The 144,179-nt window shown below is 43.1% G+C and overlaps 1 protein-coding gene across 3 annotated transcripts; it reads left to right on the forward strand.

Moving 5' to 3' along the window:
• Positions 1–43,647: 43,647 nt before the first annotated feature.
• TES (testin LIM domain protein) lies at positions 43,648–102,651 on the forward strand. 3 transcript variants are annotated; one of them, XM_075558581.1, is made up of 7 exons: positions 43,648–43,832; positions 79,934–80,019; positions 92,093–92,345; positions 93,201–93,536; positions 94,436–94,651; positions 95,064–95,222; positions 101,369–102,651. In XM_075558581.1, exons 1-7 carry the CDS (start codon positions 43,806–43,808, stop codon positions 101,555–101,557), a joined length of 1,266 nt encoding a protein of 421 aa, XP_075414696.1. In that variant the 5' UTR covers positions 43,648–43,805; the 3' UTR covers positions 101,558–102,651. The 3 variants fall into 3 exon arrangements, with proteins under 3 accessions (XP_075414696.1, XP_075414697.1, XP_075414695.1); XM_075558582.1 differs by lacking the exon at positions 43,648–43,832 and adding an exon at positions 44,294–44,315; XM_075558580.1 differs by lacking the exon at positions 43,648–43,832 and adding an exon at positions 44,951–44,971.
• The last annotated feature ends 41,528 nt before the right edge of the window (positions 102,652–144,179 follow it).

Consider the following 144,179-nt stretch of genomic DNA (forward strand, 5'->3'; position numbering starts at 1 on the left):
ACCTTGTTTGTACCAAATAAAATATAAATAAATAAACAACTCACAACCATCGAGTCAATTCTCACAGTGAGGCAATAGCACAAAGTAGAACTGCCCCTGGGGGTTTCAGAGATTGTAACTCTTTGCATAGTGGGTTTTTAATTCTCCATTTTTATTTTTCTCCTTGAAAGAGTTATTTTCCCCTTATTTTTCAAAATTGAAAACTTGTTACAATAGTACTTTACTTGGCAGAATAAATATATATATCCTTTAATATCATTCCACAATTTTTTACAATTAAAAGTTTGCGTTTTTAATGGAAAGACTCCTAGTGAGTAAACAGTTCTAATGTGTATATTAAGTAACAGATTTAATTAGTCCATAAGAAAATAATAAAATCTGAATTGATATTTTGTATTAGACTTAAAGGTTTTTGTTTGTTGAGACATCATGTAAATTTGAGAAGTATCACAGACTTGAACAAATATTAAGTTTCTGGGGAATTTGTCATTCTTTCCCAATATAGGAAGCAGAATAATTTAAATATAAGCATATATATCAGTTTTCATTTTATAAAAATGTATCAAAACATTTTCAAATGATGGTGTAGAGTAATGCTTGGATCTCTACGAGTGTGCCTAAATTTAGCATACCATGAAAATGAAAAGGGTGGACTTTCAGAGGAATTTGTGCAAGAGCTTTAGTTCAGCTAAAAAAAATGTCAAGAATTTCCACTGCCAGCCAAAGCAGAGTAGCATGGACTAGACTGATCCTCCTAGCTTAAGTAAAAAGTTGAGCAAAATAGTTGAAACAAGTTTCATGCATTTCAAAATAGACAGTGCAGATCAGCGATTCCTAAGAGAAGGGAAGTGAATGAGGTAAAGCTGATAGCTGCCATCGATTTATTTTCAAGAGATATTTTCCAAGTTGTAGCACAGGGAGGGAGACTCCAAACAGACGCCAAAGCTCTCTCACAGTTGAGGAGACAGAGATGAAAATGGAAAGGCCACAGCAGTGAGAATTCCCGAGCCAGAGCATCAGAGGGGAGAGAGCTTCAGAGAGAGGCTGCTCCTGAGATCTCCAGTGGGTTCCCCGGAGTCCTATCAGAGCCAGGTGAAAGCACACCAGGAGGAGCAAAGAGCTACTGGAAAAGAGGAGAAGGACATATTTTCCGAGATAACGCAGAACTGGGAATGGTTCTTGGGAAAAAGAAAGGAGAATCCTTAAAATGCACAGGGTACCAAGAAGCGTACCCTGAAGTCAGTAATGGGGAAAAATTAATCCTTGACTCGGGACTGCTGTTTCCACCCAGAAAGGTTTAAACACTAGTGATGAGAAGACCAGACTATTATAGCATAACTGCATTCCAGGATGATGGTCACAAGGGTTTTAAAAGCATACAAAAAATCCCAACACCCAACAATGTCCAATCACCAAGGTCAGAGGTTCAAATTCACCAGCAGCTTGAGAGGAACAGGGCTGGAAGAAGTAGAGCCTGGCTGTTTCTATGAAGATTTATCACAGTCTCCGAAACTCCAGATGTTGCCACTCTGAGTTGGAATTGGTTGAAAACTGCGGGTTGGGTTTGGAATTCGGTTTTCATCCGAGTTAAGGGTGAAATGTTGAGCCATCCCTGCATCCCTGGTGTGAATCCCACTTGGTCACGGTGAATTTTTTTAATATGCTTTTGTATTCTATTGGCCAGTATTTTGTTGTGTTTTTGTGTTGATGTTCATTAGGGATATTGGTCTATAGTTCTTCATTCTTGTGGGATCTTTGCCCACTTTAGGTATCAGAGTTATACTACCTTGGGAGTCTTCTGTCTTTTTCTATGTTCTGGAAGAGTTTGTGTAGGTTTAGTATTAAAGCAGCAGATGGACATTGGACCTCCACTCAAGTGCTTACTCGATGAAAGAATACTGTGTCCTATTAAATTGGCATTCATGATGCACAGCTTCCCGACACAATTGCTGAAGATAAATGTTTGCATAAGCAAATGTGGTGAAGAAAGCTGATGGTGCCCGGCTATCAAAAGATATGGCGTCCAGGATCTTAAAGGCTTGCAGGTAAACAAGCAGCCATGTAGCTCGGAAACAACAAAATCCACACGGATGAAGCACACCAGCCTTTGTGACCACGCAGTGTGGAAGGGACCAGGTATCAGGCATCAAAGAACAAAAAAATCATATCAGTGTATGCTCACCTTCCCGATATGATCACTGAAGACCAATGTGTGCATAAGTAAATGTGAAGAAAGCAGATGGTACCCAGTTATCAAAAGATATAGCATCTGGGGTCTTAAAGGCCTGAAGATAAACAAGTGGCCATCTAGCTGAGAAGCAACAAAGCCCACATGGAAGAAGCACACCAGCCTGTGTGACCACGAGGTGTTGAAGAGATCAGGTATCAGGCATCAAAGAACAAAAAATCACATCATTGTAAATGAGGGGGAGTGCAAAGTGGAGACCCAAAGCCTATCTGTAGGCAACTGGACAGCCCCTTACAGAAGAGTCATGGGGAGGAGACAAGCCAGTCAGGATGCAAGGTAGCAACGATGAAGCATACAACTTACCTCTAGCTCTTAAATGCTCCCTCCCCACCACTATCATGATCCCAATTCTACCTTACAAATCTGGCTAGACCAGAGGAGGTACACTGGTACAGATAGGAACTGGAAATACAGAAAATACAAGACAGATAAACCCCTCAGGACCAGTAGTGAGAGTGGCAATACCTGTAGGGTGGAGGGAAGGTGGAGTGGAAATGGGGAACCTATTACAAGGATCTACCTCCTTCCTGGGGGACTGACAACAGAAAAGCGGGTGAAGGGAGATGTCAGACGGTATAAGATATGACAAGACAATAATAATTTATAAATTATCAAGAGTTCATGGGGGGGAATGAGGAGCTGATATCAAGGACTCGAGTAGAAAGGAAATGTTTTGAGAATGATGATGACAACAAATGTACAAATGTGCTTGACACAATGGATGGATATATGGATTATGATAAGAGTTGTACGAGCCACCAATAAAATGATTTTTTTAATGAGTGAAATGTTCTTCTTGTAACTACTAATCTCCGGATGACCTCACTTTATAGTTATTGCCCTTTCAACTCTTTCACCACTTTGCAACTAATTGCCATCTATTTAATTTGCTCTCCTTGAATCACCTGGCAGGCTTCTGTTTTCCTGGAGTAATACACTTAACATTTTGATTAATGCCAAATACATGGTCCAGTGAAAATATATAAGGGGGGATCTAATCTATTGTGGTGAATCAGAGAACATGTCCTTGAGAAGCTAGCATTGGAATAAGAACTGAAGGAATAGTAATTAGCCTGGTGACCGGAAGCAGCCACATGGTTAAACATCACATTATTTAAGACATCAAAAAATATTTTTCCCCACAGGGAAATTTCTTGCTACTCCACAGCTGGTAAGATTTCCACATTTATTCCTTAGCGTGCACCATTGGGCTGGCACCAAGACTTCTAGCGCCTACATCAGGGAGTTAATGGAAAGGCATGTTAAATTACTATATCATATAATATGGCATATTATAATATATTATACTTGGGCATATTTCATAGTTGACCAACATTGTTATGGTGCCAGGAAAGTATTCTCAAGCAAAAATGTCCAGCTCGATGGTGCCCAGCTATAAAAAGATATAGCATCTGGGGTCTTAAAGGCTTGAAGGTAAACAAGAAGCCATCTAGCTCAGAAGAAACAAAGCCCACATGGAAGATGCAAACCAGCCTGTGTGACCACGAGGTGTTGAAGAGATCATGAATCAGACATCAAAGAACAAAAAAAATCATATCATTGTAAATGAGGGGGGAGTGGAGACCCAAAGCAACTGGACACCCCCTTACAGAAGGGTCACAGAGAGGAGGTAGTGTGCAGTGTAGTAACAATGAAACATACAACTTTCCTCTGCTTCTTAAATCCTTCCTCCCCCTACTATCATGATCCCAATTCTGCCTTACAAAGCCGGCTATACCAGAGGTTTTACACTGGTACAGGTAGGAACTGGAAACACAGGGAATCCAGGACAGATAAACCTGTCAGGACCAGTGGTGAGAGTGGCGATGCTGGATGGTGGAGGGAGCGTGGAGTGGAAAGGGGGGACCAAATATGAGGATTTACATATAACCTCCTCCCTGGGGGATAGACAACAGAAAAATGGGTGAAAGGAGATGTCGGACAGTGTAAGATATGACAAAATAGTAATAATTTTTAAATTATCATGGGTTCATGAGGAAGCAGGGAACAGGGGAGGTGGGAAATGAGGAGCTGATACCAAGGGTTTAAGTGGAGAGCAAATACTTTGAGAATGATGAGGGCAACAAATGTCCAATGTGCTTGACGCAAGGGATGGATGGATGGATTGTGATAAGAGTTGTATGAGCCCCCAATAAAATGATTTTTTTTAATGTCCAGCTCATGAAGTCTCCTAGCAGTTGCCTCAATTAACATTTCCAAAATGCTATATCTACCCTTAGCCTTAGGTCACACATGTAGTCAGGAACCTTAAAAAGATAAAAAGATGAGCTTGCTTGACTGAATAACTCTTCTATCTTTTATGTAACACTATTTGAGCTTTGGCTGTCTAATTAGTAAAATCTATCTTCCCAGTAGAGTAACGCGCCCGCGCTCTTCAGCTCTAAGCTTGGGTTCCTGGTTCTTCTTTCCTTTGGGCCCAGGTTCAGCAGAGCGCTGTGATTAGCCCTTCATTACTTCACTCTGTGGATTTTTGTTTTGTAGGAATTTCTGTCCTTTTGATATGTAATATATAAATATTATTTTTCTTGATTACTGAGTTTTAGAAAAACCCGTAAAGTTTGTGCCTGAGGTAAGTGCTTCACTTGCCTCACCCTATTCCTGGCCTCATTCCTCTTGTTTCTCCCTGAAAGAATCTTAACCTGCATTGAGAGCAGAGTGTATTGTTTTTTCTGTTTATACAAATCCAGAGGCTTCTCGCTAATGGGGTAACAGAAATTGCCAGAGTAGGTAACAGTGTTTATATTCTTAAAGAATACTCAAAGGGGGGCTGTTGAGAATATTTGTATGAATGAATATTAATTAGATGCTACAATTTCTCTGACTCAGTATTTCCTTACCCCCAAAAAATGCATTGTAAGTATCAAATAGAGGGGAAAAATCATTTTGAAAAATTCTTATACTTTATACCTTATACCAGGTCTACTTCTAAGATTTTAATCAAACACAATTAAGAAAAGATACCTAAAACATAGAAAAGTATGATATCACAAACCAGAGGAATATTTAATTTGGTGTTGGCTTCTCCTAAGTTCCCTCTGTTTCCTACCTTTAATTTTGGAAGCCCCTTTGGACACATAGAAATGGCTCCTGTGTATTTGTAGCTCTCCTGTTGTGAACATCCAGAATTCCTGGTTGACCTCTCATTGCCAGTGATCATCATGTGGATCCCAGGTCATGGCAACTACATGTGTGTGAAAGCAGAACCGGGTTCCACAGGGTTTTCAATGGCAGGATTTTTAGAAGTCAATTACCAGCACTTTCTTCTTTGCCGGTGGACTTGAACCTACAACTTTTTGGTTAGCAGTCGAGTGCTTTAAGCTTGGTTCCACCCAATGACCATGCAAGGGCATGCTTTTACATTTCCTGATCAGTCCACCATTCTGACATCTTCCACGTTCATGGACCCTGGCTTAACAGGCAAAGAACTCATGATCAAGGCGTATAGCAGTGGTTCTCAACCTTCCTCATGCCGCAAACCTTTCATACAGTTTCTCATGCTGTGGTGACACCCCCCCCCGTAACATTATTTTCGTTGCTACTTCATAACTGTAATTTTGCTACTGTTATGAATTGGGTGACCACCGTGAAAGGGTCATCTGACCCCTAAAGGGGTAACAACCCACAAGTTGAGAACTGCTGGAGTATAAGCTGATCTCCTAATAGCAGCTCAGGCAAGATTCATCTTCTCATCTCCAGAACGAAGACGGTGGACAGAATGCTTCTTGAAGACAATCACTGAGAGTGATTCAACTTGGAGTTATTCGTCTAACATATTGCACGAACCTGTGCCTTCTGGTTACCAATTAAGTGGAGAAACATACATTTTTTGTTTTGCATTGTTTTCACCCTTTCTGAGCCAGAATGATTAGTAAATGGTGATTTTGTCCTCTCTTCAATAAGTAATATCCACTGAAATCCTTTGTAGGTTTCTATGAATATCACTATGGACAAGAAGTATATAAACTGAGTGAGCCAAATTATTTAGTGAGGTGAAAAAAATTGAAAATCTCCAGTGTATAGTCCATCTTCTTGTCTTCATCATGCAGGAGAATCGGGATGCTTTCTACTCCCAAAGAAACTCACAGGGGTAGTTCCACCCTGTTGTGCACAGTTGCTAGGAGTCTGACCTGACTTGGTGGCAGCAAGACTGATTTTGCTGTCTGTCTTCATCATGTGCGCCCCACTGCTTGCCTGTAGAATTGCCTGCGAAGTTCCTGCTCACCGCTTTCTTGAGTGGTGCATTTGTTCGTTTGTTGCACTCTCCTTGGCTAGCTTTAAACTCTTGGATCCCATGTTGTAAAATAATCTCTGTAAAGTGGGGTGTGCCAATTCTGAAGGATACAATTAGTGACAAGATCTTATTGAGGCCCTTCACCAGAGACAGTAATCTGTGGTCTCTCTCATGTAGGATAACAATAGTTTTGAACCACAGATATATCCCCACCAATAAGTTGTCTGTATGATTACAATAACTGATTCCTTGACCATCTCATGGGGCTCCAAAATGAGTTATGCCTCTTTTCAGGTTGGGCGAAATTTCTGATGGATTGAAATTTGTCATGCATGTGGGTTTTTTTCCAGACAAAACCTACTTGTAAGGAGAAATCACTGTCTGGATTTGAATTCTAAAGGAATAAATGGAGTGTTTCATCCTGGGCATAAATTTGGACCATCATATTTGACCACATCATCAGATCCAAGACAGGCACATTTTTAAAACTTACAACTTCAGTGACCTTGATCTCCTGAGGGCAGGTGTGCCCAAACCCCACAGCCTGTGCCTCAGACCCATAATTGCTTCTGCAGCGCTGGCCCTTTGCAGCCTTGGCACTGTTTGTGGTAGACAACGCCGACTACCCACCTTTGAGCTGATGGAGCCCATTCCCTTCACTTTAGGAAACGTGAAACCAAGGCTGAGGGGTTAACTTTCATTTGACAAAAGAGGAAGCCAAAGCTGAGGGATTTCTCAGTGGTGCTGGTTCACTGCCGTGAGGCTCACTGTGGTATTTTTACATTCACTGTCATCTGGAAAGGAGACCTTGGGTTGTGTAACTGATTAAGCACTCAACTAATAAACAAAGGTTGGCAGTTCAAACCCAGCCATCAGCACCTTCCAAGAAGGACCTACCAATTGTCTGCTTCTGACAGTTCACAGCCTCAGAGCATACACGTGATTGCAATGAGTCAGAACTGACTGGCCAACAGTAGTTTTTGTTTCGTTTGGTTGGGTTTTTGTCTTATCAGAAAGCCTCCTACGAAGAAGATATACCACGCACATGGGAACATTTGAGCTTCCTGAGTGTTTCTATGCGCTGGACATACATCACCCAACAGCAAGCCATTCATTATTGCTGGAAGGGAGAGAGCCAGCCTTGCAGCCAGCTAAGCGAGATGTCAACTAAGTCACATGGAAGAAGCACACCATCCTCAGTCACCAGAGGGTTGTGAAGCACATGATCCAAAGCTGAGGAAGAAATTAGCATCAGAGCCCAAAGTGTGACCATCTCGTGTGTGGCATGCTGTGGGCGACAGTGGGAGCCCATGGTTCACTTGTGGAACTACAGAGGAAATAAGCCTCTGGTGGACTTCCTCTGCCCACCATTGAGGGATAGGAGGGAAGCGGTCACTAAACAGCCTGCATTAGAGAGTTGAGCATAAAAGATCAAAAGCAAACAACTGACTTGAACAATTAAAACTTAGTCAGCACATCCCCCCTAGAATGCATGCTGATCCCAATCTGGTTTCCAAAATTTTACACATGCTTGCCTTGTATTGTTCTGCTTTTGCTTGCACATATTAGGGTGTAGCTCAGAGGTGTTAGGTCATTGGGTGGGGGGACCCTCTTGAAGTCATGTTATATATTTTTCCATTTTTCAGTATATGAAACTCAGGATTGATGAACCTATGAAGATAGCAAGTAGAATATAAAGGTGTCAGGAGGGGCTGGGTACAGTGGGGGGCGGGGGGTGGGGGACGATATCAAGGAGTCCATAGAGAAAAGGAATGTTTGGAAATTGATTGTGGTAACAGATGGACAATTCTGCTGGACATGCTTGAACTATGGAATGATGTGATATATGTATTAAGTCCTAATTAATACTAATATTTTTAAAACATGCAGAAAATTAATTGTTGAATGACTGAAAACTTACTTCTTTTCAAGTATCACCTGCTTCCAAGACTCAAATGCTATAGATGTTTCTTTGGGAGTGATACTGTGTGTATGATGAATAGCATTTACCAAAAATAAAGTATGAGCCCCAAGAAATGTCTTGGCTTGAATGGAACAAACTTAAATCCCAATCACAACCTCTAAACAACTTCTTTTCTTTTTTTAACTTGACTTTTTTTTTCCAAGTGAAAGCATGTTAGGAGAGATTTTAATGATGTCCAGAGGGAGAAAGAACGTTTTAAATGTTGAGACACAGAAGCATTTTCCAGAATCCTATCCTCTTCTTGCTTACCAGGTCAAACTAAGGGTTACTGAGTCGATGTTGACTCTTTCTCCTTCAGAGGGCCTGGTGAGTTAGAACTGTTGACCTTGTAGTTAGCAGTCCAACAGGAAGGCCACTACACCACAAGGGCTCCTTCACCTTGCTTCCAGTAGAAAGGAATTGACTAACATTTCCCTTTATTTTCCTGCACACCCCAAACCAAATATCAAACCCACTGCCCTCAAATTATTTCTGAATCATAGCGACACCATGCATAGTTTCTGTGGTAGCTACATAATCTGGTGTCAATTTGAGGATTCAGAGTAAAGGGGTGGAGTCTAGCCTGTCAATCAGATCATAGGCAATGATGACTGTGTGTGGAAATGACCTTCTCCTGAGGACTCTGGGAACTCCTGTATTCCTCCTTGGAAGTGGGAGACACTCTCTTTCTCTCTCTCTCTCTGCTCACTCCTTGTGAGACATCGCTATGGAGAAGACACATGAAGAAAAATGATGGAGCCATACCTCTGGAACTGGAAAAGCCATATGGAGACAGACCCCTGCCAGCCCTGAGATGCTTACAAAGCCACTGGATCCACAAGACTTCCCACCCACTGCCCCATGATCTTCCTGCATTTGGCATCATTGCATGTGTTTTGTGAATCTAAAGAGGTCTTAAAGATTGGTACTGGACATAAATGGGCTAATATAGGACTTATGGATTAGAGCTGAACTGGGCTAGGATGTTTTCTCAATATTCAACTGCTCTTGTATATAAAGCTTTTTCTTATACACATATGAGTGTCTATGAATTTGTTTCTCTACTCAACCCAGACTAACACAGTTTCTGAGGATGTAAATATTTACAAGGGCAGAAAACCTCATATTTCTTCCTTGGAAAGGTTTTCTCCCTGGGTTCGAACTGCTGACCTTCCAGTGAGCAAGCCAATGCTCACCCAAACCATCACCAGGGCTCCTTTTCACTCTACATAGGATCACAATATTTCATATTCTATAGGAATATAAATTATGTTCTATAGCATTTCACAAATCCCATTAATATTATTGAACTAAAGAGAGTCTTGAGTTATTGTATTTGCCTTTATTATTTATTCATATTAAAATATGGAGAAATATATTTATAATTAAATATTTGTTCATTTTTATCCTGAAAAGATTATATAATGCTTTGCTAATTTATTTAATATATAATTTATCAGACATCAAACAGAAATAAAGTCAACCACATAAATATTAATCCAAGTAATTAGTGTTTTATGCCATTCATGTCTAACTCAACTGATATCTTTGTTTAATATTTGTTTAGGTTTTTTTACTTATAAATAACTCATTTTTCCCTCATTCAGGTGAGAGAATGCAGTGTGACAAATGAGTGCTAAATTACAAGTATATTTATGGAGGTAAATGAGCATAAATAAATAGCTCATTCATTTAATTTTCAAATTCAAATCTATGGATTAATGCCTCATTTTAAGACAACATCATTTTTAAAACTTCAATATTATACATATTTTCAAAATGTAATGTATATAAATTATTTTTGTTCTGGTCTCTTTTTTAATTGGAGTGATGGAGATAGATTATATTGTATATCGTATATACATAATTATATGCAACATGTTTTTAATTAACAGACATATTGCATAAAATGAACTAAATAAAATCATACCAATTCCCTATACTCTAGCAAAATCACTCACACAATAAAAAGAATATTATTTCAAAGTCTCATATTTCTCATTTCATCATTTGCACTTACTTCTGCAAAGTTCATAATTGAAGCTGTGAAATCAGATGTTAGCAATAATAAATAAGGAACACTAGGCCAACTGTGTCCAAATGGAAGAAGCACAGCAGCATCAATGACCACAGGAGTGCAAATTATATCATCTAAAGCAAAGGCGGGGATAGATTCAGAGCACGAATGGTGAGCTTCTGGATTGCAGAGGCTTTGGAGGACAGTAGAGGCCCAAGAGACATGTGTGAGAGCTACACAGGAGAAAAGCCTCCGGTGAGTCCCTCTATCCACTGCAGAGGGGTGAGAGGACACTGGTTACCAAACAGAGTGCACGGGAGAGATGACCACAGGAGATCAAAATGATAAACCTGCCTTACACAGTTAAAGCCTTGTCCGCTGATCCCCCCTGTGAGGCACGTGGGACCTGATCTGGTGTTCACCACTTTCCATGGAGACTTGTTTTGTTCATACTGGGGTTTATCTCAGATGTATTTGGTCATTTGAGGTAAGCCTCTTGAATTTTGGTTGGTTTTCTGTTTTTCAGTATATGAAATTCAGGATTGATAGCCGATTGAGACAGCAAGTAGAATAAGGGTTTCTGGGTGGACTGTAGGGCAAGGTGGGGTCACGGGGAGCTGATGTCAAGGAGTTCAAGAAAAAAGAATGTTTGGAAATTGATTGTAGTAACCATTGCACAATAGTGCTTGATGTGACTGAACTACGGAATAATATAATATCTGTGTTAGCTCCCAATAAAATGGCTTTTAAAATAAATAAATCATACTTTTTAGAATGTTACCTAATTTGAACTTATCTAGTAAACTATAAGGTAAAGTGATCATGCTAAAACATTTAAGAGTATGTTGGCATTTATAAACATGTGCTTTTGAAGCCTTAAATGTAAGTGATTTTTTTGTTTGGCCAGGTTGACTAGAGAAATAAATCCAGAGACATGCATATGTGTGTAAGAGAAAGTTTTCTATCCAAGAGTAATTGCATATTAAGAAAACATCCCATCCCAGTCCATATCAAGTCCATAAGTTCAATAGTAGCCCATAAGTTCTTCAACAGACTCATGCAGCGCATGCAATGATGCTGAAAGCAGGAAGATCGCAGGCCAGCAGGTGGAAAGTCTTGTGGATACAGTGGCGATGGAAGCATCTCAGCGCTGGCGTGGGTCTCCACGTGGCTCCTGCAACTCCAGGGCAGGGCTCTGGCTGCCATCAGGCGTGGCTCCATGTGGCTTGTCAACAGGAAGGGACAGAAAGAGAATGTGGTCCTCTTCCCAGGAGAAAAAGAGGAAGTTCCCAGAATCCTCCTGTTGGGTGTTACCTTGTGACCTGATGGACAGGCTCAACCCCACCCCTGTGTTCCACTTGACAGATTCTGTAACTGCCACTTAATTTTATATTTTGTAGTTCTAATTAAGTTAGAAAAATATTACCTTTTTTAATGGTTCAGGCACTTCATCTGTGAGAGTCAACCTGCCCATTGGCTGTATTTGCTATCAGCATTTTCTGTCAGCGTACTCTGACTTCTCTACTTACTCTGCTTCGAAGGAGAGCCAATCACTATACGCCATGACATCTTTGGGACATTTCACTCACTTCTCTTCTTTCTGAAACTGGCATTAAAGAGAATGAGCAATAGGTGACAGATTATGATGTGAGCAATTTGCAGCAACAAATACCAGTTTGCTTCTTTTTCATAAATTCCTTAGTTTAACAAGAACAGGTTACATGCAAGTTGCTGCTGCTGCTGCTGCTGCTGCTGCTGCTGCTGCTGGTAGATCCTTCTGCGGCAGTTCCATCCCGTAGAGACTGTATGCACGACAGAGTGAAACACTGCCCGGTCGGCACCGTCTTCACAATCATTGCTATGTTTGATCCTATTGTTGCAGCCACTGGATCGAACCACCTTGTTGCAGGCCCTCCTTTGTGATTCTCTGCTGCCCCTCCACATTACCAAGCATGGCCTTCACAGTGACAATATAAAAACTAGTAAGCAAACACAAATGGAAGCATGTCAGGAGAGGATAATATCAGCACCATTAGTGACGACTCCTAGGCGGAGAGAAATTACCACTTGGTGTTTATAGTCTGGCTTCACTCTTCCTGGATTTTACAGACCAGGAGAAGACAACCTGTAAAGCCGAAAGAGGCCTGAGAAATGTGGACTTGTTACCATCAAGCGAGCGAACAGGGTGAGTGGGTTATACCATATTGAGTGTGTGTGTGTGTGTGTGTGTGAGAGAGAGAGAGAGAGAGAGAGAGAGAGAGAGAGAGAGAGAGAGAGAGAGAGAGAGAGAGAGAGAGAGAGAGAGAGAGAAGAATGAATGAGTAGGTGTGATCATTGTTATCAATGTTCCACATTTTCACCCAAGTTCCATTAGTCTATACTACTTCCTAACAACGGATTACATGTCACTGCTCACTCAAAGTTAGGAAGGGTCATAGGACTGGTTCTGGCCAGTGAAATGGGAAACTTGCGTCCTTCATTACAAATGCTTGGTCTACAATTCTTCTTTCCACCCACATTGCTGATTACGGAAGTTGTGATCAATGAAGTTTCTATCAACCCGCGGCCCCAAGTGACTCTGAAGATCTGACCCTTCCATTAAACTACATTAGATTTCTAGGATTATTTTAAAATAAACCATTGTTTTTATACCTACTGATATCTAACAAGTCTGACTTGTTCAATAGCTTTAGCTTCAAAAACAGGATGCCATTTATTATCGCTATTGTGATAGTTAAGATTTATTGTGCCAACCTGGCCAATGAACACAAGTGGGATTAATTGAAAGGCAGAGAGATAAATGGCTCAGTGAGCCTCACCTGTATGGGCTCTTGCTCTGTGATGGTTGGACCAGTTGTGGCTGCCTTAACTAGTTCTCTGCCTCAGCTGGCAAGTCTCACTTCCTGCAAGACATCCCTGAGGAGAAGCCACATGGACCTACCCTGATGCAGCCCTGGGTGCTGGAGAAGTTGCATGGGACCCCTGCCAGTGCTGAGATGCTGACACACTCACTGATTCAGCTTTCCTCCTGCTTTTGGAATCACTACATGTGTTTTGTGAGTTTGAGGAGGACTTTGTAGTTCAATATCGGATATATGGGCTAATGTGAGACTTATGGGTTTGGACTAGACTGGTTTAGAATGATTTCTGAATGTACACTTATCCTTTATATAAAACTCTCTCTTATAAAATATGAGTGTTTATGAATTTTGTTTCTTTAGTCTCCCCAGACTAACTCAGTTATCTATTCAAACTAAACTCAAACTAATTAATTGAGTCTGCCTCAGAGTGAACCTATAGGACAGGATCAAAATGACCTTGCAGTTAGCAGCCTAAGGCATACCCCACTGTACTAAGAAGATTCTAAAAGAGTAAAATGTGCCGCTCCTCCCTGTGGATAACTTGGGTTGCAATGGAGCGAAATTACTTACTTACAACTCTATTATCCATTTGTCTATAATTCCCACCTAATAACTGAGGGAAAGTATGCAGGTTGGTGTTGTTAGGTGCTGGCAAGTCAGTTCCAACTCCTAGCAACCCGATGTACAGCAGCACTAACACTGGCTGCTCCTGCAGCATCCTCCCAATCATCGTTGCCACCGGTGTGCGAGCCCATCTTGCTGAGGGTCTTCCTCTTCTCACCCCCCTCTATTGTACCAAGCAGGATGTCTGTCACAGGGGACTGGTCTCTCCTGATAATGTGTTCAAAGTACATGAGACAGACTCTCTCCATCCTTGCCTCCAAGAAGCATTCTGGCTGTACTTCTTCCAAGACAGATTTGTTTGTTAGTCCATGTCACTATCAATATTCTTCCCCAGCACCACAATTCACATGCCTGGATTCTTCTTCAGTCTTCCTGATTCGGTGTCCAACTTGCATCTGAGGTGGTTTAGAAGATATATGGCTCGGGTCAGGTGCACCTTCATCCTCAGAGTAACATCCTCGCTTTCCACCATTTCAAGAGGTCTTGTGCAGCAGGTTTACCCAATGCAATGCTCTTCTCTTGTGGTTTGCTCAGCAGTCAGATGGAATAAGTATAGCGAGAGGATACAACCTTGCCACACACCTTCTCCTGCTCACATCCAGCTTCCGAAGGAGCACAGGACAGGTTCTGAGATGCCCATTCTTCTCCAGGTTTGTGATGCTCCACAGAGTACTTTGCAGTCACTGGAAGACAGGTAAACATGTTCTGGCATTCTCTGCATCCGTGTAGTAGAGTGTGGTAGCTAATAGTGTAATAGAGAAGAAAGGGAATGGGCGGGGAGATCTGAATAAAGCACAAGAAATGCAAACAAGTTAGTAGTAATTTGGGGCCTCTCACTACGTAGTTTACATTAGTTTAGACAAATTACCGAAGTGCTCTACACTTACGTTTCTTATTTGTAAAACGGGGGCAAAAATAGCTTCCCTGTCTACATAACAAAATCGTGAATAAAACAATACAAGTTATAAATGTCAGCTTGACTGAAGGATAGAAATATATTCTTGCTGTCTCCCACCGTGCCCTCTACTTTCCAGCTGGGGTGTATAATTTATTGAAATGGCCACACAGAACTCACCAACAATGCCCACAATGATGTCACAGCAAATGTCATTCAAATTCATGTCTTGTCAAAATTACAAATGATAATATCTCATGAACCTTTGAGCTCAATGAGACTGTCTGTGGCCCATGGCTCAGAGCTAGTGCATGAACTAATTATGAATGATCTGCGGCAAAGTATGAAAATTGAAAGTAAAGATTTATAAATATCTATTTTGACATTTTGTGATAACTAAGAATTTGCTCATTTTCCAACCATTTATTATTATTACATTTGGATCATAGTGAATTGGGGCAAAAAATACCTGTTCTTATGGATATTTTGAGAGGCATTTTTCTAGATTATAAATGTTACCAAGACTATTAAATTTGCCAATATATTTTCAAATGTACTTCAAATTCTACCTCTGGAGTGGGAAAATATAATTTACTAATTCATTGCAAACTAATATCTTTTGTGAACTGATATTTTGAAACTTCCTTACCAATGAGATGTTTAACTACCGGTTAAATATCTCCAATACAAAGGAGAGAATTAAAGTCAGAGAATGGAAGGATGCCATTGGAATGTGCCATTAAAAGTATCACCAAGGAGCCTGCATGGCCAGGAGAAGGGTGTAGACTGACAGCTCGAGGGGACTTGCTATTACAGCTGAAAGCATGTACAGCAAGAACTTGGAAAACATGACAGATTACCTTTCCCCTCAAAACAAGAAAACAGGATGACCAGCAGCAGTCTGTAGTATATTTACATGGATTTATGATCGTATGGTGCTGACATCTCACTCACCTATGCCAGGAAATCTGGAAGAGATCCCTACTGGTACTCATTCCAAAGAAAGGTGATCCAACAGAATGTTCACACTATAGAACAATAGCATTAATATCGCATGCAAGTAAATTTTACTAAAGATAATCCAACAATGGTTGCAGTCGTACATCGACAGGGTTCAGAAGAGGACATGGAACAAGGGCTGTCATTGCTAATGTCAGATGACCCTTGGCTGAAAGCAGAGAAGAGCAGAAAGAGGTTTGCGTGTGCTTCATTGACTGTGTCACGGCATGTGACGGTGTGGACCATAGCCCACGCTGGATGACCTTGAGAAGAATGGGCACTAGAACCCTTCACTGCACCACTGCAGAGCTTGCACATGGGCCAAGAGGCAGCTGTGCAAACAGGACCGGGAACTAATGCATCGTTTACAATCAGGATTGTATCCTCTCACTACACTTACGCAATCTGCCTGCTAAGGAAATGACAGAGAAGCTGGATATGCAGAAGGATGTGGCATCAGGATTGGAGGAAGGCTTATTAACAATTTTTGATAACACAACCTTGCCTGCTAAAGTGAGGACTTGAAGCACTTACTGATGAAGATCTCAGACGGCAGCTCTCAGTACGAATTATAACGCAATGGAAAGATGACCCAAATCCTCACGACTGCACTACTAGGTGGCATCATGATCAATGAAGAAAAGGTTGAAGTTGTTACGACTCTCCTTTTGCTTGGAACCACAATCAGTGCTCATGGAAGCAGCAGTCAAGAGATCAAAAGACAAGTTGCATTAGGTTCATCTCCTGCAGAAGGCTTCTTTAGAGGCCTGAAAAGCAAGGCTGTCACTTTGAGGCCTAAGGTGTGCCTGACCCAAGCCATGGTACTTTCCGTGTCCTCATAGGCATGTGCAGATGGACATCGAAGACGAACGGATGCACTCCAACTGTGGTGCCAGTTCAGAATATTGAAGGCACCATGGACCTGCGAAAAGGAGCACAGATCTGTCTTGGAAGAAGTAGGGCCCGAAGGCTCCTGGGAGGCAAGAATGGCAAGACATTGTCTTGTGTACTTTGGGAATGTTGTGAGGACACACCAGTGCCTGGAGAAGGACACCGTGCTTGGTAAAGAAGAGAGGCATCAACAAGGGAAAGGATCTCCGCGAGCTGGATTGACACCCGTCTGCCACAATGGGCTCAGGCAGGCATAGGAACAGTGGTGAGCAGGGGCAGGACCGAGCGAGCAGTGGTTTGTTCTGCTGTGGGTGCTTTTGCTCTCAGTGGGAACAGACCAGATGGGGCCCAACAACAACGGCAATGGTGCTGTCAGGTCAGTGTCGGACTTGAAAACATTTACTTAAATACGATGTGAATTTGTTGGCAGTCAAAGTCAGTGGCTGCTCTGTGGAAGAAATATGAATCTGTAAGCCGCTGTAACTATTTGACCCCTGTGGGGCCATTCTTTATCAGAATCTACTTGATGGCAGTGGGTCTGGGTTGGGGATTTTAATATATACATAATTTTCCATATGTATATATAATTTATATTTAAAATAATGTACTATAGAGGCATTCCTTGGACACTCACCATGATACATTTTCAAAACTATGTCTCAATCCCACTTTTGCCATTGGAGCGTTTGTTAGTACATATATATTTTTCTTTGCATTTACAGCTAGATTATTTGTGAAGGAAACTGTTTTTATTAATCAAATTTGGATTGTTTTTATTAATCAAATTTGGATTGTTTCCTAGCCAAGACTTACTAGTCAATAGCAGCATTCATCTGGCACGCAGGATTTAAGAACAGGATCTAAGGAGTGCTCTTGTACTGCACCGTCTAGAAGATGCCAGCACTTAACTAACTGCCACGGTCATTTCAAGTGTCCTTGTCCTGGGTTTCCTCTGCTAGTCATTTTCCTTTTATGTTTTTCTTTAACCATCTGGAGGAAATCATCTACACACTGTTCACTACAGAATTAGGCATTTCCCTTCCCAAGATGTCGCGAATAGAATCTATATTGCGTATTTCAAGATAAGCAACACCTGACTTTGCTACTTGGTGACTTGGTCATTCCGGGAAATTAATTTGAAAACAGAACCATCCACCAAAATGGTTGGTCCTTAACTTCAGTTTATCTATGCGATGAAGTCCCTTGCTCTCTCATTTTTTTCTGTTTTCAATTTTCTTTTGAACCGTGGACCTAAGTCTGGGAGCGGCATATTTGTCTAGTCTCCAGACATAACACAAAGACAGCAAATCTTGAAAGCAGAGCGTCTTTAGGAATTAGATCTCTTTCCACCGAGTTAACTTGACAGTGGCATTGACCCTTTAAAACACTGTAAAGATGTTTCCGAAAGCAGCAGAACACACTCAATGAGATGGTGGGCACAGTGGCGGCAACAATGAGCCCAAGGAAAACACCGATGGTGACAATAGGGCAGCGGGCCAGGCGGTCCGTGCTGTGGGGCACGGCGTCCCTTGGGGCTGGGACCAACTGAAAGGCAGCCAACAGTTGTTTGGTTTGTGCTGGATCAAGGCTAGCCTGGGGTCTTCCTGGTGCTGAGTGTATCCTTCCTCAACAGAGTTCACCGTGTGCTCTAGACAAATACCTTTAATATAAAAGTGCGTAAAACAGTCATCCCTTGCAATTCCCTCTTTATTAATTCCATTTTTTCTTTTTCCTTTAAAGCCGCCCCTCCCCCCACTAAGGTTAAGGCCCAAGGCTCCCTCTCCTAGAAAAGGAGCCAGTGGTAAGAATCCCACACAAAGCGGCCATTATTCTTCTGTGAAAGTCAAAGTTTAGCTTTCCGGCCACAGAAAGAATACTTCTGAAAGTAAGGCTTTGTTGAGAAGGTAAAGGATTTTCTAAAATCCAAAGTGTGCTTTAGCATATCAATCATTAAGCTGAGAGGTTTTCATTTTTCTGCTATGCTATATAGCATCTTTCATTCTTTTTTTCTTATGTAGTTCCACCTGTTTAGTTTCCTCAGTAGTCCATTTTATTAAGAAATCTATCTTTTCACTCCTAGGTTTATCAAAGCGGCCTAAAAGCCCACTGAGCAAAAGAGTCAAGTATTCATAATTCATATATTACAGCCCTAGAGCTTTATAAACTTATCTTATAGTATAGAAAATAAACAACTGTTTTCCTTTGTTATTATCTAATGTTAAAGCTAATTTTCATATTCTATCACACTGCACTGAGACCATGACAATACATTCTCACATATATCAATAACATTAAAATTTTTAAAAGGGTAAAAGTAAACATGTGCAATTTAAGAATATTTTTTAAATGACTATTAAAATTGTGCAAGGTAAAAAGAAATGAACAGTTAGTAAAAAATACTCCACTTGTCCATTAGGTGGCAGCAAAACTCTTCCCTACTGTTATACTGACAAAGCCTCTGCAGGGCCGTGGGACAGACAGGCTAGACTAGGACAGAAAAATGAGTGTTCACTTGTGACTTCTCGGCAGTGTCTCCATGAGCATAAAAACATACTGAATTCAGAGGTTTGCGGGTTAGTAGAGCAAACTATCTTTTGAATGAGAACGCAAATAAGAATTCAATCCCCATGCACTCATTGACACTGAGTCAATTTTAACCCAGGGCGACCTACCAGACAGGGTAGGACGGTCCCTGTGGGTGTCTGAGATTGACACGTATCAGGAGGAGCAAGCCTCGTCAGTGGCTGGTTATTTTGGACTGCCAATCCTGTCGTTTGCAGCCCAAGGCACAACGCACGATGTCACCGAAGTTCCTGCGCTGTTTTTTGAGAGAATAGACTAGTGTCAGCAATATGCTGAGTGTCTTCCCTTTCTTTGGACTTGACCTCCGTGGACTTGAATTCGACATGAAACCGATAAATGCCATAACTTCAAAAGTGGTTCACTACTACCTTTGTTCCTCTCATCAATTTTCTGTCACGTGAGCAAAATCTCCCTCACAAAGTTGCTTCTTGACTAGAAACTCCAGCATGAAAATCGCTGATTATATCATCAGTATTCCTCCAAGTTTGCCTAAATTCCTCTAAGTTAAGCAATAATACCTACCCTCCACTTTCTTCATAGCCACTTCAGGTATCCAGGTGGTCCAAGTACATTTCCAAAGTTTAGCTAGGAAATCACCCTTCCCTCTTTCTTTCTAAATTTCTTATTGTAAAGAAGTATAGAGCAGACCATCAGTTCTACATTCAATAATCCATACACATTTTGTTTCAGTCATCCATTGCAATCCCTATAATATATCATCGATTATCCCACTCCTGCTTCCTCTCTCCTGTTTCCATCCCTCTTCCCCTGATCTCTGTTCTTGGGTAAATATTGATCTTAAATGGTTGATTATTCTGACTCTGCGCGAGTTCACTACCAGAACCGAGGGGTGACTAAGGGCCATAGTCTTGGGGGGATCCACTAGTCACTATCCAACCAGTAAACCTGGTCTCGTGCGGTCTTTCCCACATTTTTCTCCCGCCCTTTCCTCGTCCGTGCGATGCTTCTCAAGCACTCTGTACTGTAGCACGGTGGTATTGAGCTCCTCTGTTCTCAGTTCTGTGGACACTGATGTTTGCATGGTCCATCAGTCCACTGAACCATTTCCACAGGCCTTCCTCCTTTTATCATTCATTTCCTCTGGAAGAGCAATTACCTTAGGTAACTGCTCATGGGCTTTTAAATCCCTACTCCATATCCATCAAAGTAGAATGCTGTCTTTGTGGACGATGTGATGCAAATTGACCTGGGGATCCTCTGAGACCATCAGCCTGATCCCCCTACAACTTCTGACCCATTCCCTCAATATGTTTGGTTATGTCTGAGAAGTTTTCCTAACTTTTCCGACTTTGTGCTCTCCCACATTTATGACTATATTTCTAACAAAGGTAAACACACATATATGCATAATCTCTGCCACACCTATCCTCCTACTCTCCCTCCCACACCTGTTTGGTCTCCCCAAGCATCCAGTTGTAGATCACCACTATTGCTGAATCGGGTATGTGACATTATTGTTTCTATTGCCTGTAATGCTTGCAAGCCTCCTCCTCATTGTCAAGTCCATTTCTCTTCACTTAGTTCACACGTGTCTATCTGCTGGCCCGGGCCTTTCCCTCTCCCCTCCTCTTTCACCCGAGTAATGTTCCTTTCAGTGTGAAAATTTTTTCCTAACATTTTATATGAGTGGCCTTATTTATACAATATGCATCCTTTTGTGAATGACTAACTTTACTCAAGCCATCCTAATTGCTCGCTTCCTCTCTGCATGTGAAAGTTGGACAATGAATAAGGAAGACCAAAGCTTTAAGAATCAGTTCATTTGAAATATGATTTGGGTGAAAAATATTAAAAGTACTGTGGACTACTAAAGAATAAATTTATCTCGGAAGAAATATAGTCTGAAGGCTCGTTATAATCAAGGATGGGGAACGCTTCATCTCACAGGCTTTGGACACATTGTCAGGGCAACTAGTCCCTAGAAAAGGACATCGCTTTGGGCTGGTAGAGGGGTCAGTGCAAAAGAAGCTACAGCTACACAGACCTCACAGAGAATGTTCATAGTTGAGGGTTATTAGGAAAGTCCAGAGATTCCCACACATCAGGATCAGCAACCAGTAAGAATGCAAAAAAGTTATTCGTCCCCCCAGCCAGCAAGCAAGTCTCACTTTCCAGTGTTCAGCTTCTCAGCCCCACGCTAGCCAAGCCTCCCTCTGGTCCTCTGTCTTTCAGTGACGGGTCCTTTGCTTCAGAGGCGTCCGATCTCTATGACCTCTGCCACTTGGATCAGTTCTTTGAACTTGAACACGTTTTTTCAAGGACCTCGGGTGTCTGTCTCCACTCATCCTTAGAGCCAGGTAGGTGGTAACCAAAACTGACCAATCCCCTCAATTAGTGCTACACACACCCTATCTGCTTCATCCCAGGCATGTGTTAGATGGGAGTTGCAGAGGCTTGAGTAGACGAGGCACATTAAGGAGTTTCAGCCCACCCAACTCAGGGACCATCACTGGTCCAGAAGGAAGTAGAAAGAAGTCTAAACATGAATGGAATCTTGCCACATGCAAGGATCCAAAGCACCTATAGAGTGATTATAGCGTGTTTGCCGGGAGAAATCCTAGATGACAGTATGATCATCTTCCCACAATGATTGCACTCAGTACATCAACAGGGTAACAACTTCTCACTCGACGAGCCAGGCAGGTTCAATATAGCAATGATGTACAACTTTCCTCTAATTCTTTAATGCTTCCCCCAACCCCACCTCACTATCATGTTCCCAATTCTATCTTACAAATCTGGCTAGACCAGAGGATGTACACTGGCACAGATCAGAACTGGAAACACAGGGAATCCAAGACAGGTAAATGCCTCAGGACCAATAATGAGAGTAGTGATACCAGGAGGGTAAGGGGAAGGTGGGGCAGAAAGGGGGGAACCGATCACAAGGATCTGCATATAATTCCATCCCTGGGGGATGGGCAACAGAAAAGTGGGTGAGGCAAGACATTGGACAGTGTAAGACATGAAAAAAAAATTATAGGTTATCAAGGGAAAAATAAGGAGCTGGTACCAAGGGCTAAAGTAGAAAGCAAATGTTTTGAGGATGATGATGGCAAATGTGCTTGTCACAATGGATGGATGGATGGATGTGATAAGAATTGTATGAGCCCCCAATAAAATGATTTTTAAAAGGGGGGGGAAGAACTCCTCACTCAAAGGACAGGCTTACCAGATAATATGTTATTGTTGTGAGTGGCCATTGAGTCAACCCCAACTCATGGGAACCCGTGTGGGTAAGCACAACTGCTCCATAGACTTTTCATGATAGTGACCTTTTGGAAGAAGCTCTCCAGGCCTGTCTTTTGAAGGTGCCCTGGTTGAGTTCAAACCACCAACCTTTCAGCTAGTGGTGAAGCACTTAGCCTTGGTGTCACTCCATGAGAGGCCTGGAGCTGCCCCAACAAACACCATGGAGGAATGGCTTTAAGGAACAGGCATGGATTGTCTCACAACACGTTCCAGCATTCAACTACTGTGCCAAGAATATCAAATTCTCATGAACTCTTGGTGTTTCTGGAACCATGGAGCAGGGGTAAACTGTTGAAACGATTGGCCTGAGATCATCTTAAAACCTAAAACCAAAAACATGACACTGAAGCCATCTGAATATGGAACAGCAATTTAGCTTAATGAGTCAGCCTTGAGCGCGATGCTTTTCTAAGATCCAATTATATGGGATCAAATTGACAACAACACACAAATAGGACATCGGAACCTCGGGGTACTGGGAGTTTGTGTTGATGAGGAACAACTCAGAAAAGGGGGATACACGTGGCTGCTTAGCTCAAAGGTTATAATCAATGTCACTAAAGTCGACTAAAGTAGAAACTGTTACATTGTTGTATGTTTTGCTGTGTGTATCTTCAACAAAACAATAAAAGAAAATTTAGGGAAAAAACTAAACAATGACAAACATTTAAACCACTCAGGCAGGCAATTATTCTTAAGCATTGAAAGGATGAATCTTAGGTATCGTGAACATCATTCGGAGGAACTAAAACATTGGAACAATAGCATAATGGCTTGCATCAGGTGCCCATCAGTCCTAAAATACCATATTTGATTTTCAACACTTTAAAAGGCTATCTTTATTGGTACTTTAAAAATTAGGACTAGTCCCTAGAGCGGGGCCTAAAAATCAAGGAAAGTATACACGTATAAATGTTTCAGGCAACTTCTTGACCAACTGGCAGACGAGACGACACTCTTTTTACTGGGCCTTGAACTAAGTCGTTCTTTTGTTAGGACGATGAATATGAATCTGCATTGCTCATAAGAATCAGTCGAGGATCTGTAAGTTAAAATGTAGATGCTGACTCAGGCGATCTGGGGTACAAATGCAAATTCTGAGCATGACGGTCAAACTGGAATGAACAAGTTCAAAGCTTGGATTTAGTTCTTTTCCTTTTTCTAATTATTTCTATAGGCCACGTTCTTTCTGTCATGACAACTACTTTCAAAAGGTTATAAGACAATTGAGTTATACATATATTTATTTTCATATTGCATTTTAAAGAAATTTTACTAACGGAAAATGCTTAACCATACAGAAAACTAGAAAGAGATCAACGATGGCCCTTATACCCCCAAATTCATTAAGATTTTGTCATAACTCTTCTCCATGTGCCTTGACTGAGCATTATAAAATGAACTGTAAGCACCATAGCACTTTACATCTTACTCTAGCACACAGAAAATCAAAACATGCTCGCACTCATTTAGAGTACTGTTATCACAATGCATGCATTTAAGAACAATTCCTATTGTCACCTAGCCCCCAGTCCATAGCCAAATATTGCTAGTTTTTTCCAAACTGCATTTTACAGCTATACTTATTTTAAAGCTTCTCTTAAGGTATTCGTGGAAAGCAAGAATCCAGGAATTGACAGAAATGTTTCAACAAGCTAATGAAGCGCTGGAAGCATTCATTTGCGTATGCCAAGGAACTTGGAAGAGATCTACCTGGTCAACTGACGGGAAGAGACCTATACTTTAACCCAGTCTCAAGAAAGGGGACACAACAGAACATGGAAATTATGGAACAATACAATTAATATCACACACATGTAAATTGTACTGGTGATCATTTTAAATGGTCCACAAAGTATACTGACAAAGGGCTTCCAGAAATGCCATCCAAATTTAAAAGAGGATGTGGGACCAGAGTTCTCATTATTGAGGTCAGATACATCTTGGCAGAAAGCAGAGACTACCAGAAAGATGTTTACTTGCGTTTCATTGACTATACAAAGCTTTTCAACTCTATCCATCATAAAAAAACTGATTAACTTAGAGAAAAATGGGAATTCCATCACACTTAATTATACACATGCAGAGCCTATTCAAGGACCAAGAAGCAGATTTGAACAGAGCAGGGAAATACTGAGTGGTTTAATATTAGGAAAGGTGTGCAGTATGATTGGTATCCTTTCGCTGCCCTCATTCAGTCTGTATGCTGAGCAAAGCTGAGTAGCTGGACAATATGAAGAAGAAAGTGGTCTCTTCTGGAATTGGAAGAAACCTTATTAAAACCTGTGATCTGCAGATGACACAACCTTACTCGCTGAAAGTGATGAAGACTTGAAGAATTTGCTGATGAAAATCAAAGACCAGTCTTTAGAATAGACTGAGTGGAATGTAAAGAAATCAAAAACCCTCACAACTGGAGCAATAGAAAACATCGTGATAAGTGGAGAAAAAATCAAGTTGTCAATGATTTCATTTTGTTTGGATCCACAAACAATGCTCATGAACACAGTAGTCAAAAAATCAAACGGTGTATTCCAGTGGACAAATCTGCTGCACAAGACCTCTTTGAATGTTGCAGAGCAAGGATGTCACTTTGAGACTAAGAGCCCAAACTGTGGGATTTCCAATTGCCTCATATGCATGTGAAAGTTGGACAATGATTAAGCACGACAGAATGATTGATGCATTTGAATTATAGTGCTGCTGAAGAACATTGAAAGTATATGGACTGCTTGAAGAGTAAATCTGTCTTGGAAGAAGGTCAGCCAGAATGCTCCTTAGAGGCGAGGATGGCAAGATTCCATCGCTCCCTCTTTGGACATGTGGGAAGGGACATCATGCTTGTTAAAATAGAGGGTCAGTGAGAAAAGCGAAGATGGCCCCCCAGGAGAAGATTGACGCAGTGACTCCAACAACGGGCTCAAGAGAAGCAACAATTGTGAAAGAGCACAGGACCAGGCAGGGCTTTGTCCTGTGTAGACAGGGTCACCAGGAGTCAGCACTGACCCAGGGGCATCCAAGTAACAAAGTTCTTCTCAAACCAAGCTCTCCTCAAGGAGTGTGCATTGTCTATTTTGTTATCTTTTCTATCATTGAAAGAAATTTCTATTCTCCTTTCTTATTTTCCTCTATCGTATACACTTGTAAAAGACAAGATGTTCATACATGTTTGCTACATCTGATTGTTTCTTCTTGATGTTCTTTTGATGATCTTTATATTGATTCTCTATTGCTTTCTTTTTCTACAACTTGGAGGTTAGATCTATAGGTTGAATAAGACTTATATTAAACATTTTATTAGCAAGAATGCTTCGTGTATGGCTGTCTAAAACATTATGTATTACATTAGAAGACATATCATGCCTGATATCCCCGTGTTAATGACAGTAAGTATAGATAAAGGGGCATGGGGGAATGAGCTCTATATTAGTTATTTTTATATGTAGTAAATATGTATCTATATACATACATGTATATACACTACACATGATATATAAACAAACATATATATACATGTTTAAAGTATATATACAGTATACATATACTTCAAACACTATGTGTACCATATACACCATATATACCATATTGCTCCCTATCAACTTTTAACCTACTGGTTGTAACCCTGGGCTGTTTGGCAGTTTATGTGAACCCACCCAGCAGCTCCATAAAGGAAAAGACCTGGCCTCTACTCCCAGTGTAATTACAGCCTCGGGGTCTGAGGGAGCACTTCTGCCCTGTAATATGTTGCTACTGTTGTTCGGGCCATGGAGCCCATTCCATCCCATAGTGACGCTGTGCACAACAGAATGAAACATGCCCAGTCCTGTGCCTTTCTCATCACCGTTCTTATTCTTGAACCTATTGCTGCAGCCAGGCTGCCAATCCATCTCCTTGTGAGCCTTCCTCTCTTTCACTGCTCCTCTAGAAGGCAGAATTGACTTAATCAACATTCCTAGAGCAGACAAAATGGTAGTCCTGCAAAGAGACTCGTGTCTTAATCTCTGAAACCTTACAAGGAAAATGGCACTTTTGACTTTGATTACAGTTAAGGACCTTGAGAGAAGGCAGGGAAAGTGTCTTAGAGTATCTGGTTCCCATTTAACTACTTGCATCCTTAAAAGTGGGGAGCCCTTCTCAGCGATTGTCGGAAAGAGATGTGATGATGCTGTGGGATGCTCAGAGAGATGCTGTGTTTCTTCTTTTAAAGATGGAGTAAAGGAGCCATAAGACAAGGCATGTGTGTAGCTCCTAGAAGCTGGAAAAGCAGGGAAACTGCTTCTCTCTTAGCACTCCAGATAAAACGGTATCCTGCTATACCTTGAATTTTAACCCAATAACATCCCTGTTACACTTCTGACTTACATAATGTAAATGGATGTATTTGTATTATTACCACTGTGTAGTAATTTGTTGCAACAGCAATAGAAAATTAATAAATCACAAGTCAAACCCTTTTCTGCTGAATAGATTCTGACTCAGGGAACTTTGTAGGACTGAGCAGAATTATGCCATAAATATTGGGTTCCAAGCAGACTGGAACACCTTTCCCCCTTGGAATGGCTGGTGGGTTTGGATGGCTGGCTTTTTGGTTAGCAGCCAAAGTCTTTAACCACTGAGCCACCAGCAATGTGTGTGAATATGTGTAGGCCTTTTTCTTTCTTTCTTTTTTAAAAAATCATTTTATTGGGGGCTCACACAATTCTTATCACATTCCATACATACATCCATTGTGTCAAGCACATATGTACATTTGTTGCCATCATCATTCTCAAAACATTTGCCTGCTACTTGAGCCCTTAATATAGGCTGCTTATTTTCCCCCTCCCTCCCCACTCCCCCCCTACCTCATGAACCCTTCATAATTCAAAAATTATTATTATTTTGTCATATATTACACTGTCTGATGTCTCCCCCAACCCTCTTGTCTGCTGTCCATCCCCCAGGGAGGAGGCTATATGTAGATTCTTTTAATCAGTTCCCCCTTTCTACCCCACATTCCCCCCATCCTCCAGGCATCGCCACTCTCACCACTGGTCCTGAAGGAGTCATCTGTCTTGGATTCCTTGTGTTTCCTGTTGCTATGTGTACCAATGTACATCCTCTGGTCTAGCCAGATTTGTAAGATAGAATTGGGATCATGATAGTGGGGGGGGAGGAAGTATTTAAGAACTAGAGGAGAGTTATATGTTTCATCATTGCTACCCTGCACCCTGACTGGCTCATCTCCTCCCCACAACCCTTCAGTAAGAGGGTGTCTGGTTGGCTACCAATGGACTTTGAGTCTCCACTCTGCACTCACCCATATTTTCAATGATATGATTTTTTTGTTCTTTGATGCTTGATACCTGATCCCTTCAACAGCTTATGGTCACACAGGCTGGTGTGTTTCTTCCATGTGGGCTTTGTTGCTTCTGAACTAGATGGCCACTTGTTTATCTTCAGGCCTTTAAGACCCCAGATACTATATCTTTTGATAGCTGGGCACCATCAGCTTTCTTCAACACATTTGATTATGCACACGTTTGTCTTCATTGATTGTATCAGGGAGGTGGGTACCCATTGATATGATTTTTAGTTCTTTGACATGTGATAACTGGTCCATTCTACAAGGCCTTTTTCACATCAACCATATTCCAAGTCTTCCAGAGTCTATTAAATTATGTCACATTATAAAGATATGTATGTTCATCAGTATTTAAGTAGCTATGTTTTGGAATTACTTTTACTAATTTTTATGTCACTGAATGGAATTTAAAGTTTTGGGCTTGGGGCGGGGGTTTCTTCAAGTGCTCTTTGTTGTCTATGCAACTTAGAGCTTTGCTGTAAGACAAGAGCACATTGAGGTAGCCCATGATGCATTACTAGTTACTGGAAAGTATTATCACTCTCAGATAAAGAATACTACTTATATGGAAAATTATCTACATAATAGAGAAATCTTTAGAAGCTTTATAAATGTTACTCATTCTTTTCTTCCCACCCCATACTTTGCCCCAGAAGACAAAATGAGGCAGTGGGCCAATGAGGGGATTTAAAAATATAGGCCAAGAGAATCACTATAGTAAATATATGTATAAGCTCTTGTTTTCATCATGTTAATACCATGTAATTTTGTTATATTTTTGTAGGACTATGTGGAACAAATATAAGGGAAGTGAATTTCCCTTTACGAATTTCATGAGGGTTCGCTTCCTAAGCTATGCTATGACTACCTGTTATGGCTCTTTTCATCCTCTTTCCTTGCATTTTAGAAGTAGCCTAATAAGGAAACACCAGGGAAAATTGTGAAGTAAAGCTTGCTAAAAATTCTCTCCTTTATAAAAGCAATGAGAACACTAACAAAAAATGTCAGAATCAACTTTTTTTTAGAACTCTGGAAATGATGCAAAACATGTGGTACACCAGGAAGGATTTACTGAAGAAAAATAGCCAAATTTCAGGAAGGCATCAAATTTTGCGGCATTTCAGCTCATTCTAGTTCCAATACCCTCCTTGGCTTCATCGTGTTCTCAAGTAGTAATTGTCTGCGTTGATGGTGAACATTTCCATTCTGGAAGCCCCTGAAGGCAGCAGAATGCAGTTGGACTTCCTTCAGTGCCCCAATCCAGGAAGTTGCCATTAAGTAACCTGTCAGGTAGTTTCTAGAAGAAGCCACCATTTAATACCAATTACAGCATTAATGAAGGAATAGAGAAGAAAAAAATTAAGATTTATAGAAAATAGAAAAATTTTAGACATAACACTGACCTTATCTGTAATCGTACCAAATGTATATATAATTTATATACAAATTAAATGACAGATGCTGGCATAAAAGATTCAAATGTACATGATCAACCATAAGTTATCTAGAAGTGACATGGTTTAGATAAAAACCACAAAACTGTTGGGAATAAAAGAGTGGCAAAGATATACCTAGGACTTCAAAAAGTTTATAGAAAATTCCAACTCTTTGAAGCCCTAGGTGAACCATGAAATAAGTAACCAAAAAGAACCAGAATAGCTATAGTAAAATAGATAGAATAGACTTTAAGACAAATATTGCTACTAGAAAAAAAGAAAATGTTATAATCAATTCATCAAGAATATATTAACATTGAAACATGTATTGACCTAACAGCAGGATCTTAAAGGAGCTTCCAAAATTTGTGGGGAAATTCCATCATCTTTTAACTCCATTTTCCAAGAACTTTTTGAAGTGGCCTAATATAAGTAGCAATAACTGACAGAACTGATTAATGAAATAGACAACTCAACACAGTTGTTAAAGGCTGCAGTAGCCCACTTTCCTTAAATGGACAGCTAATAGAAGATTGACAAGGACATAGAATACTTGAACAGTATAAATATCTATAAAACAATTTGCCCAACCACAGCTGCAGTCTTCTCAAGTAACAGAACATTCTCCAAGATGGACCATATGTTAGGCCATAAAACCAACCACGATACATTTAAAAGGATTAAGATCATATAAAGTGTGTTCTCTGACAATAATAGAATAAAATTAGAAATCATTTCTGGAAGAAAATTTAGGAATTTCCCAAATTAATTCCCCAATTTAAAAATTAACTAGCATGGCAATAATGGTCAATGCTTCTTAGAAGAAATCCCAAGAAAAATTAGAAAATATTTTGAGATGAATGAAATAGAAAACATATACTAGCATGTATAGGATGTAGCTAAAGTACATAGAGGGCAAAGTATAGCTGCAAATGCCTATGTATTTTAAAGGATTACTAATAAAGTAGCCTAATAAGTGATTTGGTAACTTATTTTCCTTATTATTGAAGCTTAATTAAGTTTGAGAGTAACAAAGAGTAATCTAATTTTTGTAAAGATAATTAGTGGCTTATTCACCATAGACAATTATGATATGTTCACTGCTTTGCTCCTTCGTGAATACCATCAATCAAATACTTAATGAACATCTATTATGTGCTAAGTTGTGCTATGTGTGATAGGTTTATTGTGCCAACATGGCCAATCAACACATGTGGGATTAACTGAAGGGCGGAGAGATAAATGGCTCAGTGAGCCTGGCCTTTCTTGTCTCTTGCTCATTGATGATCGGCCCAGTGTGCGGCTGCCTTGCTTTTTCTGTGCCTCCATTTGCAAGCTACACTACCTGTCGGACACCTAACCTGTGGACTGTGTCGTTTTAGTTTGAGGTTCCTTCAAGACCTGCTTCACCATGCTACTGGGGTATACACTGCTTGAGCTGAGGACTGGTAGACTCTGTCATCCGACTGACTGTTGGTGACCTGTCTTGCTGTTTGCTGCCTGTGCCCAGATAGCCTGAATTGCTCTACAGAGGACTACCCAGCGGCCCTCAAGACTTGAAGGACTGCCAGGTTATTAGCTGTCTCACGGGAGTGAGTTGCACTGAGCCATTTGTCCTGCTTTATAGATTAATCTACTTCATTTCTTATGTTATATCTATCTATATAAATATATATATAATCATTAGTGTCTGTCTAACAGATGTGCTACAGCCTGATCCTGAGTATATAGTGGTATATAATACATTCAGGCACATATCATAAATTGGGAAAATAAAACTTGTGTATTTACCAGTTGCTGTTACATGTGGACTAAAATTCCCTACTTCATTGTGGATAACTAAAATAATTAGAAAGCTAACATAAGAATATCAACTGGAGAAATTCAGTTTTGATGCATGATGCACATTTAATATAGTATCCATAATTAGCCTTACATTAATGGACAGCTTCTAATATTTCACTACAATAATGCTGCCGTTGAAAGAGAAGTCTTTTCTTATGTGTGCGTGTGTTTGCTGATGGGGCGAAGCAGAACTGCCCGTAGAGCAACTATGGTCACAGACGCAGATTGCCACATCATTCCTCTTAAAGGGGCTGCTGAGTTCGAACCACCAGCTTTTCCGTTCGCAACTGAACGCTTTAACCACCATGTGACCAGGGCTCCTTAGAGCTTTCGTGAGACTGACTTCTAAATTCCAAACCAAAGCCATTACTGTCGAGGCGATTCCAGCTCATAAAACTCTCCAGGGTAGAGAAAAACAGCTCATAGGGTTTCCGAGAGCATAAATCCTTGTGGAAGGGACCCTGGTGGTGCAGTCAGTTCAGCATTGGGCTGCTAACCACAACCTCGGTGGTTCAAACCCACTAGGGGCTCTGCGGGAGAAAGCGGAGGCAGTCCGCTCCCGTAGATGATTTAGTCTGGGAAAGCCTAAGAACAGTTCCGCTCCTCTGGCTCTGGGACAGAGTCGCTATGAAGAGGAACCCACGCAGGGCGATGGGGAGCGGGGAGGGGGGGTGGTGTTTCTTCTTTTAAATCTTTGTTGTTCATCCTTACAGAAGTCAACTGCGACATCTTTCTTCCATGGCCCAGCTGGTAAGTTCAAATGGCTGACCTTTCAATTTTGCTCAAAATAGTTATGCCACCATAAAAAATGATCATGTAATCTATCTTTTCAGTTTGAAAATGAACGGTTAAACGTTTCATCTGAGTTAACAAGAACTTTCATTGTCTAATTTATAAAGGAAAACTTTCAGGTGTTACTTCAATTATTTTAGTTAAATCTGGTCTCAGTTTAGAGTGTCTATCAGTATTTGAGCGAAGGATCCAGGTGTTTCTTCTTAAGGGAACGGCCTTGGTGTCCCAACTCAGAATTACCTACGTCAGGTTTTAAATGTTGGCATTCCCTTGAAATATTAAGCTGGTTGACTAAACGCAACTGATCTAACTACTTCCTTGATAATGGGCATTTTGTTTCCCATGTTTTGCTACTACAAACAGAGCTGCTATAAACATGCTTACAGTATGTCTTATTTTCCAAGCTTACAACACTTGCTGTCCATCACTCCTACTTCCCATTGATCAAATAACTAAATTGCTATTTAACTCTTTCCTCGTATTTACCTATGCTCTTCCCACTTTGGGCGATCTGCCATGTTGTCTAGGAGAACAATGAGTGCTCCGTAGGAACTGACTTGAATTAAATTACATTGAATTAGTAGCCTGCTGTGGGCAGTGAAATGTAACATGCAATTAACATTTTATTTCTCGTTAATTCACCAGGAGCAGAAGCAACAGGATAAAATTAACTGTATGCATACTTGGACAGTATGAGGACATCTTTATTTTTAAGGTTATAGAGAAATTCAATCTTATTGAGAAGCATATAAATCAATTAATTCATTTGCCTTTTGATACCCTCAGCAGTCCTCACATGCACATGCGCACTGATACGGCTTCAGTGACTTATCAGAAACAGATGAAATATCAAGAAATGTTACACTGCAATTTAGTTTTCATGGATCCAGCATGCCAGCCTTATTCGGCAGATTTCTCACATCATTATTTTAGCAGATCCATCTGTTGAACTGATAGGCATCTAAGAGTTTCCACATGCATCCTCTGATGGTAGAAATAAATGATATGCCTTTTCATTCCAGGCTGGGTTTTCATCCAAGGATTAAAAGCCTAAGTTTCCAGTGAACAAAATCTACATCTCTTTCACAACGGCAATTGGTTTTCCTCCTTGCCCAACTCAGACAGCAAGCGCTACACCGAAATAAATACATGGTCACCCAGTAGGCTGGTGTCATCCCTTTTTAGGGCTGAATTAACTTGTGAAAAATGAACGAGGAGCTTTTTCTCATACCGAGGCTTACCAGAGACTCGTGTTTAGAGTATACTTAAGAGGCGATCTTCAACGTACAATGCTTCCAGCAACTTAACATATCGAGCTCTCAGGAAATGGAACACCCAAGGAAAAGTAGTGTAAAAATGAGATCTTGAGTAAATTCCTCAGGAATAGTTAGTTATCCAAGGACAATTTAACAGATAGAATAATGCTTTACAATTAAATGACTAGTGCTGGTTTACTAGAAGTCCACCCCCATCCCCACATGGCGGCGTGTTGTCAGTGAAGTGGCGCTAGATTGTGATGAGCATTGAAGCTTCCAGGAACTGTGGATAACACTGTGTCTCACACATAAGCCTTCTTTTTTATATTAAAACACTGTGTTGCCTACCTCCTGGGGGAAAATATTCCCCCTGAAAATAAATTGCTACAATACTTCAGATAAAGTACTGATGGCATTTGCTTAAATTTGCATAATGCTATTCATTCCCTTAACTATTTGCAGAACTTTTCTACAATGACACCGCTTACTGAATGAAACTACAAATGACCTTCCTACAGGATGTCTTTCTACCTAAGAAATTGTGGTGCCATGAAGACTAAACCCACAAGCACCACCCAGAGCCCGTGGTATGCGTCCCCCAATGCGTATATGTTGAAACAATCGTCTGAGATTCACGGGTTCAACACTCTCGGGACATCCTAACCTATTACTCCAGCAAACTCCACTGCTGTAACGTCTCACACTTTTATTTTACAATCCTCTGGTTTGCATCAGGTTTTCCTTGCTTGTCTTTGAAATGAGTAAGGATATTCTTATTATCATATTACAATTTAGTGCTCACAAGTGAGAGAAACTGATCATATCGTTGCGTTCTGCATATTAAATCATTTCTAAACTTATCTCTATGCAACTCAATAGAGGTAATTCAGTCCTTTGAGATTAGGCTAAAATGAAATTTTGTTATGCTTTGGGGTAAGAGTATTTGGTTTTTATAATCAGCCCCCCACCCCCCTACCCACCCAAAATGTTTTTGTTCCTAGAGAAAATGTGCCTATTTTCCCTAAGGTAATAAGAACCCAAGTGAATAATAACACCTTTGTGACTAATTTGTATGTGTTCGTATCTTTATTTTGTGTACTTTCTCAGGGAAACCAAACCAAATCAAACTCCCAGTTACTGAGTCAATTCTGCCTAATAGTGACCCTACGGGACAGGGTAGAACTGCCTGTATGGGTTTCCAAGACTGTGACCGTTAAAGAGAGGAGAAAGCCACACCTTTCTGCCATGGAGCAGCTGGTGGATTGGAACTGTAGACCTTGCGGTTGGCAACCCAGTGTGGAACCCACTCCACCACAGGGCTCCTTTCAGAGAAGAAAAATGCAGAAGATGCTCTTTCCTTGTTTTATGAAGTGTTTAAAAATAATTGCTTTGGGGATTTCCTAACTCTGTTTCCCCCTCGAGCTATTGAGCCCTTGAAATGTGACTGGTGAGTCAGAGAAGCTGAATTTTAAATGCTTTATTAATTAACAAAATTAATTAAAATTGGCTACGGACTAGACACAGATGGTAAGTGGCTACTCCGTTGGAAGGCTCTTCGCCTGAACTTTCACTTCCCATGGCCTCTCTTGGCCGTTCCTGTGCAATGTTGACTTCCCTCTGCGAGTTAGAGTCTAGTTTCCCACCGTGGGACCGGGCCCAGGAAGGGGGCAGGCGGGGCCCATTTGAGATGCCACAGGGACAGGCTGCTTCAGAAGGAGCCCTAGTGGCACGATTCCTAAGCACTTGTCAGCCAACCGAAAGAGGCAGCACGCTCCTCAGCTTCAAGGGAGGGCAGAGCGCCCGCCCAGGCCAGGCGACCCTGTGGCCTCTGAGGTGCAGCACACGACGAGGGACTAGTCGGCACTCTACCGTAGCAGATGGCTTCAGTCCCCTCATCTTTTTCTTTTTAAAAATCATTTTCTTGGGGACTTTCACAGCTCATCACAATCACATTGTGTCAAGCACCTTTGTACATATGTTGTCTTCGTCATTTTCACAACCTCTTCTTTCTACTAGAGCCCTTGGGAACAGCTCCTCATTCCCCCTCCTTCCTCTCTCAGGAACCCTTGATGATTTATAAATTATTATTATTTTTTTTTCTTACACCAACCGCTGTCTCCCTTCACCCACTTTGCTGTTGTTCATCTCCCTGGGTCGGCGTGGGGGTGGGGTTCTATGTCAATCATTGTGATCGGTTCCCCCTCCCCCCCCCCTCCACCTTCCCTTCCCCTCCTGGTACCACTACTAAAGATAAACCCTTCAGGATCTTGACTCTTTAGCTGCTGGTATAAAGTCATCCTGCCACGATTTACATTAATATTTAGAAAACAGTGACATCTTTCCTTAGCCTCTTATCACTACCCTGGTCCTACCCAAGACCTCTGCCCCACTTACACCTGTGTACAGAGACTTTTGCTGACTTGGGTTTCAAAGTTTATGATGATGCCTTGCCATCTAGTTGTTTAGGTTTTTAAAAAAAATCATCTTATTGGGGCCTCTCACAGCTCTATACATTGATTGTATCAACCACATTTGTACATAGGTTGCCATCATCATTTTCTGAATATTTTCTTTTTGCTTGTGCCCTGGGTTATTAGCTCCTCTTTTGTCCCTTCTTCCCCCACCTTCCCGCCCTTTTCAACCCTTGATAAATTATTATTTTCATATCTTACACCAACCGCTGTCTCCCTTCACCCACGTTTCTGTTGTTCTTGCCCCCTTTTTTGGTAGGGGAGGTTATATGTTGATCATTTCGACCGGTTTTCCCTTTTCTTTCCCTTCTCCCCCCACTTTCCCCCTACCCTCTTGGAATCACTACTTCCATTTCTGTTCCTGAGGGGTTTAGCTGTCCTGGATTCTGTGTGTTTAGAGCTCTTGTCTGTACCTGCATACATGCTCCAGTCTAGCCAGATTTGTAAGGTCGATCTGGGGTCATCCTATTGGGGATGAGGAAGCCTCAAGGAGTATTTCGTCGGTGCTATACCACACCCTGGCTGACTTCCTTCCTTGTGACCCTTCTGTGAGAGGATGACCAATTGCCTCCAGTCCGACCCCCCCTCATTCATGAATATTTGTTTTGGGTCTTCTGATGCCTGATAGCTGATCCCTTTGACACCCAGTGATCACTCAGGCTGGCGTGCTTCTTCCATGTGGGCTCTGTGGCTTAGGGAAGCCACAAAGCTGGGTGGCTGCTTGTTTAACTTTAAGTCTTTAAGACCCCAGATGCTTTATCTTTTAATAACTGGGCACCATCAGCTTTCTTCACCACATTTGCTTATGCATCCATTTGTGTCTTCAGCGATCATTATGTGGAGGGTGAGCATCACAAAATGCCAGGTTACTAGAATAAAGTGTGCTTACGTCGAGGAAGGGCTTGTGTAAATGGCCCAAAGTCCATCCATATCCTCAATGTATTGCCATATAAGTATATGTGCATAGGCCCAAAGCTCTCATTTTATGAATTAATCTTTCCTCTGTTTCCTTTTACCTTCCTCCTGCCCCACCACCACAGTCACCCTTCATTTGCCTATTGGTAATTCCTCTTGGCTAGATTACAGTTCTCCAACACCACCAGTGTCCCTACACCTCTCCCCACCCCCATTGATTTTAAATCCCTAGTTGTTCCCCTGTCCATGGCACTCTTTGCTCACCACTCCCTTCTCTTTGCCTCCTCCTCCTCCCAAATTCCCCAGAACCATCAGTCCTCTTGCTTTCTCCCCAGGCTTGCTTCTCATGCCTATCTTATATAGGTAAGCAAAACAAGAAGACTGGAGACTAAAAAAAAAAAGATTGAGGGGAGAAATGAAAAAACAGAAAAATAAATCCACTCATAGTTTCAGGTTTGTCCGCTGACCTTTATGACTACCTCCCCACTGGTCCTGGAGAGCTCTGAGTACAGCCCCTCTTAGCCTGAAGTCTATTTTTGGGCTCCTCGGGGGCTTTGTGGCTTTGCTCCCAATGGCCATCCAGTTTTACAACAAAATTTGTACATGAAATTTTGGTTTTGACACATGGTTTCTCAATTTTGCTTACAGTTTTTTGGGTTTGTGTTTGTTTTGCAACGAGACTGATCAACTATTCTGCCACTGCTCCTGTTTTCTTAGAATTCTTTGAATAGCATATTTTTAAATGGAGTTTTTCCATTCAGAAACATTCCATGCTGATCGTGGGCTATTTCTTAGAAGGAGGGAGAGTCCCTGTGGAGCCACCAATCAAAGACAAATGACTGCAGATATTTTAGTGTGTTTTCTTCATGTTTTCCTCTCTGGGGTGTTTTCTACAGAGTTGGGAATGTACCGTGTGGTCCGGGTTGTGTCCCTCTGCTATACTTGTTTCCTATTACAAAACACCCGAAGATATTGTTCAGTGCTGCTGATAAGCAATGAGGTCCCCCAAGAGACTATGTCAAAGTGTTAACTTTCGTACCTGTGCTTGTGACCTTATTTGCAAAGAGGTCTCTGAAGAGGATATCCACATCGAACAACTTGTAATTTTATACACCCCTCAAATGAGCAATTACACAGGAGTTCCAACAACGAGTACTAGTAAATATTTAACAGTTACCCAGAGGCCTCCTAGAAGCACATTAGTAGTTGAGCAGACAGATGTAGGCAGACAGATGTAGGCATCTTTTTTCTTGTTTTATATTTTCCCCACTTTGGGCAACTTGGTTTCAAAACTTTCTAATAGTTTCTTTCCCTGGCACTTGTAGAATGTTAAGTGTGTATATACAAGTGTGGATGCACCTATATATACATTCAACTTCTCCAGACCAGATATATTTTGTGACTACTAGACTCAAACCCAATTGACCTTGCCAAAAAAAAAAACCCCAGAAAAACCATATAGCAGTCTAAGCTCAGCATCCTTTCAAAGTTCCTTCTCTGTTGCTCCCTTGGGCAAGGAATGTATTGCCATTCCACCATTAACCTAGACCCCCTCATCATCTTTCATTGTAAGTCAATCATTCAAGCCCCCAATTTTTTACGTCCTTATCTCATTGGCAGGAGCCCTGCTGGTGTAGTGGTTATCCATTGGGCTGCTAACCTCAAGGTCAGCAGTTTGAAAACAACAGCAGCTCCTTCAGGGAAAGATGAGGTTTTTCTACTCCTGTAATGAGTTTCAGCCTCATATACCAACAGAAGCAGCTCTATCCTGCTCTCTAGGGTCTCTCTATGAGTAAGAATTGACTCAATGGCAGTGATTCTGGGTTAAACAAAATTTTTTAATCTCATTGGTAAGGAACACCGTGGCACTGTGGGTTAGGCATTGGGCTGCTCACTGTAAAGTAGTTGGTTCAAATCCACCATCCACTCTTTGAGAGTGAGTTACTGGGGCTGTCTGTTCCAGTAACGATTTACATGATCTAAAACCCTCTATATGGGGTTGCTACAAGTCAGAAGCTACTCAATGGCAATAAATACACACACACACACACACACACACACACACACACACATATATATCATTGGCACGTCTTTCTAGCCAAGTTATTACCCAGCCCCACTCCTGTCAATAAAAGAAACACCTACTCGGTGTTTGCCCAGTGGGCTTTCCAAAATACAGTTTCTTTTTGCAATGTTCAGTAGTACTCTGATGTCCACAGAAATATGTTCATCTCCTACTCCTACCCCATAAGCCTCCCCTATCTGATTTCCTCATAACCTCTGAAGCAGGGTTGATGTCAGATATTTGAAAAGCTCCCACCCAGTTCTAGGAGAGCTCCTCGGCTAAAAGCTAGAACTTCAACCAACATGCTGTCCATTATAGCTCTGAATTGACCTAGGCAAAGCTGATTAGATTTGTGCTACAAGCTTACTCAAGCCAGGCTAGCTAATGAGAACATTTCCTTTGGAAGGATTGAGACCTCAAACTAGAATTTGTCTTGAGTTAAGGTGATATCAGCCCATCCTCAAAACTGAGAGTGCACTTGTGGAATGTTTATTGACTTCAGGAAAAAAAAAGTCTGTAGAGATAAAGAACTCAAGCTGATGTAGGTAGAGGCGCAAGTTAAGAGATCGTGTAGCCCCAGAGAGGGAAGATCTCTTGGTTTCAGACATTAACCAGTTCCTAGTTATATCCCAGATGCATTCTGTGCCTTATGTTTTGCAAGACACCTGCTATTTTTATCAAAACGACGCCTTTATTGATTAAACTAGCTCAAAAGGGCTAGTTACTAGCAATCAAAAGTTTTAATGAAGACACGTTGTGATAGATATATAATTTGTCAATTTGAGGATTGAGTGTACGGGTGGAGGCTCGCTTGTCAATCACATCATAGCCAATGAGGTCTCTGTGTGTGCATGGCCTTCTCCTGAGAATTCTGGGAAATCCAGGACTTCCCCTTTTTAGCTGGGCGACATTTTTCTCTCTCTCTCTGCCACTCCCTGGGAGACATTGCAGTGGACAGGACACATGGAACCACCCTAGTGCCCTGAGCCGGACAAGCCACATGCATGCAACCAGACCTCTGGAGCCAGAGAAGCCACAGAGAAACCCCTGCCAGCGCTGAGATGCTTACATTGCTACTGGATCCAAAGACTTTCTATCCACTGGCTTGTGATCATCCTGCATTTAGCTTCATTACATGTGTTTCGTGAGTCTGAAGAGCACTTTATAGATTGGTATCAGACATATGGGCTAATATCAGATTTATGGCCTTGGACTGAACTGAGTGGGGATATTTTCTCAATGTTCAATTGCTCTTATATATAAACCTCTCCCTTATATACATGAGTGTCTCCATGAATTTGTTTCTCTAGTCTACCCGGACTAACATGCACGTATTCATGTTGCACTACTCAACCAAGGGTTACTTCTTTCTAAAGACATTCCAGACCCAAAACTACTCCTTCTCTGACTCAAGGTACTATCTGTCCCCCCACAATACCATCAAATGTGAACTTCCCCAAATCATTGATGATTTTATTAAATTCAGGGGGTATTTGATCCTGGTTTCCAGTTTGATGTGGTTACTGTTTCCTTTTTTAATGTCTTCTTCTGGTTGTTGAATTCTACTCCAATGTTTTCTTTCTCCTTTATCCTTCTGATTACCCCTAGTGTCCTTGGAGTATGTTTCTTGCTCAGTTGTTGTCTTGGATACTTGTTTCTTAGTTTGCACTCTCACAGGCTGATCCTATTTCCACCTTAGTCTATTATTTATCTCTGTAGGTCATTGATTATTAAATCACCATCTCAGGTCTCATCTCTGAAATTTTTATAGGGATACTTCACTTCGTTATCTTGCAGATAGTTCAAATACAAAATATTAACAACTGCCCCCTTTAACTTCACCCCCCCCGAAAAAAACACAATGAATCAAACCATGTCCTTCATTCTATATTTTCTCTCTTCTTGAACTAGCTCCATTTCTGCCCCAGTCAGAAACATGTCTGCCTCAATTCAGTCCTCTCATCAATTGCATGTCATCACACCATGTTCTATCCACTTACATTCTGTCTAGCTTGGTAGTTGAATAACCAAATAAGGACAAAAAAGACTCCCATTCGTATCCTCCTAATGCACTTCAATTTGGTTTTCTATATATTTGGCACAGTAATGGTTCCAGATAGAACTCACTGCCTTCCAACTTTCATCCTTTGTAAATGATCCGCATACTGTAAGTGCTGCTGAGATGGGAGTGAAGATTAAAATGGAGGACAAATTGATGGGGGAACATTTTCCAGATATTTCTTTGCTGCTCTACCAAATAAGGGCCCAGAATTTATGTTACCACATTTGTTTGATGCCTAATTTAAACTATCTTATTGGGTAGTTTCTATCTGTTTAGATCCCAGGAAGAGACTAAATTGACTTGTCATAGCTATGTTCATGTGAGTTTATGTTCATGTGTGCTTACACTGGGTAAACCACCCAGTGGCCCAGACCATTTAGAATGGCTTCAAAAATAAGATAGCAAAGTTTTCCTTCAACTGAGGGAAAAAAACCCTTATGATTCATTTTGGTCATTCCATTTTTAGTTTATTAATAGAATATGGGGAAATGCACATAATAAATCAATGTTCAGTTGAGCAATGCTAGCAAATAGCCTAATAAGCGAAGGCTTGAAACTGGCAGTGAAAATGTTTTCAGTATTTTAATTACCTTTTTAAATTTAAAAAAATGGGGGAGTCATTTTAATCAGCAAATTTCCAGAGGCAACATACAGAGACATTGGGGCCCCGATACCTGCTTTATTTGAGATTTATATTAATTTATACTTTTTTTAAAAAGTGATGTGACAGATTAGGAGGTCATCTCCATATTTTTGTCCTTACTAGAAACTGAAGGAAATGGTTTCTGCATATATTTTATTTAGTCAAGATCCTGTTTCCAATGCATACGTTTTGAAAACATTGCTTAAACATTCATGAACATCATCTTACGACCCAATAATTTGCAAAATGAAAGGGTTAGACACAATAATACACAGGATCTCTTCCAATTCAACCATTTGTTGGTATCTGTTATATTGGCTGCAGAATGAGAGGGTAAAATGGCTCCAGCTGTGGCTGAAAGGCTGCTGGGATACCTGTGAAACTTGGCTTTGTCTAGGCACGAGATGGGAGGTACTCTGACCATTTCACAGAGCACAAAAAAGGATACACCTGTTTGTCCAAATGCATGGCACATCACGGCTCTGCAGTGAGTCACATTATCCTCACTTTTCAGAAAACACTGCCATTATCTTTATTTATGATCTCAACTCACTGCCATCAAGTCAATTCTGATTCTAGAGACTCCATAGGACAGGGTAGAAATACCCCGGTGGGTTTGGGGAGACTCTTTGTGGGAGTAGAAAGCCTTGTCTTTTTCCTTCTTTTTGATAGGATTGTAAAACAAGGCTATCTACTAGTGTTTGGGAACAGTGGAGAAAGCATTTGAGGGAATGCCATCACAAGGACAGTGAATTATTTAATGTGGCTTTTCTAGCTAAAGGCTCTAACTGCCACCACATGACCATTGCCTGCTCAGGTCTGGTAAGGAGGTGGGGAGAAGATACTGATAGGATCATCTGTGAGTAGTTGTGAACAGGCTTCCCTGAGTGCCTTCCTGCTGTGCATATAATTAACCCTTTGAAACACAGGAGGAGGGATTTCATTAGCCATAAGAACTAAGAGTGGAGTGCATCTCTGAACCACAAATTCCTGAGCAGTGAATCTCCTGGATCCAGAGGACAGTTTTAACATCAGAGGTGCAGCAGCAGCAGCAGCAACAGCAGCAGAATCAGTAGCCAAAGCATGGAACAGAGGGAGGGACTTCTGACAGAAGTCTGAATGCTTTTGTTTTTTCCCACTGGAGGCTGACTTGCAGAGTGGGGTGCCTTTGGGCACTTAATTGGGAAGTTGGAGTTGCTGACTCACAGAAGTGCAGCTAGTGTCTTTGGTTTGAGGTTTATAGTAAATTGGCATGCCTGCCCGTTGGGCAATTTTAGCAGACTTGACAGGACTTTTTAACATGTCCTGATAAACACTGAACATTTCTCACTGGCATTACAACTTTTTAAATTCCACAATAAACCTTTTAATCATGACTTGTACCTGTAAGTTCTGGGTAGTCATTATAATGGATATTAGATTAGAGATAGAGAATATTAAGACAGTAGAGCCAATCTAGAAGTGAAATCATTGCTGGGTGCACTCCCGCTGATTTCTACTCATTAATCAAATGGCCCGCCCATGTGACATGGTTGGCTAGGTTCTTGCCAAATTTTTCTCTCAAGAGCTACTGTGAGTTGGGTGAATTAGAACTGTCAACCTTTTGGTTAGTAGAGAAATGGCTGCTGTGGTTGTGGTTAGGAGTTGGTCGAGTGGATTCTGACACACAGGAACCCTAAGTCCAGTGGAACAAATGGCTGCCCAGTCTGTGCCACCCTCAACGTTTCCGTGATTGAGCCCATTGTTGCAGCCACTGCGTCAATCCCTCTGGCTTTCCGCCTTCCTCTTGCTGGTTGACCCTCCTCTACTTTGCATAGCAGTGAAAGTAGAGCCCAAGAGTATTCCCAAGTTGTCTTTCTCTGCTCTGCAAACCCCCCAGGAAGTTAGTACTGGCATAAGTTCTCTCCCGAAAGAAATCGCAGGTCCGGGGAAAACATAAGCACAAGCTGGCAGAAGGGAAAGGGCTCGCGTTCCTTCCCAGCTGGTGCCACGCCGAGCCCAGTGGTGCCGCTGACGCCCGGGGCATCTGCGGACTCCAGGGCCAGGGCGGCGCGGCCGGCGAGCTCCTCAGGCCCCGCCCCCGGCGGCCCCGCCCCTCACCTTGCGAGCGCCGCGGCCGGGCCCAAGGTGAGTGCGGCGGTCCGTGATTGGCGGCGGTCCGCGCCGCCCGGCTGCCATTGGCTGCCCCGGCCTCTTTGTTCCCGGGTCCCGCCGCCGGCTGGCTGCAGCGGGCCGGACGGCGGAAGTTGGACGGCTGCGGCCAGCGACTTGCGGCAGCGGCGCGGGAGTCCCTGCAGGCTCCCTCGGCCGCCGCGCGGGGCCCCAGCTTGAGGTCGTCCGGGTCGGAGCGCAGCCCACCAAGGCGCAGCCATGGACCTGGAACCCCGCGTGAAGAAGGTAGGGCAGCGCCGCGGCGGGCAGGACCGCCTCACCTGGAGGGGGCGCCGCCCCGCAGCGGCGGGCGTCGCAGCGCGAGTGGGGTCGCGGCCCCGCTGCCCACCCTGCCGGGAGCGGAGGCGCCGGCTGCCTCGCCGGCTCCCGGAACCCGGGGCGACGGCGAGGGGGGCGCTCGAGCGCGCCCGGGGCCGTCCGCTCCCGTCCGACCGCATCCCAACGGCCGGAGGCGCAGGAAAGTTTGCCGGAGACATTGCCCGGCGCCGCGCAGGGCGAGGGCGAGGTTGGGCGTGGGCGAGGGCGAGGGCGAGGCGCGACGCCACCGAGCGGCTTCCTGCCGCGGGTCACCCCGCTGGATTCAACCTGGTGGCTTCGCGGCCGGGTCTGGCTTTGACAGCCCAGGACTCCGCGCCGCCCGAGGCTGTCTCCCCGGGCTGGGCCGGGTCTCGCTGCCCGCGCCCCCCACGCTGGCCGAGAGCCGGAAAGGTGGTGATTTTCACTTTCGGGGTTTTTCTTCATTGGGCGCTCGCTCTCTCCGGAAGGCTGGCAGCCTGGCAGCCTGGCGGCAGCCCCGGAAGGGCGACGGTCGGCGCAGCGTTAGCGCCGGGAGGACTCTGCAGCGGGGCCGCCCGGGGCGTGGGCTCCACCTGCCGCGGACCCTGGACCTCCGGGGAAGTGAGTGGGTGGGGACCCGGCTGTGACTCACAACGAATGCTGATGTCACCTTCCAGTAGCGTTCTGTGGGAGAGGTCGCTCTCATTCGAGGTTGCAGCAGACACTGCGGGCCCTACATTTCAGCTGGGAGGCAGTGGGTGACGCCCGAAGGTTCAGTGCCAGGGCGCGTCGTTGGCTGTTCGAAGCCACCTAGAAGGCCCCTCGGAAGACAGGGCGGGCTGCCCGGAGTCTGGACGACTCTCTGGCGACCAACAATAACACGTTTAGGCTAGCTTCTCCTTAACAAATAAGGAAGGAAGCTTTGCAGAATGAATAAGGAGGGTAAACTCAGAAGAACACTTAGTTTTCTCATTAGTTGCCACCTCTGGGCTTCCAGTGTGGTTAGTCGTCTCTGCTGAAGACAAAGTTCCTGGACTGGAGCCTTCATGGGATTTCACGAGAAATACCCGGTTATCAGTGAAGGTTTTGTAAGTATTAGGTTAAGGAGCCCCGAGCAAGGAAAACTCGAGGAGGGAAAGCCGGTCATTCTGTGGCTAAAACTAGTCGAGGACCCAGAACCTAAGGAAGGGCGACGCCGGCAACTCTTAGGGGCACCGGGATTAGCTGCTGCAGTCTCATCTTTCTGCCTTGGTAGTCTTTTATTTGCTTTTAAGAAACCTGTACACTTTTTGCTGATCTTGCTTGGCACTGGAGAAAACATTTAGTTTGTCATTAATTAGCCTTTTGTTGTTGAGCTCGGCTCTGTTTGCTTTTCAAGTGGCTAAAGGATACTTCATTAAAAAACAAAAACCTCACTGCCATCAAATTGATTCCAACTGTAGCAAGGTAGACCTGCCCCTCTCTACCTTTCTGGGACTGTAATTCCCTAGGGAGAGTAGAAAGCCTCTTACTAGTGCCTAAAAGTAGTTGATAAAAGTTTGGAGGGGGTGGGTCATGTCCATGCATTGTAAGTGTTGATTTGAAATCTGCTTTTCAAAAGCCTCCACCCAAAAAATGATATTGAAAGTATTTGGGACAAGAACACAAATCTTGATGGGAAAACCCCCAGTTAAGAAATTAACATGTGCTTGCAAAGGTTTACCCAAACATTATTTTTAAGTAGTTTCCTTACAGCTTCAAAAAGTGGGTTAGTATAATAAATGCCCTTTGACCAAACAAACATCCTACTCCCAACCATTGAGTCAATTCTGACTCAGAGGGACTTTATACAGCCCAAACCGAACTCACTGCCATTGAGCCAGTTCTGATTCATACCGACCTATACCAGAGGGTCAAACTGACTGCCCCTGTGGGTTTTGGAAGCTGTAGTCTTTACAGGAGCAGAAAGCATCATTTTTCTCACAGAGGGCTGCTGGTAGGTTTGAACTGTTGACCTTGAGAATAATAGCCCACTAAGCCAGCAGGGCATTCCTTTTCTTCTTCATTCACTCTTTGCTTTAGAAGTGTACTTTCTCAACCAAGAGCGTTAGCCTTCTTTCTAATCTCTCCCGAAGCCCCCGTGAAAAAGGGTTGCATAAATTTAAAAGCTTTTCCAGATCATCCCTTGAACAAAGCAAATCCTTGTCTCCTTGCCTTATTATCTCAGGTGATTCTCAGGGCAGAGGCCTCAGCCTATAAATTGGAAACTAATAGAACCCACAGAGCTCCATTTTGACCCCCAAACCACACCCTCTGTATCCCCCTTATAGAACCTTTGACAGACTATTTTCTTTGATCGAACAGTAAATTTCTCAGTTTAGGCGAATTTGGAGATCCTAGCTATGGGAATCCATTTCACAGACCAACCCTCTTTTCAAAAAGAAACTTGTACTCCTTTTAAAAATTGTCTTCCAAAAAAAAAAAATGTCTTCCAGCACACCTAGAGAAGGAAGCATTACAAGATGATCTCTGATCTGTCAGCGGAGCCTTCTCACCCTGTTTTGAAACCTAGTTTTCTAGCCTGCCTTTTTTCTTCTGTTTTTTGACTCAAGTCCACAAGTAAAGGAATAGTTTTACTGAACTGTGAGAAAAGTCAGTGTGGAGGTTAGAACAAAGACACGCCATTTAAATGAAATTAAGTTGACTTCTGTTCTGGTGGCCTTTTTGTTTTTCCTTCCAAAACTCTTGAATTGTTTATTTTACCAGGAGTCTTTTCCAGGCAGATGAGAAGTGTAACTTCTTTTCCTTTCTGCTACCATTTTGTGCACAAAGAATGAAAGAGGTTTATCTTTGTTACGCAGTGACCTTGGTGGATGATGCTATTAAAGCATTCTTGGCTTGTAAAAGGAGAACTCGGTGAACATGGTGTCTGCACCAATTTTGATTAATCCCTGGGAAAGCCCATTATCCCCCAGACAAGGGATTTTCATAATTTAGATTTTGCTATTTTTTGGTTTGGTTTGAAGTAAGCAAAACTGTTGCTAGGAGTTGGGAGATAGTTTGATTATATACAGAGTCTTTGTTTTAACAATATTTTAGAGCAGACTTTGACTTTCATGTCCTTGCTCTGTCTCCTGAGGAATTCATCTAGACCTCTCATGCCTGCAGCCTCTCCACTCTAATTGACTTTGTGTAAGTGGAGCCCATGTATGCTTGGAAAAGCAGAAAAGAGTTACATTTTGTGGTGAACGGTGAGTTATGGCCCACAGCCAGCTGCTTTCCTCTTTCCATTTTGCCCTACTCTCTCCCCTGAGAACTTCTCTCTCTCTAAAAACATACCAGAGAATAAGAGAACTCCAGTAATTCCCCTTATACTGCCTGAAATTGCCGCAGGGTTTTTAATTTTGCACCTTATGCTTTTTATTCTTTTACCTCCATTCCAACCTCATTTTTTTTTGTTTTCTTTTTTTGATCCTTCCAAATATAATTGTCTTGGCATGTTTTTGCTAGGAGCCTTTTTTTTTCTTTTAAGAAATGAGATACATCTTAAAGATTACAGGTCAATAAAAATCTCCCTTCTCTGCTTCCAGAGCTTGTTTTAAAAGCTGGTTTCATTAGCCAAAAAGTAATTGGGAAACCAAGTGATTGCATTTGGAAAGAATCCTGAACCACAAAGTTTGTTTCCATGAGAAATGAGAGTGAGCCTTTCTCTTAGGTGGTCCCTGACTCAAGCTGAAAAGCCTAGGAGCTGGCGAACTGCATGCATAAATCTATCCTTAGATTCTCCACTTCAACCCATTCTTCTGTGGGAATCACTGACAAGGCTGGGGGAAAGGGCAGACAGGTACTGCCTGGTATTTGTCGTAGTACCAGTTACCCCTTCAGATCAAAGAGACCAATGTCAAGTAATCTGTAGCTCGGCTTTGTAGCCGTTTGCAACCCTGGTGTGCTTCGTGACTTGGATTGGATATGAAAACTCACTGTTGCTTAACATGCCCTGGATGTCAAGTAGGTTTTTGTGGGTTGTTGGTTTTCGTTTGTTTGCTATTTTGTCCCTTTAAGCAAGCCTAAGAAATAGAATTAGAGATTTATATTACCATTAGGTTAGTTCTAGGAGCCCTGGTGGCATAGGAGGTTCCGTGTTGGGCTGCCAACTGCAAGGCCAGCAGTTGAAAGTTCCTTCAAGACAGATAAATGTCCAAAAGGCACCTTACTCTGCTTATCAGTCCGCTGCCCACAGGTGCTCAGCTTGATTCATTTCATAGACCAGAAAATCCAACACTCTATGTCTCTGTGTTCCAGCCTCTGGTACCTCTGCTACCACTGCCTCTTGGACCCACTTCACTCCTGACACTTCTTTGGGTTGGTTCTCTGCTCATGCTTCTGAGCTGGCTCACTTTAGACCTAGAATATTGGAAAACTGACCAATCTGCTCCTATTAGATTCATAAGAGCTATTTGCATATCCCCACCCATTTTGGGGGGAAGAGTTACAGAGATTATGACTAGAAGAGCCATACCAAGTAATTTCATTTCATTGCACATTCCTACTAGTTTCATATATTTTAACTATACTTTGTCCACATGACTTGCATTCTCTTTCATTTCATTTTCACTTAAGTTGCTGGATGAAGACAAAGACTAAATAAGATAAAGTTAAATTGAAAACTCTGGGAGACTTTTACCAGCAGAGAAGTTAAATAAAGTCTGATACGACATGGAACCCTATATTCTTGGGTTCTCCCATTGTCTCAGCATTTGTAGGAGAAAGAGTGATGTTGCCTCCAAGCTGCTTAATGTGACTCTAAGTAAGAGTTAGCTTACTCATGGTGCTCTGCTTTGAGAATTTAGACACTGTGATATCTGATTCTGTAGGAAGAGACTCAGTTGGCCTGTTCTATCTGCTGGCCTCTACAGTTGATAACAGAGCAGGGTAACATTCTTCCTCCCAGAGGAAAAGTGTTCAACAACACCACCCACTGCTACCACCAGCATCTTGTATCTATCCCATAGGGCAGAGTAGAACTGCTCCTTAGAGTTCCTGAAGCTGTAGATCTTTATGAGAACCAAGAGCCTCATCTTTCTCCCAAGGAGCAACTGGTGAGTTTGAAGGATTGGCCCTGCAGTGAGCTGCTCAGCTCTTAAACCACTGCTCACCCTGCCTCCCAATGTCACCTTAGACGGCCAAGAATAGACTCTTATTTCTGAGAGAGAAAAAACATTTTTTTAAAAAAAATTCTTCATTCTTTGTGCAAGAAGATTTGCTGGGAACTGGTAGGAAACAAAAGTGATCAGCTCTTTTCTTCCTGTCCTCAGCCCTGGATGAGACCCAGTGTATGAGCGTGCAGATAGCCTCATGGGGCACCAGTGAGCTTGAGTAGTTGTTATGAGGCCCCTTAGTGTAAAGAGAATGAAAAATTGGGTTTTAAGACCTAACTTAAAATTTAATTCCCTGTTAAGTTGATTATAAGCCTTTAAGAAACCAAATTGCCATATGAATATCCAGTGCATGCATAGAAAGCATATGCTTTCTTCTGTTTCCATGAGCATTGATTGTGTATCCAAGCAAGACAAAAATCTTTGACAACTTTAACCTTTTCTCCATTTATCATGGTGTTACCTATTTGATTTCTGTGTATTCCATCTGGAGAAGCGCATGTGTTGCTGAAAAAAAGGTGTTTGTGTTGAAGTAGTCATAGGTCTTGCAAAATTCTATCATGTTATCTCCAACTCATTTCGCTTACCATCACCCAATTTCCAAGTACTGTCCTTCCTGTTAGTTTCCAACTTTTGCATTCTAACCCCTCCCCCCCCCCAAAAAAAAAAAAACCCTCACTGCTGTCAAGTCAATACTAACTGGGAGCCAGCCAAGAGGACAGGGTAGAACTGCCTGTGTGAGTTTCTAAGATGTAACTCATTCCAGGAGTAGAAAGTTCCATCTTTCTGTAGCAGACCTGCTGGTGGTTTCAAAACTCCCAGCATTGGAGATGACAGCGCACCGCCTAACCACTGAGTCTCCCATCTGCCAGTAATTATCAGTTCTTCTTGATGGCATGTTTGATCAATTTCAAACCAAAGATGTTGGTGGAATTCTTCAACTTCATCATTCGTTGTGGCAATAGAAATGTTATGTACCAGTAAATTCCATGAGGAACTAATTTTAGTTATTTTCTATTTATTTCCATTCTACAGTTAAGCCAACTTTATAACATTTGTGGGGCATCAAAGACAATCCATTTAATTACACTATCTGTAATGTGCTTCTTCAAAGGCTGCTCTGTAGCACTGGTAATATAAGCCTACATGTGATCTGTTGCATCCTTCCGAGTCTCATTACAGAACAAAAGATGAAAATTAATAGAGCTTTTATTGCTTTCAGAGGTTACTTCACCCAAAACAAGGTGTGACTCATTTACTCATTTAAAAAGTATGTGGGTGATTTTCTAGGTGCCAAGCATTGTTCTGAGCTCTGGGATAGATAGTTGGGGGTGGGTGCGGGTAGCAGGGACAAGGTTCCTTGTGTTGTAGAACTTCTAGAGAGATCTCTCTTCCATACAGTCCATTCTGACTCACAGCATCCATGGAGAACAGAGCAGGAATGGCCCTGTGGGTTTCCAAGACAACCTTTTCTGGGGGACAAAAGAGCAAAAAAGTACATGACAATGTAAATTGGGGACAGTGGGAGCAGCTGAAATTACACCCATCAGTGAGCTCTTCCAGGCAGCAGTGCACTCGATGTCTAACACAAAGAATGGGCAATTTTGGCGATCGTGAGACTGGCATGGGAGCCAGTCAGGCTGTCTGACCTCTGACTTCACTGGGTAAGAGAATGATCTCCACATTAGCCCAAGGCAAATTCTCTATCTCTGCCCTCTGCCCTCCAAAGTTCTTCACTGTTCTGACATCAACCATATTTCCCAGGACACTGCTTCTCTGCTGGCTTCTGTAATCCACTGCAATGCCCACAGAACTCAGACCATTCTCACGATTGTGGAGTAGATGAGGGAAGTTAACTCTGGTCTAGCTCCTTAGCCAGCAAATTGGCCCCTCTCAATGAAGTGCTTTGAGCCATCTGACTCACAAAGGAGCCCCTGCCTGGAAGCACTTGCTGTATACAGAGTCCTCTTCCCAGTGCTCTTAGTTCTGCTGCTGCTGCTCCTCTGGTGTCAGAGCTTTCTGTCCCTGAATTATAGATGTATAAAAGACATGCTCCACACCTGGCTTTTCTCTCTTGGTGACTGAGCTCACCACCACCACCATCACCCTCTTCCTGCTTCTGAAAATGCTCATTTTATATCCATCCAGTAGTATGGCAAAATGGACCAATCTCCTCTTTAGATTTCGAAGGTTTCCTGATCACAATAAATCTTGTTAACAGTCACAACTGAATCATATAGTCCTCTTAGCATCTTGCCCACCTTCTTTTACCCATAGTCATCAGTGAGTGGGGAACTGCAGCCAGTCTGTGTGGTTCCACCCTGTCCGTTGGGGGCATCACAGACTCTGGCTACACGAGCTGCATCAAGTATACTGCTGTGCCCTGCTGGTGCTTTCTGGTTTTGCAGGCTTTGTAATTAGAGATTCTCATTTCACTTTTCTTAAGCAATGGTAAATGGAATGGAAATGGAAAAACAACTTTTAGGTATTAGAATATGAAAAGCTCATAAATAAAGGTTACTAATTGCAACTTCACACACGGAAAACACACCAACTAAATCTTCCTACTTACAAAGACCATCTAAAAGAGTCTCCCTTGGGCTGTTTCCTGTTTGCAGGTATTGCTGGTTTCTATTTGTTAACTACTGCCATGGTAATTAAACTACTGATAATATAGTGGTTATACATCAGTCCTCTTAACCACCGGCCATTCTGCTGAAGAATGAGAAGGCTTTCTACGCTTGTAAAATTCCATCATTGGATAAGCTATTGACGTTATTAATTCAATTGTCTTATAACCTAGGGGGATGAGTGACAATATTTCTCATTTTTCTTTAGTGTTTTTTGGTTTTCTGCCTTTTGTTTGTTTTCATTTTTACTGGTTTTTGCTTTTTGTATATGACCACCAAAGTAGATCAGTGTTTACTTTGATAACTGTAGATTCTAGATAAGCAGATAGATTCTAGATTCCCACTTACCATATGTACACGTGTATATGCTGAGTTTTTCAGCACATTTTTAAAAATTAGGTGCCTTGGCTGATATTTGGGTCAGCTTATACTGGAGTATATATGGTGAGTCTAGCCCCATTCAAGAACAGTTAGTTTTTATAACATGGCCTGGCTCGATATTCAAATTCATGAAATGAACCCTGAAGATAAGGATGCTATCGCACAGTGTGGTGAAGAAAGCAGATAGTACCCAGCTATCGATCTGAATAATGTCTGGGGTCTTAAAGGCTTGTATTCAAACAAGCAGCCATTGATGATCCAAAGTTTGTGTGATCCAAAGACAATGATAGCAAAATTCAAACATTACAAAGGGAAAAGTATCAGAGCCTAAGTTGTGAACACTCAATTTGTAAAAGGCTATGGAAGCAGTGGGAGCTCAAAATCCATCTACAAAATACCTAGTTGGATTACACCTCTGGCAGATCCCCTCTAGCTACTGGTAAGGGACGTGAACAGCTTTACTATCAGACAGAGATGATTGTAAACATGATTATGGTGGATTGAACCATGGTATACAAGGGGGTAACATCTCCCTTCTACCCCCAACTCCCCCCCCCAAAAAAAAGGGGAAAAAGATCCACTGGGAGCATCTTTTATAATACGCATTTTTCCCTCTAGGGGAGCATCCAGCATCTCACTCTGAGTTAGTGCACCCAGTGGCATCACCTGGGAAGGTTCTCTCTGGTCACAGTGAATCTTCATACAAGGAGTTTCACTTGAACGTTGCTTTTTGTGACAGCCAAATTAAGAGAACAGCAAGCGGTTGTGAAATTTTGCTTCATGCTCAGGAAAAATGCTGCAGAAACTGTTGTGATATTGAACACAGCTTACAAGAAGAGCACTATGGGAAAAATTCAAGTGTACTCGTGGTTTTCTCATTTCAAAAAAGGTGAACTGTTGACTGATGGCAAATCTCGTCTGGACGTCCATCAACTTCCTGAATGGACAAAAAGGTTGACTAGTATTGCATTTCAAGGTCATTCCACCAGGTCAGACTGTTAGTTGAGCTTCCTATTCAGAGTTTCTGAAAAGATAGCATTACAGTGTGTGACAAAAAAGGCCTGATTTGTGGCAGTCGGGGACTGCTTTTGCCACCTTGACAGTGCACCTGCTCACACGGCCAGCTCAGTGTGCCATTTTGGGGTGATAAGCAGCATGCTTCACTTGCCCCACACACCATACTCACCTGACCTCACTGTGAAACTTCTTTTTGTTTCTGTGAATGCAGAGGGACATTGAAAGGACAGCAATTTGATGACATAGAAGAGGTGACAAAAAAAAGGGAGGTGCTGTCAGCCATACAAACAAATGAGTTTGAAAAATGTTTCCAAGAATGGAATCACAGATTTGACAAATCTATTAAGTGTAATGGAGAGTACTTTGAAGGTGAAAAGGTTGTTTTGTAAAAAAATCTAAATGCATCACTTTGGGAAGAAAAATATGTTTGGTTTTTTTTTGTTTTGTTTAGGCTATTCCCTTTGTATATTTCCCCCACAATTTAAAAAATACATGAATAACAAGTGTACAAGAAGAAGAAAATGTTCTAGAATTGATTGTACAACCCTTCTTGATATGATTGAATCATTGAATTATGTAAAATATGAATGAAGTGGCAATGAAACTGTTACAAAATTAAAGAAAAGTTGTAGTCTCAGAAACACACGGGCAGTTTCTCTCCGGTTCTCATAGAATCCCTACGAGTCACTATCAACTTGATGGCAGTGGGTTTGGGGTGGTCATGGTAATTGAAACTAAAGGTGTAAAAGTATCTGTTTATTAGATCATTATTAGGTAATACATATGGGGTATTATTTTGTCTTTTAAAAAGTAATGATGCTCCTGGGAAAAGTATAAAATGTGAATTATGAAGTCCACGTTTTTGGAGAAGAAAATAGAAGAGCAAAGGCCTAACCACTTTTTCAAACAGATTTCTAAGCCTTGTGACACATTTTCAAGATATTAAAGAAACAGGTAATAATGGCAAAATTCTCCCTGGTTCTTTGAGTAGATGTCCAGGCATCAAAATGCATCTCACGCACTATTATTACAAGATTAGATTTCAGAGGTTTCACTCTTGCAACTAGCCCACTATGATCTTTGACTTTCTACAGAAGAGTTTCAATTAAATTTAGGGTCATCTCGCTTATTTTAACTTACCCTCTCAGCCCAACCCTAGGAGCCCGGGGTGGTGCACTCCCTGAATAACTAACGGGTAATGAGAGAGAGAGAGGGAGAGGGAGAGGGAGAGGGAGAGGGAAGAGAAAGAAGAGAAGAGAAGAGAAGAGAGAAAAAACCCAGAATTTTCTAAAGTAGCTTCATGCTGTGGTCCTAAAATGACTCATTTCCTTTCTCCCTTCTCAACTAACCTGTATCATACACATGTATTTCCCATGACTGAAAGAGACAGAAAGCTTTATAAAAGAACAGCAAGTAGCAGAGGAATGACCCACAGAAGCCCACTAGGTACACTTTGGAGTAGTGCTGTGGAAGCATTTCATGTTTCTGTCTCACTGAGTCAAACCTCTTGCCCTTGGCAGATTCAGACTCAAAGTGACCCTATAAGACAGAGTAACATTACTACAACGTTGTATGGCCACAAATGAATGGTCCTTTCTTCTTCCCCCTTGTAAAGGGAGTGACCCAGCTGGGGTGAAGTCCTGTGAGCTGGTTTTTAAGATGCATAGATAAGGGATGGGAGGTGGGGCGATGTCTGGTTCGTGGAAACCAGGCAGGCTCTCTACCTCTTTGAGAGACTGGATTAGAACTGTACGTGACTTAAGAGCAAGAAGCTCGTCTGCATCTTGGAGCGTGCTTATCCTTATCGTAGTAAACTCCTACAATATCTGTTTTTTTGTGTGCGCGTCTAACTTCACTCAGCATAATGGTTTCCAGGTCCTTCCATTGTCTTGAGGGGCTTCATGCTTGTAACTGTTTTAGTAATTCACTGTGTGTAGTGTCCTTCTCCATTCTTCTGTTGGGCATGTGGGCTGTTTCCAGCTTCTTGCTGTTGTGCGCTGTGTTGGAGTAAACATCGAGCGCATACATCTGTTCATGTTCTGTCTGTCTGTTCTTTGAGTTATCTTCCCCAAAGCAAGACTGTTGAATTGTACGTGATTTTTGTAGGTAGTGTTGCACTGCTTTCCATAGTGCTTGTATGTGTTTACAAATCCACCAGCCATGCAGATGACACGCCACTGTTCAATGCTCGCCCATATCCAGAGATCGTTGAAGATATGCGTGCTGCAGCAAAATGTGAAGAAAGCAGATGATGCCTGGTTATCAGAAAGAATAGCACCTGGGGTCTTAAAGTCTCGTCTTCAAACAAGCAGTCACCTAAGTGCAGCATCAGCTAAGTCCACATGGAAGAAGCCTGTGTGATCCAAAAATGAAAAATAACAAAATCCCAATCCGAAGGAACGGTATCAGTTTACATTGGGAACACCCATTTGCAGAAAGGCTGTGGGTGGCAGTGGAAACCCAGAATCCACTTGAAGAGGCCCTCCTGGTTCAGCCTCTGTTGAACACCCCCTAACCATGGTCGAGGAATGTGGACAGCCTTGCTAGCAGACGGTATTGCACATTCAGTTACGGCAGATGTAATTAGGCACCTGATCATTGAACTCAATGTAGACGCGTTTTCAATTTGTTTAGCTTTTAATACGTCCTGCTTCTTTATCAATTGAGGGTTTTTTGTAGCTTTATTTTGTAACTGTTGTCAGTCTTTTTTTGGGTATGTTTTCCAGTTTATGCAATCCAGGATAGTTATAACTATGGAGACAGAAGCTGGATTAGTGGCTTATTAGAGATATAGGAGGGTGGTGGTGGATGGGGAATGAGTTAATAATGAGTACAAGAAGAAAGAAAATGTTTTAGAACTGATTGTAGAAATAATTTTTTAAAGTCATTTTATTGGGGCACATGCAACTCTTATCACAATCCATACGTATGTCTATTGAGTAAAGCACCCTTATACATTCATTGCCAGAAATGACTTTTTAATATTTTTGAACAATGGAAGTGTATGCTATGTGAATCAGATGTCCATAGAACTATTTTAAAAGAGAAAAGAGAGAGTAGAGCTGCCTCATAGGGTTTCCGATGCTGTTGTGATTGCAGAAGCAGACTGCACGTTTCTGTCCCTTTAGGACTGGAGGGCGCCCACACTGACCTTTGCTTAGCAGCTATGCTTAACCACTGTGCCACCAGACCTGCTTCCACCCTAAGCGGGCTGCTGGGAACCGCAGTTGATTCAGCCGCACTGCTTGTACCTCCTCGTTTAGAATTGGAAACATTTGTGACCCTTTGGAGGGCAGCTAAGAATGGGGTGGGCAGCCTGTTCCACTTTTAACAAGTCTCTGAGAGTCAGTGAGAATTCCTTTCCCCCCAGCTATCATTGACCCATCCCTCAAAACAAAACAAGTCCACTACCTCGTAGTCCCTTCTAAAGGACAGCATGGAACTAACTGCTCGTAATATTTCCAAAGCTGTGTAGGAGGCTGACAGCTTGGCGGAAGCAGCCTGCCTCGCCTTTCTCCCACTGAGTGGCTAGGAGCTAGAAACCACCCTTCTTTCGGGAGCAGCCCAGAACTTAACCCTTGCACCCCCAGGGTGCCATCAGCCCATGGGCATTACTGAGAGCTCGTCTCAAAAGCAGCATGGCTACTACCGTATAAATGTGTTTAATCTCTAAAATGGTGAAGTGACCTCAGGTTCTGAATGACTCAGCTTGTGTTTATTACAGTGGCTTTCCAACCACGGGGAAAACTGCAGGGGAAACCTAGTGGGAAGGAGGGCTGAAAGCCCAGTATAAATGCTTCATGCTGAGTCCACCGGTGAGTCTGTAGCCGCAGCAGACTTTGCTTCACTGTGTTTGAGGATAAAGTGATCTCACATTTCTCTACTAAGTGGCCGTGCCGACTTTGGGTGGATGTTTGTTCTCGTGTGTCTTGACGCCGTGATAAAGTGAGCCTCTAAGAAAAGCGAAAGGATCTGGTTGACCTCTTTGGGGTATTGATTTACAAGGAAAATGATTGGGGGCTAAACAATGAAAAGGAGGTTGTCCTTTATCTTCATACAAAGTATGAGAAGTGCAGTTTAAGAGTACGGAGTAGAAACTGCGTGTCTACTCTAACCTGTTGCATTTGTACCCTGGGCGGCACAGCGCTCTGCTGAAGGATCAGAAGTTGAAACTCACACTCTCCTCCACGAGAGAAGGAAGTGGCATTCTGTTTTCGTAAAGATCTACAGCCTTAGAAATCCTCTGGGCCGTTTCTTCCAGGGTCTCTGTGAGTCAGATTGACTCAAAGCAGTGTGTGTTTGATTTTGCTTCTTCAGTTGAACTTGTCAGGACCCTTGATGGCATGCTGGTAAAGCCCAGCTGGTGACTAAAAAGCTGTCCTCTGAACCCACAGTGACTCCATGGAGGGCCTATTCCTGTACAGACCAGCCAAGAAAATTCTGTGTGGAGATTATTATACTCTGTCCTGAGGGTCCCTGTGAGTCAGATTCAACTCAGCAGCAACCACCACTACACTGAGCTTATGCCCTGTAAACCACTGTCATGTTAGCATTGGTGGGTTGAAAGTGGGGAGGGGGAGAACGTGGAAGTGAAGGAAAGCAAAAGAGAAGAAACTAGTAGAAAAGAGAGATGTAAATTAACTACAAGGCTGAATAGATCTGGTATTTCTGAAAATACCCATAATAAGGAACCATTTTTCCTTTCTTTAAATTTTTTTAACACTTAACATGGGTGTTATATTTAAAACCGAAAACAACACCAAAAATGAATGATTTTTAAGTAAAAGACAAATAGAAGGCCAACTAAAAAGTACTAAATTCCTTCATTCAATTACTTGGTCAAACTAGTGAAGGAGAGCGCTCCTTGGCTGCTTCTCCCTAGGTAACTGTTTCCTTTGAGCTGGTAGCCCGTGGTGTGTGGATCATTGCTCTCAGATCGGATCCACACTGCAATGAGTGGAGGCCCAACAACTCCGTACGGAGGCTCAGAAGCACAAGCAATTAACTGTAATTGGGAGGGCTTGGGATACCTAACAGATGAAGCAACCTTGGAACACTAACTCCTGCAGGAGAAATTAGGTTTCCTTGGTTGAAGGAGGTACTCCTGGAGGAATAAATAGCCTGAACTAAAGGTCCGTAGCTGTGAGAGCCAGCACCCCTGTGGTATTCACACGATTAATGTTTCCACCTTTGATGCTTCGAAAATGAGGCAAACACACATGGCCTATTTGTTATTTTCTCAAACTGTAAGTTTGAATGGAAGCATTTCACTGAGCAGCTTAGACTCTCTACCCCCTGTGCTCACTTTGGTTCTAATTGAATGCGTAAGTTTTGCCTCTGGAGGTAGGGGAGGAAATTTCACTGGGAGTTTAGCTGATCCGATTGGGCTTGGTTATGTAAAGCTGTAGGTTCTGGCCACGTTTGCTCTCTTTACCGCTTTTGGGATCAGCGAGCATCTGAAACAAAAGGTTGAAGTAGTGGATAAATAAATGCCCACCTGCAGGAACACATTGATAGAGACTGCTCATGCCAAATGCCAAAGCAGTCACGTCTGAGCCTGATGCCAAGGGAGGACGCAGCCCAGGGAAGGCACTGTGAGGCCATAATGCACAAGGGGATGCATAATAAATACAGGGGGATGAAGACGTGGGGCATGACTCAGCCTCCTATCATATGTGCTCCAGGGGGGTTTCTGGATCGGGGTATATAAGGATGCCTATTGAAGATCTCTAGTGCATCAAGAGTCTATTCTGAGATGAGATTCTGTACAGTGGGTCTCACACACTGGTATCTTGAAGCAGGGTAGTGCTAGGTGCTTCTAAAAACCTTCATGGAAAATCAACCTTGTAATATCCCTTACCTGATTTTGTTGTTGTTGTTATTAATGCTGTTGTTAGCTGTTAGTAAGTTGATTTTGACTTGTCCAGTGGAACAAAATGTCCAGTCCTGCAACAGCCTCAGAATTGCCATCATGGTCAGATCCATCATTGCAGCTGGTGTGCCAGCCCATCTCACCGAGCATCTCTTGAGAGCTCACCCTGAATATACTAAGGCACCCCTGTAATGATGATGGCACCCTCCTGAGGATGTGTCCAAAGCAATTGAGTCAGGCAGTGATGGGATCCGGAAGGTTTACATTGGCTGATGTTAGGGAAGAGATCACCAGGCCTTGCTTCCTAATCTCTCATAATCTGTAGCCTGTGCTGAAACGTATCCACAATGGGTACTGGGATTTTGAAATGCTAGTGGAATAGGTTCCGGTATCAAAGCAACACACAAGCCACCACAGTGTGGCAGACAGGTTAATTAGATTTTTAGAGGGTGGGTTTTCCAATCTAGTCACTCTTCTGTGAGAAAAAGACCTCTCCAAATCCCAGCCAGGTCTTGGAACTTCAACATCACATAAATTAATAAGGATATCATTCTTTAGGAAATGGTAAATCATTAGAGATTTTTAATGAGGAAAATAAGTTGTAACCTTCTAGATAGTGGAAAGAAGTAAAAAGGAAATATATTCTGCAAATATTAAAGCAATGAAATAGGTTAGGCTCTGGTAGGAGAATATATAGTACTCCTAGAGAAATATGTGGAAATTAAAGGCAAGAGAAGCACTGATGCGGGTTACTTAGTAGCCACATTTTTTCTAAAATGTTACAAGTAAAACAATAAACCTGTCACTTGATACTTTTCTCCTGGACCAGTGGAAACCCAGCCAGTGTGGCTAGATTGGCCCTCATGTGTGTGGCTCACACTCTGGACGCTTAGAGGAAGCAGTGCAGGCTTTGGTGTCTCAGGACGTAGGTTTGAATCCCAGTTTTGACAAGTGCCCAGGAATTTGAAGAAATTGCTTTGCTTCCTAAGCTTCAGAAGGGAACTAATCGGCGAAACTCGGAAATCCCACCCTCTTGGTTCATTGTGAAGACTTCTAAAAAAGGAGCCTTGGTAACTCAGTGTTGGCTTCTAGCAGAGAGTTTGGCAGTGTCAGCTCACCAGAAGCTGAGTGGGAAAAAGATGTAGCAGTTGTCTACTGTAAAAGAGTATAGTCCTGGTGGGACCCCTCCCAGGTAGCTTCACTCTTTCTTGTAGGTTTGGGATGAGCCAGAATGGACTGGCCAGCAATGGGTGAGGATTAATTAAGGTGATTCACATTAGCACTAGATCAGTGCCTGATGAATATCTAGCAAGTGTTGAATCAACGTTAATCATTAATATCTCTGATCAGAAGATAGATTTTGGTTCCAATAGTAAGTGTTTGGAAAACTAGCATGGAGGCTGAGTACCAGTTTCAGGATCCTGGGAGTGAGTGTACCCTAGCACACTGTGTAACCCTAATTCATTTTTAAAAGAGGAGGAGACAGTGTAAATGACTGTAAGAAAAATAATAGTTATAAGGCACCTGCCGATGGGATCTTGCAGCTACCCCATCCTTTCCCATTTCTAAGACCCCAACTGTGCTATGAGACTATATGTTTCAATTCTAAAAGTCTCTGAATGCCAATCCTGGGCAAAAATTGAAAATAAGATCAGCTTTTTGCACCCTTTTCCCATTTTCTGTGCCTTTGCACCCTTGAACTCTACTCTGATTCTTTTGGCTTCTCCTGCCCACCTGGTCAGCCTCCAACAAGGAAGGGCTCTGCCAACCAGTGCCACAGCCTGACCTGTGAGCCCACATCGACACACTCTTTTCTTATCTTCCCGTACATGCTCCAGTTAAAGCCGCTAGGGAATTGGTGGTAATATGTCACTGAATTAAAAAACACTCTCCGCACCCTCATCCATTGGTTATAATGGATTACTGCTAAAGACATAATACTCTAGCCCGAAGTGCTGACGATTTTTAGTTACCATGTTGTCATAAAAGTCTTACAAGTTATCTCTGTTTTAGGGATCCACTCTAGAGGTGGCTCTGGAAGAAATGACACAAGACCAAATTAAGAACATGTGGCAAGATGTTGATTCTCATAAGAGACTACTACAAACACCTTTTGGAATTGGGTTTTAAAAATCCCTTTTATAGCTAATAAGTAGGAGACTCTGAGGACTGTGTAATCACATGCCATTGCAGAGTTCTTCATCAGAGCCAGGGCTCGACAGAGCCTCAGTAAGCAGGAATGTACACCGTGCTTACAGCTGTTCCCTGTGGCACCTTTATAGCCTGCATTGCCTTCCTCAAAGGAACAGCAGATTCGGGAGGGAGGGGGGCCCCTTTAGAACAGAGCCCATGGAAGAGGTGTTTTATGGGTGAACATTTCGAGCATTTCAAACATTTATGCAACAGTACAAACACTACTTGGTGTAATAGCCTATTTGAAACATGTTTAGAAATAACCAGCATAAAACAAACAGAATACATTTTAAAACTCTTTTCCTTACCCAAAACACATATGGATCCATCCCCAAAGAAACTTTTGTTACCTCTAATAATATTGTGAAGATACTTTTTGTTTCTACTTAAAAACTGCTGACTGTGACCCCTTGGGGTTCCTTGTCCCTCAGATATAAATATTGGTCTGAGTGGCTCAAAAAGAAGGAAAAGTAAAACTGAAGTGGACTTGGAGTCTGTAGTAACTTACAAGTCCATTTCAAACATAGGGGGGAAAAGAACTGTCTGAATGTCATCTAATTGTAATAGAATGAAGTTTATGTCAAATGTATCCATTTTATTTTATTTTGTGTTTATTTTATTATAGAGAAGGACTATGGCATACTAACAATTGTGGGATATTTCTCTTACATATATTTCTGGGAATTTCCTGCTAAGGACACTTGATGGATTAGTAATTTGATTTCTGACTTTGTCCGTTGACATGAGTATATGGGTGTGTACACAAGTGTGTGCATGTGCACAATATGATTTTCAGGTTTATCTTCTGACAGACTATTACTTGACCCTTACCGAGGGGAAAAGAGTGATTATAAAGTAGGAGAAGTTCTGTTTTAAGTTTGTCTGTTTGAGGAAAGAGGCATCTAAGTATTTGAGATGGAATCATTGTGAATAGTTAGGGTGGTGAAAAAATGCCCCTGTGCCTCTTCCCTTTGTAAAAAGTTTCATCTCAAACCATGGAGCCCTTGAATTTTTAAAAATCATTTTATTGGGGGCTCATACTTGAATCTTACATCAAGACAGAAAGATAGTGTTGACTTAAGAATTTGAGCACAAGAGTGAAATTGTTAATGAAGATGACAAGATTTGGAGCATAATAAGCCTTTTCTGACAAGTAGCTTGGGGCACTGCCTTGGTGGTAAAGGCTGTCCAACCCCCATTCTTCAGCTCATACAGCTCATACTTAAGTGAGAATTGGGATATTTCTGTTGTTGTTTGAACAAGAAAAGAATCTAGCAGTTTCATTAGAAGTGATTCATAATAGCACTTAATCACAATAAATTCTTTCACTGCTGTCTCAACTAAGAAAGTTGGCAAACTGCATAAAAGCTGAAGGTGCCTATGAATTTATATTTGAATCTTCTTTTCTGTATAACCTTCCCTTTTTTGGTAGTGCAGATCTTGCTAGGCAGACCTCGCAGGTTATACAAGGTTTCTCCACCACTTTTCTGTCAGTTTGTTGTTCTGTGGTGGCTTGTGTGATGCTGGACGCTATCTCAGTGGTAATTCAAATGCCAGCAGGGTACCCAAAAGACCAGTCAACATTCCACCATTGCTGGAGGTTGCCTATAAACAAGAACCAATGGGGGTGAAAGGAGAAGTTCAAACAGCACTGAAGGCATTGGCCAAAAACAAGGTTCCCGGAATTGGAATACCTAATGATATGTTTCAGAAAGCTTAAGAAGCACTGGAAGCACTCACTCATCTCTGCCAGGAAATTTGGAAGACAGCTCCATGACCAATTGACTGAAAGAGATCCATATTTATCCCCATTCTAAATGAAGGCGACCCGACAGAATGCTTAAACTATAGAATGATATCATTGATATTGCACACAAGTAAGATTTTGCTTAAGATCATCCGACAACCGCTGCAGCAGCACATTGACAAGGAGCTGCCAGAAGTTCAGGCAGATTCAGAAGAGGATGCGGAAGAACCAGTATCATTGTGGATACCAGATGGATTTGGGCTGAAAGCAGAGAATACAAGAAAGATGTCTACTTGTATTTCATTGACTATGTAAAGTTATTCGACTGTATGGACCATAGTAAGCTGGATAACCTTTCGAAGAATGGGAATTACAGAACACTCCATTGTGCTTATTTGGAACTCGTACTTGGATCAAGAAGCAGCTGTGCAAACAGAACAAGGAACTGCATAGTTTAAAATCAGGAAAGGGGTATATCAAGGTTGTATCCTCTCCCCATACTGCTTCCATCTATATGCTGAGCAAATCATCAGAGAAACTGACTTATATGAAGAAGAGGATGGCGTCAGGATTGGAGGAAGGCTTCTTAACAACCTGTGCATGCAGGTGACACAGCTGTGCTTGCTGAAAGTGAGGACAACTTGAAGCACTGCTGATGAAGGTCATGTAGCCTGCAAGATGGCTTAGAACTCTATGGGAGGAAGGCCAAAATGCTCACAACTGCACCAACAGGTAACATCATAAGTGGAGAAAATGGAATCAAATGGAGAAAAGGTTGAAATTGCCAAGGATTTTGTCTTGCTTGGATCCACAATCAATTCTCATGGAAGCAGCAATTAGGAGATCAAAAGATGTCTTGCATTAGGCCAGTTCTCAATCTTCCTGATGCCACAACCCTTTTCCTCGTGTTGTGGTGACTCCCCTCCCAACCATAAACTTATTTTCGTTCCTACTTCATAACTGTAATTTTGCTACCATTATTAATCGGATGACCCCTGTGAAAGGGTTGTTAGACCCCAAAAGGGGTCACAGCCCACAGGTTGAGAACCGCTGCTTTAGGCAAATCTGCTGCACAAGACCTCTTTATAGTATAGAAAAAGCAAGGATGTCACTTTGAGGACTAAGGTGTGCCTGACCCAAGCCATGGTATTCTCCATTGCTACCTATGCACCTGAAAGTTGGACATTGACTAACGAAGACCGTAGAAGAATGGATGCATGTGAATTGTGCTGGGGAGAATATTGAAAGTACTGTGGACTGCTAAGAGGATGGATTGATCTGTAATGGAAGAAGTAAGGCCAGAGTGCTCCTTAGAGGCAAGAACAGTAAGACTGTGTCTTCCATACTTTGGACATATTATCAGGCAAGACCAGTCCCTGGAGGACAACATGTTTGGTAAAATAGAAGGCCAGTGAAAAAGAGGAAAACCCTCAAAGAGACGGATTGACACAGTGGCTGCATCGATGGGCTCAGGCATAGGAACAGTTGTGAGGCTGGCGCAGGACCATGAAGTGGTTGTTTCTGTTGTACGTAGATACATAGGGTCACTATAGGTCAGAAGCGACTTGATGGCACCTAACAACAAGTTTTCTCAGAGAGGTAGCTCTCTGCTTACAGGAGCTGTGCATTTGTGACTGTAGTTCCTTATGTTTCAAATATTCAGCTGAGCAAAATCCAAAATGTTGCTAAACGCTTCTTAAAGAGTGTGTGTGTGTGTGTGTGTGTGTGTGTGTGTGTGTGTGTGTGTGTGTGAACCAAAGAGAGAGAGAGAGATACCTGTGGATATTCAGAGAGAGAGAATATGGGCTATTTCATATAATCTACTTTGGGCAGTTTCATTCCAAGATGATTAAAGGAGTCTTAGTAACACTTGCTTATTTAGAAACCACATATAATTCTTTGCTCCAGAGGGAAATCTGGTTATGAAAACAGCATGAATCAGATGATCTCACCCTGAATATTGCAGTAATATCTTCCAGACCCAAATTGTCTCCATCGACTCGGACTATGTTTGAAAGACCAGATGTATTTGAAATACCCCACCCTCTTTTTCTCTCGTTGCAACTCTCCTGCAATGCCCTTTCTTGGGTCAAAAGAATCACCTGAAATGCTGCCAGCCTATCTGATGCTCTGAACTCATGAATATGGAGAAATTGACTCCATCTGCATTCCTCACCCGAGAGGACATAGATTCAGGGATCATGGGAGTATATATTCACCTTCAGAAGCCAAGGTGGCGTAGTGGTTACACATGGGACTGCAATTACCAGGTCAGTTCGAAGCTGGGCTTTCTACTCTTACACTTACAGTCTCGGAAACCCACAGCGGCAGTTCTACCCTGTCCTATAGGGTTCGCTATGAGTTGACATCCACTCGATGGCAGTGAGTTTGGTTTTGTGGGGGAGCCTATAAGTGTAGATATTTTAATTTTTTTAAGATCATTTTATCAGGGACTCATACACCTCCCATCACAATCCATACTTACATCATTTGTGTAAAGCACATTTGTATATTTGTTGCCCTCATCATTCTCAAAACATTTGTTCTCCACCCAAGGCCCTGGCATCAGGTCCTCATTTTTCCCTTCCTTCCCCACTTCCCCGTCCCTCATGAACCCCTGATAATTTATAAATTATTTTGTCATATCTTGCTCTGTCCCACGTCTCCCTTCCCCCACTTTTCTGTTGTATGTCCCCCAGGGAGGAGGTCACATGCAGATCCTTGAAATAGCTTCCCCCTTTCCAACCCACCCTCCCTATACTCTCCCAGTATCTCCACTCACACCACTGGTCCAGATCATCTGCCCTGGCTTCCTGGTGTTTCCAGTTCCCATCTGTACCAGTGTACCTCCTCTGGTCTAGTCAGGCTTGCAAGGTAGGATTCGGATCATTGAAGTGGGGGGTGTGGGGGTGTGGAAGCATTTAGGAACTAGAGGAAAGTTGTATTTTTGATCGTTACTATATCGCACCCTGACTGTCTCATCTCCTCCCCAAGTCCCTTCTGTAAGGGGATGTCCAGTGGCCTACAAATGGGCATTGGGTCTCCACTCCGCACTCCCCGCTCATTCACTATGGTAAGATTTTTGTTCTGATGATGCCTGATACCTGATCCCTTGACACCTTGTGATCGCAGCACAGGCTGGTGTGCTTCTTCCATGTGGGCTTTATTGCTTCTGAGCCAGATGGCTGCTTGTTTACCTTCAAGCCTTTAAGACCTCAGACACTATCTCTTTTGATAGCCAGGCACCATCAGCTTTCTTCACCACATTTAGTTGTTCACCCACTTTGTCTTCAGCGGTTGTGTCGGGAAGGTGAACATCATAGAATGCCAATTTAATAGAAGAAAGTGTTCTTGAATTGAGGGAGTACTTGAGTGGAAGTCCAATGTCCCTCTGCTACCTTAATACTAATCTTATAAATATATGCACATAAATCTATTTCCCCATCCCCATGTATGAATATGTTTGCATATGTACATGTCTTTATCTAGGCCTCTATAAATGCCCTCTGCCTCCCAGTTCTTTCCTTTATTTTCTTTGACTTCCCTCCTGTCCCACTATCATGCTCAGTCCCCACCAGGGTTTCAGCAATTCCTCTTAGTTACATTACCCTTGATCATGGCCAACCAGGCCTCCCACACCCTGCTCACCACTGATTTGGATCGTTTGTTGTTCCCTTGTCCCTGGGTTTATTAATACCACTACCTTTCCTCCCACCTCCCTGTCTCCCATGTCCCCACCGAACTGTCGGTCCTGTTGATTTTTCCTCCAATTGTTTATCCAGCCTATCTTATTTAGACAGACCTGCGGAGATAGTAACATGCACAAAAACAAGACAGAGCACAACCAAGCAACAATATACAACAACAACAACAACAAACCAATGACAAAACAAAACACAACAAGAAAGAAAAGCTTATAGTTAGTTTAAGGATTGTTTGTTGGCCTTTAGGAGTGTTTTCCAGTCCAGTCAGTTGGGGCACCATGCCCTGGCCCCAAAGTCCACCTGTAGGGCTATGGGTCAGTGAGGGACATCGTGTCTCATAGTGGGGCCAGCCATATGGTCCTCTCTGTTGACTGGCTGTTCTAATTGGGAACATCGATCTCCTGGCCTGGTGGGTCATGATGTGCTCCACTCTCTCCTCCTCCCCCTTCATCTGCTCCTGTGTGCTCCGATCAGATATGTCTCTCTTCCAGAGCTGTAGACTCAGTGCTGTCCTTTGATATAAATTCTTCTGAGGGGAGGGGCAGATGTCCCCTTAGTAGTTGGGATTGGGGCCAGCCCCCAGACCTTTCTACTGACTCCCTATGCCATGCTGGCATGTTGCATTCACATCTTGGAGCATCGGGTTGAAGTCTGGTCCCTCTCTCCCTGTGGAGACATAAAAAGTACCCTCCCCTTGGGTGGGTTAGTGCCCTGTGCCTCCTCTACCCTTTTCTTTTTTATTATTTTTTCCTTTCCCCACCTCCTTTTTTAGTTGTCTACCATGTATATCCTTGTATTTGGTCTGGTCCCTGCCATATTACCTGGTCCTCACCCCAGGGATATTTGTATACCGTAGCTTTTCCCCTATGCCCCATTTGCCTTTTTTTAAAGCTTACCTCAGCAGCCTTTCAAGTCTTTCTATATTTAAGTCAATGCTATATTTAGGTCTGTTTTCTCTTTTTTGCCCTCTGGATGAGGTTGTTCTAAGTGGTGGTCTGTTGTTTATGCTCGGTGAGGGTTGTTCTTCTGCCCATACTGGGTTGGGAAGGATCTTTTGTAGGGCTGGGTTTCTTCTAACGTATTCTTTGAGTTTTTCCTTGTCTGGGAAGACTCTTACTTCTCCATCTATCTTGATCGATAATTTGACTGGTTAGAGTATTCTTAGGTTAGCATTGTTTTTCTTCAATTTTTTGAATATGTTACTCCACTCTCACCTCTTCATAGTTTCTGCTGATAGGTCTAAGCATAATCTTATTTGGGAATCTTTATATGTGATTGCTTATTTTTCCCTAGATGCGCTCATGATTTTCTCTTCCTCAAAGTTGGATAATTAAACTAGGATGTGCCTTGGTGACTTCTTTGGATCCATTCTTGCTGGGGTTCTTTCAGCCTCCTGAATGGTTGCCTGGTTTTCATTCACTAAGCTGGGGAAACTTTCCACCAAGAATTCTCTCACTATTGTTGCAGATGACTTCTTTGTTGTGTCTTCCTCCGGTAAGTCATAATTCTAATGTTGTTCCACTTCCTAGCATCAGACATAGCTGTTAAGTTTTCTTCAGCTTCTCTGATGATCTTATTAGATTTTTGTTCGCGTTTGTTAAAGTGTGCTTGGCTGTCCTCCAAGTCACTGATGTGGCTCTCTGATTCCTCCAGTCGCTTCTCGAGGTCCATGAGTGTGCTACTGGTTTTTGTTATCTCCTCCCTAAGCTCCTGTATTTCTCTTTGATTTGTGGCTTTTACCTCTTCTATCATTTCATCCTTTTCTGTAGTGTTTCCCTCATATCCTCTATGATTCCAAGTAGCAGTCTGAAAATTTCTTTCTGTGACAGCTCAATGTCTGCTGCCTCTATGCATGTCATTATGTCCAGGACATCTTGTGACATTGCCTTTTGTTTCTCCCATTTTTTTCGTTGAGGTTGTTAGGGCTGATGGCTGTTTGTGTTGCGTTTTTTTTTGGATGAGCCAGGTGCCATTTTTCCTGGGAGTCAAAGAGCACTGGCTCTCTCTGGGAGAGTTGTAGGAGTGCTTCTAAGAACTGCCTATAGCTTATTTCACTATGGAATTAACCTACCACTGTATCCTCCTGTGGCTTCCCTCTCCGGGGAGTGACCCAGAAGGGTTTCCTCCATTGGTGTTGCAGAAGTTGGGCAGAGGTTCCAGGAGAAGCTTGGAGCTTTGAGGAGTGTTGGCCGAGCTGCCTTAAGCCCCCAGGCACACAGGCAGAATTGCCCAGTAAGAAGTTGAGCAGAGTATCCCCTGGTGGGAGTCAGCAGGGTTTTTCCCATTCTAGCTAGCTACACAGGGTGGAGCTCACCTAGCTGGGTGTGGCGCAGATGTAAATGCTCTAGGCTAAGGGGACTAGTCTGGAGGTTAGCAGTAGAATGTGAGAGACCAAGAAAGAGGCAAAGAGGAGACAAAAAGTTAAAAGGCAAGCTCGATGAGCCTGAGGGTTTTATTTTTTTTTTTTTATATATCCCTGGCCAGCTAGAGTATACACAAATGTAATTGTCTCTGACAGTCACTGGGCTGCAGCTTCTTGCTGTTTAAAGCTGACTCTTGCTATAGCAGGTCTTTGTTATGCTAAAAGCCACCAGGCCCTGTAGCTGAGTTCTGGCATCCCTTAGCTAGGTTGCTTCTTATGCTGATTTATGTTAAGGGCCTCCTCCTATGTACTCCTTGGAACTGAGCAACTGGACTTGGGTTTAAGTTTTAACCCAATAATATATATATTTCACCCCCCTTTTTTTGCTTGTCATGAGCTCCAATCTGGGGGCTGTCAGGCTGGCCCCCAGAGTGGGGAGATCCAGCTTATTAGGGGGTTGCTTCTTTCTCAGCCAATTGGAACTAAATTTGCTCCCTTGACTCCCAACTTTCCGCTATTTTCTCCCACACCGCGATCTTCCTAAGGTAATACTATATTTTTTCTTTTACTCTAAATTATGGCTACCTGCCACCACTCCCCTGGCCGTGGGCTCAAGGCAGCCAACCACGCGGAGAACTCCGGGGTGAGGTTCTCCTCATGTCTGGGATTCTGTCCCCTCTCGGGTGTCTGCCTGCAGAAATAGCTATTCCCGAAAAGGGCACAGCCAGCGCCTGCGAGCTAGCCAAAGCTAGAGCGCTTTAAAGCGTTCTTGGTTTGCTTTGTGAGTGGAAATCCCACACAAACAGGGGTTCAGCAGAAACCCTGGTACCCTAGTTTTAATTTCAGGACTCCACCTTCCCGTTTCCTTCGCCTTACCTCCCACTTTTCTGGTCTGGAAGCAGGAGCTCTGGAGGGATGAGTCCTATCTGGTCACCATTTTCTCCCCCTCTAGGTGTAGATATTTTAAAAGCTGTTTGCCTATGACTACTAATAGGTTTTTCTTTTGATATTTTCCCCAGTAGATCTTGAAACTATTCCCAAAGTCTAACAAACTTCTCCAAAAGTAGTCTAAATGGTCTGTTCTCTTGGACATTAAAGAACAATAGAAACCCTGCTAGCACAGTGGTTAAAGTGCCTGAAAGGGCAGCGGTTCAAACCCACCAGCTGCTCCATTGGTGGAAGACATGGCAGCCTACTTCTGTAAAGATGTGTTGTGCTTGTTGGTAGGTACCATTGAGGTGGTTCTGACTCACAGTGACTATGAACCACAGAGCGAAACACTGCCTGCTTCTGCGCCAGCCTCACCATTGTTACTGAGTTTGAGCCAATGCATTGTTGCAGCTGCTATGTCATTCATGTTAGTCCGTCTTGTGGAGGGCCATCCTCATTTCCACTCCTCTCTACCACGTATGATGACCTTCTCCAGGGACTGGTCTCTCCTGACTACATGTCCAGAGTACGGGAAACCAAATCTCTCTATCCTTAACTCTGATTTTAGCCATACTTCTTCAAAGTTAGATTTATTTATGCTTTTGTCTGTTCACGATACTGTCAGTATTCTTTACCAGCCCCACAAGACCTGTTCAGCAGTTTTGTTAGCTCTCTCTGGAGATAGAGTTACACCTCGGTCCTTGGCTCCACAAGAGAAAGAATTCATGCCGAAGCCTGGCTCGTGATCCAAGTGAGTTTAATGAGAGTTAGAAGTTCCAGGTTTTACGCAGCACCCATAGGATTCCTCCCGACCATGCAGCCTGGCAGAGACTGCTCGGCGTCACGCAAAGATCTCTTTTCCTGCGACTGTATTAGATCCTTCTCCCAAGTTCTCCAAAAAGTCCTCCCTCAAGTTCCCTGGCTCCTGCCCTTTTAAGGATTCCAGTGGGAGGTGTGGTGGATGACCCCAGATCGACCCCATTGGCTGAATTGAATTCACCTGGCCCAGGTGGACCGATCCAGGTTTAACGCCCACCGCAGGAAAACCTAGGCCTCTGAGTATGTGCAGGGCACTGCCCTTTGTTCTCGTGGTTGGCTCTCTGGGCATGTGTCAATGACACCCCATCCCTGCTATCTGCCTAACACTTCCCCCTGAAGAGATATGGACCCAAATCTTTGGTGTACTGGACGACATCTCTAGCTACTTCCTGCTGGCAAAGGGGGGTTTTGGGTCCATACCCTTCCTACTCTGTTAGAAGGGTTTGTCCATTTAGAGCCCAGGATAGATAATGTCGAGGTGTGTTTAGGAGATGGTGGTCTTGGAGCTGGCATACTTGGTTTAGAGGCCTTGGTAACTGGTAGAGAACTGGAAAACAAACAAACAACAGGTGAACAGCTTAAGTGAGACATTGGTAAGATAGTAAGGTGGCAGTGCCCATGAAGTTATGTTAGTGCCACAGAGTTTTGTCATTGTAAACAGGAACGGAGGAAAGGTATTCACTGGCCTAAAGGCTGTGAGGGGTCTGAGATTGAAATATCATCCTAAGACCATCCAGTGGTTCACAGGAGTATTTGTCTGCTCCCACAGTTCCTGTGGGGGAATCTGAGGCTCCTCCATTGTGAGGACCAACTGGAAAGCTGTAGAGGGACGAGGATGAGGTCCGATGATTATGCAGGCGTGCACCTTGGACAGTAGGTCTCGGCCTAGGAGAGGAGCTGGACATTCAGGTATCACTAGGAAGCTATGAGAAAAATAGAAGTCATTCTGAAGACATCTGAGAGGCTCAGTAAAATGTTTAACTACAGGTTTTCCTGACACTTTCAGGATGGAGCAGGTGCGGGGTGGCAGGGATCCAGGGAAGGAAATCAGAATAGAGGTGGCCCCAATATTAAAAGGAATAAAATCTTTCCCAATTGAACATGATGCATCCGAGGGAGCCATTTCTGGGTATTGAGCTGGTCTGTCCCATCTGGAAAGCAAAGATACAAAGATTATCAAGAGCTTGATGCCTCAAGGTTAGATAACTGCAGATTCAGCACCCACATCTGGAGTGTCGTGAATCTAAGACTTTAGACAGGTGCCCCTGCCCATGGGAGGAGGAGTCAGAGACCAGTTGTGACGTTTTGGTTCAACCACTTTCCAGATCACAAGCTATGAGGGCCACTGTGTGGCGTGGCCCTACGGCCTTCAAAGACGTCTGCTGGCAGGAGCAGACTCTCAGATCTGAAGGGAAGGGACATCTATCTGGCAGCTTAGGACCCTTTTAAAAAAATCAGAATTTCTGGCTGGAGTATCCTGGCGGTGGAGCTGTATTAAGAGCTGTCCCAGAAAGCGCCAGAGGCAGCATCACTGGAAGGCGAAAGTTAACAGTTACTCGGGCTCGGCTTCTGAATGCCTTTGGCCTAGGTCTGGGCAACAGAAGACCAGCCTGTATTAAGGAACAAACCCACACAGGTAGAACACCAAAGCAACTTGTTTGGAAGACCAAGGGAAGCTAAAAGGGAAAAGGGGAACATTTGGCTCCGGGACTAGAGGAGGGGCTAGCTTCTGGGACCATAGGAGGGACTAGTTACCCAGGCACCACCCCTCCACGTGGTTGGAGCAGTAGGCACCATCTTGGCAGGGTCACGTGCTCCATTGACCCGTAGCAAAAATGGCGAACACCAGGTGGCGCCATGCTGCCAGGGCATGGCGACTCACGTGGTCTGGAAAATGGCAGCTGCCACTCACAGCCTAGAGGGAGATCAGCATGGGGCAATTGAGATGCAAAGAGGTTTGTGGAATGGCCTGCCTCCCACAGCGTCCCAGCCCCCTCCCAGGGATCTAGCCTGGGGAAGACATGCAAACTCCCAAGAAGGCGAGCACAGAGAGATAGACATAAAATCCCAAACACTAAGAGGATGGGGGGTGGGGTATGGCGGTACATTACGAATTCCTTTATGAGCCACTTCGGGGAGCCATCCATCTCTTAGACGTTGCCGGAACAGTTCAGCCCGACTCCTTCCAAGTTACGCGCTGTCTCCCTGGGGTGGTGAGGTGAAAAGAGTCCAGAAAGTGCCCCAAACCAGTGAGACCAGGATAGGAGGAAGGGGAGCCCGCTTTACCATGTATATCCGAGTCACGGAACCACTTCATGTTCGAGCTCTCTGGAGATAGAGTTACACCTCTATCCTTGGCTCCACACGAGAAAGAATTCACGCCGAAGCCTGGCTCGTGATCCAAGTGAGTTTAATGAACGTTAGAAGAAGTTCCAGGTTTTACGTGGCACCCATAGGATTCCTCCCGACCATTGCAGCCTGGCAGAGACTGCTCGGCGTCACGCAAAGATCTCTTTTCCCGCGACTCTCTGTTAGATCCTTCTCCCAAGTTCTCCTCCAAAAGTCCTCCCTCAAGTTCCTGGCTCCTGCCTTTTCAAGGATTCCAGGGGGAGGCGTGGTGGACGACCCCAGATCGACCCCATTGCTGAATTGAATTCACCTGGCCCAGGTGGGCCGATCCAGGTTTAACGCCTACCCATGCCCACCGTGGGAAAACCTAGGTCTCTGAGCATGTGCAATGTGCCGCCCTTTGTTCTCATGCTTGGCTCTCTGGGCAAGCGTCAATGGACACCCCATTCCTGCCTATCTGCCTAAGTTTCACTCTGTCTTATAGGGTCGATATGAGTCAAAATTGACTTGACAGCCATGAATTGGAGTGAGAAAAACTAGTCTGTCATATCCTTTTACTACGATGCTGGCTAGAATGTGTTTCTAAAATTACATGATGTAGACAACTTTGGGGCTTGTGCACTTACCAAAAAAAGCTTGTGTTTTTAGATAGTGCGTGTTGACTCTGAGGTGAATATCGTATCACATTTACTATTGAAATAATGACATACAACAGAACAAACCTAAATCGTATGCTGCCTGTGTATACATTCTGTCCCATACCTCTAAGCTGGGCTCCAAATGCCTCAGAGGTATAAGAAATAATTTCTTCACTTTCTCAAACAAGTATTTACTGTTTAGTGTTTAAATCTTCAGAAGATGGCTATGCTAAAAAACAGCTGAGGAAAAATAAAATTACTCTGAATCATAGTTTACAGTCATAACTTGAGAATTCAAACGTATCTTGGAGAAGATCTAATTCAAGTCCCTCATTATCTAGATGAGAGCCCAAGGGGAAAAAGTTGATTGTCAAGGTAAGAAACTTGGCAGTGACCCCCTTGGACCAGGTCACATTTTTCTTGACTCCAGTAATCTTTCTACATTTTCCGTTTCTCTCTCTTCTTTCTTAGTGTCTCTAACCCATGTATTTCTTGATTCCATTTCCCTTCATACCTTTTATTTCACAAGACGTTGGGCCTACATGTAAGCATACATCTTAGCACTGAGCCCTGGTATCTGAATCTCCTGTTCATAGTTGCCTTACATAGCCAGATTCTACTTCCTCCCCACACCCCTCTTGACGGCACCTCTGCGTACAATGTGGTATCACTAAATAGTACATGACTACACTGACCAAGGCTTTCTGGGGCCCAGACACTCAGGCAGATACTAGCACACGTTTGAAGTCCAAGAGGACATGGGTGTAAGGAAGTGGGGACAATTCTGGTAGGGAAAGAACCCTTGGTGGAGTAGTGGTTACACATTTGGGGTGTGTTTCTACTCCCATCAACAGTTGCAGTCTGGGAAACCCACAAGGGCATTTCTGCTTTGTCCTATTGTGTCACTGTGAGTCAGAAATATTGAATTCAATGGTAGTGGGTTTGGTTTAGGTTTAGATTTGGAGTTCAGGGAATGCTGAATATAGTGGGTGGGGGTGGGGTGAAGGAGTGAATATTGTCAGATAGGGTTGAGATCCCCCCCGCTGAGACTACGAAGAGCTAGCAAACTCCAAAGTCCTTTGACATTGCCCAAGAAGCCCTGGAATAGACTGAGAACCTTCCTGAGGCAGTGCTGGCTCTGAAACTCATTGCAATATAGAATTAGACATCTGAGGCACTTTGGTTTATAAAGAGAAAAAATAGTAGATGTAGAGAGAGCTAGAGTAGTTTGCCCTTGTACTGTTGAGGTAGGTCTGCTACAGCACCATTGTACAACATACATTGAGACTATCTACGTCCATGGAAAGAGAACACACTAGCATATTTTTGAGTAGCATTGTGCATATATTTTAATAATAGTAATTTTGTAAAGGGGGTAAGAATATGGACAGATTTCCTATCCAATTATGTGTCATAAATTAGAGATCATCAGTACTAGTGCCAGCAGGCTTTAAACATTATAGGCATACAATATAAAATTTAAAAGGCCAGCTTTTAAATAACTTGGTAAAATAACTTTGTACTAAAATTCCCCTGGGAAAATGAATTCATTACCAGTATAAAAACCTTGTAACCATTTGAGAAATTATTGTTCGTGTTTTGTTTGTTTTTAATTAGAACTAGTTATAGAAGGAGAGAGTTAATCATATTGCTTTTCCCTCGTTTTCTTCTCTTGTTTACTGGTTTTGGTCCCTTTAACTCTTGGGGAAGAATGAAGTGTATGTGTTGGGATAGGTGGGAGGTCCAGGTGGGCACAGAGCAGGTCAGCCAACGCTTCAGTGGAGATGGCATGATCCTTCCCTAGAGACCGGTGAGGATGGAGGAACTCGAGAGCATGCCTTCTCAAATGTCTGCTTTCCCCCAAATCTGGCTTTCTGGGCTCTCTGAGGGGTGGCTGACACAATGAGAGCAGCTGCTTGTGTCCCCCCCTTTCCATGCTGTGCAGGTCTGTTAAACCTGGATCCCTGGCTCGGTGCTCAGTGGGATTACTTCTTTGCCCAAAGGAAAGAAAAAGTAAAAACCTACTCTGATCACAGGTCTTAAGATGTGTTTCTTAACTGTCCTCTAGCACAGGACATTTGCATGTGCCTTTCCCTCTGCATTGAATAGACTTCCTTCTCCTTTGTCAAGTTAGACACTGTACATACGTTTAATTTTGGTTCAAGCATCCCTTGCTCACAAAAAGCTTTCCCACATGGAATATTATGTAACATTCAAGAATAACATTGAATCTGCAGAACATCTTCTCATAACATGGATAAATTAAGAAGGCATTATGTTGAGGGAGATCATTCTCTCACAGTGTTAATAAATAGTCTATGAAGCCTCAGCTATGAAAAGCTCAGAAATGTTTACATATAGAAAGACACATTAGTTGAAGGTTACCAGGGCTGGGAGGAGAGCAGTGGAATCACATATTAATCTGGGCAAATATTCCTTAAGGGAGAGGTCAGCACCAATGATCTAGGTAAAGGAGAAACTGGGTGGATCACAAATAAGTTACAGGCAACAAAGGTAGATAAATCCTGGGACGTAGACAGCCATTGCCACCCCTAGAGGCACAGTGTTAACAGTCACCTACAAGTGCGATGGACAGAGGAAGACACTCAAGCTGAATGAGGGTGAGCAGCCTAATGGAACTACTACCTTGAACTTGGGGGACTTCAAAAAGTTCACTGAAGAAAATCCACTGTTTTCTTTCATTTTCCCACAAACTTTTTGAAGTCCCTTCATAAATATATGTGTTGGGCTGTGATCCGCAAGGTCAGCAGTTCAAAACCAGCAGCTGCTCTGCGAGAGAAGACTGGACTTTATACTCTCGTAAATGGTTATATTCTAGGAAACCTATAGGGTTGCTATGAGTGGGCATCACTGGGTGACAGTGAGATTTTCTGTTTATCTTTGGTCATATATATAGGCTTGGCAGGATATTTCTCATGTGTTCTATATGTGCTATAAATATACCCATGAATATAGTAACACATATAAGGGGCACAGTTATGAAAACTTTTTACCCATAACCAATGACCCTGAGGAAATGAATGGATCACTGGACTATAGCCTCAGGACCATAGTCTCAGGTGACATCTGAGTCAATTGGCTAACCATAGTCACAAAGACAATGCTGTATACCCTGCTTTGGTGAGTAGTACCTGGGTGCTAAAAACTAGTGAGGGGCCATGTAAGATCCAACTGTTGACTTCCATTGACCATGCAGAGCCAAGAAAAAGGAAAAATAAAAACCAACATCTCGAGGAAACAAAGGACTGATGAAACTAGAGAATTAGATGATGGCTGGCTCTGCCTGCTGACCCCTCTGGAAGGGACCAGAATAAGACCCAGAGGTAAAGTGGGGAAACCTGAGGCACAGCACTGCATTCAAAACAGGGACCAGGCTCACTGGTCTGATAGAGACTGGCAGAACTCCCGAGTGGCCCTCAGACACCCCTAGGCCTGCAGGGAACTCAGCCCTTTGGCGCCACCTTCAGCCCAGTGGGAGACAGGCTTCTGAAGTGAACAGGAACACCAGGAAGGTAGTCACTTCTTAGAAACTCAACCACTGGAGATCAAAGAGGTGGCATTTACCCAGGCTTGAAGCTCAGAAGGCAAGACAAAAGACAGAAGGACGGACAAGGGGAAATGGAGGGAAGGATGCTGTTAACTTGTGGGGGTTGCAGTCAGTGTCACAAAAGAATATGTATGTGAATGGTTAAATGAAAAGCCAATATGCTCTGTAAACTTTAACTCAGCTTACAATGAAGAAAACAACAGCTACAAAAACACATGTCCCCAACCTTTTAAAGTAGTTCAAAAATCTCCTTTTATAAAACTGAAGGACGTGGGATCCATATTTAGAGGGATTACACAGTGGTTTTGGATTGTCCAAGCCCTTCAATGGGTGTGGGGGGGGTGGTGGTGGGAGTCAGCCTTTGGAAAACTGAATAGCTTCTGCTTGACACACTGGAGATCAGCTCCAGGGGAACAGGCCAGAGAGAGGCTCCTTCCGGTGGTCTCCCCAGTGTCTTATGGTGAAGGGGCTCCCGGAGGCGGCCCAGTCCTAAGCATAAGTGGAGCCCTGTAAAAGAGCACATGTTCAGTGAACTCCAGTTCAGCTGCAGTAAAATTGTAATAAGACCAATGATGGCTTGACAATGACCAAAAGTAGGTAGAAAAAACATGTCTCTTCCCCAGGTTAATTTTATAAATCAGCAGTGAGCTATACCCATGCCTTAGTATAGAAACTCTGCCACCTAATTGAGCTTTTTAGTTATATCAGAATTATATGAGATTCCGAATTGCATTCAAAAAAGAAAACAAAATGGTATCGTTCTATTATTTCATTAAGCCTTCTGATGTTCAGACCAGGAGATTCAGATTTGGAAGCTGACAAAGATTACCTAGGTGGTAATACATATTTAATTTAGAGACAGAATATGTCTCATACTTTGTATGACTGCTACCACTAAATCTTCATTGCAGGATTCTACACACACACTTTTTTTTACTGTGAATCACTACATTCGAGAGAAATTAACAGCTGTAAATATAAATATAATATAATCATTATGTGATTAAGCCTTACTAATGTAATCTTCATTTGGGGTCACTTTAGCAAGAAGTACTTAGGTCATAGCACAGAGCTTTCCATTAGACTGATCCTCTGTTAACACCCTTCCACTGGAAAAGTGGAAAGAACTTGACAGACTATCACATCTCTCCATACTGGCTCATGTTGTTAGGAACCATCAAGGCAATCCCAGCCCATGGCACTGGTACGTCCTCACAGTCGGTTCTGTGCCGAGTCAGTCCATGTCACTGAGGGTTTTCTCTGTTTCACAAACCTTCCGTTTTACCAAGCCTAATATCCTTCTGCTGGCCTGGTCCCTCTTGATAACATGTCCAGCGCATGTAAGAGGAAGTCTCACCACCCTCACCATTCTAAGTAGCATTGTAACGGTTGGAAGTCTTCCAAGACAGATGTGTTCATTCTTGTGGTACTCCTTGGTGTGTTTATGGTGCCTCACAAACACCATGATTCAGAGTCAGCCATTCTTCTTCCTTCGTCCTTATTAAGTGAGCCATTGAAAATAACCTGGTTTGGGTTAAGTGCACCTTAGTTTTCAAAGGAACATCTTGAAAGAGGTCTTTTGCAGCAAATTTACCCAATGCCCTTTATTACTAGTTTCTGTAGCCACTGATTGTGCATCCAAGTAACATGAAATCCCTGACAATTTCACTATTTTGCTTACTGCATTACAATGTCAGTACTGTTGCATGCAGTTCCTCATGTGGTGGTGACCCCAAAACCATAACATTGTTGTTGCTACTTCATCGCTGTCATTTTGCTACTGTTATGAATCGGGCGACTCCTGTGAAAGGGTTGTTTGACCCCAAGGGGTTGTGACCCACCGGTGAGAACCGCTGTCCTAGTGGTATATAGGTATAGCTGTGGGGATTTCTTGTGTGTTGAGGTGTACTCCGTACTGAAGGCATGTGCTTACTAGGGGTGTTGTGATGGAGAACGCTGTCAATTACATTCTTTACCAAAGACCCGGTCTCTTGCCTGCAGAGCTGCTGGTGGTTTCTGACTGCTGACCACGTAGATTGTAGCTCAACACATAGCCACTACACTAGGGCTCCTTTCTTTACCACGAAATAGAACATTGTTTGCCTTCTAATCTTTATCATTAGTGACTAAAATTGTCTTCATGGTAACTCCAAAAAAAATCTGCAGGTTTTTTTGCTGCAAATATGTGCTTTGGGTTCAGGTTTGCTTCCTGTACTGTGGTGTTCTTGGGGCTCACTGTACTTACTGCCCAAGCAAGCACACGACTTGCGGATTAGTAGTGTGCTGAGACTTACATGCTAACCAACACAGTCGGCAGTTTGAGTCTGCTCAGTGCCTCTGCAGGAGAAAGCCGGCAGTCTGCTTCTGTACAAGGGACAGGCAAGTAAACCCACCCAAGAAGGCAGCTCTGCTCGGTCACATGGGATCTCTGTGGCTCTAAATCACTGGGAAGACCCCTCACGACGACCCATCCAGTGGATTCTAGTATTTTCCCTCTCATAACAATCATGGAGTCACTGTATGCTTAGCGGGGTGTTACCATTGAGTAAACAATGGTTTAATCATAAAAGAGTTTTCTTCCTTAGAAAAGATTTGTTTGAAAATTACGTTAACAGGAGTGATAGGTAGAATTAGAGTATAATTTATTGAATTTTTTTAAGGTTTTAAAATAGAATAATCGATCCACATTGTTTTCTCTTCAACAGATGGGCTTAGGTCACGAGCAAGGATTTGGAGCCCCCTGTCTAAAATGCAAAGACAAATGCGAAGGATTCGAACTGCACTTCTGGAGGTACGGTGTTGCGAACAATGACCGCGTAGGCGACTGTACCAGGTTTGGCGATGCTTCCTGGGGCGACTGCATAGCAGCTCTCGCGCAGACTCGAGAAGCTAGAGCTCTGCTCTGCCTTCGCTAACCAAAGAAGAGGGAGGAAAGCCTTTCCGCCTGCCTGTCATGACGATTGGCTACACTGATTGGATCATAAGAACTGTAGTTAGAAGAGTTTGATTTATTTGCTGTCTTTTGGGTTTCCTGTGGTTCCAGAATATTGATTATGCCTCTCTTCTGAGAGCCAAAAAGTTTGTGACAACTCCCCTGGGCAGGCTATAACAAGTGGGATGTAGGTCTCGTCAAGAGTTTCTGCTGTGCTGTTACTACTTAAAGGCTCGGAATCCCCGGCATTAAACAGTCATAGAAGCCATGGCAAAGAGTCTCCCATCTCCTGGTTTGTATCTAGTGCATCTGTAGGGAAGACCTGCATTCATGGATCAAAATGAATTTTGCATACTGTGTTTGTTTTTTCTAAGTTAATTTTGTGTATCATGTTGATCTAAAATCAGTATTGGAAACCATTTTTATAAAGAAAATTCTTTATCACTGGCTGTCAAAATCATAGATAGTTCGTAAGTTTGCTCAAAGTTAGAATCAGCATATTATTTATAGAAGGAAGACAAGTAAAGATGATCGGCTATACAATATTATAATAGCAGTTGTATGGTAGAATAAATTTCATTTGAATGTCATTTCTATGTATACTTATTTCTCTAGAAAACTCGACTGAAACATTTTATTGTGACTGTATACAGTCAGTGACAGTAAGTCAAACTTGGACTAGTAGGCTCTTTGAAAAGCTCATTTATTTAGTAGGCTTTTATGCACCAAGACAGTTGTTTGAAATAGGGAAGGCACAGAGACCTCAGTCCTCCAGAAAGTGAGGATACTGCATTTGTGGTTTTTTTAGGGAGCCTACAGTTTCCTGGGCAGTTTTTCAAATTGCAAGACTTAACTAGCCCTTCCTCATGCTCCCTTCTCCAGGGACATATCAGTTGGGCAGTATGTCCTGCGTTGCAAGGATCATGGCACTAAAAGGCAGAATGGCCCTCATGGATTGCCCTGGTGTGCGCACCTCCTAGCCTGCCTAGTTGGCTTTGGGGGAACTTCACTGCCCTCTACTGGGTATAGTTAGTACTTGACAGTCCTTGGATAAAATCCCATTTTAATTCAGATATCCGTTGCCAGTAATTGCTGATGGAGTTATTTAAATCTCATTAGTAAGAGTTATCATCTTCTTTTTAAAATAAAGGTCAGTTTATCATAATTTTTTGTTTTATCTCATTTTCTATTGTAGATCCCTATTGTCTCTTATTTTCAGATAAGACTATATCAGGCAAGATCTTTGTGGTATGAAAATTGCTTTCTTTTAAGTTTTGGCACATAGACTAATTTATTCTCCTGGATATATCATCTGAGACTCGATTAAGGACATAAGAGATGAGGGCACTGGACATAGTCTCTAATCCAACAGTTTACAGTCTGTCCCGTGAATATATTTCTTAGAAGTTTTGTCTTTCTGACATGAACTCAGATGCATTTCTCTCTTGAGTTAACCTCTTGATAATTCTCTGACAACCCTGAAGGCCTGAGTCACACACAGACTTTGACCTCCAGTGTAGGCAGTTCTCAGTATAGTCTTTAAGATTGTCCAGGCTGGTTGTTTTGAGTACAACAAAGACCCAGTCCTAGTGCAGGGCACAGAGTGGCTGTGGTTATTATGGACATGGTGGCCCATAGTTCTGTGTTGTAGCTCTTCCTCTTTCTGCCCAGGACCTTGACTTGCTAGGGCCCTTAGGCTAGCAGAGGCACATGAGAAAAAGTGAACTGAGCTACACTCCACTTCTTTATCCCACAACTAGAGGATGGTCTTCAGAAAACAGACACCATTCCTTAATTCCCAAGCTTAAGAACCTTCACTGCTTTCCCACTGACCTTGATTCTTCAGGGGAAATCTTTGGTCTATTATGCTAAACCGAAACACCTGGCCTTGTGTTTCACATCCCTTCCAGGCACCTGCATTCTAATTGCTCGATGAATTATGCTCTCTTAAATGTTCTCTTGCATGTGTTCTGCCTATAAAGATCCTCCTCCTATGGGGTCTACACAGGCATGATTGGGGTTTACGAAAAACATCCAGAGATGACATGGCACCCCGGGCTGGTGCCCGTACAGGTGTGGGGATTAGCATCCCTGGGTCCGAAGAGGCAGAGATGGTTTCTTGAAACAGGAGGCAGCAGCCTGACAGTGATGGTCACCTAGCAGGGAGGAAAGCCAGGAAATAGCTGTTCATTGCTCACCCTCCCTCAGGGGGAGTGCTGTCCTCCGGGGTATAAAATGATCCTGTCGAGAAGCAGGAGGAAAGACCTCAAAAGCAACAGTGGAGTGTGTCTTTCGGACCCGAGATCCATGCTCAGTGAAACTCCTGGGCCCAGGAGACGGCTCTACCACGAGGAGAGCACCAGGAGCCAGAGTGGTGGACTTCCCGAGCCACGGAGCAAGTAAAGATGAGTGCTTCTGTGCAGGAGGCTGGCTTGCAGATTAGGGCGCCTCTAGGCACTGAGTACAGGGAGCTGGTGTGCTGACCCGTGGGGCTTGAGCTGAATGTCTTCCGGTTGAGACTGGCAGTGGAGTGGTTTGCCCTTTTGGGCGTTTATTAGCAGACCTGAAAGAACTCCGCAACCTGTTCTGATAACAACTCAGCCCTGAGCATTTCCCACTGGCATTACAGCTTACCTTCCCTAACCCTGTAACCGTGAACTTTGTCTGTGAATTCTCTGTAGCCATTGCAATGACTATTAGAACTGAGGGATGTAAAGTAGCACTAATGAAGACATCACACATATACTTCATAAATGTTTACTATCTATATACATGGGGTAAGTTAAGAGCCATATATTCCTACTAGGTTTTCGGTTCATACATGCTCAGGTTTACGCCAAACCAAATGCGTTTAAACATGTTTATGTCATCGGTAGATGGCTGCAGGCAACTTTTCTCAGTCAGACACCTGTCTGAGTCTGTTTGGGTAGAGCCTACAGGTCCAGTCAAAACCATGGCTTCTGCAGACAACTGCTGGAAGTTAAAATCAGACCAGAGCGGTCAGCTCAAACGGTCACAACTGTTGCTGTTTTCATTCCAAAAGAGTAATCTTGATAGACCTCCGTGAAGTACACAGAATGACCGTAGGGACTTACTGGAAACCATTTTAAGAAAAATGGAAGCTGTATTGATGATAAAAGGCAAGAAGAGGCCCTGAAGGAGTGTTTCCCTCGTGACAGTGCACCTGCTCATCCCATTAAGAGTCGCACAAGTTGTCTGCAGAGACATTCCTTGGAAACCTTTACCAGATCCAACTGCAAGTTCTGGGCTTGCCCTTCAGATTTCTTTTTCACCCACCAAATCCAAAGAACATTTGAAAAGATCACAAAATTGAGTCCCTTGAGGATGCCCAAGCTGACGTTTTGATGTGGTATAAATTGAAGAGCACAGATTTTTTTTTTTTTCAGTAAAAGGTTAGAGAGATGGGAAATACCACCTTCAGAATTTAGAGAGCAAGATGTATGTTGTGTTGAAAACAATAGTTTCACACTTTGATATGTTGGTTTGATTCAGATACCTATGGTTTTGGAGCAGTACTTTTTGACTTACCCTCCTATAAGTAGACATGTGCCTAGCAGACACACTGATTCAGTAGGCATTGGGCACCTTCACCCGTATTTGTCTTCTGGATTTGCTATCTGTATTCCAACAATTTTGAGAAGTTAAAAATGAATTCTGAGACTTGTGAAAGTTTAAGAGTAGAAATTAGAACTAAAAATTTTTCCTTTTATGGATCAAAAAAACCCCAAACTACAGGAAGTTAACCTGACCATTTGTGCCCACATTCCAAGGCCACAAAGACCTCTCTGTGGCAAAAGCAGTGCTTTAGAGGAGAGAGGCTGGTGCGGGTGCAGTTCAGTCACTCCGAGTTTGTGTAAACAGGTGGTTAAGGAAGGTTTTGGTACGCTTTGGGTTCAAATTCAAGCTTTGTCATCTATAAAGGAGGACTTTGGCAAGTTATTTAACTTTCCTAAAGCTTAGGTTTATAATATGCACAATGGGATTACGGCCACCGCTTTCAAAGATACTTGAAAAGTAGGTCTGATCAGTCTCCATAAAGTGCACCAACAGGTCACTTAGCTTCCCCTTCAGTTTCAGCTCTTAGATCCATAAGCTGAGTGGGTCAGGCTGCTGAGTCCACTCAGCCACTCTAGCTCGATCCTCCAATTTTCTGTCCCGTCAAATCCTGTGGTGAGGAACTCCTACTTACGGGCAGTTCCTACTACCTCCTAATGCGATGCGCATCTGCCCTCACTTGGAAACAGCTGAACCAACCCCTAGTCACAGTACATTCTTCCATCACAATCACCTTCCCTTACGGCAAATCACATTAAAACCTTGGAACCTTTTCTTACACCAAACCCACTGCCAGTGAGTCAGTTCTCGCCATGGGGTGGAGCAGCCCTGTAAGACGCAGTGCAGTGCTCCAGAGGGCTTCTGAGACCCCGTCTTTGTCTTTATGGGAGCCGCGCTCATCTCTTCCCACCACAGCGTGGCTGGTGAGTTTGAACCACCAGTCTCAGGAGCAGCTTGAGGCTTCCCGCATGGTAAGTACGGCTATATAAGAGCTGGAGGCACCTGTTCTGACAGCACTGACTGAAAGGCATACAGGAAGTATCTCGTTTGTAGCCAAGGCACTGCCGGAGCGACCTTGCTTGCTCGCTCCCTTCTTATCAGACCCATACAGGGAGAGGTAGTTTCCTGGCTTCTGAGCCCGGCTAGAAGAGAGGCATTAAACTCTTCCCTGCCTCTGCAGGAAGCTACCAGGAGTTTATCCCCAGCTGTTTCATGTGGGAGGTAATGTCTTCAGGACCACAAACCAATGATCATATAAATAATAGCATCTTTTGTAGTAAATCTGTAAAATACTCCAACAAAACAGTTGCCCGAAAAGTATTTTACCATAAGAGTATTAATGTGAATGTAACTCTTTATCTGTTCTAAGAATTTCTGGTTGATGTGGAGCTGGCTGAAAACTAAAAATTCCCCACCATAAATGGATTATTTCTTGTGTTGAATTCTACAACAGAGGCCCACTCGTAAGTCCATATATGTAAATCTCTGTTATAAAAGAGCAGCTTCCAGTCCTTTGAAATGATGGTTTGTAGCAGAGCCACAGCCAGGCCGTTAAATCACAGTGAGTGCTGGCTGGCAGTATGTCAGATCCGACACTTGCTACTACTTGCCTTGGAGAAGCCATTTTTACAAGTAGCGATTCAGGAAAACATTTCTGTTTGGGAGGAAGAAGGGTAGTTTTGTGAGCGTCTTTAACTTGAAATTGTAATTCTGTGTTGCTCTGTGGGAGTACTTTTGTTCCATTTTGTTCTCTTTCTTTTGAATTGAACTCCGTGACTGTGAAGTAAAACTTCCAGTGTTGATTTGTTGTGCAGATGGTGGGGTGGGTTTGAAAGCAGCCCTGGTGGCTGTCAGGTAAGCTGTGGACTGTTAACACGTTCAGGGATTCAAACCCACAACTGATTGCTGGGGAGAAAGTTGAGGCTGCCTGCGCCTTCTAAGATTTAAGAGGATGGAAACAGTTTATAGCAGTGTTCTCAACCTTCCTAGTGCCCCATACAGCTCCTCATGTTATGGTGACACCCCCCACCATAAAATTATTTCCGTTGCTACTTCATAACAGTAATTTTGCTACATTTATGAATCAGGTGACCCCTATGTAAGGGTTGTTCCACCCCCAAAGGAGTTGGGACCCACAGGTTGAGAACCGCTGTTTTATAGAATCTTGATGGGTAGACATCAACTTGATAGAAGTGGGTTTTTCTCTTTGGGGTGCGTTAGGACATTAAGCTGTTTGCAAATAGCCTTTTAGAAAAATCTCAAACTACTCAAGTCCCATGAAATAGATGCATAGTTCATTTATTTTGGGAAAGCTGCTTACTGTAGGAGACATCCTGGTGGGACAGTGGTTAAGCACTCAGTTGCGAACCAAAAGGTCAGTGGCTCTCACCCACCAGCCATTCCTCAGGAGAAAGATGTGCCAGTCTGCTTCCATAAAGATTCACACTCTTGGAAATCCTATGAGGCATTTCTACTTTGCCCTAAAGGTCACCATGAGCAGCAATGTTGTTTTTTGGTTCCTCCCTTTTAATTTACACACATTTTAATATAAAGTTCACAAAGCAAATTGGTTTCCCATTCAACTTATGCACGTTTTGTGTCATGATATTGTAAACTCCACTGTGCAACACCACCTTTGCCCTGTGCTTATATTTTTTCCTTTCCCCCTATTCCTTCCTGCCTTTTGCACTTGGTCCTTGGTCTAAAGCTAGTCTTTTCATTTAGTGTAGCAGATTAGCAATGGTCGTTTTTATACTGTAGGATTTACACATTAGAGCTTCCCAGACTGTCTTTATATAATAAAATAATTGTCTTTTTTTTTAAAAAAAAAAAGACCTAACCGATGGGATTCTGAAATTTCCCCCCTTCTGCCCTAGCATAACGTTAATTAACATCCCACGGAGAGTTTGAGGAAAACTGCTCTCTGAAACAGTTTAGGAAACAATAGTACATTTGGAAACGGATTTATATACTCTGGAAGCACTGTCAAATGAGCGTGGCTCATATCTGTTTTAAATCTACATTCCAAAATAAAACAACACTCTTGCCATCGAGTTGATGCCACCCCATGGCAACCTCACAGGACAGGATAGATCTGCTCCTGTGAGTTTCCAAGACTGTAAATGCTTATGGGAGTAGCCAGCCCTGTCCTCCTACATAATCAAAAATTTTCCATGAATCATCTAAGAAATTATTGCACAAATGTTACGAATACAGGCACATAGGTACTAGGTGGGGTCATTCATGTCCTGGTTTGGTTTAGTTTTAGACTGGAAAGGGAACAATTTGGGGGCATATTTTTAAGAAGATTGTGTTACTTTAGACTCAAATTTAAAATGCAAAACTATTGCATTCATTCTTAAGACACTTCCTGGGATACCAAAATAACAATATTCCTTATTTTCCCAAATCTTCATTGGGGAGTTCTGTTTAATAAACTCTCGGATAACTTCCCAATGATTTTATTTTAAAAGAGGTATTTCTAAAATTCTTCCACTTTAAGTATGGGGGTGTGTTAGTCTAGTTAGTAGAGGAATTCATGGACATTGACATATGCATGTAAGAAAGAGCTTTATATAAAAGAGCAATTGAATATTGAGAAAACATTCCAGTCCAGATCAAGTCCGTAAGTCTGATATCAGCCTATAAGTCCGATACTAGTCTGTAAATTCCTCTTCAGACTCAATGCAGCACATGTATTGACGCCGAGTGCAGGAAGATCAGAGGCCAGTGGGTGGGAATGTTTTGTGGATCTAGTGGTGGTGGAAGCATCTCAGTGCTGGCATGGGTCTCCATATGGATCCTCCAGCTCCAGGGCTCTTGTGCCATCAGGCTTGTCAGCAGGAATGTCTCAGAGGGAGAATGTGTGTCCCACCTCCAGGGAGGAAGACAGGAGTACCCAGAATCCATAGGAGAAGGCCATGCCCACACAGAGACCTCATTGACTGGCCTGATTGACAGATTATGTAACTGCCAGAGGGAGATTTAAATATAAAACACTATAACCTTTAAAAAAGATACAGAAAAACACAGTAATTGGTTAAAGGTCATCAACAGGTAGCTTCCAGATTTTCAAATGAGAGTCAGAAGATGTAGGACAAGGAATATTTTTGCTTGGATATCAGCTGACTCTCAGATGAAACCAGAGAATACCAAACCTGAAAGATATTTACCTGTGTTTTATTGACTGCACAAAGGCTTTGATTTTTGTGGATCATAATAAACTTGTATGAATAACATCATGAAGAATGGGAATTCCAAAGCAATTACTTGTGCGCATGCAGAACTTGTACACAGACCAAGGGATAGTTGTTTGAACAGCACTAAAGCTTACAGCATGGTTTAATGTCAGGAAAGAGTTATTACCGTGTCCGGTCTGCATGCTGAAAATAATCCGTGAAGCTGGATTATGTGAAAAGAACGCTGCATCAGGATTGGAGGACGACTCATCAGCAATGAGATGATCTGTGCCTATAGAGATTCAGGGCCTTAGAAATCATAGACTGTAATCAACTAGATAGCAGTTGAGTTTGGCTTTGGGGGTTATATATAGATGACACAACTTTTATTTTTTGCTGAAGTAAAGAGAACTTGAAGCACTTACAAGTGAAGATTAAAAACTAAAGCCTTCAGTATGGATTATCCCTTAACATTAAAAAAACATCCATCATCATGGTAAATGTGGAAAATATTGAAGGAGTCAAGCATCTCATGCTGCTTGGAGCTACCATTAACTGCCATGAAAGCGGCAGTCAGGAATCAGACAGTGCACTGCACTGGGGAAAATGCCGCCAAAGACGTCTTGAGAAGCCAGTATGGCACTGAGTTCTAAGGTGCACCCGGACCAAACCGCATTATGTTCAGTCCCCTTGATATGGACACAAAAAGTGGGCCATGAATAAAGACGACCAGAAAAGGAATCGATGCCTTTGGAGTTTGGTATTGGTGAAGAATATGTTCTCTACCATGGAATTGCAGAAGAACAAACAAATTAGTCTTGGAAGAAGTACAGTTAGAATGCTCCCTAAACTGGCAAGACTTCCTCTCCGGTACTTTGTGGACCTGTTACCAGGAGGTTCTAGACAAGGACGTCATGCTTTGCACAGCAGAGGTTTAGCAAAAAGGAGAAGCACCTCTAAAAGATAGAGTGCCACAGTGGCTTCCAGTGACGTCAACCACAGCAACAATTGTGAGCATGTGCAAGAATGGGCAGTGTTGCGTTCACTTGTACACCAGGAAACAACTTGTGGGATCCTAACAATGAGAACGGCAGTACATGGGAAATAGCACCAATTCCTAGAGCCGGTGCCTCTTAGCCCCTAGCCTTGAATCTCTAGGCTTCTTGTGCACAGTAGTTGATAGCTGTCCCTTTCTATCACAGTAATGGAACCTCAACACAGAGACCCTGGAGAAGATGTCCTTCCGGCTGCCCCAGGGTTGACAGCTCTAACCAAGAGAACCTTCCACCCGCCAGTCGAGTTCCTTTCTTACCGAATCAGTCACATTGGAGTGAGACTACAATGCGGTTCATAATATATTCATGACGTTTTAAAAACTGATGAAATCAGCCATGTTGTTGGTGTTACTGTGTGCTGCCGAGACAGGTCCGCCTCAGAGACCACCCACACACAACAGATACCTGTCCTGCGCCCGCCATCTCACAGTGGCTGTCAAGTTTGAGCCCGTGCCTGTAGCCACTGTGCGTAAAATCCACCTCCTCGGTGGCCATCTTCTCTGTCTCAGCCCTGCCACTTTACCAGGCATAATGTCCTTCTCCAGGGTTTCTCATTCCCGATGATCACAGGTCCAAAGTCCGTGAGATGAAGTCTCGCCATCCTCGCCTCCAAGGACATTCTGGCTGTACTTTTGCCAGGGCACATTTGTCTGTTGTTCTGGCAGGCCAGGGTCATTTCCGTATTCTTCGCCAGTCCCAGACTTTAAATGTATCCATTTTTCTTCAGTCTTTCTTATTCCTTTTCTGACTTAAGGAAACTGATAATATGACTAAGATATATGACTTTTAGCTTCGGTTGGCTGATTGTTTTAGCCTGATGTGACTTGCATAGTACGGGCAAGTTGGGAGGTGGAGCCATGGGTGTGGATAACTGGATTCGCCTCAGTATCCTGACAACAACCATGGCCCAGTCAGAGGACAAGAAGGATTCAGGGAGGCGGCCCTTGCATCACTGGTTGGCATGGTGACTTACTGTGTTTAGCACTTTCCCAGTTAGTGTGCATGTTTCATTTCACTTTCTGTATCTCTACTGCTTGTTTTTCCAATTCTGAAGTCTCATTACCCACCCTCTTCTGTACTCTCCTTGTGGTGCTGGTCCAGAATTGGATCGGAAACACTTCCAGAGGAAGTCAGTGAGCATGGCTATCACTGTAACATTGCTTATTCCTATGATGTCAACCCCATGTTAATTATTAGAGTACATGACATGGTTCTCAGGCATAGAAGGATCTTGAGCTAGATTTAAGAACCTACCTTTTCCTTTCCCTTTCAGGAAGGTGTAATTTTAAACTTGATCCAAAAACAATATGAGAGTTCTGTAAATCAATAATGTGTTGTCTTTGAAGCAGAGAACACTAATGAAGAACATGCCGGTGTAGGTTAGTGTGCGCCTTTCCACTAGATGGGAGTGTGGGATCACCAGCTAGAAGAAAGAACCTTTTCTCACTGAACTGGAGTGGACAAACTCTTCACCAGAGACTCGCCAAATAGATTTCTGGTCAAGGAGAGTAGATTGCCTGGGGATCAGGTTCTCCTATAGTCCCTTTTATGAAACTATAATGCCAGATTAATATTTTCAATTTGTGTGTCTGTTTTGCCTCAGAAAATTCAGAACACAAACAAAATGTTGGGGGCTTGTGTGAGAGTGAGTGTGTTATTTGGCAAAGAGATTTATTACTGAGGTTTCATTTTGTCTTTTTGTAAGAGGGAGACTTTATTCTCCCAGCTAGGTGGGAGGATCTTGGATCTGTTTTCATACTATGCAAACATGTGCCTGTTCTCAGCAAATCTGCTTCCTTACAAATATTTGATACTGTTCTTTCCCAAACTCTGAGATGTAACATGGCCTCTCGTTGTGGTTTTTGTGTGCTCTTGGCTAATTCCTATGGCATCTCAGGTGCTTTCCTGTGATGTGTGTCCGCATGTGTTTATCTTCTGGGAAATGCAGGTGCTTTCCTGTGATGTGTGTCCGCATGTGTTTATCTTCTGGGAAATGCAGGTTTGAGCCTGGAAGTTATTTTTCTGTTGAGCTAATCAGTTCCTCCATACGTAATATTCTTGACATCTCTCAGTTTTGTGTTTTGCCAATACTTTCTTTGTTGATATTTGCCGTTTACTCATTTTATGTATTCCAGTGAGTCCTGGTTTTCTTTCATTCTTTAAAAATTTCATATTTACATAAGGGTTGTTTCCTTCCTGTATAGTCTCATTTGGGGATGAGGGGGTGCCCTTGAGCAGTGAGACTGTGAGGACAGCAACTTTTACCTGCCTCTTGAATAACAGAGCAATGATAGGCGGTCAGTGAGTGTTTGAAAAGCAAAAGAATGGAAGGGGAGGGAAGAAAGAAGAAAGGAACAAACGAGGAAAGCTATAAATGTACACGTACCCTGTTTCCCCAAACTTAAGACATTGTCTCATATTAATTTTTGCTCCCAAAGATGCGCTAGGTCTTACATTCAGGGGGTCTTATTTTTCCATGAAGAATACGGTACACATTTATTGTTTTATTAATAGAGACCTCGCACTCCCTGTCTGCTGCGGTCAGCAGTGAGCTGCACCGCTACGGTCCAGAGTTACGGTAGCTTTGGGGAGGCCTTATTTTCGGGGGGTGCCTTATATCTCAGCAAAAGGCAAAACTAAGTAGGTCTTATTTTCGGGGATGTCTTGCTTTCAGGGAAACAGGGTAGATTTTTAGTGTGTGAGAAACTTTATCCTTCTCTCTCTCACTTAAAACAATCAATCAAGCAAACAAACTTGGGTAATGACCATGCAGTGTTAGCCTTTAATAAACACAATGTGAAATACACAATGTGTCATAGTGTTTGCTTATGTTTTGTGGGAGAGAGAGTGGGGGTGTCAAGTAATCCCTTCAGACACTTGCCCTCTCATACATACTTTTAAATCACAGCCTAACTTTCCAAAACTCATAAAAAGTCATGTACGTTTTTGCCTTCCTCCTTAAGCCTCTGAATAGTTATTCAATATCCCAGAAAGACTTGCTTATGCACACCATTATTCAGAACAGGTGTAAAAAGTATTCCATTCACTATAAAAATATGAACAGACTTAATTATCATTGATTTGGTACAGTTAATCATTACCTACCTATCTTTAAAATTCTAGAAAAATATGTCGCAACTGCAAGTGTGGCCAAGAAGAACACGATGTCCTCCTGAGCAATGAAGAGGACCGGAAAGTGGGGAGACTTTTTGAAGACACCAAGTACACCACCTTGATCGCCAAGCTCAAGTCGGATGGGATTCCTATGTACAAACGCAACGTTATGATCCTGACCAATCCCGTTGCTGCCAAGAAGAATGTCTCCATCAACACAGTCACCTACGAGTGGGCGCCTCCTGTCCAGAACCAAGCGCTGGTAAGTAAACCGAGGAGGTCTGCTTTTTAAAGGTAGGACAGTTCTGTTAATGACCTAACCGACTCACCCCCCCCCCCCACCGAGGTTGTTTATTTTGGGGGTTTCTATTGTTGACTCGACTTCTCTGACAGCCTTTTGAGAGTAAGCATACACAACTATGGCATCTTCTGGACAATCTGCCTCTTTAAGGGCTTCGATTGGCATTCTCAATAGTAGTGGAAAACTAATGTTGTGCAGAAATCTAGCAAATTTTCATGGTCACTTTTGAGAAAATTTATCTCAGTAAGATGGTAAAGCATGTCTAAAGAATATAATTTCCATCATTATCGAATATGGAAAAATCAAGTTTAGCGCTGTGTTTGTTGTACCCTGTAGGACGTAAAGACAGTCCCTCCCACAGCTTTAACAACGGAGTCGGGCCTCTTGAGACCCCGTAGGCAGCTAATGAAACCACTAAAGTGGATCTCGTGATGTCAAATCAATTAGTGTATGTTTTTATGATGCTGAAAATGTGACTGAGTTTCAAAGCCCTTCTAAACAGTCCTGCCTAGGAAAACATGTCTTGTCTTGCAATTACATATTTGCACATTTAGGGAAAATACACAAGTGTAACCCACATGGTTTTTTAAATCTATCAAAAAAAAACTTTCATTTTCTATGATGCTTGTTTTGACCTGTGTCGTGTTTGAATGTGCTGACATTTCAAGATGTTTATATTATGAGGAGTAATTGTCACCAACAGAACAAAATCAAACCCGCCTTCGTTATAAGTAACATGGTACTGATGTGTGTTTTAAAAAACAATCAAACAAACCCTTGTGCTGTCTGCTGTCCAATGGGTCTACCGTGGTCCAGGCCCGGCAGTACATGCAGATGCTGCCTAAGGAGAAGCAGCCCGTGGCCGGCTCCGAAGGGGCACAGTACCGGAAGAAGCAGCTGGCAAAGCAGCTACCTGCTCATGATCAGGACCCTTCCAAGTGCCACGAGTTGACTCCCAAAGAGGTGAAGGAGATGGAGCAGTTTGTGAAGAAATACAAGAACGAGGCTCTCGGGGTGGGAGATGTCAAACTTCCCCAAGAGATGGACGCCCAAGGCCCCGACCGGTCCTCTGCCCCTGGCGGCGACAGAAGCACCACCACGTCGGTGGGGGCCACGGAGGACAAGTCTGCGGAACACAAGCAAGCGCAGTATGTAAGTGAGGGGCACGCACGTCACTGCCCCGCATGTGTGTTGTGCCGGCGCTGTCCTTTTCTAGGGGGAGGGGTACATTGTTTCCAAAAGGGAATTAAGATAAATTGAATAACAATCCAGTTTAATCTCCTTTTGAGAGAGTTATCACATATAGACCTGTGTCTGAGGCCAAGGTTTCTGGTGATCGATTGCCAAGGGTAATTGAAAGCTTTATGTATACAAAGTAATTAACAGTTGACATCCTACCAGAATACAACATTCTGTTGTAGAATGTTTGCTAAGCATAGTTTTAGTGTTTTTCTCTCGTCTTATAAATTATAAGAATAATATATGCTCAAATGCATTGTTTTGTCTGGGTGACTTATACTTAAAATTCAGCCTTAAATTAACATGATGATATAGTCCATATATTTTTTTCTCCAAGCTTCTATTAAAGAGACATAGAATTTAAGTGTCTCCTGTGACTTGGAGACAGAAGACAGTGGTGACACACGTGAACACAAGGAAAACACCACGCTTACTCATGTATTTCTCATGTGTTCAGTTGGCACATCAGGCAGTCAATGAGGTTCTGTCCTGTACAGTCAGGACTTATGATCTCTAAGGTAGGGGTCTGGGATATAACACACAGACTCCAGCGAGGCTTGCAGTCCATCCTTTCCAGAAGGGCCTAATTGAGGAAACATCTGAGTTCTTGCACCTAGCTAAGCTGTAGCCGCCTGGAGATGGCCAAGAGATTGTTTTACAGACAGATACACAGTGGTCTGTCTTCATGGATTAACTGCCCATGGCAGTAGGAATGAATTCTCCTTCGAGATGCTTCTCTGGCTTCCTGATACAGCCGACAGTTCAAAACGCCGCTTGTCTGCGGACCTGACTTTGGATGTTTTCCCTTTCAGTCGTGCTACTGCTGCAAGCTGAGTATGCAGAAGGGCGACCCGGCCGTCTATGCGGAGCGGGCCGGCTATGATAAACTGTGGCACCCTGCTTGCTTTGTGTGCAGCACCTGCGGCGAGCTCCTGGTCGACATGATCTACTTCTGGAAGAACGGGAAGCTGTACTGTGGCAGGCACTACTGTGACAGTGAGAAGCCCCGATGTGCTGGCTGTGATGAGGTGTGTTCTCTGAGGCTGCCCACATGCAGTCTCCTCTCTCTGCCACCACAGGGGCCCCTTGCAGTTGACAGCAGGCCACCCTTAGAAGGCAAAAGGAATTGGCCAAAGCATCAGTTGCTTTCTTTACTACATCCAAAGAAGTTTCATGAAAGGAACTTTTAATTCCATTCATTCTGATAATCAGTGTTAATTATTGGACTGAACAGAGATGGTCCACAACCACAGAAGATAGGTTTGCACTAAGCTAAATGATTACGCAAGTTTCAACTGCAGGTTATCATTTTTAGGTTTCAGATCCCAGTGTGTTGATAGGCGTATGGGTTTAAATCCCATACCGCCTAAAGAACTTTGCTTTGTCATCTAGACCCTGAAAAGAAATCAGTAATTTATCTTATCTTTATTCTCTTCCTAGCTCATATTCAACAATGAATATACGCAGGCCGAGAACCAGAATTGGCATCTGAAACACTTTTGCTGCTTTGACTGTGACAACGTCCTAGCTGGGGAGATATACGTGATGGTCAATGACAAGCCCGTGTGCAAGCCCTGCTATGTGAAGAATCATGCCGTGGTGAGAAACCGTCACCCCCTTCAGCCGCATGACCCAAGCTTATGTCTCTCTCTAAACTTCTTACAGGGGGAACCGATCACAAGGATCTACCTATAAACCCCTGCCAGGGGGACGGACAACAGAAAAGTGGGTGAAGGGAGACATTGGTCAGTGTAAGACATGAACAACTAATAATTTATAAATTATCAAGGGTTTGTGAGGTAGGGGGAGAAAATGAAGAGCTGATACCAAGGGCCAAAGTAGAAAGAAAGTGTTTTGAAAATGATGATAGCAACAAATGTACAAATGGGCCTGACACCACGAATAGATGTATGCATTGTGATAAGAACTGTATGAGCCCCCAATAAAATGTTTAAAAAACAAACTTCTTACAAGTGGGAGACTGAAAACACCACTCTCAAGTAGAGGGCATGTGATTCCTACCAAGAAAACAAACCTTTTCACTGCCCTCAGGCCTGTGACTCATCTAGACCCGCTAGGACAGAGGCAGAGGCGAACTGCTTCTTACGGTTTCTGAGGCTGTGAATCTTTGCGGGACGGGGAAGCCTCGCCTTTCTCTTTATGACTGGCTGGTGGTACGAACTTCAGGCCTTTGGCACACTACTCCACTGAAGCACCCCGATTCATGCCAGGAGGGGGTTAAAAGTCCAGGCAGTTCAACTGCAGTCCATGCATTGGCTCTGGAAGCTTTCTATCCATGTAGGTGATACTGTGGGTTATTCATGTTGTTTGATAATAAAATCCCCCCTAAAAGAAAGTCCTTCCTGGGGGTAGGGGGGTGGCCCCAGTCTTTATTCCCGGGTTCCCTGGCCACCATGTGGCCTGCATCTTCCCTTCCATTTGTGCTTGCTCCACCTGCTCTTTGAAATCTCAAAAATTGAGACACACCTAAAAAATCTATACCCAATTGAAATTTTAACCACAGGGTCCTCAGATTTTACAGGAAAATTCTATTATCAGTTACATTTTTAAATGCAATTTTAGTATTGGGGACATATTAATCCATAATAGTGATCATGCAAACAAAATATCTCCTTTGTTTTTCAGGGAGGACTGGGTGGACATGATGTGTGGATTAAGCACCTGTTATCGCTCTCATTAGAAGTAATATGGCTTTAGAAACCATGAAAGGCCTATACTTTAGGCCCAAAGTGGCTATTTAAACAAAGCTTAACTCTACTGCTTACACTCATTTTCCTACATTTTGAGATTGTTTTCTTGTAAGAAGTCTTGAGGTAAATGGTTCCAGCCCACCCATTTTCCACCCTCCATCTCGCCCTAGTTCCTAGACATCACAGTAAGGGACTGAAGGTTAGTCGCTGTGAGAAAATGGCATGGAGGCCACATCTGACCTCTGCTTAGACAAGGAAAGAGGAGGAGAATCCATTTCCACACAGACCCAAGGCTGATTGCCATATGGCCACAGTCAGACGGGCCTCCACCCTCCATCCTTCTTTACCCTGTGCTGACACCAACTGGTCTACCTACTTGGCTTAGGCATACACAGAGCTCAGGTAATACAATGATGGGGTCTCTTAGAGAGGTTAACAAGTTACTTACTACAAGTCAGGATCAGTAAACACTAAGGATACAGTCCTTTGTCCATAATAACACCTTTCCTCAGCCCAGTCTAGTATTTCTCCAGTCTTCAGTTCTCAACCACATGGTCCCTTAGCCTTTCCCTCCCAAGACACTGCATTTTTATGCAGATATAATAATCTGTTGTAATGGACACACAGAAATGACAGATAATTCTCATGATTATGGGGGCTTCTTAGGGAAGTTAGCAGGTTATAAAATGTTAAGGATACAGTTATTTGTCTACAGTGCCTCTTTTCAGCTAAGCTCGCAGGCATGTCTCTGTCCCCTGGCTTCCGCCTCCATCGCCCAGGACGCCCTCCAGTCTCTGCCTGGCAGTCTCACGGAGGCTTCTCGGCCCTTTCTCGGGGTCTCCGTGCCATGGCCTCTGGCTTTGCTGCTGCCACACCATCATCTCAGGGCGGGTAGGGGGGGGGGGGATCTCGTATGTACTCTGCTGATGTCTCTTTTTTCTTGATGGGCCTGGGATTCCCAGACCTGCTTCTGAATTGGCTCAGCCTTGTACTTGGCAGAATTTCCACCCTGACTCAATCCCAAATTAGGGCCTTCTATACCTTATGTGTCTGCTTCCACTCACTGCCTGGGAGTTAAGAACCTGAGTGGGAGCACTGTAAGTCAGTTCCCCTCACCACAGCTGGCCAAGGAACTGCCTTCCAGACTTCTCGGCATAGTAGACTGAGTGCTGCAGTTTGTTGAAACATTTTCATTGACATGACATCGATTCCCAGAGCACTGTCTTCTCCTAATGCTGTAGTGCATCTTTGACTTCTTCTTTTGAAGCTAGCAGCCCTCGATCCTAGGTTATCTCTTAAAATGGTTGAATGATCCACCGATTATTTTGGTACAGTGACTCTCTTCCCCCCACCCCACCCCCTACCCACACATTCAATCTTTTGGTTTTGGAACTTGAGGCTTGAATATTTTCCTTGGTTCTTTCATCTTGAGACGAGCTGAGCATGGTCTCTTCAGCTTTCTAACCCCTTGCACGTTGCGTGGAATTGCTTGGCTTGGTGTTCTCACCCTGCCTTTGGGAAAGGGTAGTTCTGTACTTTGACTTCATCGCTTGTGCCATTTGTTCTCGCTGTCCCCATCCAGGAGCAAGTTTCACAGTGCCTCTGACATCCACTTGGCTCAATGACCCCTTGCTTTCTCCGTGCCTGCTGTTCTGCGTGCCATCACACGCCTCTAGTTTCCCGTCGTCATCGGTCAGTGTGTCAAATCTGTTATTGAGATAGATGGTCTCTAAATTCAGGTCAGACCTATTTTTGTTCCATAAACTTAAAGAACATTGAAAAAGAAGCATGATTTGAAAGTCCTCCAGGATGCCACAATTGTCATTGTGACATCATATGAATGGAATAGTGCTAAATACGCTGGGTAAGAGTTGGAGAGGTGGAAACGCTGTTACTACGATTTAAGTGAAGGACATACAGAAAAACTTAAGAGCTTCGCATTTTGATATTATTGTTTAACACCTCCTTCTATGATCTTATTAACAACACTTTGACCTACGCCCAAGTGATTACATATAACATATAGAGCACACACTTAGTGATCTAGGGAATATAAATAATGATCTCCTGTAATATTCCAAAACAAAAAACGGAACTCATTGTCAAGTCAGCGTCGACTCAGCGCCCCTGTAGGATACGGTAGAACTTCCCTTCTAGATTTCCCAGGCTGCACCCTTCACGAGAACAGAAGCCCAACCTTCTCCAGCAACTGCTGCTGATGGGGCCATCACGTGGGTTCCGACCCAGCACACAACAGAGGAAACACTACCCCGCCGTGTGCCAGCCTCATATTTGTCCTATGTCAGATCCCATCAGTGTAGCCTGTGTCACTGCCATCTCGAGGGCCTGCCTCTCCATTGCTGCCCCTCGACTTTACCGTGCATGATGTCCTTCTCCAGGGACTGATCTCTCCTGACAACATGGCCAGGGGTAAGGGGTAAGGGGAAGTCTTGCCATCCTTGCCTCTGAGGAGCACCCTGGCCTTACTTCTTCCAACACAGATCAGTTTGTCCTTTCAGTAGTCTTCCTTATACAGTGTCCAACTTTCACATACATGTGAAGCAGTAGAGACTACCATAGCTTTGATCAGGTGGTCCTTAGTTCTCAAAGTAACATCCTTGCCCTTCAGTACTCCAGAGAGCTGTTGGGCAGCTGATTTACCCAGTCAACATGTCTTTGGATCTCCCGACTGCTCCGTCCATGAGCACTGAGTGTGGGCCCAAGCAATGCAAAAATCTCGACAACTCCACCCTTTGCCCCATTTATCTTGATGGTGTCTGTAGGTCCACTAGTAAGGATTTCTGTTTGCTTAGAATTGACTTGTTATCTGTACTGGAGGCTACAATCCTTGATCTTCATCAGCAAGGGCTTCAAGTCCTGTCCATCACAGGTTGTTACTAAACCTCTTTCCAATCCTAATACTCCGCTCCTCATATACTTCAGCTTTGAAGATTTGTTCAGCATACAGAGTGAACAGCATGGTAAGAGGGTACCACCCTGATGCTTTTCAAATCATGCAGTTGTGCCTTGTGCACAAGTGCCTCTTGATCCATGTACAAGTTCTGCACGACGCAATGAAGCGTTCTGGAATTCCCTTTCTTCTCAAGGTTATGTATACAGTTTGTTGTGATTCAGAGTCAAACGTCTTGGCATAGTCGATAAAAGACATGTAACCATCTTTCTGGTATTCTCTGCTCTCAGCCAGGATCCATCTGACATCAGCAATATATCTCTTCTGAATCTGGAGTAAATCTGGCAGCTCCTCGTACTGCTGCAACCTTGTTGGAAGCAAATTCAACTTCTTGTGATGTCAGCGATACTGCTCTGTAATTTGAGCATGCTGTTGGGATGGGAACATTTCTTTAGAACGGGTACTTTGGTTCTCTTCCTGTCGGCTGACCAAGTTCCTGTCTTCCAAATTTCTTGACATAGACCAGTTTCCAGAGCTCCATCAGCTTGGTAAAACTTTTCCATTGGTACTCCATCAATTCCTGGAAGCTTAGATTTGGCTAATCCTTTCAATGAGGCTTCAACTTCTTCCTTCAGCCCCACCACTGGATCTTGCTCATCTGCTACCTCCTGAAATGGTGGACTCTCGACTGGTTCTTTTGGGCACAGTGACTCTAGTCTTTGCATCGTCCAGTGGTTTTCCCCACACACAGTCCTTGACCATCGAAACTGGAGGCTTGAGTTTTGTCTTCAGTTCTTCCCTTTTGGCTTTTTAGCCCTAGGTCTTTGCGCATCTCACTATAACATTGGATTTTGTTCTTCTGGAGCTGCCCTTTGAGACTTCGTATTGAGCTTCTTGGACGGCAGCATTTCTTCCACGTGCTTTAGTTCCTCTCAAATTAAGCGCACGTTTCAGAGTTTCTTTTGACGTCCACTTTGAGCTGTTGGTTTTGAACTTTTGACCTTGCAGTCAGCAGCCCAACACGTCGTCACCGTACCAGCAAGGCTCCTTAGGTTGCTTTATTGCGTTCCTTCATAACAGAAGTCAATTAACTGCAAGTTACACTTTTAGTACAAACTAATTATTCTCAAACACTTTCAGTATTTTTAATTGAATACTTAATTACTGTGACCATAATTCACTTTTCATCATCTAGAAATTAGTACTGTTAATAATCTATGTTTCATAGGTAAGCCTGGTAGAATTACTACTTCAACGCTTTAATAAATGAGAGAAAATTATCTTACATACTTTATAATATGTACAATATAGTATCCTGAAACCAAACACACTACTGGGAAACGTGTTCTACCTTGAACGCCATGCAGCTATCCCTCACAAGCATCAATTCAGAAGGGCCTTGAGGAGCCCTGGTAGCACAGTGGTTTAGTGCTCGGTTGCCAGTGAGAAGAGAAGGCCAGCAGTGTGAGCCACCAGCTGCTCTGGCGGTATAGGATCACAGCCTTGGAAACCCTGGGCCGCAGTTTAACTGTGCCTCACAGGCCACTGTGTCAGACCCCACTTCCTGGCGGTGAGCACCGTACTCAGTGCCTATGAGCTTAGCAGCCTGCCATCGAGTCATCCCGGCTCTGGCAACACAGGTGGAGGAGAAAAGAGCGTGCCACCCTCCCTGTCACAGCTAAGGTTGCAGCCACTGTGTGCGTGCCTTCCAACCTCGGGCTTTCAGTTTTAGGATTATATCAGGCCTATTCTGTTGTAGTGCAGTGTTTTCATTGATTAACCATCAGAAGTATATCGCCTGATCACTTTCCTGCTCATCGGTGCTAGTCTGGACGCTGGGCTGGAACTTGTCCGCCTTGGGAACCCTGCTGGTATCTGAAATAGCTGCGGCATGGCTTCCAGCAACACGGGAGCCACCACAGGAGGAGGGCGGCCGGCTCGGTGTATGGAGCCCATTGCCTACGGTGACGACTCGTAAGGATAGGAGGGCTCGCTCTTATTTGGGGAGGTTGTCATTCTAGCTTCCGCCTTCATCTGAAGAAATGTGTTCCTTTTGTTCTGACCTGGAAGTGTTACATCGCAGTTTGACCCCTCCCCCTCATCATTTTCATTTTCCTTAACAGGCGTGCCAAGGATGCCACAATGCCATTGACCCCGAGGTGCAGCGGGTGACCTACAACAACTTCAGCTGGCACGCCTCCACGGAGTGCTTCCTGTGCTCCTGCTGCAGCAAGTGCCTCATCGGGCAGAAGTTCATGCCCGTGGAAGGGATGGTGTTCTGTTCCGTGGAGTGTAAGAAGATGATGTCCTAAGAGAGCACCGTGCCGTCTCAGCCATAGTTAACCCTTGCCGCCTGCTCTTCTGTCTACTAGAAAATGCAATTTGAGAAAATAAAAGGAAAAGGGTGTGGGAAAGAAACCCTAAAAGAAATCAGATTTTGTTCAGTGTCCTTTGCAGTTTTTCTCTTATCAATTTTTTTGTCTAAAATTTTGAAACCTTTTAAATGCTCTAAGCATTTGATTAAAAACAAAGGCAGAGAGTTTTATTTTTTCTTTAGCTTTCCAGTTGTAAGCTATTTGGATAGAATGTCGATTTTCAATGACCTAATCTCCGTCCCCCACGTGCCAAAGGCAGTCCACAGGAAGTACCTAAGCGCTTGTGCAATGGGTGGGAAGGCGAGCCTGCCATGTTGTGTGTGCCGTTTTCCTTCATATGTAAAATGAAACGGAACTTGAACTTGCCCTCACACCGGAGCTCCACCTTCAGTGCCTCGTCGTCTTCACTGAGCTCCCTGTCAGCACAGTGAATTTGAATTCCTGTCGATGGTGGAAATGGAAACAGTGGAGTTGGCAGAGCGCAGCTCATTTTAATGCCTGTGCAGTCCCGAGTCACCTGTTTGGGCCGCGGTATCATTTCTTCATTGCCTTTCTCTGATAATATTGTTTTGCCCTGCCTCTCAGTATTCCTTTTCCAAGCTGGCAACCTCCATCTGTAGCCTTGACTCTTCTATTGCCACATGAGACGCAACCAAAGCCCCCTTTTCACTCTCCAGATGAACTGGGTTTGGGCATAAAAGCCAGGCCACACATGGACGCTGTTTGCAATCCAAAGAGCATGTGCACTTTTGTACTTGGATTTCGTCTCCTTCCTGCCACAATTCCAGTTGTGTATCCTGCATGTTTTGTATTCTCGTAGATACTGCCCTCGCCTATGCTTCTAAGCCTATTCGTGTGTATATTGAAGACCAATTAAAGTCAAATCTTCACCTGCATACTTCTATACCAAAGCACTTCTAACTCCTGTTCCCACCTCCCTGTATACTTCCTTACAATGCTATGCACTATGAAATTCAAATGGAATGAATGTTACTTATGCCGTTCATAATAAAAAGTCATTTTCACTCCAATATTCTCTTTTATTAATATTTTTCATAGAACAGAGCTCCTTCTGCTCTTAATCATATGTTCCAGCAGGGGGCGGTGCTGCCAAGGATAATACCAATCCTAGCCAAAAAAAAAAAAGCAGCCTGCTGCTGGTGGAACTGAGCAGAACCGAATCTTTAGAACGGAGAAGGGACAAGTTCATGAAACTAAAATAAAGATCTTAGCTCAGTTTGCTTTTAAACCATACACTAATTACACACACAGTCATTTAATTGAAGTTGGAGAAAGCTTTAATTTTTCTTCAATTCTAACACGTTTTACTCTTATACTTGAATTGCAACTAAACTACAAAAAAAATTGTAGCAAAGAAAGCAAACTCAGAATGGTAGGGTGGTTCTTCTTAATAGACTATGGGGTTTTTTGTTTTTTCCCTTAGTCTAAAGTATTTCTGTCATAATGAGAATAGCAGTTTTCTTTGACACATGTCCAGAATGACTTTTTTAGCTCACTTTGGCTAACGTGCATCTCCTTCAGTTCTGTCCGCGCACACATCCAGACACACATATCCTTACTCCTTTGTCTGTTTTCCAGTCACAAGGTATCTTAGGGAACTTAAGCTAGTGTTGCCTCGTCTAAGGAAGTTGGCTGTGGTGGAATGTAAGTTTAACTGCTAATATCCCAAAGGGAGTTTAGGTGGCACAGTGATTAAGGACTCAAAGAGGAAAGATTAGTCATTCTTCTTCAAAGGTTGGTCTAAGGAACCGGTCGAACAGTTCTGCTCTGACCCATTGGGACTCTGAATCAGTGTCTACTCAACAGCAAGCCAGTGTGATCCCCTCCAAACTACCACTGTCCATAAAGGAATCACGAGGAACTTGCCCATCGTTACCCTTACCCCAACATACTTTTCACAAAGTGGATTAACCTTTTCTCCCCACACGACTTCCTCTCATCTTGAAGACTTGTTTTCCTTCTACCCTGCATCTCCTTTCCCCACCTCCCAGGATTCCCCGTAAGAAGATACGGCATTTTATAAAACTCACAACCTCTAGAACCAGTTCCAAAGGGGAATAAAACAGAACGACACCGTTCCCCCCCTCCCCCCAATCTCACCAAACCCCTTTTTAGCCTCCACTTTTCCAAGACCAAAGTAAATTGGGTTGGGGGAGGTAGCAGTTAATGTGCTTGGGTGCTAGCTGAAAGGTTGGGGGTTCAACTCCACCTAGAAACACCCAGGAACAAAGATCTGGCAATCTACGTCCAAAAGACCAACCATTGAAAACTCTGGGAAGCTCAGTCCCACTCTCGACATACTTGGGGCAACCATGAACCTGAAAAGGCTCAATAGCCGCTTGTTAGCAAGTCAACCAATTAGACCAATCTCATTCTTTCAGGACACTAATCATACAAGTCAGGCCATTTCCTAGAACGAACTGCCTTGCCTAAGTTACAGAACCACTAGGTTTGGTTACATGGATGTACTTGTGGATTTAATAAGAGAATTTCTACATTACAGAATTTCTCAAGATCTGCCATTTTTTGTTAGTCGTGGATTTAAAAAATCTTACCTTTCAAAAATGTCCTATAATTGTTTAATGAGAGTAGATGCTTCCCAGAATCTGTAAGATTCATTTTTCTACCATGTAGTGTATGCTCACTCTTCTCCCATTTCATATATACATCATTGTTCTTAATTCTAAATATGGTCTGTTTGTTATAGAGGCCTTTATGGATTGAAGTGTGTGTGTGTGTTCTCCCCCATATGGGTGGTCGTTATAGTCCCATCTGGGAATAAGATGTTCTTTATGATTAATGAGGTCATATTAGCATTGGGTGTGTCTCAAACCAGGTGCTATTGAGATTTAAAAGGAGCAGGCCAGGTGCAGAAGCAATGATGAACACGGAAAGCAGTTGCCACGTGATGATTGTAAGGGAATCCAGGACCAGACGCTGAAAGAGACAACAATCTTTTCCCAGAGCTGACACACGGCCTTCCCCCAGAGCTGGTGCCATGAACTTGGAATTGGAGCCCTCAGACTGTGAAAAAATAAATCCCTGTTCTCTAAAGCCCCCCATTTGTAGCGTTTCTGTTACAGCAGCACCGGGCTGAAGCCAAATCCTACTCTTACAATGGGAGGATAAAGGGAAGCATTAGGCTTGGTTTCCCCCAGAAGTAGATAATGAACAATCTTTCATTCTAGTCATTTCATATGGATCAAGGAATAGACAACTGACTATCAAAATTCCATTGAAGTTTTTATCTTTGAAAACAGCTTGTGGTTTTTTTGTACCCAGAACATGCCTGGAAAGGCCCACATTGGGAGGCCGAGAGGACTAGTAAACAGACCTGTTGATAAGACATTGCCAGGGTACCTGTTGCTGCCCTAGTCGATTCCCGTTCATAAAGATTCCCTGTATGCTTCAAGTGCAGTCATGTTCTGTAGGATGTTCAGTGGCTGGTTTCTCAGTAAATGACCAGGACTTTATTCAAAGGAGCTACAGGATGGACTTGGACCTCTAACCTTTTGGTTAGCAGCTGCGCACATTAATCGCACGACCTAGGAACTCCTCCTTAAAGACACCACAGTGAACAACTGAGCGACCTCTTTCTTTCTACAGAAGCCACCACCTTGGACAGTACAAGGTGTAACAATGACTCGGTTTCCCCTCATCTGTCAGCAAAGGAATTTGAAAGTTGGTGGGGGACTGGATAAAGAGAAGGAAGGTATTTCCACAGACCCAAAAGGTATCAAAGGTCATTAAGAGGCTACATTTTCTCCCTATTAGAAAAATCAGCACACACCGAGATGATTAATAATGAACTCAGTCACAGATTCTCCACATGGTCTGTTCTCTAAGCAAGTAGAATTTCGCACAGGACCCTTGGATACACATAAATTAGAGAAACAAGAGGGTTTGCGTTACCCAATCCCACTGAGAAACCTAACTGACATTCTTGAGAATTGTTGACCTTGTATATGTTGTATGTGTTGTTTGGGATTTTAATTTAATTTTTATTTTATTTTCAATGAGGATTGAAAATTTCCCATGACGATTGTTCTTTTCTTTGATCAACTCTAGTTTAGATGTCTGTGACTCTGAGTTCTTCAAGCACAGATTTCCCGTCTGCTTTTGAAATACTTCAGACAAATTTCACCAAAGGCAAGCGACTCATTATTGACTCATTCTTAAAGCATTCTCCACATGTAGTGTTTAAGTTCATCCAACTTCACCATGGTTACTAAAAAAGACACCACCACCCAAGATCAGTATTAAGTCTTTGTCTCAAGATGCCCTGGCATATCTGTACTTGTCTGCTGGGTATTAATTCCTAGGAAAACATAGGACTTCCCCAGCACCACCACCAAGAAAACACTTCATCCCAATTTCTCATCATATGCTCCCTGCCCTTTTTCCTGACCTCTCCTGATTAAATGATTGGTGGCAAACTTGATTGTACTGAGTATTCACGTAAGGCAGCGGGTTTTCAACCTGTGGGTTACGACCGACCCCATTGGGGGTGGAATGACCCTTTCACAGGGTTCACCCAATTCATAACAGCAAAATTACAGTTATGAAGTAGCAACGAAAATGTTATGGTTGGGGGGACACCACAACATGAGCTGTATTAAAGAGTCATGGCATTAGGGAGGTTGAGAACCATAAGGTGCAGAGGTCTCACTGTTCTGGGATGGGCAAGTGTGTTTTGTGTACACAACCTGAAACACTACAGCTGGCTTGATTAAAGCACTCATTTTTCATATATTTGCTAGATGTCTGAATTAAGTTTTGCTGGTTATTTTATCCTGTCATAGGAAAGAACATGTCATTATAGCTTCTATTTAATCCAATAAAGTAATTTCAAAACATTGCATAGTATGATTTGTGTAAAGTTATACAGTTGTGATTATACAGGTTGTGTTAGTCTGGGTAGACTAGAGAAACAAATCTACAGAAACTCATGCACATAAGAGAGTGTTTTATATAAGAGGTACATGTACATTAAGAAATCATCCCAACGCAGTCCAGTCCAAGCCCATAAGTCAGACATTAGTCCATATATGTTAGACAGGGTCCTCTAGAGAAACAAAACCAGGACACTTATGATTTTATATCTATTTATATAAATAAATAACACAAGAAATAAACAGCTAATTACAGAGCAGTACAAATGGCTCCGTGTAATTAACTCCCATGAGACAGCTAATACACTGGCAGTCCTTCAAGTCTTGAGGGCCGCCGGGTGCAAGTCAAGGAAGCAGACAGCTGAGTCCTTTGTAGAGCAATTCAGGCGATCCAGCCACAGGCACGTCACCAACAGTCAGCCAGATGACAGGGTCTGACAGTCCCCAGCACAAGCGATGTATATTCCATTAGCATGGCTCAATAAACTCGCACATGGCAAAGCAAGTCTTGAAGCAACCTCAAACTACAGCGACACAGTCCACGGGTTAGGTGTCCCCAGATAGTTTAGCTTGCAGATTGAGGCAGAGAACGAGTCAAGGCAGCCGCACACTGGTCCAGTCATCAAAGAGCAAGATACAAGAAAGGTGAGGCTAGCCAAGTCATTTATCTCTCCACCCTTCAATTAATCCCACATGTGTTCACTGGCCAGGTTGGCACAATAAACCTACCTATTACACCATATATGTCCAACACCGTTCTGCAAAGTCCTCCTCGAACTCAGAAAACACGCAATAATGCCAACTGCAAGAGGAAAGCCGAATCCGTGTGTGTATACACATCTCAGCGCTGGCAGGGGTCTCCACGTGGCTTCTCCAGCACCCAGGGCTGCATCGGGGTAGGTCCATGTGGCGTCTCTGCAGGGATGTCTCACAGGAAGTGAGCCTTGCCAGCTGAGGCAGAGAACTAGCTAAGGCAGCCACACACTGGTCTAACCATCAGAGTAGGAGAGACCAGAGAATCAGAAAGGCGGGGTTCACCAAGTCATTTATCCCACTGCCCTTCAATTAATCCCACATGTGTTTATTGGCCAGGTTGGCACAATAAACCTTAACTATCACATGGGTATACGTGGGGAGACACAATATGCATGAAGTCAGTGTGAAATGTATAGATTAATATACACAGGAAATACTTTAATAAGAATATCAACTTTGGGTGTTGATGGGGGAGCAGATGGCTTCTTTCCTGAACAGTGAGATAACTGTGGGAGAAGTTTTCTCCATAAATGGATTTACAAGAGCATTGCAATATTTATACTACAAAGACTATTTAAATAGCTCTTTTCAAACATACTGAGAGAGCTGGCATGAAGATGAGGATAGTGGCAAAGTATAAAATTGAAGCTAATTGCCCAATGATAATTGGACACAAATGACATTTCTAACTTGTTTTGAGTGGCATTTTATAGTGACATTTATAAAGGTCATCATTGATTTCTTTTCAAAGATATTTCTCCCCAGGTATCCCAACCTCCAGATAATAACCAAGGTAACTTGTACCCAGTCACCTTTCCTAGAGTCAGGTGTTGCTGAGTGCAGAGACATCAAGTGGCTCCCCCATAAATACTGAGTGTAAAAACCCAGAAAACCAAACTCACTGCCCGAGAGTAGATTCTGACTCACAGAAGCACATCAGCAGCAGCGTCTTTCTCACATGGAGTAAGCTGGTAGCTCAAACCACCAAGCCACAGTGACACAAGGGCACCGACTGATCATAAAAACCACCGGATGCAGTTGGATATGCTGGGACTGCCAAGGCCAGTGTTCTCCCTCTCCTCCCACTGAGATGAGGAGGGGGACAAACAGAGTGGATTTATGGAGCGTACAAAATCAGAAAGGCGCTCTGGGGGAATTAAGATCTTGCCTGCTCCCAGAGAGGTTGGCTGTTGGCGTCACATAAGACCTGGTTGTCTGCTCCTATAAAGATTACAGCCTAGAAACTCTGAGGTGCTTCCACTGTGTCACATGGGAGCACTGTCACGTGGACCTCACCTTGATGTCCTCTGACAACAATCACAGGGCAGTAACAGGTCCAGATGTTGAACGGGAAATTGATTCAAATGCTGTCCTCATCAAGAATAACAAACAACAAAGGATCAGCTTGGAACCCAGACAACAGTGGTGTTAGCATATTCACTGCGGAATGAGCCTGGTAAAATACACACCGTATATACTTCAGTAGAAGCTGAGTTTTTCAGCACATTTTTAATGCAGTGTTTGGGGTAAAATTAGATGTCTCGGCTGATATTCAGGTCGGCTTATTCTTGAGTATATACGGTAATTAGGAATGGACAGAGCATTCAACAAATGTCTAATTTCTAGCTGCTGGGATGTCAAGCTATTTTCAGTTCTTCATTAAGTACAACAGGGATGAAAATCTCTGTGATCGGGATTCATTTCTGTGTGCACACAAGAAGGTACCTCTTCAAAGACCTCTGTGCGGCTCTGGTTGATGGACTAGGAGTCTTATATTCCAGCTTGCTGCCGGAGAAGGGACCATCAATGCAAGGAAACCCATAGGGAGAAAGGAAATTCCTCAATCAATTAGGACTGTTAACTTGTCAAGCCTGTCTCTCCCCATGAAGGAGCTCTGGTGGCTTAGCAGGGCAATGTGATTTGAACCCAGCACCGGCTCTGCAGGAGGAAGATGAGGCAGTCCGCTCCTGTTAAGATTTACAGCCATGGAAACCCTACCAAGCAGTTCTATTCTGTCCAGTATCAGGTTGCTATGAATCCAAATCGACTCATCGGCAGTGGATTTTATTATAAAAGTATGAATTTCCCCGTGGTAGTAACTATTTCTTCGTACACTGACATTTTCCAATTTTTAAACCGAGAGAGGAAATATAGTTCTGTCGTTCTGGGCAAAGTTTTATTCTGTTCTCGTGCTTGCTCATTTTCATTCATTTATAACAAGGTCCATGCGTTCCCCTGCTGGAAGAAGACAGGAGAACTCCCTTGATTTTAGAAAGTACTCAGTCCTGGATACATTTCAGGGCCAAGGGCACCATTACAGATTTTTGTTCCACAGTTTTTCTCGGACTCAAATGATTTTCAACTAGAAAGTCGAAATTGTCTAGCTCATATTTTAGAAAAAAAACTTCAGATTTTATTGTAACTTTTATTAATGTTCTTGGTTTAAAATCCAGTGATTGGACAGATGAAATCATCTTGCAACACAGCATCAATAAAGTTAAAAACTATAAAATCAATCGTTCTATTTTAAGTTGTCCGTTATAACTGAAGTCACATGTACTTCCCTGAATGCCATCTCCCTGTCAGTGGAGTGGTGATGTGAAGGGCTGAGTGGACAGGGTTTTCATGTAGTTGCAAAACCACTGGGCTGAAGTGTGTGCACTGCTTTATAGCTCTATGCTTCAACTCTTCCCCCGGAAAATGGAACTAGCAACCCGTTTGGCAGATTCCACTGCAAAAAACGATCAGAGCAATATTTCTGGTTGATCATTCAGGACCACGCATCCTCTGGAGTCTCCTTTTCCTCCCTTCAAACTTGAAATTGGAGACTATAGTTTGGGTCGGATTATGAAATGTGATAAACTTACAGCTTGCTGTCAAAGGATGTTTGCTCTTGGAACCCAGTCCTCATGCTCTGAAAAAGCTTCAAGTAGGCGGCTCCCAAAGCCCATGGAAAGGTGTGGATAGAGAGCAACTGGAACTTTTAGACCAATGTCAGCATGGACCGTTGGACACGCGTGTGAGTAGCTCTTCAACTACTCCAGTACTTAGTCTTCAACTTTTTTCAGTTGAAAGTACAGATATCATGGGGCAGAGTTAAGCTGAACCTGCGGGGTCCCATCCAAATTCTCGATCTACAGAAGCCTTGGACATAATAAGCAGTAATTTGATCAATGGTCACAGAATCTGTAACATTTACTTGATATATCAACGTAAAATCCTGCAAAACATGGACATATGCTTATTCACCTTTCTTAGCCCTTTGCTTTAGGGTTTGTACAGATGGGAGGTCACTATAACCAAATCCTAAATTCTTTATAAAGTTTATACACAGCAAGGATATTTATAATAATCTAAGTTCAGAAAATCTCGAGCATTTTTTTCAACACAGTGCATTTCTAGAGTTAGGATCCATGTCCAGAACTAATTCTTATTAGGTTCTGTCGAGGCAGTTCCAACTCGGAGACCCTCTCCTCTGCACAACAGAAGCACGACCCAGTCAGCACCGTGCTCACAACTGTGTGTTGAGTCCATTGTTGCAGCCACTGTGTCAATCCATTTCATCCCTGGTCTTCATTTTTTGTTGCCTCTCTACCAAGCATGATGTCCTTGTCCAGGGACTGGTCTTTCCTGGTCACATGACCAAAGTACTGGAGACATCTCTAGTGGATTCTGGGTATACTCCTTTCAAGATAAATTTCTTCGTTCTCTGGCAGTTCATGGGACTTCAAATATTGTCAGTACTGTAATTCAAAGGCATTGACCCTTCCTCAGCCTTCCTTATGCAAAGCCTAACCCTCACGTGTATATGAGGCGATTGAAAGCACCATGCCTTTCAGTCAGCACGTCATAGCTCTACAAGTGAGACCTTGGCTCTTCAACACTTGGAAGAAATCCTGTGCAGCAGATCTACCCAATGTTAACCATGAGCACGGACTGTGGATCCAAGCAAGACGAAATCCTTGACAACTTCCATCTTTTTTCAAGGAAAAGGCCTACAGTCCCATGGGGAGACATCAACTCTTTATTTATAACCTGGAAAGTGGATTTCTCTTCACTCAAGCTATCAGAGAGGCACACAGTTCATGTTTCTAAGGATTTCATGGAAGGGAGGTCCTTGTTGATACTCCCAATATTATGAAATGAAAATCACCTCTTGCGGGTGAAATTTGTTTATTAGGAAGGAAATTTGTTAACCACTCACAAATCGTCAAGTCCTGGCCCTCAATTTCTGTAACCTAGTAACAGAGACAGACATTTAAGTAAACCACTGCAGTGGATGGCAATCAGTGATATGCTGCTGGAGGTGGCCACCAAGCTGGCCCGGCGCATGATAATCCCGTGTTCCAGAGAAGCGCAGCTCCATTGGGATTTTTTGGCTGTCATCTTTATGAAAGTAAATCGCTGGATGAATTTGAAGCATCAACTTTCAGATTAGCAACCAACCATCAGGGCTCCTTGATAAATGGAATATGGGCAAAAATCTAGAGACCAATCCAGAAAATTGCCTGTATGTATAATTCACCGAAGAGTAACAGTATGTAGTATTATTCATAATGAGTGGTTTACTCAATTTCTAAAGCGCTCCCTTAAAACTCCATTGTATGCAGTATCATGCAATTAATTCTAACTCAAAACCAGAACCAAGTGAAATCCACTGCCACTGAGTCTATTCCAACTCACAGAAACCCTGCAGGGCCGAGTAGTGCTGCGCCCTGGTGTCTGAAGCTGTGAGTCTTCACAGGATCAATCTCACTGTGCCTCCTTGAAGCAGTTGGCGGTTTCGAACTACTGACCATTCAAAAACAAAAACCTCAAATTCATTGCCATGGAGCCAATGCGGACTCACAAGGACCCTAAAGGACAGGGTAGGGCTGCCTCTGCGGGTTTCCAAGCCTGGAACTCTTTATGGGAGAAGAAAGCCTCATCTTCTCCCGAGGAACAACTAGTAGTTTCAAACTGTTGACCTTGCATTTAGCAGTCCAATGCGTAACCACGACGCCAGCGGGGCGCCTGACCGTTGTTTTAGTCCTCGTGATTCATTTACCTCCCGGATCATGCCTTCAGAGTATTTGAGTACATGAACCAGGGACTCTATAAGCGCAGAGTGCAGACTAGCGACACTCCTACTTGTCAAACGCATATAATCCATTCTCTTTTCCTCTACCCATTTTTTTTTTTTCCTGATTAAGGGTTTTGCGAACACGGAAGGAGGGAAAGCAGGAACCAGGGGACAATATAGGGCCCCAGTTAGTTAAAGAATGATCACTTGCGATCGCTTTTCCACACCCGTGTATATTTTCCCGCGAACGGCTCTGCGCCAGTAGTATCTTCCCAGCTCCTGTGCGGTTCGCAAAATCTAAGTGATAATTGCAAGGCTCGGGTGTGAAAGCACCCTCGCCACTTCATACGCAGCCCGCATTCCCCTCGGCCCACTCCCAGCGCCCACAGGAAACAAAGCGGCCGCAAGGCCAGCCTCTGCCTGGAGGGAGCTGCATCCCGGGTGGGCGCTCCAGCCCCGCCCCTCCACCTCCGCACTCGGTTCTACCCCACCTCTGAAGTCTGAATCCGTACATCACCATCTCTGCACGGCTGACCTCGATGCTGATTTATCTGTCATCCTCAGATTCCTGGAACCGCTTCCATATCCCCAGCCTGGAGATCCTTGGAAGGCACACGGAGAGCCTTTGCAAAGTACTTGAAATAGAATTCCCCAAAGGAAGAGTTCTTACCACGAACATAGCCCCTTTCTCCCTCTACTCAAGATGGAGAATCACACTGGGGACGAATGTCATCCCCCGAGATCAAATGGATAAAACATGTCTTTAAAAAACAGTTTATTCTTAGATACCATCTCTTTCTACACAAGCCACTGATACCCTTTGGAGCAGTCGTGCTACACTATTTTAAATAATGTGTGTTGGGGGGTGTGGGGTGGGGTGTGTGTGGGGGGAGGTGTGGGGGGAGGTGTGGGGGGAGGTGTGGGGGGAGGTGTGGGGGGAGGTGTGGGGGGAGGTGTGGGGGGAGGTGTGGGGGGAGGTGTGGGGGGAGGTGTGGGGGGAGGTGTGGGGGGAGGTGTGGGGGGAGGTGTGGGGGGAGGTGTGGGGGGAGGTGTGGGGGGAGGTGTGGGGGGAGGTGCATACATGCAGGAATCTTCACAGCAACTCTCAGAGTCTAAGTAATTAGGTGGTTTCACTTCACAGGTAGGCACAGGGAGGACACAGGGATTATGCAATGGAGCCAAAGTCACGAAGCTGGGAAGCCGAAGAACTGGAATTTTGCACCAGGCAGTCTGGCCGGGAAGGCTGAATCCAGATTCACATCGTACTTCTTTCTATACTGAGTCATGGCTTCCTTTCATTTGAACAATATCAGGACTACTTTGAAACCAACCATAATCAAATCCTGTTCTGTGGTTTCCTCGCCATAGACAGATTCCTTATAGGAGTCTGTATGTCAGCCCCTCTAAAGAGCATCGCTACAACACAGAGGCATTCTCCATAGGACTCTGGGCCATCAGGAGGCAGTAGCTCCCTGTGTAGCCACCAAAGACAAAACCCTTTCTGTTTCCCCATAGAATTCTTCATACTCTGAACTGAAAAAAGAGGCGGGGGCTGCCCTGTGGAGATGCCAAGGGAAACATACTTCCATTATGAAGTGTTTCTAACAAATGTTTTGGATATTTTAAAGGGGAAGTTTCTAAATAGGCAAGGCATCTGCAAACAACCCAAAAAGCAGGCATCTTGGCAGCCCAAACATTGTTTCTGGGTTGGATAATCTTCCTGACAGCCAGCACAGCTGTTGCAATGCCCGTTGATCAATTTTCCAATGGTACTAGACATTCTTTTCCTAGGGTTGAAGTCATCAACATGGCATTCCAGGTCTTTGATTTTAAAATATATGCTTTGTGAATATAATTTTGGCATTCCTGAACAAAATTTCCAAGTGGAATCAAGGGTTGATATTTACAAAGGTTGTAATCATTCCACAAAGTTCAAGATGTTTGGCAGGGCTGGGGAACCTTACAAAGAAGTAATAAAAGGTTACCAGTAGGAATCGAAAGCTGCCTTGTACGGTAATGCCCATTCAAAAGATCACCTACATCAGCGTGACACATTAGCTAATCAGTCTAGGGATGGATTAATGCTAGGGCCCTGCACAGATATATAGACTGTATGCTTACAATAAGGAACACTGGAAAATGAAGTTATGAATTATCTCAGCTTTGAAAACAAATTTGAGAGATGAAGAGAGAAACAGGAGATCGAACTAGAGCATATTGGATGTTTGCTGCCCCGTCCTAGATCGCCCCCAAGGTCAGTTACAGATTGGACCCTTGTGCTAGATCTCCCCCAAGGTCAGTTACAGATTGGACCCTTGTGCTAGATCGCCCCCAAGGTCAGTTACAGATTGAACCCTTGTGAACTTTTGGCTTTCTTTGGCTATGGTTTGGAAGTAGACAGCCAACCTCTTCTTCCTAATCCACCTTACTCAGGGAGAGCTGAAACCTCTCCAAGCATCACAACACACAAGCCTACATAGACAGACAAGGGCATAGGCTACTGGGTCCGATCCGGAAGATGAGGATTGCTATGGACCTGCCAACGCTCTCCTTTGACCTTTGTGCTCAGTCTTTATCAGACTGACCTATTCTTTAGCATCAGTAGCTCCACCAGGCCTTGTGATAGCAAATTGAATTTTTTTTTTTTTTTTGCCAACCTGGAGTACACACATTGACCCCACATGCCCAGACTCACTGAAGCCATCTCCCTCTCTGAAACCCTGGCTCCTGAAGCCCCCGAGATGCTGGCAATCAGAAGACATGGTTTCTTTATGAGTCATAATGTGTGGGGAGGCACTTGTGCCATAATCTGACTGGAATGCATTTGAAAAAGGAAACAGGATCCCAGAGCTTAGTTCAACATTGACTTCCAGCACGTTCTTGAAATAATTGGAGTGCAATATGGAAAAATCAGAGCATATCTCCTGATACAGAAAAATATCCTTCCATAAGTTTATCTCCAAAGGGACAAAAGTCCAGGTCCAAGCCTTCCTGCTCCAGGTATCAAAAGTAGCCTGTACTTGGGTTTACTGAAGTAGAAAGATGTACAGGTGAAAATACACGCTTGCCATGGGCAAGGCCATTTGTCAATTCTGCTGAGCAAATGTAAACACCTTAGGAGCTCGTCTTCAACAAGAGAAGGCTAAAGCCTGTTACAAGATAAGTGTATTTATAACAGAGAGGAGAGATGGGAGAATGTTGGCTGTTCCCTACCATGTGCCTGTTTACAATAAGTTGAAAGCAATCGTTCTTAGTTATCAGGAGGCACTTAGCTGGCAAAATGAATTTGGCAATCTAGTACTGAAATTCATCTCAAAGGTTTTAGACGTCCTATACTAACCATCATCTTCATATTCATCTTCTTCATCTTTGTGTTAGACCAGATTGACTAAGGAAACAAATTCCTAGACACTCATATGTATATAAGAAAGAGTTTTATATAAAAGAGCAATTGTATATTGAATCCCAGTCCAGTTCACATCAAGTCCTTAAGTCCGATGTTAGCTCATTTGTCCAATACCAGTCTATACATTCCTCTGAAGACTCACACAACACATGAAAAGACACCAAATGCAAGAAGATCACAGGTCAGTGGGTGGAAAGTCTTGGGGATCCGGTGGTAGTGGAAGCATCTCAGCACTTGTGTGAGTCTCCATGCGTGCGTCTCCAGCTCCAGTTCTATCAGTGTAGCTCCATCTGGCTTATTATCAGGAATATAAAGCAGAGAGAATATGTGTCCTTCCTCCAGGGAGGGAGACAGGAGTTCCCAGAATCCTCAGGAAAAAGCCATGTCCACACAGAGGCATGATCGGCTATGACCTGATTGACAACCATTCAAGCTACCATCCACGCAGTTGCTGCTGAGTTGGTTGGAACTCGTGCAGACCCTACATGTAACACAGTAGAACTGCATTCCATTGGGTTTTCAAGAGAAGACCTTTTAGAAGTAGAATTCCAGGCCTTTTTTTCCTGATATATCTATGCTTGGACTTGACGCTCCATCTTTCTGTTCAACGCTGAGCACATCAACACTCCCCCCACCCACCCCCCACACACACACAATCTTGACCTTTATAAGGAGTCCCTGGGTGGTACAAATGCTTAATAGCTCAAAGTTGGACAGTTCCAACCCACCCACAGGCACCTAGGAAGGTAGGCCTAGTCACCTGCTTCTGAGTTCAGAGCCTTGAGAGCTCGATGGGGTCATCTTACCCTGAACACAACTCGATAGCAACTAACAATACATTTCACAATCTACACAGATGGTGTTCCAGGAATCAAGTTGAATGCCAGTTTGTCCAACAGCATCACAGAGAAAAGACTTGCTTTAATAAAGACTTCCCTTTACCCCCCAATTCAAATTCATTTTAAAAGTTGAGAAGACTAATAATGAAATAGATTACACTGAAGAGCAAACAAATGTCAGGTTTTCCAAATCCTGGAGAATAAAAATGAACAGACTCAAAATATTTTGATAAATATTCTCTCCTTGTGTGTACATAAGCAGTTTCAGCTTTTCCAAGAATGGATACAAAATGTTCTTGCATGACCCTCGCCTGGTATTACACACCAGCAGTGCCTTCCAGTCTTCCTGTGGCACTAACTTAGCCTCACACGTAAATATCTCGCACAATTTATTTCTGTTTCTTGTGAAGGAATTATTTGACTGAAAGCAGACCAACCTTTCTACTTTCTTTGCTGGATTTAAACACAATTAAAATCATATTAAACAGGGTACCTAGCCAGATAGCCTAAATCTGCATTCTTGCTCTGATTCCAATTAATTGTGAGGTTTGGCAAAGTACTGGGCCTTGGCCATGGTATGTGTCACATCATTTTGCCAAACGAATCTCACCTGCTTAGGTTAATAGAGATTCCCCCTTCTTTGGAGGGTCTGTTTCTGGCACAGACTTCATGAAAAATATAATTGTTCAACCTAAGTCGTAACTTACACATGTGGACCTCACCAGATGGGAGAGATAGGAATCAAATTGACAACCTCTGTGGGAAGAGATGGAGAAGATCAATATCATCAGCTGAAACAAGACACAGGGCTGAATGTGGAACAGGTCATCAAATGCTCATATGCAAGTTCAGGTTGAAGCTGAGGAAAGTTAAAACAGACCCATGAAACCTGAAGTATGATCTTAATCGTATCTCACCTGAATTTAGAGACCATTTCAAGAACAGATTTGACACATTGAAAACTAATGACCTCAAACCAGATGAGCTGTGGGAAGATTTCAAGTTCATTGAAAAGACAAGAGAGAAAAGATCAAAGTGGATGTCAAAAGAGACAGACTTGCTAAAGCAAATGGAAGAAAAGATAAAGTAAAAAAGATGAAAAGAAAAATGTTAAAGGCCGTTTAAGAAAACAAGGAGAAGCATTATAATGAAACGGGCAAACACCTGGAGTTAGAGAGCCTAAAATAAAGAAGAGGCTCAGCATATCTCAAACTGAGCCAACTGAAGAAAAATTCAAACCTCAAATGGAAATCCTGAAGGATCCTATGGAGAAACTATGGGACAAAGCATCAAAGGAAGATGCAAGGAATATACACAGAGTCTTTGAACAGGGAAGAACCAGGCAACACTCAACCACTTTAAGAGGTAGCATATGATCCAGATAGATTGTACTGAAGGAAGAAGTGCAAGTAACACAGAAGGCATTTGTGAAAAACAGGTTCCAGGAACAGACAGGATACCAAATGAAAATGTTTCCACAGGCAGATAAAGCTCTGGAATCACTCATTTGTCTCTGCCAAGAAATTGGGAAGGCAGCTATCTGCCTAGCCAAATGGAAGAAACTCATACTTGTTCCCATACCAAAAGAAAGGTGACTCAACGGAACGTGAAATTATCAAACACTATCATTAATTTCACTTGCAAGTAAGATTTTGTTAAAGACAATTCAGAAACAGTACATCAACTGGAAGTTGCCAGAAATTCAAGCTGGATTCAAAAGAGGATGAAGTGGAATGAGGGATAATATCATTGCTGGCAGCAGGTGGATCTTGGCTGAAAGCAGAGAATTCCAGAAGGATGCTTACTTGTGTTTCATTGTACAAAGGCTGTGTGGATCTTAAACTATGGATGACATTGACAAGAGTGGGAACTCTAGAGCTCTTACTTGTACTTTTGCAGAATCTGTATATAGACCAAGAGGCAGTTGTTGGAATAGAACAAGGGGATGCAGCATAGTTTAAGGTCAGGAGAGGGTGAGGGTGGTGGTGAGGGTGGTGGTGTGTGTGTCAGAGTTTGTAATACTTAGGTTTATTGTACCAACTAGGCCTCCATAGCATGATGTGAGCCAAGTTTATTCAGGTCATAGCTTGATTGGAGGGCAACTGGGATACTTGATACTTTCTGTAGCCAGCATCTTGTCTATCTTCCTCCCTGGTGATAGGACCAGTGTGCCTCATCAGGATTGGAGCAGGGTTGTGTCTTAGCAACCTGCAGGTGACACAGCCTTGCTCAGTGAGAGTGAGGCAGACTGGAAGCACTCCTTGATGATGAGAAAGGTCTTCCGTAGGGAGTGCAGCTGAATTTAAAGAAAACAGAAATCCTCTCAACAGGACCAGTGTTTCTGTCATGGCACCAGGGTCACTATGCGTCAGAGCTGGCCCCGTGGCCCCCAACAACAGTCCTGCACCCAGTAGGAAGTTCTCTTGTGTACTGTCTAACTTTGTGAGCGCTGGGCTGTGTTGGAGGGGATTGCCTGCAACATGTGCCCCCCGGAAGATCAATTCTGAGAGGATGTGCAGCTATAGCAGGGGCGGCACAGGACACACTTGCCAACGATCAGGTGTGTCCACACAAGGCTTCACCTCATAGGGGAGCACCTGGGAAAAGAGAATCTACACGGAATACAATTTGCCCCTTGCAGTAGCAGCAAGGTTGCGTTTTCAGATACACAGGCAGCACCACGAGGGTGGAGATCCAGCGCTGACACGCACAGAGCAGCTGCTGAGTCTCCTGTAGGACTTGGCGCTGCACCAGTAATTTGCCTGTCTCCGCTGTTCTCTGGGGCCTGGAGCAAAGTTTCTGGAAGCTGCAGGCATGAAATCTGGTTCTCCTGCCTCCCAGCAATCCTGCAGATGACTCCGCCTTTTCATCAGTGTTACCCCTCCCTCACACACCTTTTTGTTAATTAGCCAGATCTGTTACTGCTGCTTATGGGAAATAACTAACATAGTTTGCAACAATTATTTTCTTTTGTTCCTGTTGCCAAAAATATACACAGCAAAATCGACACCAGTTCCACAGTTCCTGCAAGTACAGTTCAGTGACATCGATCAGAGTCTTCAAGTTGTGACCCCATCCTCACCCCGCTTTTCTGAGTGCATGGCTCTCATTAACATAAACTCACTGGGCCCTAAGGTTCCTGTCTTTTGAGTTGCTGCTGTTACTTTGAGCCCATACAGACAAGTTCTTGAAAGAGCCTAGTATTCCAGAGAGATCATGTGACCAGGTAAACTAAACTATCGCTTCATGTTAAGAAACTGTCAGCGGATATTTTTAATTGATGTTTTAAAATTATCTCTGGGCAGTTAGTTGGCTTACAGATTATCCAGCCCCCATGATTCCAGGAAGTTTGGAGCACATGAGAATTTAAAATTCAGCTCTGCATTTTCCTCCTTTTGATCAGGATTTAATACAGTCGTTGCTCAAAATGCCAGGCACCATGCAGTTCTTGTCTTCTGGTCTCACGTCAGAGAAGCTAGTTGGTAATGAAAGCAACTCGCTACATTGCCACTTCCTGCTCCAATTCCTTACTCTCCTTCTTCCTCTCATTAGTTTTTTAAAAACCAATGCAATCACCATTATCTGAATAATATCCTTTAAAATTTTCTATTTTACTTCAGAGCCATATGAATGTACAACAGAGCCTCATGTGACCCAGGAGCTGCAGGTTGCCAACCCCTGCTCTAGGCCAGTACAGACCAACCTTGATAGTGTGGGCAAGGTCTAAGACACCAGGTGCCACATAAGGAAGTAGGAAGTGGAACAGAAGCCAGATATAGATCAGTTCATTGAGGTGTCCCATGAAATCATGACCCTAAACCTCCAAACCAAGGAACCCAATCTAACTAAGGCAATTCTTTATTCAAAGATGTGGATAATATGGTGGGTCTTGTTCAACCTGCTATTAGACTGGGGTCCTGTAAGACGTCTATCCCCAATGGGGAAATCTTCTATCGCAAAGTGAAGAGGAAGCGGTGCTAGTTTTCCCCTGAACAAAGACAGCTTCAAAGCCAGAGCCTGTGTGTGTGTGTGTGTGTGTGTGTGTGTGTGTGTGTGTGTGTGTGTGTGTGTGTGTGTTGGGGATGGGGAACTTGGCTTTCAGAATAGAATTGCAGATGATGTTTGAAAATGACATTTCAAGACTATGCTAGAGTAAATCGTCAATAAAGAGATAATGAATTGTCTACCAAACTCCAAATAGAATCAGGTTTTCCCGGGCTAAGCAGCTGTCAGATGATGCATACGTGTAAGCATTGCTCATGTGATATTGCCATCATCCAGTCAAGTGGACTAGAGCTCCCTCAAAAACTAACTTACAAGTGTCAAAAAATGTTTCCCAGCCTGCCTCGTTATTGGGAACAATGGAACGACTTTTATGAACACCATGTAAGGTTTTTCTGAGCCTAATATCTGGGTCTGAGCCGCTGTTGCAAGGAGCTATCTCAGATGAGCTGGAAAAAATGGGGGCACCTTTTCCTCTATCCTTCTCATTGGGAAAAAGTTAGAATACACAGGTGTGTGGTTTGCAAACACAGATTGCAGAACATATTGCAGTAGACATAACTCAGAGAATATCCCTTCTATTTCTACTTTGGCCTTTGGGTTACGCTGTAAAGTGATCTTCAAGACAAAGCAGCAAATGTAAGCACAACGAAGACTTTCGTCTATGAACGTTTCGTACAACAGAGAAACACAGGAAAAGGGAACGGGTGTGATTCACAAGGTCTCCAACGTGCAGGGTGTGTTCCCCAGGAAAACAATCTGGCTGCACCTGCTCAAGGTTTGGAGGGGTGGCCTCCGTGTTATCATTTCCAGCCCAGCAGCAGGCTAGAAACCCCAGCTGTAGCTCTGATTAAGTTTCCCACAGGCTTTGCGGTTCCCAGAGTGGAGGGAGAGAGAAATATGAAAGGGGCAGCCTGGATCAAACCCCAATATACTGTATTCTCCGCTGGTCCCTTGTGATCCTTTTGGCTGGGTTTCCGGAAGCCATTTGCTAGTGGCGCAGAGATGTGCACTAAGGGGCCAGAGAAAACCCAGCTCTTAGGACCACAGGGCCTCCTCCTCGCTGCAGCAGGAACAGTTTTGTCTGTCTTCATATTGGGGGTTATCATTAGGAAATAAGTCTTCTCATGCTAAAATTGCAAATTTGGGGGCTGTCCTCTGGGGAATGGTACTTAGTAGGTGTAAGGTCGAGACTAAGGAACCCTGGGGTGGGTAAATGGCTTGCACTGCTAAGCTAAAGGTTAGCTGGTGGGTTGAACCCAGCCAATAGTGCCACCCAAGCTGTCATGACAACCAGAACCAAAGACACCCTGTGGGACAATCCTGCTTTGTATCGTCCGCATGGGTTCGCTGTCAGTCTGAATGGACGCATCAGCAGATAACAACATACCTTAGCTGTCACTCACAGACACAATTATCTGAGGCACATGACTCTCAGTAACACTGAGAAATGTGATATTATATTCACATCACGTGTGTTAAAGCAATGGGAGAAAACAACCTAACAATGTAAAACAACTCAGGACTCAGCAAACTGTGGAGGAAAAGATGGCTGACATAAGAAAGGACGCCGTGGGTTTCCATTGATATAAGGCACAGTCTTTTCTATGCTGTTAGAAGGTGGCGTGGTAGTTGAGATGTCTCACCAGACAGCCTCTTACCTCTCTAGTTTCTAATATCCATTGCCATGTCTACTCAGAATTCAAGAGACAAAATTCATGATTAAAGGTTTTTTTTTTAAGGATGTTACCAAGTTATAATGCCACCGAGGAAGGCTCAGAGTTGAGTTGTTTACCAGGCCAGGTTACAAAATTCTGTCAAGTCTGAAAATAAATGCCCAAAGGGCATACCACTTTGTGATAAGCTTCAACCCCAAAGTATTCAGCATAAGCTCCATAGGTCAGCAAACTCAGTCCATGAATTAAGTGCCCAGAGACACCCCACTCCAGAAAGCCTCCACCACCTAAAAACTCTCAGTTCCATTTCCATGGCTCAGAACCCAACTCCCTGAATGAATTCCCACAGGCAGCTATCCCAGTGTGGCTCGGCCCCACTTTCTGGGAGCAGCAAATTCAATTTTCCCAATGAAGTGCCTAGAGGCAGCCTATTCTGTAAGCCAGCCATCTGCACAAATGCACTCATCCTTACCTGTCCTGTGGGTGGAGCAGTGCATGCGCTGGCTCCTCCTGCTGCCACCGATCCTCCGACGTGGCTGTCCTCTGGATCCGGGAGGTTCCCAAAGCAGGGATCTTGGGCCAGAGGGCCCGCTCCACTCCCGGCTTATGCTGGCCATGAGATCTTTCCCTCTGCTGCGCAGAGGGCTCACTTTATACCCAGGAGGAATGCAGTTCAGGGAATCCTAGTTGCAATCACTCACAGGTGAATCCTATCAGTATTCGCCCCGCCCCAACCTTCTTACCAAACCCATGCAGGACCAGTTGGTGGGATTTAGACATTTGGGGCTAGAAGAGTCACATTAAATAATTCGCTGTCCCTCCAGGGTGACTATCAGGAAGTACAAACAAGAACAGCGGTTCTCAACCTGTGGGTCGCCACCCCTTTGGGGGTCGAACGACCCTTTCACAGGGGTTCCCTGTTTCATAACAGTAGCAAAATTACAGTTCTGAAGTAGCAACAAAATACTTTTATGTTGGGGGGTCACCACGTCATGAGGAACTGTATTAAAGGGTCACGGCATTAGAAAGGTTGAGAACCACTGAACTAGAGGAAGCTTTTGAGTTACAGCTATTGTTTCTTATCTTCATCTGGGAGATTACTGTACAGATGTCGGCAGTTAGTGAACCTTCATTGAGTCTCACAGTCAGGAGCGATGCACTTTGCTATATGCACATTCTATGTCAATAAAACTTAAGAAGAGCAAGATAAATTATGAAATGCATTTCCTTCTTTGTTGTGATACTCCATTTTAATGTATTGGAATAGAAGACCATTTCTTGGATTTAAACTAAAAGTTATTAGAAAAGGCTTGCATGCTATTCAGCAAAAACAAACAAACAAAGCACACTGCCATCAAGTCCATTGGACTCACAGTGACAGAGCAGGACCTAGTAGACCTGCCCGGGGGTTTCCGCGAGTGAAACTCTTTCTTTACTGGAGTAGAAAGCGCCATCTTTCACCTGCGGAGCAGCCGGTGGTTTGAAGCTGTGGACCTTGCAGTTACAGCCCAGCTTCTAACCAAAGCGTGCCTTTTAATTCCTCCAAAAGCTTGAGGTGTCAGATCTTGTCGATAAAACAAGATTGTAAACGTGTTAGGGAACCTGGGGAAGTGAAGCCAACTTTCTGATGGGAAACGCAAAGTCCAGCTCCTCTGCTGAACCCTGTTGCTCTGAACCCTGCTTAAGTAGTCCGCAGCTTTGACCTTGCTGACGTCCCCGGAGCTTTTATTTGAAATAGCTTCAGATAATATAAGATTTGTTTGCGACCCTGCTTTCTCTCCTCCTTACTGTCTTTTTCCTCCTGGAGTCTTGTCTTGGGTTTATGCTCAGTCTCGTGGAAAATCTCAAGCACTAGGGGAAGTTCTTGTGTAAACTCTTAAGACCTAAAGGACTCCCTGTGGACGGCCAGCTACTGAGAGTCCTCCATCAGTAGATTCATTGCTGAAAGGGAATGCTTTCATTTTACTGCTACCGCGGAAACGTGGGAGTCAATAGCCAAAAGCCTAAAGACACAAGGGGGTGCTCTGGGCTTCTTGGGCATTAGACACGGGAATGTGCAAAGGGTGAGGGAGAACAAGGAGGTTTTTGAAAAGAAAAGAAAAAAAATGTGACAGAAGGGAGCCATCATGAAAGGGTTGGGTTTAGAATTTTAAAAGTATCCCTCAGTCTGTTTGTTGACTTATTTAACTTTGCAATTTTAATGTGCCCACCAGTTTGCTCACAAAATTCCACCATGTTTTCCTTAGGCATGTGGATGCAGACAGAAAGGTAACTAGGAAACTGAGGTAGTTAGTTTATTGTGCTAACCTGGTCGATAAACAAATGTGGGGTTAATTGAAGGGCGGAGAAATAAATGTCTCATTGAGCCTCGCCTTTCTGGTTCTTGGTTCTTTTGTTTTGTGATGGTCAGACCAGGGTGCAGCTACCTTAGCCAGTTCCCTGCTTCACCTGGCAATGCTCACTTCCTACATAACATCCCCAAGGAGAAGCCGTATGATTCCCTACCCTGATGCAGCCCTGGGTGCTGAAGCGCCCTTGTGGAGACCCCTGCCAGCGCTGAGATACTTACACTTTCACTGATTCAGCTTTCCTCCTGCAGTTGGCATCATTGTGCTTTGAGAGATGGAGGAGAACTTTGTGGATTGGTGTTGGACATATGGGTTAATGTTGGACTTGTGGGCTTGGGCAGCACTGGGTTGAGATGGTGTTTTTTTTTTATGTGCACTTACCCTTTATAAAATACTCGTATACATATGAGTGTCTGTGGTTTGTTTCTCTAAAGTCCTCAGACTAACACAGAAACACATTTAATATCGCTCGTTAGAACAGTGTCCCCCGAAACAAATACTTCTCTTTCCTATAACAAAATATGTAGGTCAGTGGTTTCTCCATACAACAGCAGTCTGCACATTCCAGAAACTCGTGGGGAGGTCGCTGAAAAGAACAAGCAGAGAACACAGAAGCCCTTTCCAGAAGTCAGTCCTCTGCAGGACGGAAGCTTTAGCTTTGCTTCACCAAAACAAAACAAAACAAAAAAGATCACCTTCCTGGAAAACCATGTGCATGAAGATCAACAAAGAAGCCCGGTGATGCGATGGTTAAGGGATGGCTACTACCCAAAAGGATGGGTGTCTAAGTCACCCCGGGGCTCTGCAGGAGAGCACCGGGTGAAATGTTGCTATAAAGATTTCCCGGACATCCAATGGGACAGTTCTACCCTGTCCTATTGGGTCACTGTGAGTTAGCATCCGTTCAACAGCATGTAACAAACGTTGACAAGGTCACTTACTTTGGGAGGTAGGAAAAGAATAGATCTGGTCAATTGGTTTGTAGCCATATTGTCTTCCAGTGTAGTTGACAATTCAATGGAGGGTATTTAGTGCTCAACACCTGCAGGGGCAGCGAATTATTTAATGTGGTTCTGGGTCTTCTTGCTAAAATCTCTTCAACTCCTACCAAATGACATTTTCCTGCTCAGGTCTGGTAAGAAGATGGGGAAGACATTGATGGGATTCACTTGTGAGTCATTGCTAACAGTCTTCACTGGACTGACATCATACTGGGTATAAAAAGAGCCCTCCCAGAAGCACAAGGAGGGATCTCACTACCGGTAAAACTCAGGAGTGGGTGTGGAAGAGACAAGTCAGTCAGGATGCGATGTAGCAAGGATGAAACATACTACTTTCCTCCAGTTCCTAAATGCTTCCTTCGCCCCCACTGTCATGATCCTAATTCTACCTTAGAAATCTGGCTAGACCAGAGGATGTACACTGGTACAGATAGGAACTGGAAACAAGGAATTCAGGGCGGATGATCCCTTCAGGACCAGTGGTGTGAGTTGTGATACTGGCAGGGTAGAGGGAGGGTGGGTTGAAAAGGGGGAACCGATTACAAGGATCTACATGTGACCTCCTCCCTGAGGGACAGACAACAGAAAAGTGGGTGAAGGGAGACGTCGGACAGGGCAAGATATGACATAATTTATAAATTATCAAGGGCCCATGAGGGGGGGGAGAGCGGGGAGGGAGGGGAAAATGAGGAGCTGATGCCAGGGGTTTAGGTGGAGAGCAAATGTTTTGAGAATGATTAGGGAAAGGAATGTACAAATGTGCTTTACACAATTGATGTATGTACAGATTGTGATAAGAGTTGTATGAGCCCCTAATAAAACAATAGAAAAAATCAGAAGTGGAGCACTTTCTGGACCCTGAGAACCCTGAGCTCTGAATCTCCATGACACAGAAGACAGCTGTGATATCAGAGGAGCAACAGCAGAACCAGCCATCAGAGCTTGAGACAGGGGTGAACTTTCCAACCCTCAGAGCAAGCAAAGCAGAGTGCTGTGAGGCAGGAAGTTGGCTTGTGGAGTAGCATGCCTCTAGGCACTTAATTGGGGGGCTGGACTTGCTGACCCAGTGAGGAGGAGCCAAGTGCCTTCAGGTTGTGATTTACTGGAGCAAGGTGCCTCTGAGCACTTAATCCAGAGAGTTGGGTTTGCTGACTCCCTGGGGTTTGAGCTGAATGCCTTCTAGTTGAAGTTTACAGCATAGTTGTATGCTCTTTGGGCATTTAGTTGCCCCTCTGGAAGAACTTTGTAACATACTCTGAACAACTATATCCTGAGCATATTGGAACCTAACTTCCATAATCAACTTTGTAATCATGAGAATTGTCTGTAGGTCTTTTTGGCTACTGTAATTTATTATAGAATCTAGATCAAACATTAGAGATTAATGTGTGAGAGAGAAAATAACACATAAGGAATCAATGATTGGAAAAAGAAATTTAAGAAGAAAAGCAGGTTGAAAATGAGAGGCCAGTGGAAGACGGGGTTGTGTGCAAACAGAATGCCAAGGGCTGGGATGACATGAGGTTGTGACAGGTTAACCTGTCTGTACCTACTACAAATTACCTTTTACGTGTGACCCTCTTTCTTCCGCTTCTGTAAATATGTAATATTTACATATTTGTAAATTATCCCTAAGGTTTCTTCTGGTCTAAGACTATCAAGATTCTAAGAAGAGCTTTCCTGTTGGCTCTACAGACCGATTTAGAGTGACTCCGTGTGGTTTTGTCAGGAGCCCGGGTGGTGCAGTGGGAACGGATTGGGCATCAGTTTGAAACTACTTGCCACTTTGAGGGCGAAAGACAAGGTTTTCTACTCCCATAAAGGGCTGCTCTCAGAAACCCTTAGGGGCAGCTCTATCCTGTGGTTTAAGGTCACTCTGAGTGACCTTAATCTACTTGATGGCATTGAGTTTGTTCTTTTGGTTTCATGTGGTTTTGGTCTGAAACATCCAGGAAGCTAAGACCCTTCTTCGATGTCCCTTGACTCATTTAGTGCTTGTTGGACCCCCCTCCCATAACACAGGGCCTATACCTCTATCCCCAAATTACTGCTCGAGACTCGCCCCTCCCCTGGGCCTGGAGGCACTCTGAAGACCTTTGCTGTGTCGTCCAGTCCATTCTACAAGAGTAGAAGCGCCCACAGGGCTTCTTTGGTGAATGGGGTTTGCCTGCCACCCGGCCTTTTCCTGAAGATTTCTGAGCACTTTATTTCTGAATTAGGTAGAATGATCAGTACAACGTGCTAAAATTGGTTTCTGGATATTGCTCTAACAGCTGGCGAGTTGTATAGCAGTTCCCAAAGGGCAGATCAGGAACAGTCGCTAGCGAGGTAAGCTGCAAGAGAAATATCAGAGACGAAGCTAGTGGTAGCCTTTAGTCCATCGTCACAGTGTTGGAAACACGGGTTTCTCACACCAGTGAACTAGTCAGGCAGCCTCGCACACAATTTATTTTGAAAGCGCTGAGCTGAGTAAGTCTGCAAAGCAATGGCTCGCCTGGGTCCATATTTGACTCGAGCGTGGAGATTGTAAACAAGGCCTTTGACAGCCCACTCCTTCCCTTCTCTCTGTGGCGAGGCTGTGACATTGCTATATGGAGTACATTCCCTAGCTGACATGGTTTCCTACGTAGATAGAGCTGAGGAACCTGCGATTGGCTATGATTATCGAGAGCTTTGCCCTTGATTTCAAAGGACACTTTGTTACAATCCTTATAGCTGTGTATTCCTGTGGTTGACACTCAGACTTTGGGGAGGCCTTGAAGAGGGACAGCCAGGATGCTCCTTAGAGGACACGGTCTCCTGTATTTTGGACATGCTGTCAGGAGAGACCAGGACCTGGAGAAGGACATTATGCTTGGTTAAGCGGAGGACAGGGGAAGGAGGGAGACCTTTGACGAGGCGGACAGGCACAGTGGCTGCATCGACGGGCTCAAACATAGGCATAGTTGTGAGGATGGCACAGGATCGGGTAGTGCTTCTTTCTGCATACAGGGAGTCAACACAAGGCACCTATAACCAACAACAGAGTCCCTATAGAAGCCACAGTGGCACGGTGTTTAAGGATTTGGCTGCTAACTGAAGGGTTGGCTGTTCAAACCTCCCAGCAGCTCCATGGGAGAAAGACGTGACAATCTGTTTCCCTCAAGAGTTTCTCCCTGTGGAGTCTAGGGAGCAGTTCTACCCTGTCCTATTGGGCCCTCGGGAGATGGAAGCCACCCAACGGCAAAGCATTTTGCTTTGTTTTACTTATTTTTGTTTGGTCAGAAGAGGCCTTTTGGATAAGGGAATATTTGAGCCGAAGGTAACATCGACCTGAAGCAAATGCAGGAGGGAGCCCTGTAGATACAGGGAAAGACCTACTGGGCAATTGGAATCAAAATGCAAAAGTCCCAGCAGAATGGGACTGGCGCTGGTGAGGTGTGGCCAGGAGGCCAATGTGCCTGAACAGAGTGAGGGGGCGGGGCGGGGAGGAGGGCGGTGAGCAGAAGGTGAGCTCCGTGGGGCCAGGTGAGAGGGAGCCCTGGACGACCTGCATGACCTGGGCTCCCCTCTGAGGACAATGGGAAGCCGTGTGTGTTTTGTACAGAGGAGTGACACGGTTTTTTGAAAAGAAGCTTTACTTTCCTAGGGCACTACTTTTCAAATTGTATAAAAACGCCTAGTAGCCTTTGCTTCCATACTGATGGCGAACGCTTATATATTTTTCTTTGTTTCGTAACGATGTAGTTAGGTGTTCGGAAGGGGCTGTGAAATCACTTTGCTGTGATCTCGAGACCAGATCAAAAGTACGCTTTCGTTCCACTGTGCTCAGACTTTGGTCACTTGCAGAAAACGCTCCCGCGCCTGCTGCACCCGGAGGCTCCCTGCGCAAGCACTGGACGCACATGAACTCAACCTGGCCTCAGGTTGGCCCGACCTCCCCGAGAGCGGCCCGTGTGCACTTGCGCAGTATGCCTTCAAGTTCAGAAATCTGACTCGTGGCAACTTTGATTTAGCTTTGACTTAGCTTTCATCTTTCTCGGAGTTTGAAGTGTTTTTAAGACATAGTTTTTAAATTTTACTTGAAAAGCCTTCCTGAAATGAAATGTCTTGGGGGGGGGGGGGGAATGTCCCAAATTTCTTTTTCTCCTCATGATAAAAATGTATAGAACTGAGCGAAATTTACAGAAACAGTGTTATATTTGAATTAAGGAAGGACTACTAGACCATCGATGTAACAAAGTATCTCTGATACCAAATTTGTATACACAATTTATTGAGTATCTCAAAGGGAGGATTTCTTACTTTAAAAAATCCACAGTATCAAATTTATTTATGTATTTATTTACTACAGTTCTTCCAATTTAGTTGTTTTAAAAGTAATTCCAAATTCTCTTCATGGAAAGGAAACATTCAGATCGTGAGTCTGATGTTGACTGACTTTGAAGTAAGTGGAAAAATATCATCTGAGCAAAGTTAGAAACAAATACTCAAAGTCCATTAAGATCTTATGCAGTATTGGTTTAATTCCTATATAAGCTTTTTATTGATTGATTGCTATTTTGTGTCTTTTTAAAAAGTCATTTTATTGGGGGCTCTCACAACTCTTATCACAATCCACCCATCCATCCATTGTGTCGAGCATATTGGTACATTTGTTGCCATTATCATTTTCAAAACATTTTCTTTCTACTTGAGCCCTTGGTATCAGCTCCTCATTTTTTCCCCTCCCTCTCCACCCTCCATCATGAACCCTTGATAATTTATAAATTATTTTTTTTTCATGTCTCCTATCTAAGCTTTTCAAAGGCTATGTGATTTCATGGATTCTCAAACAAAACCAAGTAAGAGTTAAGTAAATAAGAAATGAATTTTGAATTTATACATATTCATAGTAGGACTTTCAGCTTTTGTAAAGATAACCTAAAATTTGAAGAATAAACTTAGGAAAAATACTATAGTTTTTATAATTATTGTGTGTTTCATATCAATAAACTCATACATTATGTGTGATTATTGTGCTTATTTTAGCCAATTGATTTTTATCAAATGCCTTCTATATTTTGATAGACATACTCTAAACAGTACAAAGACTGTACCAATTTACGTTTCTACAAACTAAACATGAGAAATTTTTCAAATCTCATAAATCTACATATTTTGGTTTGGCTGAAATTAGGGAAGCATTATCCAATAATCTAATAATTCTGTGGTAGAAGAAAGTAGAATCATGTTGAAATTTCTTCTGTTCCCTTTTATATGATCTAATACAGCTTAGTTACTTTTCTTATCTTATTGCCTTGGCTATAATTTTTCAGATTACAATTAAATAAAAGTAAGAATTGTTTCTGGTTTTCATTCTTATTTAAAGAATTATCATGAGCTGATGAAAATTCTATGAATAACAACAGGATATTGATGAGCCTCCTAGGTTGGAAGGCGCTCAAGGTTACAAGAATATGCACAAGCATATCGATGATTATCGAGATGATGCATGAGTGATCGGTGCTTTGTTTGATTGTACATAGGTCAAGGCCAACTGATGGCAATTAGCAGTAGCAAATACGTAAAGAAGGAACATTGATAATGGGGGGAGGGGGAGAAAAGGAATTGCATGAGTGAGACCCTTAGAAGTGGATAGTTGACTTTCAGTTCATATAGGTCACTGCAGTGCAGTCAGTTACTTACTATAGATTTTTCAGCCACAGTCTATATCACTGCCACCAAAGGACCACAGAAAGGTGGGGACTCTAGAAAGGTGAGGTGCTTGTGGCCCATCAAGGGGATTGCGTATCTTGCTGATCATGTCAATAAGATACATGGCACCCTTATGGAGATGAGACCAGGAAAATAAGACATACAGGGGTATCCTGCTAGGTTTAAAAGGAGCCGACACAGAAGTGGAATGAGTGCTCTGTCTACCCTCAAAACAAAGAACCGGAAGAAGAGCACATGCTTTGGACCCGAGAACCCTCCACCTAACCTCTTCCATCCGAGAGACAGCGAGCTATGGCATCAGGCACAATGAGAGATGCTGAGAAGTGACAGAACAGACAGCAGAATGGGAATGCGACATAGTGGGCGGGAGGGGGGGGGGGCTTTCCGGACCGCAGAGATCAAAAACGAAATGCCTTTTCACAGTGGGATGCCTATCAGGATTTATCGGAGTTAAATGAACTTCGTCAATATTTCTCCAGCACAGTAGGATTTGGGCATGCCAGTGGGCACAGTTGAGAAGAGGCTGTCTGATTGAAGAATTGTACGCAGAGTCATTTCTGATACTGAATTGCAAGCTGTTACTTTCCTAATAATCCTCTGACTGTGAGTCTGGTCCGTGAGCTCTGTGGGACCAGTGTAATGAATTACCAAACCCAGCAGAGGAATTGAGAGTGCTGTCAGGCGGACAGTGGGTATCAGATTTGGTTAGATAGTTAGATAGACAGACAGATAGATAGATAGATAGATAGATAGATAGATAGATAGATAGATAGATAGATAGAGGCATGCATGATCTCACTGGAATAACCCTGGATGGTGCTGCTATTGAAAGTCATTGTCTCCCTCTTGTGAATGTAGAGGAAGCCAGCTTGCCCTGCCATGCTACTTTTGCAGGCATGCGATTAGAGTGGTCATTGGAAAGGAAAGGTAGAGAACACGTGTTTGGATATAGGTGGGAAGTAAAGGTACAGGTGAAAGGATGGATATCTCTTTTGTCAGATTACATAGTTTTAAGGGGGGGGTCATCATTTGAAATTATAGAGAGACGTGATATTAAGTCAGTTTTAGATTTACGACAAAGCACGTATCACCAGCCCAAACCTAAACCACTGCTATGGAGTCACTTCTGGGTTATGCTCTGAGCTCTGTGGAAGACAGGATTTCTATGCCTGTAAAAATGTATGGTCTCTGAAACCCACCAGGGCAGCTCTACTCTGTCCTGCAGGGACACTATGAGTTTCACTTATCCTGTGTGCACTCAATGTTTCTTTTCCCCAACTTATACTGGCTTGTAGGTTAACTTTTATTTTCCTTATACTTATTCATCATGACTGCTTTTCTCTGTTCTTGTTAATGAAGTTCAACCCTCACATAAATTCATTTTACACATATACATTCCTTACACACAAGCTGATAGGCTTTTATCCTCATATGTCAGAATTTGTGCTGTTTAAATTTTTTATTATTTCTATTTAATAATAAAGCTATTTAATATTTTCAACTTGCCTCTAATTATAATTTTAACATCATCCCATAAATCTTTATATGCATGTAATAATTTCTTTAATACCATTTTCTAAGTAATTACAGTTTCCCCGGTATGCCTACAGGTATTGAGAAAAGTAGTTTCTGAGTGGCTGGGTTTTTTTTTTCTCTCTCTTACTCTATGTCTTTATTATTGGTTTCCAGGTTAATTACATGTTTGGTAGAGATTGTGACCTCCACAATGTCTTATAAATTGTACAAACTTTGAAAGATGGGATATTCATTCTCTGCCAGAAGGCTACTGAATCTGATTCCTTGTTTTAAGTGACAGGCTCGACTCATTCAGATCCCACGTGCTATTATGCAGCGTCACATAGAGTCTCTATGTCAATGGCGGTCTTGAACCCTAAGAACAATAGATTAGATGGCAAGTGCTCCTACATTCGAAATTGAAAGACTGGATGACTTAGAAGAAAAATACCCAAAATAATTTTAAAAACCCAAAACAGTTCTTCAAGTATTAGCAGGTCACTGTGACATTATTACAAATTAATGAAAATTAGGAATCAGTGTTCTTCATTTCCACAGGTCCCTCCCAATATCCTCAACAATAAAATTGACTATTAGTCACTCCACCAGAAAACTTGAAGCTCCCTGAAATATTGTAGCTCATATATGAAAGGAAATTGATGATATTGGTGCCCGAAAATTTGATGTGAATCCTAAAAATGTATGAGCAGCACTAGTGAGAAGGTATGACAGTAAAAGGAAATCGATAAAATTATCAATAATGAAAACCCCTCAGATTCTCCATGATAGCAAAAATGGAAATGCCTCCCAAACATAGCTGTCAAAGGCAGCATTTCTAAATCACTGCATATGAAAAGGAGGTCAGAGTGTTCAGCCAAAAATCATGAGTAAAATAGCATTTTAGAGGGAAGTTAAGGAGTTAATAAAAATGCTGTTCTTTTAATGTATCGTTTATAGATAGAAAATACATCGTGATAGTTGTAATTTAAATGTTACTAACTTTGGGGGGCTATCAGTGTTCCCATAAAGGGTTCCAGTCTCAAAACCCACGGGGGCAGTTCTCTCCTATCCTCTGAGGACCCTGGGGGTCCGAATCCACACGACCACAGCGAATCCTAGGTTATTTCCCTATGGTGTGTGTAAACCAGAGTTTGTGATTCACTTTTATTTCTCTCCACCTGCCTCCTTTTATGTTGTTCCTGTGCCTTCCTTCTCTTAACAAAGTGAGTTTGTTAAAACTTGGATGGTCCCTTGGTGGTCTTCCACCTCTGGGAGATACAGAAAGCAAAATTCAGGTTTTAGCAGAAGGCTCATTTGTATACCCTCTCATTAAGTCAAAACACCAAATGTATATAAAGAGGCTGGAGAAGTTCTTAAATCCCCTCTTGCCTCCCCGACCCCACCCCCTGCCACCAGAAGGTGTTTCCCTACCACCTCTGTCTGCTGAAGGAGACTTTGAAAGAATCACTGCCAGACCGTCCTGTGTGTCCTGTCCCCGGGAGGAAATGGTGATCTTCAAACCGGAAGTATTTATGTTTCTTCAATAAATGGAAATAGGAGAACTGGGCTCAGCTACACCATCCTCAGTGTTGGGTAAGAGTTTCCTATGAGCCAAGTGGCTCTCTTGAAAGGATGACACTCTTCATCTGGAAAGGCCAAGAAATGCTGACAAACAGGCCAAGGAAGGTGCCCCAGCCCTGCTACTCAGCATCCATCAGCGAAAGGGAGAAACTGTAGCCTAAGGAACATTGGGGGCTCTGATTATTTCATTGCACTTGGCACGTTAAATGTTGAATCGTAATTATTCTGTGATGGAGTGACCTACCGAGCTTGAAAGGACAGTAGGAGAAGAATAAACTTGCTTTAGCTGCCACCCTGAGGATCATAACTCATTCAAGAAAGCTTCGACTCATTCACCTCTCAGCTTCTCAACATAGCATGGACTCACAAATCGGTGGCAAAGTCTCCCTATATTTCATTTAGATCATATTTTTATACATCTGAAAGTTGGACAGTGAATAAGGAGACCACAGAGGAATTGGTGTATTTGAATTATGATGCTACCAAAGAACATTGAAAAGCTACCAAAAGAACAAACAAGAAGTACAGTCGGAATTCTCCTTGGAGGCAAGGATGGCAAGACTTCATCTCACAAATGTGGGTCCTGTTCTTAGGAGAGAGCTTGCCTGTGAGAAGGACACCATGCTTGGTAAAGAAGAAGAAAAGCGAAGGAGATGACCATCGAGGAGAGGAGCTGGCACGGAGGTGCAGCAATGGGCTCAACAGAACAATACGTGTGAAGATGGTGCAGGGCGGGACGGCGTTGCACTCTGTGGGACACACAGGGTGGTTAGAAGTCAAAGCCAACTGGACATCTCCTAAGAGGAAAATACATTTTTTCCTTTAGAATTTCTGTTCTATTTTTAAGAATGTGCTTTTCAAAAATGTATTTCAAGACTGCTATATAGCACCTAAAAGTTTTCTACCTTTTAACTTTAACAAAGATGTCAAGAGAGTGTCCACTGCTTTCATTCCTTAAAAACATTTACCTAATGCAACTTAGCTTTGAGGGAAGAAATATAAGCCATATAAATTTGACCTTTTTTGAGCTTTTCTCTGCCGCCTTAAAGCTGTCAGCATTTAAAAATATATCCCATAGTATCTGAAAGATATCTATGTTCTCTTGATTCAAGGAGGCAGGTTTTTCTCGACCTAGAATTGTCCCACAAAGTGGCCTATGTTGTAATCTTTATGGAAACAAATCACCACATCTTTCTCACACAGACCAGCTGGCGGCTCAAACCACCCGTCTATCAAGATAACCCTTTGGGGTGCTAAACCAGTGGCCAAAATCTCCTGAGCTGATCTCTGTGCCTTGAATTTAATTGAAACCACAAGATCCCCTTGGAAGCCCCTCGACTCAGTCTTTGTTTTTCTAGTGTCCAGGGCAGCATAGCGCATGGGGGGGAGGGAGGGGGAGACTGCATGGATTGCTGGGAGACTTGTCTCCTGCTATTCCCAGAGGGCAGAGACGTGCTTTAGCACAGTTTTGTTTGGATCAGCACATGCCCCTGTGAACTGGAACTCTTGTACCATTAGTCTTGGTATGAGACTAATCTCCACCTTCATCTTCCTCCGTCACCACCCCTATAGGACTGGCATACACCCTCTGCAGTGGATATCTTACTTAATTTTGCTCTAACACAGCATCTTTGTACCATCAGCCTCATCTCCTGTGAAGATTTCCTCTTGGCTGCATCTAACAGTAAGCTCTCCTTAATGAAGCCGATGAAACCCAGTGGTCTTCTTTTGGGAACTAAGGAGAATGACCATCCTACACCTGATGGTTTAGACTCGCCTGAGTAATCGTTAAGCACTCAGACCTAGAGGAGATCCCCGTACTCCTGATTTCATTTTGCTGTGGACGGTTCCAACATGGAACAAATGCTGCCGGTTTTCACCGAGAAGCTTGACGGGCTTGATATGGGCCGACCCACAACCAGCCGACTGAATGCGAAAGTCAAGCTCTGCCCGAAGCCACTGGCGCCAGCAAGTCCAATGATTCGCGCTCACTAGGAGTCATGGAGTTGCTCAGGAAATCCTGTTCATGTGTTTACATACAGTACATCAACATATCCTGGAAACAACATGGAGTTTTGTCTCTTTTGAAATTGCTTAAAACAACAACAACAAGGAGTTTTAGTAGCAAACCTGTTACCATTGACAGCCCCAAATTTGTGAATTAACTTTAGACTAACTTCTAAACAGCAACGGTGGTCTTGAACACACAAAGTGAAGACATGGAAAAAGGAAGGCTGCTTCTGAGATCCTGCCACTGAATTGTGTACGAGGACTATTTTTAAAAATAGGAAAACGTTTTACCCAATTCCTTGGATGTTCTTGTGTTTGTGACGTAAGTGAAGGTTCCCATATAAGACTAGATAACATGACTGAAACTTTAAGAACAAAAGGAGAGAGTGAAATTCTTAAAAACTGAATTTACTCAGCTATAATCTCAGAAAATTGCCCTCTATTTCTACTGGGGCAGTGTCCACCTTCAAATGATAATAACTATGTATTAGTAGTAATGCTTTGCAGATTTTTACATGGGCTCAAAGTGGTCCCCTGCCATCGCCCTTCTACAGCCTTTGCAGCAAATAAACAACTTCTTCTTCTCCTTCTTCTTCTTCTTCTTCTTTGCAAATAAGCTCCTTGAAATCATAATACTCACCAACCCACCATCACCCCCCCAAAAAATAAAAGGCCACCATTGAATTGATTCCAGCTCATAGCAACCCTATTTGGGGCTGGGGAGGCTCTGAATCTTTATGGGGACAGAGAGCCACATCTTTCCACTTCAGAGCAGCTGGTGTGTTCACACTGCACACCTTGTTGTTAACAATCCAGTGCTTTCCCAGAAGTAGCACCACATAAAAAACAAAAATAGAAAAAGCTCACTGCCACAGAGTCCATGCTGACTCTGAGTAGCCCCTGTGGGAGTAGAAAGTCTAGTCTTTTTCCTGAGGAGCTTCTGGTGGTTTCAAACTGCCAACCATGCAGATTTCAGGCCAATGCATAACCACCACACTACCAGCGCTCCATGCATACCCACTTTAGGAACTCTGAGAACTCTCTGTAGTGGACAGGGATTGCTTTCACTTGCCATCCATCCAAGAACCCTGTGGTGTTTTCCCGTTTATCCTAAGGTTACGACATCCCTATCATCCTCAGTCCTCTGGTCTAGCAACGAGAACTGGAGAAATCGCCACCCAAATAGAAACATGCTATGGAAGTTTGCATTTGTCCATGACGAAGTTCCTCTCCTAAGTTATTTTAAGTCTGTGGTTCACACCATTTATAACTCACAAACTCACCTCCTTTCAAATAATTACTGGAAGGCTCGACTTTTCCTTGGGTTGCCTCAACTGACCCTAACATTGTGCAACTTGAATTATTGAGTATCGAAAGTCTTTAACCCAATATTCTAAATAAATGTCTTTTACATATTAGAGAAGGCTTTGATGAACAAAAATGAGACTTCCTAACACTGTTCCAGAAGAGCTTATATATTGGAAGAGACACCAAGTAAAGGGCGTATTTGAGTTTTGGTGCAGGGGACCATATTTAATCCTCCTCAGTGATCTATGTGTAAATAAATTAGATTAAATAAAACTTTAGAGCATCGTCATTGGGGCTTGGTGGCCAGGATGCTCAGAGTAGACAATGCACAGGGAGGGCCATAGGGCCGGCCCCACTACAGGACACGGCATCCGGCACTGAACCATGATGCTGCAGGACACAGCACTGGAGACCCAGTGCAGGAACAGTGCACAGTCTGACCCCATCACACTGAGGCGAGACACTGAGGGCACGCAGCACAGCAGCAGGGGAGCAGACTGATGAAACCACCCCCCCAGGAATACCCAAAACAGACTTGGGAGACAGAGTGTGGCACCCCATCAGGCTTGACTGGAAAACACTCATAAAGGCCAACAAAAAGACCTTAAACTATTGATAGGCTTTTCCATTTTTGTCAGTAGCTTTCTTTCTGTTATTGTTATTTTTGTGTTTGTTTTTTGCTGTTGATATTGCTTTGTTGGTTTTGAGTTCCTTTGTTGTTTTATTTGGATGCATGATAATTTGGCGATGAAAAGAATGGGAACCATTCCCACATGATCACTGAAGAAAAAATGGGTGCATAAGCAAATGTGGTAAAGAAAACTGATGGCGCCCAGTTATCAAAAGATATAGCATCTGGGGTCTTAAAGGCTTGAAGATAAACAAGCAGCCATCTAGCTGAGAAGCAACAAAGCCCACATGGAAGAAGCACACCAGCCTGTGTGATCATGAGGTATTGATGGGATCAGGTATCAGGCATCTAAGACCCAGAATAAAACCATTCCCTAGGTGAATGGGTGGGGAGAGCATGGAGTGGAGACCCAATGCCCATCTGTAGACAATTGGACATCCCCTCACAGAGGGGTCACAGGGAAGAGATGAGCTAGTTAGGGTGCAGTATAGCACCGACAAAACACACAACTTTCCTCTAGTTCTTTGGTGCTTCCTTCACCCCACTAACCTGACCTCAATTCTACCTTACACATCAGATTAGACCAGAACATGCACACTGCTTCAGATAGGAACCTGCAACACAGGGAATCCAGGATAGTTAAACCCCTCAAGGACAACAAGGAGAATAGAGATACCAGGAGGATTAGGGGAGGGTGTGGGGAGAAAGGGGAACAGATCACAAGGATCAACTAGAACCCCCTCCCAGGGGAATGAATACTGGAAAAGTGGGTGAGAGGTAACAGAGGATGATGTAAAATATGGAAAAATAATCTATAATTTATCAAGGGTTTGTGAGGGAGGGTAGATAGGGGAGGGTAGGGGAAGAAATGGAGAGTGGATATCAGGGGCTCAAGTGGGAAGAGAATGCTGTGAAAATGATGATGGTGGCATATGTGAAAAGATGCTTGACACACTGGAGGAATGTATGGATTGTGATAAGAGATGTAAGAGCCCCCAGTAAAAGTATTTTAAAGAAAAACTCTAGATTAGTATGTCCCAGTTAAAAGGGACTTAGACTCCTCTTTGGTCTAGTCCACTTATAGGGAATGGAAGGTTATATTTAAACACACATTTAGAAGAAGGAAACCTGGTGACTCAGTGGTTAAGCACTCAGCTGCTAACCAACCCCCAATCAGCCACTCGGCAGGAAAGATATTGAAATTTTGGTATAATGGGCACAGATTTGGGAAATTTACAGGGCAGTTCTATTATATTGTATACACGGTCAGTAAGAGTTAGAATCGATAGCAATGGATTTGGATTCGTTCTAGGGTGGCCCAAAGCAGACAATTTCTGAGACAAGTGGCTAATCTACATGAACCTGAAAATGTAACTCTTTATCTTTCTGTTGCGGTTAGTTTTGTGGTTGCCACACCTCTACGAATATTTCCTAGATGAGTGTGAGGCCTTTGCTCACCATTCAACTGTTGAATATGTGCTGTCCTCCACTGAAGTCCAATCTTCCCGGCCGGGTCTCTTCACTATAGGCATAGGACTGAGTTTTTCCTGATCTATGTGCACAAGACAAAGTGGAGAAATAATTCATACTAAAGGAAATCACTATTACTAGATTTTTCCATTAATAAATGACCCTTTTTTATCTGAATAAAATTCAGGCCATTACTTGACCTTTAGTCTTAACACAATCTCTTCTTTACTGAATAAAACCAACCATGAAGAGCTAACTAAAGAATCTTCCAAACCAACAAACGCTACTCTTTGTCCTGTAGATCCATAGCAACATTGTGAGATGGATCTATCTGGTTAACTCTGCAAATAGGGAGGCTCAGTCAGATTGATACCCCACCCCCTGCTGAATACCATCTAAGTCTTAGATTCTAAGGGCATCTATATGGGTAACCCAGCCATCCGTGGAACGATGGATTGACTGAAAAGTCTGAATGTACATCACTTTAATATTACAAGCTACTGATAGGTTGGCTCACTACCAACTGGCTATGACACTCGCTATCTAGTGACTAGTCTGTAATGGGACCTTTAGCTCTATAGAATCAATATTTGGTCCTGGATCTCCCCCAGGCGGTATTGCATGTGATCTGGACTCAAGGACATAGTTTACCTGAATTTCCTTTTCTAATACATCCATATTAAGAGCTCGGTGGTCTTATGTAGTGTTTCAATGGCTTGGCCATTAAATAGCAGATTCACACCTCAGATAGGACATGAAGAAGTGATGCGCATGTAGACATATTAGCCAAAGACATGCAATCTGCCCTAAATGACAGTGCTCCTGTGCTCGAGAGAGTAATAGGAGCTCTAAGAAAAGCAGCGCTCCCGAATAGAATGGTCCTCACATTCTCACTGCAGCCCGAAGAGGGGCCTGGGCCTTAAAGCAATGTAATTCCTGTGTCTGTATTTCAGATAATAGCACCAACATCACACGCTAGGCAAATCACATGCAATGTGTACTATTTTGCCTTAATGTTTAATACTGTTCCTTCTTTAATTGGTATTATAATTAGGCTTTCCTGTTGAGTTGTATGGTGAAAAATTTTCCTACTTTACTTTGAAATCATTCTATTTCTCATCATTTTTATTGTTGCAATTTTAAAATGTCATTTTCTTAGTTTTATACAATTTCATCCATGGAATACTTAAAAACTGTACTTAAAATTATTTGACCTTTAACATCAAATCTTGATGGTTTCACAGTCTTTATCCAATGATAATTTTGTCTAATCACCTTCCTGTTGTTTCATGTTGGACATGGTGGTACAGTGGTTACGCTTTCAGGTTAGAACCAAAAGGTCGACAGTTCGAAACCACTAGCTGCTCGGCAGGAGAAAGATAGGGCTTTCTACTCCCATAAAGAGTTACAGTCTCAGAAACCCATGGAGTGTTGTTATGAGTCAATGGCCGGCAGTTTGGTTTGGTATTATCTCCCTGGGCATGTTTCATTATTACATCTATCATTCTGCCCTGATTGAGACATTTCCTGAAACGTGGCCTGGTCTATTAAGATGCTTCCCATAAAACCTACTCATCCTAAATATGAGACTTATTACCTCACAACTTAAAGAAAATCATTTTTACCAAAGAAATAGTCTTTTCAGAAGAAAAGTTGCTCCCTTGTGGGTGATCCCTTATTTTAGATCAGCATCGTAAACTGAGTAAGGGATGGCATCCCACCCTAATAAACTTATAAAAGGTCAATGACGTCAGATCACATCATAAGAATGATTTCATCATTGACTAAATGCTAAAGTATATCATTATGTAACTTGGTCATTCAGTGGCATTATGTAACAGCCAAACCACTGAAAATTATCCCCAACCAAGTAGACACATATTTTTGGAAGACACAAATCAGTTCATGGCAGATACTTCAAGTGACTTGCTGAAGGCCACATAGCAAATGTCTGGATTTGAATTTTATTCTGGGTTCAATCTACTCTATAGAATACCTCCTCCAAGGCTTTTATACAATTTTGAGAAAATATTCACTTTTTTTCAGCTATGGAGCTGAAATAGTAAATTTAAGAAATTGTTAAATGTATTGGTTCAGAACATTACGTTCCTCAAAGATGTTACAAATCTAGCATTACTATAAAAAATCAACTTCTTATAAATACTATACAGATTCAGTCTTTTCTGGTATTTTTCTGTCTCTTTAAAATCCTCCCCAAACATTCCCATCTTTGTTGACATTTTCTGAAGGTCTTCCAGTTTAAGACTTACTTAACGATTGTTTTCTAAAGGCCAGAGTAGAGTTACTCTAGCTTTACTGTGAAGTATTTGATTTATGTTGCTGTCTTTCTAAGCTCTCAGTGAGGTCTCAAAAATAGCATTTGAGTGGGACATATAAACTGAACAAGTGAACAATATCATGATTGAAAAGAAGACTGAGTTTGTTAAGGATTTCATTTTGCTGGGATACACAATCAACACCCATGGAAGCAGCAGTCAAGAAATTAAACAGCACATTACATTGGGCAAATGTTCTACAAAAGACTTCTTTAAAGTGTTAAAAAATAATGTGTCGCTATATATGTGAGAGCTGAACAATGAATAAGTAAGTCTAAAGAAGGTCTGATGCTTTTCAATTATGGTGTTGGTGAAGAATATTGAATGAATTTCTAGCAGAACACACATCTTTTTTGGGAAAAGTACAATCAGAATGTTCCTTAAAAGCAAGGATTGACAGACAAACTTCAACTCATATCCATTGGACATGGTATTAGGTTAAGTTGAAGGTCAGTGAAAAAGAGAAAGATTCTCAATGAAATGATTGGCTTCACAATGGGCTCGGACTGAGAAGGACTTTAGATAGGATGCAGGCCTGGGTCCTGTATGGTTCAGAGTCACTATGAGTTGAACTGACTAGATGGCACCTAACAACAAAACAGGTTTGATGGGTAGAGTGTGAGTGCAGATGAAATGATGCAGCAAAAGAGGTAATTTTGGAGTGTGACTATTAGGGAAGAGGATGACCCAATCATCTGTCATCAGCTCTAGGTGCTTGCAAGACGGATGTGTAAAGAGTCAGGAAAAGTGTGAAGAAATGGTGATGGAAGTGGCAGTGCTTGCAAACATGATGCTGTTGATCATGCCACTATCAATAATTACTAGTATATTTTGGCAAACACTGGGCACGGAAATACTCTTTACATATGAGGGGGTAATACTCAACCAGAAAAATCTCGGCTGGGCGGAGCTGGCATAGTTTGCATTTTTCCCACTAGGCAAGCTTCAAGCAACTAGCTCTGAATTAGTGCACCCAGTGGTGTCACCTGGAAATGTTCTCTCTGGTCATGGTGAATTTTTTTCATAAAAGTTTTGTTCAAACCTTGTATTTTTGATAAATGATTTAAGAGAACACTGTGCAGCTGTGGAATTTTGTTTCTTGTTCAGGAAAATGCCACAGAAACTCCTTGTGATGTTGAGCACGGCTTACAAGGTCAGTGCTATGGGAAAACTCACGTGTACAAGTGGTTTTCTTGTTTCAAAAAATACTTAAACGTTGATTAATGACAAATCTCATTCTGGACATCCATCAACTTCCTGAATGGACAAAAATGTCTACTTAGTGCATTTGAAGTTCATTCCTCCAGGTCAGACTGCTAATCAAGCTTTCTATTTAAAGGTTCTGAAAAGATAACAAAACAATGTGTGACAAAAAAAGGCCTGATTTGTGGCAGACAGGAGACTGGTTTTGCCACCACGACAATGCACCAGCTCATGTAGCCATTTTGGTGCATCAGTTTTGGGGAAAAAACAGCATGCCTCTCTAGACCCACACATCTGACTCACCTGACCTCGCTCCAAGTGACTTCTTTTTGTTTCTGCAAATGCAGAGGGACATGAAAGGACAGCAATTTGATGTCATAAAAGAGGTGAAGATAAAAACAAGGGAGTTACTGTCAGCCATCCAAACAGATGAGTTTGATAAATCTTTCCAATAACCGCTTACAATGATCTACATATAACCCCCTCCCAGGGAGACAGACAACAGAGAGGTGGGTGAAGGGAGACACCAGTCAGTGTAACACATGAAAAAAAATATATATATATATATATAAATTATCAAGGGTTCATGAGGGAGGAAAGGTGGGGTAGTGAGGGGGGAAAAAGTGAAGAGCCAATACCAAGTGTCCAAAGAAAGAAAATATTCTGAAAATGATGATGGCAACAAATGTAAAAATGTGCTTGACACAATGGATGGATGGATGGACTGTGATAAGACCTGTACGAACCCCCAATAAAATGATTATAAAGAAGAAGAAAGAAAAATACTCCAAGAATGGACTCACAG

The sequence above is a fragment of the Tenrec ecaudatus genome, chromosome 9 (assembly GCF_050624435.1).
Source record: "Tenrec ecaudatus isolate mTenEca1 chromosome 9, mTenEca1.hap1, whole genome shotgun sequence".
In the NCBI taxonomy this organism is placed as follows: domain Eukaryota; kingdom Metazoa; phylum Chordata; class Mammalia; order Afrosoricida; family Tenrecidae; genus Tenrec; species Tenrec ecaudatus.

Bases quoted from the DNA above. Each gene is read 5' to 3' on its own strand.
- TES (XM_075558581.1), top strand. From the start codon at position 43,806: ATGGACCTGGAACCCCGCGTGAAGAAG. The intron at 43,833-79,933 runs GTAGGGCAGCGC...TCTCTTCAACAG, and splicing joins TGGAACCCCGCGTGAAGAAG to ATGGGCTTAGGTCACGAGCA. The intron at 80,020-92,092 runs GTACGGTGTTGC...TTAAAATTCTAG, and splicing joins TTCGAACTGCACTTCTGGAG to AAAAATATGTCGCAACTGCA.